Genomic DNA, 144,179 nt, shown 5'->3' on the forward strand with positions numbered 1-144,179 from the left:
ATTAACATTTATTCTACAACTGCACAGCAAGCCCTGCACCTTGGTGAGCTGCAGTTTATAGAGGACACTAACCATTTTTACAAGTGGAACAGGAAAAGGGAATTGAATCTGAGGGAGTAATTCCAAGCAAGTATGTTGCTGCAGCAGTTAAATTGTTTATACGAGGAGTAGGGGAATTACTTCTGTCTGACCTCTCTTTTTATCTGCTTAAAAGACAAAGTGCAGGTCTCCACAGCCAGGGCCAACTCTGGGGAATGCAGGCTTAAAATGTATAGGAGCCATAGGGCCCGCCATCCACCAATAGGGAGCAGCTTCAAAGGCAAGGCAGCCCAGGAATGTAAACAAAGTAAAGTTCCTGGAATTAGTACATTTTAACAGTAGCCAGGGTTCAAATGTGCTCCTGTCACTCCCATGCGAGATCCTCCAGGTCAGGTGGGACAGAAGTGAAACACAAGTTCAAAATGAGAACAAGCTTTTCCATCATGAATATTTTGAGGAATGGCCTCTCGATTTCCCTGACCACAGCTCAGTATGCAGTGGATTCATTAAGGAACATGTCAGGCTTTGAGGGAAACTGAAGAATGACAAGGGATCAGATGAAGCATCTGTTTGGGACCGGAAAAAAAAAAAAAAAAAAAAAAAAGCTAAATCCTCGAGGAAGCAATTACCAGGAAATAAAAATCAGAACTGTCTGAGCATCCACCCAACATAACAATGCATAACAATGGGAGGAAGTCACCCACATTATACAGCGCCATGTAATGAAATCCAATTTATTCTTTCAGTGAACACTGGATTTGCCAACATATCCGCTGCAATGGCTGGGGAGTGTCCCTTCTAATGGAGTCTGAGGAGGAGCTGAATCTAAATTATGGACTCATCCAAGAAAGCCCAATTGTTCCTTGAAATGAAGCAAGCAACAAAGCAATAAAAAAGAGAAAGAGCAATGTCTTTACACTTGAACATTACACAAAGAGAGTGCTAATGTATTCTTCTTCATGTCCGGGCAACCATATCCCCTCTCATGGAAAAAGATGTGATAGGATGATTTCACAGTTCCAGGAATTTTTGGTCCGCTTAACGTGGTAACTTGTTCACTTAGTTTTCAATGAAATCTTCCAGAAGCTTCTGAGCACTCATTTGGGCTCATTAGAATTGCCTTAAAAGAGTTTGTTAAACATATAATTCCCCAGGCTCCTCCCAAGACAAATCAACTCAGAGTCAGCCAGGGTGAAGCACCGCTTCTGCCTCTGTATTTTTAAACCCTCTCCCAGGTGAGTCTGAAGAACATTCTTAGCTGAGGACCGATGTTCTAGAACTCATGGAATGCAAAAATGCATCCCAATGAGGGTGTGTTAAAGAGGTGTCAACTAGAGCTCAGTCACAGCTGTTTAGACCTACCACCACAGCAAAAGCTGACCCTGTTTTATTTAGGAATCAGCTCAATTAAAGGTTGATGGAACATTCCGCCCCCTACACCACAATCAATAGATGCAATTCTGCGGCTGTCAATGTTGTGTGGTAACTTGGCTCTGAGGCTGTCCACCGTACAAGATTTTCTTCCCATTGTCTGTGGGGGAAGGCGGGACTTGGAGATTTAGCTTGTAAAACTGTCACTACTTGCCCCCCCCCCCCCCCCGCCCCCAACTCTGGGATTTGGCAGGCCTTTTTAAGCTAGTTCAGAACAACAGGAAGATACTTCTCAAATTCTCCGTAAGGCACATAAATAACTTCCATAGCCAGACGTCCAGAAGGGGTCCATTTTTTGTTTTCTTTTCTTTTCTTGTTTGAAGGACAGGGAAAGAGTGAGGATAAGAAAGGGGAGTTCAAGGAAGGAAAGAAGAGAGAAATAAACAAGGTGCACCTGGGAATTTTAAAAAGCAGCAACGAGTGCATTCCCAGGCCGGGATAAGAGTGGAATCTGCCCTGGGGATGCCACCTACAAACAGGCCTGAACCCAGAGAAAAAACCGTTCCGCTGAAGCAATGCCTGTCAATACGATGATTGCTGGGCTGAAAAAAGCAGTGCATCCACATGCCCTACTTTTAAGACCCTCCACTTGAGGAGATTCCAGACAGCCAAACATAAAGACAGCTAAACGTAAAGAATGTAAAATGATCCAGGGTCCTTCCCTCACCTGCCACTAAAAGATCCTTAGCCTTAGTCTCCCACCTAGTGTGTTCAGAGCAACAGAATGAGACAAAAGAGGGTGCTTTTTAGGGACAGATAATCCCGCAGGCAACAGGCTAAAGGAGCTTTCACCCAAATTCAACTTAATCCCAGGCATTTAAATTCCACAGGTACCCTCACTCATGCTCACTTACCCTTTGGGGGAAAAAATGAGAGAAAGATTGAAAAACATGAACATGAATTTTACTCTGTTGGTAAAATACAGAGATAGAAACCTTTTTAACATAAATCTTTAAGGTTGTATCATTTCAAAAACACAATAAAGATCAACTCCTAAGTACATCTATGTGCCAAAACAGGTAAATATAGGTAAATGTCCATCTACGTCTGTATTTATAGATGTAATCTTTTACCCAGATACACCCACGTTTACACAGTAGGTAGGTAATAATGATGTCATGGCAATGAAGTACAGAGAATCACAGAATTTAAACTAGAAAAGCTTTTATAGTTCTCCAATCCAACCCCTTCAAGTTACGGATGAGGAAATTGAGCCTGAGAGAAGTAGGAAGTAACTTGCCCAAGGTGACTCGCCACCTCCTGGTGACTGAGTCTGGGCTGGGAGCCCCTCTCCTGGCTCCCATTCTGGTGTCCTTCCCACGGAGCCACATTGACTCCGTGATGAACAAGGATGGAAAATATGGACTCTCATGTCGCCCTGTCAGTGTTAGGGTGAGTCATAAAGCATCCGGAGGAGCCTCTCTATATAGTGTGTGGAATTTCAAGTTGTCTGCTGTGTATAATGTGTCCATTTAGCCAGAGTCTCCAGTATTAATTACCTCTGCGAGATACAATACGGCATCATGCAGCTTTGGAATCTGTACCCTTCATTAACCGTTTCCCCATTAACCTTGACTGGAATCACTTTCCCACTCTAACCGGTAAGATGTGTTCTATTTGTAAGCACTCCTATTTTCTCTTTGAAGCCATTCTCATATTCTTATTTCATTGTAAATGGTCTTACTTGCAATAAAGTGCCATTGAACGTATTTACTATTTGCTGCTTAATTTTGTCCTCTTGGAAAGAGACCGATGTCAGCTCCAGCAGTAGTTAATATAGCTTTGAGCACACACTGTGACCTTTCTCCGGCTCATGCCTGACTTCATTCTCAGATCTCATTAAACAGCAGAAATTATCTTCAGAAAGAGCAAAACCAGAAATGTGCAGGTTTTGTGCTCAGCTATAGAGAAGAATTTGATTTAAATGGCCCCACAATGGCACGCATGTAGAAAATAAAAGAGGATGAAACTCCTGTTCTCTCGACAAACTGAGCAGTGTTAACACGCTCTGACCTGGATGTGGAGAGGCCCTGAGTGATTTTCTGTGCCTGCTGGTCCTCCCTTGTGAGTTAAAATATGGGAAGCTCCCATCTATATACAAGCTGTTACCAGGTGGTATGATCTAGGAATGAGCCTTTGGAATTTACCAGCCTCCTAAGAGGGCTGGGAGGGAGTGGGACAGAGGAAAGGGATTTTTTCTGATGAGTACAGGAAGAAGGCTCAAGGTTGGAAAAGGTCAAAAAACCAAGGAAATCAGGTCTGGGAAAGACACTGCCCAGACGCTCAGTCAAATGTGGCTCCCCAAACACTAGGGGTGGGAAAAGGTCATCTTAAAGACAAATAATGAAAACCAAAGATGGAGATGGGTTGGGAGAGGGGAGAGAACAAAGGTGAGTTTTCCAAGAGGCAACCCCACCCCTGGCCCTTGGCCCTGTGCTGAGAGGAGATCATGAGGCTAGAGATTTGGCTCAGAGTAACTAAAATACCCAAGTTTTTCTAAGCTCTATCAAACTCCCAGTTTTAGCTTCTGACTCACTGAATTCTCCCCCCACTAGCCCAGCCATCATTCTCGGGGCCTCCATATGGGTGATCCTTCCACGCCCCTGGCCTCTCAGTTCCCTGACTTCTGGTTGCTAACAATCCTTTTCATCCATCCACCCCATTCAAACACCCTCATGCTCATATCCTGAATGAGTGATCCTCAACTCTAGCCACAGATCTGAGTTATCTGAGATAGTTCTGTTAACAATATGGGCCCAGACCAGATCCAGAACCTCTAAAGGTGAAGCCAGACATCAGTATTTTTTACCAGCTCCTCTGGCAATTTTAATGCATAACCAGAGCTGAGAACCACTGACCTGGATATTGTCATTATCAATAACTGCATCAATCAGACATTTTCCATTTTAAGCACTCTACTCTCTGAGGATGGTGTCCCAGTTTCCAGCTACTCACTCAAGTACCCCAACCCCCAAATCCCTTGAGCCTATCAAGACTTCCTACCTACATACTCTGCCACTTTTTCAGTCTTTCCACTCTCCTTGTGTCCCCATTTCCCTCCTTACTCAGAGTCCTTTTTGCATCGTCATCTCTCCCTTGTGTACCCACAAATGCCATGTTCCTTTCTGCCTCCGTTAGGCTTGCCTGGCCATACCCCAAACCAGGTTTGCATTAATCAGGGATTTAGCAAGAAATTGATGAAACAGAGAGACTTTAATAAAGGAGCCATTTCTAAAAGGGCAGACAGGTATAGGGGAAATGATAAGGGACACGGAAGCATCCCAAGGCTAGCTGCATCAGGAAGCAATTACCACCCCTAAACCTGAAGGAGTAAGAAGAGGGAGTGGTTCCTGGGACCTCACATGAGCCGTATCCCCAGAAGAAGTCTACCCGATAGGAGCTAGGGCTTCCAAGGAGGGATGTCGTCTTTGCCAACCAGGGGCCATGGGAGAGGCAGTGGGAAGGTAAATACAAGAACCTCACTGCCTTCTGCCCTCCAGACTCCTGCCCATGCCCACCATCAGCCAAACCCAATCCAGGTCAAGGAATCCATTGAATCATTCCATAAAAGTCAGCTTCTCAGGTCCTCAAGCCAGGTGAGGAAGGATATAGAATGGGTCAGAATGAGCAAATGATGACTATCCAACACATGGTTAAAATCTGCTTTCTGCTTACATCGCCCTGGCAGCCAAGCATCACTGGGAAAATTACACAGCCATACTGACTGATCAATCTCACCTAAGGCTGGTCCTGCAGACTTCACCTGGGCCCACAACGCAACCCAGCTGCTCTTCTCTATTTGTCGGTAAATTCACATTCTCACCATCTTAGAAGACCTCCCCTACTTCACTGACTTTGTCTGATATTTTACTAATAAGTTCCACAAAGATTTCATAGTTCTTGTTTACTGCTGTATCTTTAGCACTCAGGACAGTGTTTGATTTACGATAGGGTTTCGATGGGAGAAAACAGAACCAACCACAAAAAACTAACTCATTTTCCCACCAAATCCACCAACCTTCCGACATCTTTTCCAGTCTTCTCTACCATTCCTCCTAATCCAGAGATGACCTGTCCCTCCTCCTATTCAAGGCCAATGTCTCCACTTATGCACATAGCTCCATCCCCCTCAACTACTCCAAAAATTTGCTTCTGAAATTAGCTTCCTTTTCTTTCTCTCACATCGTAAAACAAAACAACTTTCCAAAGCCTTGCTTATACTCTCAGCCCCACTTATCTGGCAGTTCCAAGACTGTGCTGAGCATATTAATTATTTATTTTCTCTAACATCATCTTGGGATGCTCTCCCTCAAGATACTTCATAGCTCACCCCTTCCCTTTATTCAGGTCTCTGGCTCATATATGTCACTCAACCTCCCCTGACCATCCAGCTAAAATAGACTCTGCTCCCACCCTGCTGTTCTCTATCCTGTTTCCCTGATTAAGTTTTCTTCATAGCAGTTATCACTGTGTATGTTTAGTTGTGCTTTCATTTTTTTGTAGCTCCCACTAGAATGTATTAATAAGTTCCACAAAGATTTCATAGTTCTTGTTTACTGCTGCGTCTCTAGTACTTAGGACAGTGTCTGATTTACGATAAGCTTTCAGTGGGAGGTGGGAGGGAGGGAGGAAGAATAGAGGACTCAAGCGCAGAGACTTGGTTGGTGAGATGATTTGTTTGCTGCTCCAGCAGAAATCAGGCTCACAAGATGAAATAGCTCAGGTCTTGGTACCCAAGGGATAGGTCTTTATCCAGCAGCTAGGTATAAGCAAATATAGGGGAAAGGATACATATATAGTGAAGATTCCAAAGTCCTGACTTCAGTCCTGTTTCCAGCACTCTTTACTGTGCCACTTTGGGCAAGTCACTTTGCCTTTCTGTGCTTCTATTTTCTTTATCTGCAAATGAAGAAGGATCAAAGGAGGAAATCGATGCAGAAATGCTTTGTGAATTTTAAAGCATTATGTAATTGCTTCTTCAGAACTATTGGATCCCATTGATACTTTATATCTTTCAGCTGTAGTATTTTCTTCTTATTTTCAATCTAAATCGTTTCCAGGCAAAAACATGGTCAAGACCATTACCCATCACATAGTCACATGACTCATGATGGCATTTGTATTTAATATGTCATTTCATCTCTGCTTTCTGAATTATGAGCATTTCAGTTTCTGATGGCTTAGCAGAAGTGTAAAAACTATAATTTTAGCCCAAAATATTACAAACAAAGAAATAAAAATATATGTGAAGTACCCTGGTTAGACAGCTAAGTGGGGAATAGGGTTTAGGTTAAAGAGCCCCTGTTTTCCATTTCTTCCACCTGCCACCAGAAGTCTAGACAACTTTGGGGCATTTAAAGCATGGTTTGAAATCCTCTGGTCTATGCATGGGGATTTTTTGAACATCTAGACCAGCCCTTTTCAACTTGATATCCTCAAGGAGTTGCAGAGGTCAATGGAAATTGGAATTGCCCATCTCTGAGAAAAATAAATACTAGTAAGGGCAGTGGTAAAGTGTCAGCCATTAGACCAGGGCTGTCAGGCCTTCACCTCTGGGCCTGCCAACTCTTGGCCATCTACCTCTGTGATAGAGACCAGGTTTACAGAGCTCCAAATAGTAGCATAGTAAGCCATACTTCATTAAACACCCTTGGAAAGTCAGAGTTGTATCTCTATATCCCTTCTTGCATTATTGTTCGAAATAATAAGCTCACTATTTTTATCTGGTTACATGGCGCAGAATAACAGCTGCATTTCCAGTCTCCTCTGCAGCTAGCCATGGCCACATATCCGAGGTCTGGACAGGAGAATGTAAGCAGAAGTGACGTATTCAACTTCCAGGCTATGTTCTGAAATGATGAGGGTCCCCTCCCCTTCTTCCCCCATCCTCTTGTCTGGGTCACACACATGGGGGAGCCACTTTGGACTATTGAAAGGTGACACTCTAAAGATGGAGGAAAAGAAAATAGAAGGAGCTAGATCTTTAGTTAACCTTGTGGAACAGAGCTCCATGTCAGCCCTGGGCCTCCTACTTCCTGGCTATTACAGAAAAAAGTAAACTCTGTCTTACATAAGCCACTTTTGTTTGTGGATCTCTGTTATAAGCAGGTGAATGGTTATCCTAACTATCCTAACTAATATAATAACCAAGGTTAGAATCAGGAGAGCATCATCTCAGCCCTGGTAGTTTTCCAGCCAAAAACCTCATCCCTGAAATCTGTCACTTCAGTGGGTAAATAGAGTCCCAGGGTAAGCCCTGTGAACTACCTCTCTCCAGCATTCTACATCCAACCCTTCCTTCTCATCTTAAGGGGAGGAGCCATTGGAATAAGGCAGATGCAGACAATCATATAGCTCCTCTTTGTTCTATCTCTGCATGCTCTACAAGCCCTAGTGGTGCTGTCCACCTCTAGAACCAGTTGTCATGGCCAGACCACAGTGTCCCACATCCATGGAGGGCCTTGGGAATATGATAAGCTCTAATGAGGCTGGCTTCTAAAGGTGGCAGCTGAAACAAATCAAGTCCCCTGTTTTCAACTATGTACAGCCCCTATGCCAGCTACAAGAGGGTTGTACCCTTCCCCGTGCCCAGCACATGCACCCACCCCCACCTGCACCCCCAGGCCCCATTCTCCCACACATCCTATCAGACACTGCCTCCAGAAGAGATTTGTTCCAGAGAGGAGGTAACCAGGGAAATACAATGCCTTTTAATGGAATTTTAGCAAGTTTCAAAATAATTGTACCATGCACCATAAAAACACTACTTTAAAAAATCTTTGCAGCATTCTTTGATAACCATAGGGCTTTCACAGGACCTTTCATTTGTATAGTTGCAATTTCGACCAGATGTGATGATCCAGAAGGGGTACATGTATGTGCCTGGACACTTAGTCCTCCCCGTTAGAAAGGCAGAGGAAAGCTCCTGACTGATGCAGATACTGGTGATCAGCTACCCTTCACCTCCCTGCACCTTGCTCAAACCCAGCTGGGAAGACTCCAGATTGTTTGAGCTGCAAGAAATCTTGGAGGTCATCTGACCTGCTGGTTTTTCTTGTTTCTTTAGCAAAGTTATACTTAATAAAAATGAAATCTTGTGTGGAATCCTAATATTTAAAACAAATAAAAGCAGAACTTCACTAGTATATATTTATCTCATGAGTTCAAATATAGCATATATAATATAAAGTATATCACTAACAAGTTTGAGACTGATTTGATGAAGGTAAAAATTTGAAATAATCACAATCACATTATGCTCAGCATCCAATTTATTATTTTAATTTAGTTGCAAAATCTTTAGAAAATACTGATTCATCTAGCTAACTAATTACAGATGGTAATAGTTTTTGTTTTGTTTTGTTTTAAAACAACTTGCCTTACCACTTGAGTTTCTGCTCAACTAAATTCATCTAGAAGCTTGTAAGGAAAGTAGTAGGAAGTATCTGTTTCAGAATTGAATTGTTAGTAACACCTAATAAATTCTTGCATTTCTAATCATAAAGTCAGAATGGAAGCATCCCTTCTGGCTCTGATGTGATGTTTTCAAGATGTGAGAGAGTCAGTTGTGGGTGCACACACAAGTCTGACACCATGAGAAGCGCAAACACAAATGAGCTTACAATGTACCATGGTCACAAATTCACTTGTGCAATTTTATGCCAGTGGAGACATGTAACAGTCATGTCAGAATTTAAGAGAGACAAACAGACCAGTGTGGAATATCACTATCCCTCATCAAATATGCACACCCAGATGGCAATATTTATTCTGATGTTCATTCCAAATGAACCTAACAGTACATTTTAACATGCTGATGTTCCTAGGTATGTTAAAATGTGAAATAAAACACATTTGAATATGTGTTATTTTTATTGCAGTGTTTTAAAATAGTTAAAATATATACTCCAAGAGAAAAATCAAATGCAAAGTTTATAGAACTTCTAAAACTCTTCCATAGAGCCCCCTAGGGTTCCATGGAACTGAGTCTGAGAACCATTCATGAGGTCCATGTAAGGATTTTCAGTCCAAATAGGCAAATTTAGTTGCCTGAGGCCGCTCAGGAAGCTTGTGATAGAATCAAGACTAAGGTCTGGGTTTGCTGACCCCCATTCTCGAGCTCTTTTTCACCAGGCCAACCTGCTTGTCATAGAGAGACATGCCCCTCACATCTGTCATCCAAACAAAGGTTCCAGGCATGAGCCCTAAGTCCTAGGGTCCCAAAGGAAGAACCCACTTAGATGAATATGTGCCCAGGAATGCTTGACTATGACTATAACTAGGAATGCTAAGCCTTTCACAATCCCTAAAATTAGGGAAAGTATAAATCCTGACTTTGGGATTAGGTACTGTCTGCATTTATAAATTGCTAGAGATGAAATGAGAAGGGGGTGACCACCTTGTAGCTCAAGGCAGGTGATTTTTAATACATGGTTTTGTATGTTAGAACTTGATCTCCAAGCCAACTGGTAAAGCTTATAGTACTTTCCACAGGGCATTGCAGTAGTTCACAAGGGCTGCCATAACAAAGCACCACAAAGTGGATGACTTAAATAACAGAAATTTATTTTCTTGCAGTTCTGGAGGCTGGAAGTTCAAGATCAAAGCATCAGCAGGGTTGGTTTCATTGTGTCTTCTCTCCTTGGCTTGTAGATGGCCATCTTCTCCCTGTGTCATCACACTGTCTTCCCTCTTTGTGTGTGTGTGTCCTAATTTCCTCTTCCTATAAGGACACCAATCACATGGGATTAGGGCCCACCCTAATGACCTCATTTTATCTATCACATCTTTAAAGGCTCCATCTCCAAATACTGAGTAATAGGAGGTTAAGGCTTCAACACATAAATTGAAAGAAGTGACACAATTCAGCCTACAATAAACATAATGGTCAGCTGGGGTTGCCAAGTTCCCTCAAATCCTTTAGGTGATGGACCTTAAGGTGATGGAGTGTGGGGACCCAGGTAGCAACACCTGTCAGTGATTTGCTCTTTCCATACTCCTGTTCATCCCATCCTGGGCATGATCTTAGAGACTCCAAGGCAAAAGCTGAAAACTGTGCTTAAACACCTCCTAACTTCATGTTTTTGTGCAGATTAGAGATGTGAAATGAGCAGAAAGGCAGATAGATTTGAAAATAACAGGATAGGTTTTGGTAGTTTTACTTTTCCTAATTTGGCACTCTAGGCTTAATTTTAAAAAAGTGATTTAAGAGTAAGAAGCGTAGATTTTGAAGGTTTCTAAACACCCAGAATGGTAACAAGTCTGACAATTTGATAATCCATATAAATTTTTAAATCTATGAAAATTTAGGCTTTTAGAATCAGCTTTGGTGAACAAGCCCTAATTTTGTTAGTAAATAAAGGACTTTTATAAGTGAATAAAAAGGACAAAGGATCCTATTATAAAAATAGACAGAGGTTAACAACAGGTATATCTATAAAGAAATATAAATGGCTGATCTATACGTAAATACTGTTCAATATCACTCATTAGAGAAAGGCAAATTAAATTAAAATGGGATACCATTTTCTACTTATTAATAAAAATATTAAAATATTTGATGATATACAATGTTAGAGAGGTATGAGAAACACATACTGTTGATATATATATAATTCAGTAGGAAATTTTGCAGCATTGATAATCTAGAATCAGCAGAGAAGCTTCTAACACTTTCTGTATTAGATAAAGAAAATGTTTAGGCCCAAAATGCTGATAAGCTTGGCTAGGGCTCCAGAATCATCTATCATTCAAAAGCTCTCTCCTCTCACAAATTAGGATGTGGTTGTTGACTATTCAAGAAAGTTGTTGAGGTTGAAGTATATTTATCTATAACATAACACCTCCAAAGTTTTAGGTGTTCTTAATGCCCAGTCAATCAATACAAAGAAACTGTCCTCTCCTATAGTCATCTACAGCCATTTCTGTCATTTCTTCCTCTCAAATCCCTCCAAGATGAACCCTTTGCCCTTCCCACTGCCCTGTGATGGCCCTGGTTCCATAATCCTACCATGCTATAGCTTCCACCAGTACAGCTGCCGATAACTCCCCTCTCTACCTTAGGCTGCACCTCCCTAATTCTCCATTTATATCAGGTTATTTCTTGCTTAAGAACTTTCAGTGGCTACCCATTACCTATTTCATCTCTTTCAGACTACTCAAGGGACTCAGGAGTATGGGCCTTCCAAACACTATTTTCTATCACTTTGTTTCAATAAACTTTCCAATCTAATTAGTCATATTCCCCTTTACCCAAAACCCATGCTCATCTCCACCTCTATGCCTTTGATTCTACCATTTCCCCCACCTGCAATTCCCTTCCTTCTACCTTCCCAAATGCTATCTCTCTTCCAAAGTCTAAAAATGAGTTATTCGATTTTTCTAAGTATTATTTAGTATTTTCCTGGTCTATAATTTCCCTATGGCAAATAGCACAAACATTTCCATGCAAGCAAACATTCATTGAATTGGTCTCTCACTTGGACACCTATGATGCACCAAACATTCTGCTAGACACTTGTGATACAGAGAGAAACATGGCCCAGAAAAGAAACATGATGTGACTCTTGCTAGCTGCAGAAGTGGAAGGGAGGCACTCCAGGCAGAAGGCACAGCAGGAACACAGGCGTGGAACCATGTGTGCAGTTGATGCAGGCAATAATGTCTGATGTAGATTCAGGAAGGGGTGGTAAAAAGGGAATGAACATTTTCACATGGAGTTAGTATGTGTTCCCCAAGTTACCATAACAGGTATATTAGCACATGCCATTAAAGGAAAATATAGGCTGGGCAAGGTGGCTTGCACCTGTAGTCCCAGCTACTTGGGAGACTGAGGCAAGAAAATCCCTTGGGCCCAGGAGTTCAAGGCCAGCCTGGACAACATAGACAGATCCCTTGCCATCTCTTTTTTTTAAAAAGGGGGAAAATATGCCTTAATCAAAATGTGAATTCTCATGATTAGTCTCTCAAAGGTTTCTCTCTGAGCCATCTTCCTCTGTTTCAGGTGGGTAGGGTATAGATTTCCTTCAATAATTAATGTGGCTCTAAAATTTAGTTCATTAAAAAAAACTCAGTATATATTCACACAAAAGGTAAGGCTCAGGCAAGGCAGGACCCCACACAGCTGGAACTGAGAGTAAGAAGAGCAGGTGAAGAAGTCTAGCAGAATCAGCAGTGACCAGTGCTCTAGTGAGGTGGGAAATGTACCACCCAAGGGCAAGGGAAAAGATTCTATAGTGCCGTGGTATTTTCCTGCAGAAGATCCCAAAGCTTTATGCATTCCTATGTCCCTGCCAATTTGCTGCCAATTCCTATGTCCCTGCCCTGAATCAGGCCCCCAAAGGGCTAGTCCAACCTGTGGGCTTAGGTCCAGCACTGGGATGATGTAGTGAGACAGACTGGCATCACTGGTTTCCGTCCACCCCAGTCATCTGGGTGGCTGAGTGTGATTTACACATCTGCTACATATGCTTCCTCAGCTGCCAAAATGTGAAAATTTCAACCCTGATTACCCAAAAGCCAGGCCCTTAGTGCCCCAAATAGGACAATTTATAAAGCAATCATCATGCTTTTTTTTTTTCATTCTATGTGCCTTGCCTTTAAATTTAGGTTCTGTGACTTCAAAAATATCTGTTCCATCTTCTTCTCTTTTAACTGGCCCTGATAACTTTTTCCTGCCTCAACTGTTAAAAATCACATGTTCAGGGTCAGTGAAAAGCTCAGTAACACGCTTCAACTACATCATTCACAGAAACGTCTGCCAAGCAGCTCAACTCTTCAACAAGCCAAACAAACTCAAATTTACATTGCAGAGGAGCATAAACGACTAGAGAAAATGTTCTCTCCCCACTGAGGCTTTCTAAGGCCGTGAATTCAAAGTGATGTGCGAATTCAAAGTGTGTAGAATCTCTCCTTTGGTAGGAGATCTCCTCCTCAGAAGCAGACACCATAAAAAAAGTGCTTCTCAATGCCATCAATCAGAGCGTCTGTTCCCCTATGTCACACAATCTCTGACACAGATACTGGAAATATTCAAACCTCAACTTCATATTCCCTTTCCCTATTCTTGTCCCTGGTAGCAATAAAAACCACTTGGGTATTTGACTACATTTGTTTTCTTCCTGAACGCATTTCCCCAGGGACTCGTGTGTTCCCATGGTCATGATCCTGTCTCCTGGCTTTGGAAAGTCCATCGTTTTTGGATTAATGATAATGAAGAAGGAGCTGGAGAAATTGCAGAGTATCTGCTCAACCTGGCGTAAGCCCCCAGCAGCTGTTGTTTGGTTGGTCTTGGGTGGAGTGCAGGATGTGAGACTCAATCAATCCCTCCTTATTTCAGTTTTCAGTGAAGCTTTCTGGGTAAGGACAGGCCTCCCAAAGAATTGTGTTGAACAGCAGGTTGGCGCACTGCCATAGTACAGAGCATATTGATGGCCCAGAAAGGAAAAAGAACCGAGAAAACATACGTTCAGAGAAATCCATGAACCCTGGGGATAAATCTCACAGTCATCTCTGCCTTCGCTGTCTTTGAATCAGTAGTAGCTGCAACCTGCAAGACTTGTTGTTAAGCTACACATAATCCAGTGCCCCTGAGATTTGGGAATCATGGTTTACTCTTGGAGGAATCAAAACCTTTAGAAGGCTGAGGTGAAATAGATGATTGCTGCCCTACAGCACTGCGGACAGCTGAGCACCCTGCTCTGAACTTTATTAGAGCATTCATCACACTGTTGTAATTAATGTTTACATCTCCCTCTGTCCCACTGGATTGTGAGTTTCCCAAGGGCAGGAATCATTTCTCATTCATCTCTGTATCCGCAGGGCCTAGCTCAGATTCTGGAACAAAGAAGACGCCCCACATATGTTTGCGGGCTAATGGATGCATGGATGGGTGGATGGATGGATATATGGATGGATGGATAGATGAAAGGAAGGAATGATGGATGTCTGAAAGAAGTGAACCTGAAGTTACAAAAGAAAAAAACTGAAACAAATAAGAATAATAGCAACAAAATAAAACCTATCTCCAAATCCTTGCTTTTAAAAGGAAATCCATGCACTATATAAAGAATAAAATCTGTGTTGAAAGCAATTTTCTTGGGTATTTTCCCTCAATGCTATTCAAATAGTCTCACTCCAAATCTTTCTGCTAAATTTAATCAAATTGACTTTGATTCATTGTCCAACATGTTCCAAACATTTCCAAATAGTTTAGGTAATCAGATGTTGCTGGAAAGACAGAAACCATTTTCCCCTCCAGCGTCAGGATGGCCGTGTGACCCCACAACAGGAAGAGGGGTCAGCAAAGGGAAAATGGGGTGGGGGAGGGGCAATCTTTCAGGGTTTAATTGGTTAGTCTCCTGTCAGTGACCATTGTACCACCCCTGGCCCCACAACTCAAGGGAATTCTCACCTGGAAGGGAGTTCCCCAAGCCCTATCCACCCTGAGCCTCCAGGAACTTATATCATCTGCTCTGTACCCCATGGGAGTAAAACTGCAGGAAAATCCAGGCACACTTTTAAATGCCAGGTACCTTTTTATATGGAAAATTATGGGAAGCCAACTTGAAACCAAGGATAACAATCTAACCAAAAGCAGAGCCAGAAGTTACTGCTGGTTACAACTCCTAGTTTACTCCCTGTGGATGCTTTCTTTCCCCATATCCCTTTTTCCTCTCTTTCCTTCCCTACTCTCCAACACACCTACTTTTTTCCTTCCCTCATGGCCTATACTGTAATCCCACCATTGGGACCTACAGTCTCCATAGACCCTATTTAACTCACTAATGGCCCTCAGAACAAAAAAAAAGTCCTGACCCCTGGTCTAAACACATAAATATTCATTACTATTTATTTCCGCGGTCACTTTTCTGAAGGGTTTCTCACATTTCACTGTGGCCCTAATATGTTCCATGAATCTCAAGAAACCCAAGAGATATGAGCCCAGATGGGCCAAAATATAAAGCACAGTCCCTCCCACCCTCCCAGAGCCTACCTTCATCACCTCCCAGCCTGTGCACAGGGACCCGCAGGTACCATAATTTAGAGGGAGAATGTGGTTTCTATTAAGGAGAACTGTTGTCTCGTGTTTTGGAAAGTTGTTTTTCCTTCCTCTTTTCCCCAACTTCAAATTAAATCTGCACTTTTGTGAAGAAAACAAAACGAAGGCCCTTTCCATGTGAGGAGAGGAGAAGCAAATGATGGCTTTATTACCCTGCATGTGAGCTCACACTTCATCTACACCACCTCGTGAATAATGGGAAGGGAACAATGGAGACATGAGGTCTAATTGTGCTTTATTGGAAACACATCTGTGCAGATTCCAAGCTGGGAACATGCCTCTCATCTCCTCCACCAGGAAAATGGAAAAGGAACTCCCAGTGGCCTCATTTTAAATTTCATGTATATCTCAGAAAATTGTGGATTTTTTGGTAAATAAAGCATAGGAAATGGAATCTGAAGAGATAGCTTGCACTAAAAAGAAACTGTTATTGTAATGATTTCTTAGCAGTATTATCTAAATTCCAGATGAATAAGTTTTCCATCACAGCATCAAAAGTGACAACTTCTCCCACCAGCTCCTGCCTTGGGCCATTTTGTATGTTCTATATGGATTCTGATTTGCAATTAAGCAACCAGTAATATTAGAAGATAGAAAGGAAGATTGGGAGTGGGGGGATAGCTTGACCTTTTCAGACAGAAACTAAAGTTCTATGTTATGGAGGAAACCCTTCCTCACTCCATGAAATCAGACTCCAACTGCATCAAAGCCAGTTCAACACCATTTAGCATTTAAGTGGTTGGCATCTGAGTGTGTTATCTCCTTAACTACATGAAAGGCTCACTCAGGACAGAGACCATGTTTATATTTCCAGCACAGAGCCCGTGGGACCTGCACAAGGTCAAGGCATGCCTGTTGACTGAGAGCAAAGTGTGCCTCCTTTGACTTCATTTAGTAAAACAAGAAATGATCAAAGCAATATATTTTACACTCAGGATAAAATTCCAGTGCCATATTAAATAAGATGTTTAACGAGAAAGTGCACATTGAAATACCATAAGGGAATTTGAGCATAAAAAACTACCTTTCTGAATAGATCGTATAGTCCCTTTGGGCTCTGATAGGTTTGTGTGTACTTCAGACATGTGAGAATTTAACACTGTTCAAAGCTGTCACATTTTTTCAATTATGTTTCACCTGATTACAACTCGATACCCAAATTTAGAGCCATACTTTGGAGTAGATATATTTGGGATAATTTTGGAATAGACCCAAGAAGGCTGGGATTACATGCCAACAAATCTGAAAAATAACCAAAGGTTCTTCAAATCACTAGTCTTTCCTTCTAGTTCAGCTTCAAATGTCAGTGAGAAGTTAAAAACATGGTGGAGGATTCAGATTCCAAGAGAACGTAGGTGGCAACGTAGAGTGGGCACAAAAGCACAGAAGCTGGCCAAGCTGCCCACTTGTAGGAAACCACCTTCACCTCCCAATCACATGTGGCAGAGACTAAGTGGAGAGCTACAAGCAAAATGTAGGAATGAACCCGGTGAGAGCCAGGTAGGAAGCAGAGTCCAAGTTTCCCAATACAAAGGCTAATACCCTTTGGAGAGATTAAAAAGAAATCAAGTTGAGATTAGGAAATTAGTAATGGCTGTTGGTCACAGCAGGCCAAAGGTCTGAAAACAGAATAGCCAGAAGATAGTATATTAGTTTGCTAGGGCTACCGTACCAAAGCACCAAAACAGAGTGGCTTGAACAATAGAAATTTTTTGTCTCACAGTTCTGGAGGCCAGAAGTCTGAGATCAAGGTGTTAGCAGGGTTGGTTCTTTCTGGGCTGCGACAGAATCTGTTCCATGCCTCCCTCCTAGCTGCTGGTGATTTGGTGGCAATCTTTGGCATTCTTTGGCTTGTAGCATAATCACCATGATCCTGAATTCATCCTACATATTGTTCTTCCTATGTGTCTGTCTCTGTGTTCAGATTCCTCCCTTTTGCAAGGACACCCGTCATACTGGATCACGGCCCACCCTATTGATCTCATTTTAGCTTGATTATCTCTGTAAAGACCATATCTCCACAGAAGGTCACATTCTGAGTTGCAGGGGGTTAGGACTCCAACATATCTTTGATGGGCTGTTGGGAAAAGGAGATACGTGGAATTAAAAGGCAAGGATCAGTGGTCTGAAGGACAATGGTGCACAGCCAGGGGGCCCTGGTAGAAAAAACCAGAAGCAATAGTAATTGAAACCGTGGTCTGGAGCTGTGCAAGAGTTCCTGAGATGTTCTTCCCGTCTTCAGTCTGGCCCTCCTCCCATCCACCTCCCACAACGCTGCCAGGTTCCTTACTGCACTTAGAGATAACCATGGCCACTCCTATGCTCAGAACCAGCTGTGGCCACCTGGTGTTACTGTTAAAGTACAGAATGCAGGACTATTTGGCAGATCAGCTCTCCTCATTTTGCAGATTAGGAAGCTCAAACCCAAAGAGAACAAAAGACAAAGGCCAAGCTCTCATTTACCAAACCGGGTCTCAGATCTCAGCCCCTCCGTAGTATGTCTGACTCCTTGAGCCCTGATTAAAAGAGAACTCTAACCCAGATTTGTCAGACTCACTCAGCACAATTAAGCAATCACAGGGCAAGAAACGTCGTTTAGTCTAGAAACATTCCTAGGATGAGCCTAGGCAGTATGGAATAAATAAAGCTGCAGCAGCCAGAAACTCTCTTCCTGGCTTCAGGAAGAGCTGTGCCATGGGGGTTACATTTCCCCCTGTGCCAGCTGCCTCCGTGGGCAGGAGGAAGGCACGATGCCAATGGAGTCAGCCACAGCACCACAGTCCGTGCACCGTGTCAGCAGCATGTCCCCACTGGGCAAAACCTCATGAGACAATCGCCATTCTTGCTATGGGGCCAAATGGCACACACCTTGCACCAAGGACCAACTGTAAGACCGACACAATGTGCATTTCTGCTTTGGCCTCCCCTGACTTCTCATCCAGCATCGCACACAGAGGGGCAGAACTTGATAAAATGCTGGCTGGTCCTTCCTGCCTTGCACCCCTCACCTCCTCTCTCACTTACCTTCTCCCTCTGGTTTCGCCTCAGGCCTGCTGTATTTCTTGACCCAAAAATCAGGACACATGATCCAGCAAGCACTATTTCTGATCAATTCATTCATTCCCACCAAAAGTCTCACACAGATAGAGATTGTAGTCATATTTAATAACATGATTAGTGGCTTGACCTCCCTAAACAGAGGACAGAAAAGCAATCAGAACCAGAAAAGAAAGCCAGGTGTCAGGGGCAGATGCCATTTGCTTGTCTGTGCACGGAAGTCTCCCGAGCTTGAATAACAGCCTGAAGACGGAGACGGTGTACCAGCAGGACAGGTGCACAGGGAGGGCCAGGGCAGCTGCCGGCACCTACTCTACTTTCAACCAACTCCAGCCCAAGGTCAGCAAATGCATGTTTCCAATTCACCTGTTCTGCGAAGGCGCGGGGACCACGGAAGGCAGAGAGGCCTCTGTTCTGCTGACTGGGCTCCCACGCAGTCCCCATTCAGAGGCCGATAATTAGGCTAACTAAATCTTTTAATCTCAAAATTGGAAAACATGACTTCACATGGATCTGTAAATGTTAATGACCAATAAAACCAGCTGTAGCACCACATTTGGTTCAGTTTATTAATGTGCTATTTTAGAGGGTCTGAAGGAAAAAGAGATTCCCTTATCCAACTTGAAAAGCCCTTCTCTGTGTGCACCCATTCATACCACCTTTTATTCTACCCAGATTCTCACTTCGTCCTTTCCTTTTAGGGCTCAGTATTTTTGTTGTTGTTGTTGTTGTTTGATCTTTGTTTGGTTTGCTTGGAAGGTGGGTTTGGGGGTGTGTGTGTCTGCACATGTGTGTCTGGCATCATTCTGGCAAAGAGGCATTTAAGTAAAGATGAGTGGCCCTGAGGGGATAAGGTACCTCCAATTCAGTCATTGCTCCCCAGAGCTTGGACATATGCCTCTACTTCTTGCTCAAGGGTTTACATTTTTCAATCATGAAGATCAATCCTGTTCCTGACCCACGGCAGAAATGAATAACTTCCCAATGAACAGACATCCAGGGACCACACGTCCAGAACTCTTGCCCATAGTTGCCTCAGCAAGTGCTTAGGAAGGACTCACTCTGCCAGGCACAGAGCACAGAGCAATTAAGTTATTAATAAGTGAGAATAATGCATTCATTCTTTCATTCAGCAAATATCTAAAGACCTACTACATACCAGGCACTGCTCCAGATGCCGGAAATACAGAACAGAACAACATAGACCACACTTTGCCCCCATAGAGCTTATTTCAAGTCAATGAGACACAACACATAACTATGTAGTAGGTTAGGTAGTAACAGGTGCCATGGAAAACATAATAAGGCTGGGTAAGGAGGGAGAGAGTGATGGGATTGCTACTTTAGATGGGGAAAGTGAGGAGCAGGATGGATAAAATATAGAAGAAGCTATGTTCTTGCAATGGGAAAAGGTGCAAAAGGCTTGGGGGTGGAGAGAGTTGTTAGCAAATGATAGTAGGGGCCACAGTGGTTAGGCTACTGTGGGCCACAGAAGAGTTTGGGGGAGATAGGAGAGTTTTATAATGTGATTTACACTGTAAAAGGGGAAAAAGAGACAAGGATAGAAGCAGGAAGACCAATTAGGAAGCTACTGCAATAATCTCTAGGCAAGAGATGTGATGGTAGCTGCTATGGTCTGAATGTTTGTGTCTCCCCAAAATTCATATGCTGAAATTTTTATCCCCGAGAAGATGGTATTAAGAGGTGGGGCCTTTGGAGGTGATTAGATCATAAAGGTGGGGCCCTCGTAAATGGGGTTAGTGCCCTTATAAAAGAGGCCCAAGGTACTGGGCTCCCTTGTAAGGTTACAGCAAAAAGCCACCAGAAAGTGGGCCCTCATCAGACACCTTGATCTTGCCCTTCCCAAGCCTCCAGGATTGTGAGAAACAAGTTTCTTATTTGTAAGCCACTCAGACTAAGATACTTGGTTACAGCATCCCAAACAGAGTGGCTTAACCTGGGTAGGAGTGATGGAGAGGGTCACAGATGGCTGGGTTAACTGTACCTTCCCATGGTAGCACCAATGGGATGTGCCGATGGATTTGAAATGGGGCAAAGATAAGAGAAGAAACAAGAATGATCCAAGGTTTAGCAGTGGTATAGTGTCTTTTAGTTTACAAGACACTTTTACATATATTACCTCATTTAGGATTTGTAAGAACCATGCTTCTCAAAGCGTGACAAGTAGACAAGCACCATCAACATTACCTCAGAGGCTGCTGGAAATACAGAGTCTCAGACCCAGATCCCAGGCAATCCACATGCACGGTAAAGTTTGAGGAACACTAGTGTAGGTGGCAGAAATGATGAGGATGGAGGTGATGAGGAGAAGGAGGACTTAACAGTCTCCTAGAGGTTAAATAATTTATTTAAGGCCACATGGTCAGGATGTAGGGATTCTAACTGCAAATCCAGGGCTCTTCTACCCTCCATGCTTCTGAGATATAAGTTCTTAGAGGGCTCACAGCCCACCAGGGAACCAGAACCCACACTATTTAACAATTATCATCTGAAATATTATAGTTTCATTGGAGGTCACAATTTAGGGATCATAGGATAAGCTTCAGAGAGGAGACCAAATTCATCTTGGTGGTGAAAGTGAGTAGAATTTAGATCAGGAAAAGAACAGAGAGAGAACTGCAGAGCAGGGAGAAGTGCATGTTTGTGTGCATGCATGTGTGCATGCGTGTGTGTGTGTGTGTGTGTGTGTGTAGGGGCAAGGAGGGGGAAGTCACCAAGGAGAGCAGAACCACATGAACAAAGCCCAGAGCTACCCCTGACACTGATAAATCACTCTCCCCATCACATTCTGTCTACCAGACATATTGATCCTGAACTAATCAAGTAGAAAGAGTCATTGGGGAAAAAATAATGGGCTTAAAAAAATAAATCCCCCTCACACGATTACTGCTCCAGGAAGAGTGAGCTGTGCTCGGCTGATGGCAGATTTGTCAAAGGGCAAGGTGGACGTGCAGGCTGGGAGAGGGGCAGCGAGGATACAGGAGAGGAGCCCCTACCAGAGAGGAGCGACCGCGCGCCTGCTGCTGTTTGTTGTTTCGCCTGCATTCACTGCGCCTGGCTCCACTGTAACATCTGGGCTTGGTGCAGGGCTGATTTAATAATGTGTTGGGAGCTGGCATTTGCTGCAATCCCGCAGCAGCAGTAAATAGTGGCAGAGAAGATGTGTGCCAGACCTAATTTTCCCCCTTTTTCTACTTAGAAAAGCACATTAATATTTAATAGAAGAAAAATAATTCATGTAGATTTGAAAGCAAAATCCATGAAAAGGCACATTAGAAAGGCTGGGGGGAAATGGGTCTGTTTCAGGAAGGCTCGATTTTTCCCCCTAAATGAACTAAAGCTCATGATTTATCCGCATGGAGGCAACCTAGGCAAATTTCATCCACCTGCCTCCTCCTGTATTTTGGTTCCATGGCTATAAACATCCCCTAACTTTCCACCCAGGCCTCGTGTTTATGTCTCGTCAGTTTGTTGCTGGAAATTCAGCAACAGAGCAAAGGCAGCGCCTCGTGCTTGGCATGTTGGGCAGAGAGTTGGGAGGAGCTGAGTCATATTGTGTCATGAACGTCTCTAAAGACAGCTTTGGGACCTGGGTTTGGGGGCCCCATTCCTCTTAAGTACAGAGCAGGTGTAACAAAGCTGGATGCTTGGGGTCCCTTAAGAAAGGACTGTATGTGGTGGTACTGGTTTGGCTGGGAAACAATATACCCCCATCCAGGGCAGGCCCTGGAAAAGTGTCTCAGGCCATCCTCATTCTCCTTTTGGTCACTTTCTTCATTGGGATTCTAGGTGGCCAGCACCCTCCTACCGCACTTTCAACCTGAACCTGACTCTGGGACGCCCCATAGAAGGACAGTCTATGCCCAGGCCTTTCCCAGCCTCTCTGCACCCATTCGAACTGACCCATTTTGTGTCCTATTGCTGCAGGAGCCTGCTCTTGGCAGCCCAAACTGACAGTTGCCAACTAGTCCCTCCTGTGTGTTCATCATCTCATTGGTGTGACAGCCGCATATGCATATGTATTTTATCAAGGGTTCTTCAGAGGCCACACCTACCTTCAAAGGCTGGCTCTAATGGTATGACTTCCAGCCATGTGTCAGCGCCTTTGCGCTCCTTAAATTGTACCATGTAGAGGGGTCTGACCCCACTTCCATGAAGCGGATCCTGTAAAATGTTGCAATGAGTCTCAACCAGGGACCCCACTCTATCCCCCTCACATCACATCAACAACCAACAGGGTGAGCCTCCACTGCACCGGCGTCCTTTCTCTCTGCGCCCTAAAACTTACTTTCAAAAAGTGCCTCACCCTTCTACAGCTAAGGCCCATGACATGTGCCACTTTGCTTTGAGGAAGACTGGACACGGGAGATTTGGAAGCACTCTGGTGGGTTCCGCTTGCCCTTTGAGGCAGAGAGCAAGTCCCCGGGGTGGAGGGCCAAGCCCCGGTCCCACGGGCGCCAACCACAGAGTGTCCAGCCCTTTCCTAAGCGACAGGAGGAATTCCCAAGCCACACCAGCAGGTTTTCATTTGGCCCAATTTCGCCTCATTTCCTCAAAAATCATTACTGCAATGATTTAATGTTCAGGTCTGGGAACAACACATCTTTCTCTTTTTCTCTCTCTCTCCGCGAGCCACCCTCCCTCGAGGATGTAACTGAGACCTCAGCATGGTGGGCCAGAACCATTTAATAAATGTAAAGCAAACATTTTTTTCCACGTAAATAATGTAATTTTTGTGAGGAAGGGACCTTGGTCATTTTTTTTTCCCTATGAATAGGCCCATTATAAGCTGCACCTGACCAAGAATCATTTTAGAATTGTTCTTTCCTGAGCTTTCTACTTAGCAAATATTTCCTGATGCTAAATCACCATAAGCCACTTTTTATGTCACTATGAATCTGTTCAAAATAAGTGTTCTGTCCACTTCCTTGGAGTCTACTAGGAAAGGTCCCTCAGCAAAGATTTGGCTGTTGAAGAGTATTTTTTTTTCTTTAAATCTAGGGGGGTATTGAGGGAAATGACCTAGGGAGTTAGGGTAGGATTTAGAAAGGAAGAGAAAAATCAGAATCCCTAGGAGTTTTCACCACGAAAGCAAAGCTTATTTTGAATTTGCTTATTTTCTTAAAACCAACAGGAAAAAAAGAATTGCGCTTACGGCGTGGGCTGTTCTCCAGCTACAGACCCAGTGGGACAATTTGCAGGGAGACTAGGTCAGCTCAGCCTGTCTCTGCCACTAAAAAAAAAAAATACTCAGGAGTAAGCTACAGCTTCTCCAGGGGGCAATATCAGCAGGTAACCACGGATGGAAACTGAGTATTAATTATCCCTTCCTGTGTTTTATATTTTCAGATTTAACAGACATTGTAAAGCCAGACATTGATAAAAATGACAGGAAATATTCTTAGTCAATTAAATCACCACAACGTCGGGCCTAACATCTGTTCTATGAACCCTGCAGAAATGTGTGACATTAATATTTAATAAAAAATAGCCCCAGTTTGGACTCAACAACCATTTCACTCCATTCTCCCAGGACATTCACTTCAGATCTTATAACCTTACAAAATTTAAATACATACGTCTCTCCCTGGAGCCGCCCTCCTCTTTAGCATTCAGAGGTCTGCTCAGAGGAAGCTTTGCTTTTCCTCTGACTGGACCACATGACTTCCAATCATGCCATGCTTCCACACGGCTTCTTCTCAGTGAAGGCAGCTGCCACAGGATGGACCCTGGGCCACGCTCGCCTAAATGGAGAGACATGGTGGGAGGGAACAGTAAGCCCCACATTCCAGAGCTCAGTGCCACTTCTCCTAGTGCTTCCTAGCGCTTCGTTGTCTCCCTCTGGGAAAGACTGGGTTCACCAGGGTATCTCTCAAACTGCCATTTTCTTCTATATCCAAGCCAATGAGGTGGCCCCCAAATAGTCCCAATGTATCTGGGCACTTGTCACCTCTGCTCCTGTTACCATCGCCATTTTCCCTCACTACCTATAGTCCCTCAAGTGGGAGCTCTAAGAAAAATCCACTGGGAAGACTCATACTGCGCTCCTCCAACATGCCCTCACCTTTCCCTTTGCTTCCTCCTTACCTGGAATTTACATTGCAGGGCGACCTCACGGCTAGCCCGTGCCACTCATGGCAGCCCCAGGAATCTCTGATGAAATATTCCACAAGTACCTTTCCCTTTCCCCACTGGGCCTCTGGGGAAGTCACTTTTCCAGAAATTAGTTTTATGCCTCCCTTTCCAGGCAACCACATTTCCTAGAATCTAAGCCACAGATTTGAGTTTAGGAGGATGGGGTGGGAATCACCAAGGCCATCTGTTCTCTTGGGATAACAACAGAGCTTTTGTCATGCAAAGCCTGCCTGAGTAGAGAGAGGGAGGGGTGAGGTCCACACCTGATTGGAGGCTGGGCAGCTGAGGAGAGAGAAATGACACTACCTGGGGTTCAGATTTTGTCAGGAGAGTTGGCATGCTGACTTCAGTCTCTCCTCTTCCCTCCAGGGTTCTGGTGAATTGACCAATCTACCCAAGGATCGTGAGGGAAGGGGGTGTCAAGGCATTTGTTTTATTAATATCTAAGAAAATCTTCAATCATCCCCAGAGACCAGGGTCTCCAACAAAGCTGGATGGGAGAGCACAGCTTGGACTTGGGGACAAAGGAGCAGTTTCCTTCTCCATCTGCCAATCTGGTCCTTCGGACTTGTCTGGAAGAAGAATCAAGTCAGATAATCCATCCCAGCATATGACTGCACAGTAAGCAGAGATGCATACTTAATCCACAAAATGGAGGATCTAGATTTAATAGGATTTTGCTTTCTTCCCATATACTTCAATGAAATGACAGAAAATCCATCCCATTTTTTCTGAAAAATCAAGAGAGAAAGTGAAAGACTTGTTTAATCTGATGATTACAGGGAGACAGGAAGTACACGTGCCCACCTGGACAGGCAGAAAGAGGCACCACGCCACATGGAGCAGTGACCTTGAACATGGCCCTGTGACGTCAGCCTCCCAACATCCCATTTCAATAATCCAATGCTTGGAAAGCAATGAGTAGAAAAAAAACCCAGTTGTTCACCCTTATACTCCCCAGTTCTAGGGATGGAGAAGTGTATTTCTCTACAGGAAATGTGGGGAGGAAGATAGGAACTGCTACTATCATGTGACTAAGATGAGCCAGGCCTCAAATTCCTGGGGTTGTAGGAGGTTTGCGCAGAAGGGGAAAGGCTATCCAGGTCTTTACGTGACATCAGACTAGGGAACAATCTCCAGAGAGAAGGAAACAATTTCCAAATAGTCTAAGAAAGTTCTAGAGCTGTAATCCACCTTGCCTGGAAGAGAAAGAGGAAGGGAGTTGTGAGAGTAGCCACATCCTGCAACAGATCCCCAAGGTTCCTTCTGTGAGCCACCCGGCCAAGGGGTGGATCATTGGAACCCTTTCTCTTCATGAACAAAGTGGTGATCACGCTTGGGAAGTGCAGTGGAAACCTAAATCAAGCCACACTTAAGGGGGTTCTGATGATAGAGACAGCACCCAAGCAAATAGAATAAACTCCATCCTTTCACATTGAAATCAAATAATGAGTTCTAGGATAAATGGGAAAAAAATGTGTTCTTCTGAGTTTGTGTAGTACATTAGATTAAAACTGACTTTATCACACTGTACAGATACATGAAAATTAGTCAAAGCAATGTCAAGTAGAGAAAGGTGGTTGTTCTAGTTACATGAATTTTGGCAAATAAATTTTCAGTGTCATCCTTTAGAAGTGGCTTCTTTTTCTTTGCAGCGATAGCATGGACTGCGTTGAAACCATTTCAAGTATCGCTGGACATAAAGACCTTTTGAAAGTCCTAATCCTTTGTAGCCTCAGCCTACTCCCTTGGGATACTCTGATGTTGACATTCCATCATCTTTCTGTCTTAACTCATAAAACAAGGAATATCTAGATTTAATAAGATTTTGTTCTCTCCCTTAGACTCCAACACAACTGCAGAAAATCCATCCCAAATTCTCCTAGAAAGTCAGGAAGGTACACTGTTGCCAACACAAGCAAGGGCTTGGCATCTTTATGTAGGTCTGTCACCATTTTTGCAGTCAATGTGTTTCTAAAATGGGTCCTAAATCTTTAGCCTCTGCCACAGCCCGTCCCAACAGAAAAGTTAAGGGATCCTTAGGCATTCTTAACAGCTGATATTATGGAGCACTCATTATGTCTGAGTCACTTTGTTACATTCTTTCATCAATCATCTCATTTAATCCCCACAACTGTTTAATCAAAAAGGTACAAGCATTATTCCCATATTGCAGATGAAGAAATTGAAGCAAGTAGAGGATAAGATGCCTGCCTAAGATCACACAGCAAGCAAGACAAGAGGTAAGAACAGAACTCAGACGCCCTCAGGACCTGCACTCAGTCTGAAGCAGTGCACCACTCTGTCTCCATAAACACCTGCAGGCCAGGCCTGTTGCTGTGCCCGAGGTAATCCTCGGCTCTGCCTGAGAAGGCTTTCAAGTCTCAACACATCAGGCTTGATTTGCTCAAGAGCTTCACCCAGGAGCTCAGCAGGAGCTAAAAGAAACCTGAAAGGGAATTGGAAAATTTACCCCTTTCACAAAGAAAGGAGAAATAAAGAAAAAAATTAACAAAGACTCAGCTCTCTCTTTTCCTTAAAGGGAAACCATAAAAACGCCTGTTCATAAAAAGGTTTTATCTTACAGATGAAGACTGGATTGAACAGAGAAGCAGGTTTCTCCTCCAGCCATGCCAGTTAAATATGCATTTCTCAGCATTCCTTGCTAGTGGCAAGAGAGAAAAAGCTGGTTTTCTGTGTGGTCCATTGCCTACCACCAGAGTTGATGGTAACATCTTGCATTTGTATAGCATTTTGTCTTTTCAGAGCGGTTTCATGTTTCATCTTTAGTCTTCCTACCAAATAAATGTACAACAGAAATGTTCAACCCATTTTACAGATGAAAGAATGAAAAGTGAAGATGTTGATTTGCTGAAGATCACCTCTCAGAGAAGAGTGTGGAAGGGTATAAAAAGTTGCTGAAGAAGAAAATCTAAAAGAGTTACTCTTTCATACCTCTTTCCAGTCTCCTGTTCTTGGTATCAGGGATAACTTGAGGTAAATGTTAAAGAGATAGTTTACTGCAGATGAAAAGTTTGTCTCTGACATCCTCCACTTCCCTTCCTTTATACCCTTGTTGGTATCCCTCTCCTCCAGGGTCCCTCATGCAGGAATCTGTCCAGATCTGTTCAAACGTCCTAAGGCTCCATGATCCAAACTTCTTTTGCTCCCTTCCCATCAATCCAAATAACAAGTTCTTCAGTGACAGGGGAGCCAAGCTAGGTGTTCAGAGGTAAGTAACCTAAAAGAATTAGCTCATAGTAAAGTGTGGGTGTTTATTAGCCTCCCACAGTCTCAAAGGTTGTAAAAATTTTTAGAAGATAAAATTGATTAGACTTCATGAATCTCTATTTGTTCAACTCACTGAAATTCCCTGAAGTAAAATGAAGAAATTCAGGTAATAAGCTGATATTCTTAGGTAGAGTTGCTATCCTTATGCAGGGTAACCTTTCTGGGAGTCTAAACTAGAAACTGATTGCTGCATACATTGAGCCTCTCATGATTTCTTCCTTTCTTCTCCCCATTTGCAGATTCAGATGTGTTAAAAATTCTGAATTACAACTCCCATGACAGTAGCATCATAGCACTGGTGGAGGATTGGACCCACAAAGTGTCCTTGTTCATACTGATTCTAAGGGCAGAGTTTATAAACCAGAGACTACTCTTCTGAACTCTCTGGGATGAAGGCATGCTCATGACAAAATATAAAAATATCACATGTAGATTACCACACTAATAGCTAAATGCTCATCAAAAAATGGAGAGAAAAATATACAGTATACACATTTCTATACTTCCATAAGAAGAAAATAGACTCCTAAAACATTTTCTAACCAATACTTTCAAATGTTAAATAATTCATTTTTCTAAACAGATCATCTATATTTTCAATCTTTTTTTTTTTTTTTTTTTTTTGAGACAGAGTCTCGCTGTGTTGCCTGGGCTCAAGTGAGTGCCGTGGCGTCAGCCTAGCTCACAGCAACCTCAAACTCCTGGGCTTAAGAGATCCTACTGCCTCAGCTTCCCCAGTAGTTGGGACTACAGGCATGCGCCACCATGCCCGGCTAATTTTTTCTATATATATTTTTTAGTTGGCCAGATAATTTCTTTCTATTTTTAGTAGAGACGGGGTCTCGCTCTTGCTCAGGCTGGTCTCAAACTCCTGACCTCGAGCAATCCACCCACCTCGGCCTCCCAGAGTGCTAGGATTACAGGCATGAGCCACCACGCCCGGCCTATATTTTCAATCTTATGCTTCCATGTAATTTCCAGTTCAACTAGTCCATTAAAGACTAAAGTAGCTGGTCAGGAGATTATACCAGTAAAATATAAACAGGATCATTTTTAAGGTTAATACCCTGCAAATGTGTATCCTTTTTCCTCCAAGCCTCAGGAACCGCCTCAGGATGTTAAAGGATGAAAACAAAATGGAGAAGAGCAGATTGAAAGGATGAAAACAAAATGGAGAAGAGCAGATTGATCTACCCAGATATACTCACGGGAAAATTAACCAAACTAATTAACTAGGGGAGTAGTAATTATAGCTTCCATTTATTGAATGACTCCATATGCCATGTGCTGAAAGTGTGTATCTCATTTAATCATCACGACAGTGCGTCATAGGTATCAGTACGTCCACATTGCAGCTAATAAATAGAGATCAGGCAGGATAAGTAACTTGTCAAAGGTTATATGGCTGACTCAAAATTTGAATCCAGGCTTGTCTATTTACAAAAGCCCAAGCTCAACTTGTGTCAACTAGAAGTCCACAAACTCTTAGTTCTGTGAACATATTCTTGTTATCAAAATCACAAGGGGGTTTCAGCCTAGGTCCAGTTACTCACTGCACAAAGAACCAATTATTGAGACAATAAAGATTGCCAAGAAAAAAGTGAATTTTAATGAGAAAGACATCTTGTTGGCGGAATGGGAAAAACAGCCTCAAATCTAACAGAGAGTCAGGGCTTTCTAAAGAGAAGAAATTGACAATGGGCTAAGTGCATTGGGGTAGGTTGTGTTGAAATTAACAGGGTCTAATGCCTACAGCAGGTTACAAAGGGATGTTGAGTCTTGGCTCAGGAAGTTTGCCCAGGGGCCTTCAGAATCTCAATTCCCTTGTCTTACAGAAAATCTACCATTTCTGGGAAATAACTCAAAATGTCAAATAGCTAGTTAAGGGAAAAGATTACTACAAAAAAACAAATAGGGGATCATTGAAATTTATTCATGGAGATGGTTACATTTGCAAGGATCCAAAATGATTATCTACTAGAATTTTGAGATTTTGTTCTGTTTTCCTAGGAGGATGGTAGATTGTCAGGCACACCCAACTCAGAAGAACCTTGTTCTGGAATTCACTGCAAGCAGATTCACTGGGTGAATCTTGACTTCCTGTGAACAATTTGGAAATGCTGATTAGCAGTAAGCATGGTAACAAATGCACAACAAATACTTTCTCTGCCCTAATCCAAGCAATACTTGGATTAGATACCCACTTAATGCAGGTTTAACTAACCATCCAGTATTAACCTTTTCCTCCAATGAATGAGACAGCTAATAGCATGATTAGGAAACACCTCATTGAAATGGGCACTTGAGGATTGCTCCAAGGCAGAGTTGGGGCCAAGAGAAAGGTCCAATTATCTTGAACAAGCAAAGTCCTGATGTTTTTTAAAGCAATTTTCTATAGCATTCTTATGCAACCAGGCTTTCTCTGCATTAGAGTCACTGAAGGCAAAATAGAGAAATAAACCAAATATAGAATTGAACTTGACATTGTATTTTTCAACTACTAAACAAAATGCACAAAATTTTATTTTAACTAAATATTGTCAATCATAAATTGTATTAATTTGGCTTTTCTATATGATTTTTAAAAGTCTGGTGTTAGAGTTACTTAAGAGCTATAAGCATATGGAATTTATACCTAGCCTCACATATGTACTTACCTTAAAAACATATTAAATAAAGTTATCCAAGAGATTTCTTTTCCCCCTTGAGAAGGGTTCCGTATATTCTCAGAATACAACTGTTAGTTACATTGTCTTTCACACATGTTCATAAGAAGCAGATTCAGGAAGTGGGGGATCCAACACAGGAGAAAAGTCAAGAGAATTCTCAGGACAAAGCCCTGGGGAGTCACCAGCCCAGAGTGAGCAGAGGGGCACAGAGCCCTCCAGGGTTTATGTCTCTAGAGAGAGAAAAATGGAACTTATGTGTCATCTAATGTGTTTGAAATAAGTATTAATTCTAGAAAATTGGACAAGAAAGGAAAATACATAATCATGGCACACTATATCGTTTATCAGTATACAGTATTTACATGGTTGAAATAATGTAAACATTATCTTGATTGATAATGTTAATTTATAATAAATGTGTATCTATTTTAAATTAAAATGAAATAAATTTCAAAATAAAATATTAAAATAAAATAAATGAAACTGATTTAAATTACATATAAATTTTTATGTGTAACAAAAATTTAATCTTGATTTAATTGAAAGCTGTGCTATAATTATATCGAGGTGCTTGTGGGAGAGGAAGCATGTGCGTGGGTATGTGCAAGCACATGGAAAGGTTCAGAGGCTCTAAGAGACCTGAACCTTACATTGGTAGGAAGCCAACAGGTGATGTCTACACTGGGTAAATAAAAAATAGCACCAAAAGTATCGCTTATTAATATGGTAAAAAAAAAATGCCAGCAATGACAATGAAAATATTTGAAAGCTGCTGCCTCTGAGAAACTTACTTTGACAATAGGCCTGGAGCAGGAATCTGCCGTTTTTTATCATAAGTTTTGTATGACTATTTGATTTTTTAAACTATGTACATGCTTTGCTTTGATTAACAAAACATGGGGGAATGAACCATACCTCAAAATCTTAACAGTGGCTATTCTGAGGTACAGCAATGATTTTTTTCCTATCGCTATTCTGTATTTTTGAAGTATGCATTATTTTTGTAATTAGAATATAATATGTTAATATGTAAAAATATTTTGAAACAGATAAAGACAGAACATGACCATACTCATCTGGTGCACACACATATACACACATGTGTGTATATATGTATGAACATATATATATACACACACATAAAGTTCATATACACATACTCTAGATGTTCTCTCTATCATGTTGCTGAATGTTCATTAAAACAGATTTAAAACTTGGGAATATTTGTCCAGAGAACTCCATTTTTTTTTTTTTGCATGCTTTCTCCCAGCATTCCAAGATGTGTGCAAAGGGGCAGCATATTTGAGGCAGGTTCCCATCCTGGGGGAGATGCCTTGGCCCTCACTCTGGCTGAACTCACAGCTGGAAGAACAGTGGCCAGTCGTGAATTCTCTCTTCTCCCTCTCTCACCTCACTAAGACATGTACTTCGAGGACCCGTTGGTACCCTTTACAGCCTAAACCAGTTTGGTCAGGAGGGAAGAACTGGAAATCAAAACCTTTGAAATGAGCCCCTTAAGAGTCAACTTCAAAGATACTTTAAATGAGGTAGATGGATACGTAGATAGATGAATAGGTGATAAAAATAGATACGTAGGGATAAATCCAGTCTGCTGACAAGCCTCAATGTTGGGATCATAGCCCAAAGGCAGGTAAGCTGCAGTTGGGTCCAACTCTGTCACTGTAGCCTTGGACAAGTGACCTACCATCTCTGGGCCTGGGGCTCCTAATCTGTAAACTGAGGGGGTTAGTCTCAAAGCCCCTAGATGATGCTTTAGAGATTTATGGGCTCTGAAATTTACAATTCTTTCACCTCTTTTTCCTCCTTTAAACAACTTGGCCTTCAAAGGACAGAAGTGCCCAGAAAAGATATGTCATCTAACCTAGACAGCTGTTGCACTGTTTTATAGGCAGCAGAGTAGGGAGTAGTGAGCTAGGACTGAAATAGGATCAATGGTTATCCCTGGAAAGCACTGCGGATTGTGAGTTCAGAAAGCCAAAACCCCAACAGCAAGAGAGCATCTATCCCTAAACCCAGAGAGCTTTCCCATTCAGTATTAGAGGATCTGAAAGGGACTTAAGAGGCAATCCAATCCTCTCCTTTTACAGACCAGAGAACTAAGACAACGTGAATTTCAGTGCCTCACCCAAGATGACACAGTTAATTAACAACAGAGATGCAACTTGCACCCAGGGCTCCAGGTGCCTCTTCCATGTTCATTTCACCGTGTTGTGCCTTATCCTCCAGGTTTAGAAAATCTACATCGATGGTTCAGATGTCTCCTTGCCAGGAGACAAGCCGTATTGGGATCAAAGCACATCTGTGAAGCTAATGACAGTCTAATTCACTATTGGCAGAAAAGTAGGAGATTTGGGGAGAAAATTGCAACAGACTGTTACCGACCGTTCTGCAGCGCATTGTTGAAAACGGAAAACACCTCTTAGATCACAAAGCATCATTGAGACGGGGAGCCAACATTCCTTGCTCGTTTCACAGTCAGTTCTTTCCAGTGGTTGGTGGGTCCCCCAAACCAGTATGCTCCAAACACACATCTGCTTCCATGCTGGAGAAATGAGAGCCAGGGCTCTACTGAACTCATGATAAATTTATTTTTTCAAAAACAGAGTTAAGAGCTTAACTGGATAAACTACAAAATCAAGTATGATGCAATCAGTCCCTTTGTGTTCTAAAAAAAAACAGCCACAGTCCCTGACATCTAGATAGTTATCTTCCCAGACTTTTCCCAGCCTTGCCAGCTGTCATTTGAGTTTAAACTCACTTCCTGCAAAGGAAGAACACGACACTATTCCTCTTTTCATTGACTGGATAAGTCTTAACGGAGCACTTTCTAGTTGTCAGAGCTGTGCTAACCTACTGACCTATGACTGAATAAACAGAAATCAGATGTGGTGTCCAAAAGCCCCAAGGTGTAAACCTGGAGTCTCTCTCCCCTTTCTTTAAAACACAGTCATCTGAATTGGATATATAAACACAAATACATACATACATACATACACACACATATATATACACAATATATATGTATCAATTAAAATCTCCATTTCAGGTACTATTTTTCCTTATTTAACTTTTGTTATGAAAATTTCAAACACAAAAGTAGATGGAATAGTATAACAAAAGCCCATGTACCTATCACCCAGATTGAGCAATTATTGACATTATTCCCTGTTATGTCTTCTATTTCCCCCTTACTTTATTTTTTTTTAATTAAGTATTTCTTAATGATGCTCTAATCTAGGGTAACCATACGTGTCCATTTGCCTGGGATAGTCACAGGTTATACTTCTTTGTATTGACTTATACTTATTAATTAATTTTAGAGACCCTTTCATCTTTCAAAAGGAACTGGCTGTCTGATAAATTCTGTGGCCACCTTACTTACCTATAGGCAATATTACTAGTCTGAGGCACTTAAGAAACTGGTTATTTCTTATATTGTTTGCTATTACTCAGTACTATCCAGCCCTTCTCGGTTCCTGCCTGTACTGCAAGAGCTGAGAATTCACACTCATTTGTGAACCACAATTCACTGATTCGACCAGTGAAAGAAATTAACATAAAATTTTAAAGGCAGAAGAAAAGGAAAAGGCACACTTTCCAGCTGCAGCAGACACACACACGTTGGAAACTAGCAGACAGCAGATGTAGACTTTTGCCCATGGTCTTCAGGGCTGTGGGCAGGTAGCTCCCAGCAATCCCTGAACTTCTGAATTTCTTGAAAGTGGTCTTACCTTTGTTCCAATAGGCCTCCAATTTCCTGCCCCCTTCCATCTCAAAATGCTTGGAGTGGCTTCCATGTTCCCGACTAAACACTGATTAAAACAGTAACAAAGTGAATCCCCACTTTTCAGGTTGGTTTGGACTCTGAGTGTTGTCTCCACATTCTCGGCTCCATCCACACCTCCAGCCCCGACTCCTGCCACTCCAGCCTCACTGACTGCTGACAGCTTGCCAGGACACCAAGCTAGCTCTCATTTCCATGTCTTGCCTCACTCTGGCCTAGAATTCCTTCTTCCTCTTACTTTCCCTTGGCTACTAACTTCTACTTGTACAAAAAGCTAGATACTTCCTCCTCAAGGAAGTTTTCTCTGACCTTTCTCCAAGCTGGTTGTGTGTCCCTCCCCTGTGCTCCCGCAGTGATCCAATATCTCCATCATCGGATTCATCACTGTGTATTTAGGTTTTCAAATGCAGGCTTACATACGCTTATAAATGTGGGCTTTAAGTGTGTATGTTCTCCTCAGGTGCAAAAACCTTGTTCTCTATCCCTAGTGCCTACCATAGAGTTTGGTGTATGGTAGAAACTCACAGAATATTTGGCGAATAAGCAATTCCTCACCAGCTTCAGCAGCTTCAAGATGAAGAATTTTCCATCTAAAGGGGACAAAGGCACCTCAGCATTGACCCCATATTCAGGTCTAGACCTGCACTGCCCAATATACAGTACCTACTACCCCTCATGTGGCTATTTAAATTTAAATTTTAATTAATTCAATGAAATTAAAAATCCAGTTTCTCAATGACACTGGCCACATTTCAAGGGCTCAGTAGCCACAGATGGCTAAGGGCTAGCATATTGGAGAGCATGGTTATAGGACATTTCCAACATGACAGAAAGTTCTATTGAACTGAGCCAGTTTCTAGAACTAGTGAAACAGAAGAACCACTTTCAGAGGCAGAGCTAGTAAAAGTCTACTCATCTGGATACATGTGGAGACCATGCATTTTTACAGGCTGACTCAGAGCCAAAATGACCAGCCAGAATGCTCAGAGACAAACACACCCTAAGGAAGCAGGCTCTAGCAAGAGGATGAGAATCTCAATACTAACATTTATTGGGCATTTAGTGTGTAGAAGCCAGTGTAATAAGTACTTTACACATACCTTATTTAAGAAGAATAGCTTTATGAGTAAATACAGTTCCACTATCCCTTATCTACAATTCCAAAATCCAAAAGGCCCTGAAAACCATCCAGTTTTTTATAAATTTGCTACAAACTCACTTGGCAGTAACATCTGACCTGAATTTGAATTGCTGGAAGCCTATTCCTAATCTTTATTTACTGTAAGTAGTTATCCATTTTGCTATAGAAATATTAATAGTTATGAATAAAAGTTCTCTGCAAAGGAATTTGAAGGAAAGAGACTATCCCAGTGAGCAGTTTGCAAATCAGGCAGACACAGCCTTCGGTGTAAACTCAAGGTGTGTTCAAAAGACGGTTCCAGTTTTATAACAAAAGTTCCTGCCCATGTTCCCGGCCAGGTCTGTTCCTGCAAATAAAGGATTGAAACTCATTTAGTTCTGACCGGTTGGTCAGTGCAGCTGAGCCCTGATTGGTTGACATATCTGAGCCCTGATTGGCTGGGGCCGGTGAACTTTGGTTGGTTTCTGATTCCAAAACAAGAAATCTCTGTCAGATGTTTCTTTCAAATTGCTTGGGGGTGGGAGGTAGTAGGGATGTGAGGATTTTGCCTCAGTTTATCTTGGCACCAACAACAGGAACTGGTTTGGCTTGATTGTAGAATGGAAGGTCCTGTGAGACTTTGGCAATATCTTTTGGAGAACACAGAGTACACAAGGGCTCCCTCACCCAGTCATGGACACCTAGTTCTATTTCAACTTTGAGCGCCTCAGTTAGCCCCTGGGAATCTATTTTGTCTTGGGCCAGGGGCATACTTTAACATAGGTTCCAGGATACCTCCCAAACCTTGCTCTTGCTGGTCGTATAATGTATAATAGGGCATATGTACTATTCTACTTTTCTAAAACCTGAAAGAATCTCAAATCTAAAATGCATCTATCCCTAAGTGTTTCAGATAAGCAATTTTGGACCTGTATTTTTATTTTCCTATTTTACAAATGAGAATACAAAACTTGGAGACGTTAAGACACTTGCCCTAAATCACAAAGACTGAGTGAGAAGCAGAAATTCTAACCGAGTCTATGCCCAAATGCCAACCCTTCATGACTGGTTAACACTGCCTCCCTCAGCTGCCGTTGAACTTCACTACAAATTCATTCAGTTTGCCTCTGCTACAAATGTATAGCAGAGACCAAGCCACAAAACGTGCAATTAGGGTAAAAATCTTTGTGTTCCAGAGAGTTCTCAGGACCCTAACCAGGCCCTATAGCTACAGTTGAAACTGACCAAATTAGAATCACCATTGTACTTTATACATGTGGAGGCAATATATATTAGGTATTTGTAATATGCCAAAGGAAACTGAATCCTGATATCAAGTTCGCCAATAAATTACAGTAATTAACATTTTCAAGACCCAGTTATTTAATTTAAAAGACCTCAGGGCAGGGGGTCCTCAGTAACAGAGAAAGAAAGGAAAAATTCACCATCTCAAGAAGCACAGCTTTCTTAATCACAGCTGAGAGCAAAGGCTCCCTTGTGCTAAAAGGGGCCAACACAGTTTCCTTTTTCATAACCCTGCTGAGAAAGAGAATGCTAGGAAAACCCTCAGGAAGCCCGTGGAGGCCTAGCTGTCGGCTTCCAGAGGGCAGCCTCTGGGGGCACATCAAACCACTGGTGGGGAACCAGCAGCCACGCCACTGACGTGGCTCATAGGCAGATCAACGAAAGAAGCATCCAGGCATCCTCGAAACATCCAGGCATCCTCGGGCTTCATTAGGAAATCACTACCGACCTGGGGAAGAGCACCAGTTACTTCAGCAATAGTTCACAGCCTGGATAACTCTCTAACTGGAATTGTTTAATTAGTTAATGAGGTTGGGGAGCACTACCTCTTAGGGATCATTAGTTAAGCTTTAACACACGAGACTGCAGTAAATTATCATTTGTAGGAGTCAGCAGATGTCCCTTCCCTTTGCTGGCCAATCAGAAGCTCTTACGGCGTGCTTATGACACACTGTCTGCAACACTCCAGCAAAGTTTGTTTCCAAATTTTCAGCCAATTAGACTCTGAGACAAAATAGGGAGCAAAAGTCATTGCGAGCGGGTTTCATACATCAAACTGGGTAGGGGCTGGTCAGGCCTGAACTATCTGGGGCTTAAACTCCTTTCCCACTAAACTTCGGGCTTCTGTTAATGAGTATATAGTAGCTTGGTGCTCCCTGATACCTACCGCTGTAAAGTCATTGGAGAAAATTGTTAATCCATTCTTGTTTTAAAACAAAGGAGATATGCTCTTGTGGTCTGGACAAGGAGAAAAGCTGCCCGCTTCTCATTCGACCAAGTTGGTGCCGTAAGTCCAGGTAAGGATTCAAAAGCAATTGCCACCACCTCGCACCATCTGGAATGTCCTTTACCCCCCAAAGCATGGTGAAAACTCACAAATCACTCATAAACACGCCCCTGAGTCCTTTGAGGAGGGAAAAGACTTCAAACGATTAGATCAGTTGATACTTCAGAAAGCCATTTGTTCCAGATGAATGCAAATTCTCTACCCTACACACAAAGTTCAGGCGGACATGAAGATAGTCACAATAATTAACTCCAGGGAAAGAAGCTGCATCTCTCGCCTTTAAGAACTATCCTCTTATGGCCGACAGAACTCAGTTCTGCATAATTCTGTGGGAGGGACCTGTCTCAGAGAGTTGCCACTGTTGCAGTTCTGCCTGGGGTCAGCTGACGTGAGAGCTCCAGGACAGAAACCAAAGTCACCCTGATGAACTCATGCCTGACCGGGGATGTTTTATTCCAGGCAAGGTAGAAATAAAAAAAATCACAAAAACTAAACAACACATACTTCAAGCCAGTAGACAGCCTCTCTTTTGTATACAGAGTTTCTGAGCTTTCTGCTCCACGCTGCTAAGATCAGAAAGAAGTTAGATGATGCTGGGGCTTTGAGGTCCCAACCATGTGGCCTAAAGTGCATGGGTGTCCCCTTTTCCTATCTACTACCCTTCCCAGTAAGACCAGAGGCCCAAACTTGTAGGCTCCTCTGAGCCAAAACCAAAGGTTTAGAAACATAAAGACCCATGGTGCTTGCTACTGCGGTTTTCAAATGGGAATGTGCTAGGGTACGTGTTAGAATCCACTGAGGGGTCATGGCAAGTCCTTTGAGGTCTCTGGGTCTCAGTTTCTCTATCACATGCAGAACATGCATGTAAGAGCACAAGCTTTGGAGCCAAATTTCTTGGGCTCAAATCTTGACTTTATTAATTACTTTGTGACTTTGGACTTAAGATAGTGCCTGGCTCATAGTTACTGCTATATACATGTTGTTATTATTGTTATAGGTAAAATGAGAATTAAAACACTGGTCCTTCCTATACTTCAGAGAAATAATAAAGGCCAAAAATGATAATACTTTTGAAAAACATGTTTAAAAAGAGTAAGAAAATTACTACATAAGCAAATTTCCTATTTCTTAATAATATATTCTAATAATATGGTATTTCACTGATTCTAAGACTCTTGTTCACATTTGACATCTCTGAAGTTGGATGCATCTTATAATTGATAGGGTATCATAATTAATTGGTGTTTTTAATTTCTAATGATATATAAAGTAATATTCATAACTATATCTTAAATTCAATGAAATATAATAGTACATTTTCAATAAATGTGAATCAGTTGGTTGTTTCTGGGTTCAGACGTCCAATCCTGCTCACGATAATGATCTTATTTCTTCTTTGGATGCTTTCCGTTTTATTTCAAGCTACTTTGGTCTATGACTACTGGACTGTGAGGCAGAAGGACTGGGATCCAATCCCAATCAAAACAACCACAGATGTGGGCCAGTGGAGGGGGGCGTGTGATAAAATAACAACAACAAAACTCACCTAGAAAAAAACAACATGAAAGAAAGCCAGAATATTTATGAAAAATAATAGTTCAAAATAAATGTATGTATGCATTAGGTGATGAAAACAGCATTTCAAATCTATGGGTAAAGAGTGGACCCACTGATCAATAAATTGGCCTAAAACAAAAAGGCAGCTACTTATAGGGGGTGGGAATGGGACCAGAGTTGAAGACCTACCTTGCTCCTTACAGCAAAATCAATTCCAAATATATCAAATATTTAAATGTGAATATAAACCCATAAATTACGTTAACAATCAATACTTCTTACGCACCTACTATGGACAAAGGACTAAAGGGACAAAATATAATCCCCTTATGACCTTTACATTCTAGTGGGCCAGGAATGATAAGTGCCATGAAAACAAACAAAGGCAAAGGACACATAGAATGACAAGAATTTGCTATTTTTTATAAGCCCTTTCTATGGTACATAAACACACGAAAGAAAACATTTTTTCAAAAGAATCTTGGAGTACAATAGACATTCCTAAGTATGACAAAAATGCGTAGACACCATAAAGAAAAGCACTAATAAATTTAGCCTCATTTATATTTTTAAATTTCTGAATGGGAAAAATAAATCAATACACAAATGACAGTGGGGCTGGGGAAGACAACACTTACGACAAAGGGCTAATTTCCTTATAAGTACATGGTATTTTTACTATTTCCAACATCCAGTTTCAAAAAGGAGAAACAAGATTCCAATTCTGCCACCAACTAGCTGTGACCGTGGGTAAGTCGCAACCTCTCTGAGGCTCGGGCTCCGCTTCTGTTAGTAAAGCTGGACTGTCATGCACAGGGGCTTTCCAGCTCTAACACCATGCGACTGTCTGCAAAACTCCAGGTGTGCAAAAGAGGAAAACTGTGCATGTACATGAACTGGAATTTTAAAGAGGATACAACGTAAGGCAGATTAAAAGATTGCTTTGCTCAAATTCCTAAAGAATTACAGGGCAAAGCACAAAAAGGAGACTTCTTATTTGTAACTTGAAATTTTTAAAGAATGACTTCTTGTCCTTTGGGTAAATACTTTTATAGGTGAAAAGTACCATAGAATCACACGATCAGTGTGTTCACAAGCTCACAAAAGGTAAAATGTATACCTCCTTTTAGGGAGAGAAATAAAGTGTCGTTCAGGGGCTGCCATTCCTAGAGTAAAAGGCAAATTCCAGTAAATCTGGAAGGGGGGCAGCACGTCCACTGAGTGAACCCAACACCTACAAAAACCACAGAGGAAGTGGGAGTGGAGGGCGGTTTTCCATCAGAGCAGTGGGGGAGTGTTGTCCCGGTAGGTTCGCTGTGCACAGCACTCCCCGTCGCCTTCCTGCTGAGCCTGATTCATGACCTAAGTGACTTTGGGGGCCCGCACAAGGAAGTGGATTGGCCCCAGCTGGCTCCTAATCGTTCCCTAATCTCTGATGTTCTGCTTAACCCAGAGTGTGTCTTTTTTTTTTTTTTTTTTAACTCCCAGGCTCCTCTGCAGACCTCAGACTGTAGGAAAATCTCTTTCTAACCCATGACATCATTCCCACAGCCCTCTGTGGCTCCCTGAAGCTGCCCCTGTAATCTGGTAGCCCCACCGTTCCAGAACAGTGGCACATCAATAAAACACAGCGGTTCTGTTATTTGAGTTTCATTAAGCTTTTGAGGAAATCTTTGCCGTGGACAGTTAGTAAAGGAAACAGAACAAAGAAATAAAACACCAGCTCATTAGACCTGAAGCAGAGCATAGAGCTAAAACTCTATTCAATTGGAAAGTGTTGGCCAGGGGTCTTGGGAGTCTACAGGCTCTATGCAAAGGAATGTTTCTCTTCAGACGCTGAGCAGGAAAATTTTCAGTGGCATTTAGATGAAGGGCAAGTGGTCTAACCCAAGCCACAGGATATGGGAGTTAGGATAGAATAAAATTGTTCTAGGAGGTTGAGCCCTTACCTGATAACAATCCAAACCCCAGGGGATTACCTTGCCCACCTGAGGCTGTCTTAAAACCCAGGACTCTTACCCAGCCTGCCTTCCCCCTTCTTTAAGAAATTCCTCCTTAAAAGGAGATGAGCTTTAGGGAAATAGCTTTCTAAACAGATATTTCTTAAGGGTGTATTCCTCCCTAGGTAGCATGTGCAATGCTTTGGGGTACATTGTCCTATTCCACAGGCATCCAGTTAGGGACAGAAGCAGAGGATTTTCTGAGACCTCACAAGAGCCTGCAGAGAAGCCTCTGAGATGAAGTCCCAGTTTTACACATTGGGGCTTGAAGCAATAGGAGTCAGACTGCACAGGACTTCTTTCATGGAGGATCTTGTTAAAACGCAGGCTCTGATTCTGCAGGTCTGCCATGGGGCTTGACCCTCTGCATTTCTAACAAGCTCGTGGACTACTCTTTGAGCAGCAAGGCCCTGGCTTCCAGAGGAAGAGATACCAATGGGTCCGATGGGTCAGCCCAGCCTCAGTTCTGGTGGGAGGGGTAGAGAGTCTTGGGGGCTGGGAGAAAGTGTGGCTGCTGGAGATGGCTGGTGCTGTCCGAGGATCCTCAGGGTGAAAACATCCAGCCCCCTGCTTTTCCCCAATTCAATCTCCTAAAGAGATTTTTCTTTTTTAATAAACCCAGTGGTTAACAACTAGCTTGTTAGTTAAAGGCCTGAGGGACACAGAGGGAGGCTCATGCTCTGCTATTCAGTTCATTAACTGGAGTAACAACCAATTTCAAGGTGATTATTGCTATTATAAGGTCTGATCAATTTTTTAAACATGTTTCCAGGTTTTGAACCTAAAGCAGTAATATTAGAGCTCCGAGAGCAGCTGTGTTGAGAATTAGTCATATCCCCAGATTAATATCTGATCTCTCCATCAAAGGGAATACAGGACACATTTAGTTAGGGTTCTAATTGTACCTCCAATAAACCTCCACCACAGTGAAATATGAGCGCCCATAATTTTTAGTTTCAACTTCCTATACATAATCCATCTGACTGGATGGTCTCGGGCAGAGGCAGTTAAAGCAATTTGTTTCACTTATATAAAGGAATAAATCAGTGCTTAATTATGTGAGGTTTATTATTAACAGTGCTGGCAATCTGACTATATGCCATGACTTCATCTTTTTACATCAAGGAAAAATATGGGAATATACTGATTGCTTTTATGATGCCTTTCCCCACTCCAGAGTGGTGCTTGGGGAGGAAAGTGGCACACAATGTGACCCAATGAGGAGCAGAAGGGGCTAGGCGTTCGCTGTTCTCAGCACGCATAATGGTCAATGAACAGTTGCTATTAGGCAGGGCAGCAGCAAAACTTCACAGCATCCTAAGTACCACTTCCCGTCATGAGAACAAGCTCATCAAATCTTTTTCTCCAGAATCCCAATGTCTTTCCTAAACCAGCATTAAATCATCAGCATGCAACAGAAGAGAGGACACAGATTTGATGTCAGAAATATGAGTCGAACTCCCTGCTCACTTACTAGCTGTGTGACTTGAGCAAGTGATCTAACCCCTCTGACTTCTTCTTTCCCTAGCTGAAAAATTAGGATATGGACACCTCCCATGCAGGTTCATATGAGGATTAGACATAATAGATGGATAACACCTGGCCCATATTAAGTGCACAGTAAAAGATGGCTCTGACTGTGGAAGTTCCTGTGCTGGGGAAAAATTGGAAAAGTAAAACTTGAGCATGTCCACATCCTATGGTCCTCGATGAACTGGTGATCCCAGGAACAATACTTCAAACTGGGCTTTTACCTTGCTCTTGCCTTTGATATCTATTTCTAGCATCCAAGGCCAATTTCTAATTCCTCTTTGGATTATTATGTATCCAATAGCAAATTGGTAAACCTTCTGAGATCCATCTGTTTTATAGATGATCCAGTCTTTTCCCTTGTCTGCATATGTAAGGCTGGGAAGCACTAAATTTGAGAAAGGGTGTGAAAGCCTGCAGGATAGGAACTGTGAGCAGGCAGCCTTGCACTCAGGAAATACTTGACACTGGCCCCTGGAACAACTCCCGCTGTGGCAGACAGGTGGTTGATCAGTCAGGGTACATTCTCCTGTCTCCTTTCGTAAAAGAACCCAGCTTCAGATGCCCAGCTGAAATATGTCCTTGCAGGTCAGGGTGGCCAATGATATGTAAATGGAAATTGTTGAAGGAGATTTCCAGGAAACCTCCTTGAGGGAGGCACAGACAGCTTCCTTGCCTCTTCCCCTACTCCCTTCCTGAGCATGGAGGTGATGAAGACAAGAACTGTAGCAGTCAGATGGAACCACAAGGCAGCCCTGGGGATGGAAGCCGTGTGCTGAGGGTGAAGGAACAGGAAGATGGAAAGAACCTGGGGCTCTCATGACACCATGGAGTCGCTATATTAGCCTAGACTTCTAGACTGCTAACTCTGGTCTTTTCTTTCTTCTTTTTCTTCTTCTTCTTCTTCTTTTTTTTTTTTTGAGACAGTCTCTCATTCCATCACCCTGGCTAGAGAGCAGTGGCATGATCACAGCTCACTGCAACCTCAAACTCCTTGGCTCAAGCGATCCTCCTGCTTCAGCCTCCTGAGTAACTGGAACTACAGGTGCATACCACGAGGCCCGGCTAATTTTTCTATTTTTAGTAGAAACAGGGGTCTTGCTTTTGCTCAGGCTGGTCTCAAACTCCTAACCTCAAGCAGTCCTCCCACCTTGGCCTCCCAGAGTGCTAGGATTACAGGCGTGAGCCACTGCTCCCAGCCTCTGGTCTTCTACTGTATGAGAGAGAGAAAAACTTGTAACTTTAAGTCACTGTTATTCTGATCTATGTTACTAGTAGCCAAATGCAATTATTTTGCATTATTATACACATTCCAAACAGACTTGCACTATCCACAAAGGACCATGGAGGAACAGCCTTCCAGATCTGTGCTGAAAATGCAAAGAGTGAGCTTTATCTACCACAAAACTATTAACAAACCAGTGTGTTCCTTATATGTGGCTGAAAATGTGGATATTCCTTCCAAAGAGAAGGATTTATTCAATTGTATAATATTCTGGACTTGCAAGAAATACCCCAAATGCACACCTTCCTCAAGGTCTCTCGCTTAATTGGGTCCACGTTCTGAAGCTTATGAAGTCACCAGTCCTAAAATAGCTCTGCTTTTCATCCCTCACCAAGGCAGTCTTAAACTCTTTACTAGACACTGTAGCAAAATAAAATGTTCTTGAAAACATTAAGGGCTGATGAACTGGTTTGGATTTTCTCCAATCCTCTAGACTTTCTCTCCTCCCCACAACTCTAAAACAAAGTCCAGCCACTTTGAAATAAAGGCATTTGATTTGGGGCCACCACACATTGATTTATCTAGCAGAAGGTGCTTGCGTTTTTCAAGCCAGAGCAAAGAGCTTCCATACCACTCTACCACCTCGGTAGCAAGGTACAATGGTACCTGGCTGCCTGACTGAATGGAGTGTCCCATTTCTGGCTCCCACGAAGAGGCAACTGACATGGGCTGACTTGAGAAAATAACCATTCCGCACTGGAGAAATATATTAGTCAAGAGAAATCCAAATCCTAGTTAATTTCCCTCACCGTATCACACTTTAGTTAACTATAATAGAAAGAAAAAAAATACAGAATCCATCTGAATGTTGATGAGGCATTTGATATCAGTCCACACAACCTTTCTGTTGTCTTAACTTTGCGTATCTTGCACTGCTGATATTACATGGATTGACTAGCACTTAACAGGTAGAAATTAATTATTCAGTAACCCTCAAGAGGGTAAACAGGCTGGTCTTCTGGGTCTATTCTGGTGTTATTAATACTTAAAATCTTTATAAAATGGTAAAAGAACAACCGTGATATTTTACATGGGCAGATGCAATAGCTGGATGGAATTGTTATATTGAAAAAAGTAGAGATAAAATTTAAGATGCCTTCATTCGATTAGAGAAAATGGTTCCTTTGAACCCAGATTGGTATTCAACAGAGAAAAGTACAAAGAAATACAAACACAAAATAAAGACACTAACAGAAAAAAAAACGCTTGGTTGGAGGGAGAGGCAAAAATGACCATTAGTGTCTCTGAATTCCCCAAAGATAACACGAGGCTGTGTTAAATGAACTCCATCAGCTAGCTGGTAATCCTCTCCCCAGCAAAGGTAACAGGTAAAACATCCTATTTGATCTCTAGAGCACACTCGGAAAGCTCAGGATTTTCCACCTGGGGTTCAGCAATCCAGAACTTCACTCCCCAGCTCTAGAACACCAAAGGGCAATTAGTGGGACTGCATAGGACTAAGTAGGCCGCTAGCAAAGAGTCCCAGTCCTGCCTTCAACAGCCTCCAGCCAGGACTTAACGAGGCATGAACTTGCACCACGAAGTAGATTCCTTCATTAAATAGCTAATTAAACTCTTTGGAAAAAGTGATCATGAACAGAGCTGATAAATTCAACCCAAATTGGAGCATTAGCTAACCAAAGCAAGAGACTTCTTCTCAAAAGTATAAAACAAAAGGCTTACAACGCCCACCTCCTTATATACATTCTCTCTCTCTCCATACACACATACACATAAGTTAATTTTCTAACTCTAGTCCTAATGTGATTAAACAGGGTAGAGAGGGACTTGGAACCTGAAATTGGGAATGTAAGAGAAGCCATCTCAGTTCCAAGTTCCAGTCACATGAAGGTGTGGAAAGAACCCAGCTGACCTGTGGGCTGAGTCCATTTCCAGACCAGGTTAGCACCTTGTTAAGTTGTCTAGCTCTTGATGCTCATGTGAACAGTAAAGTATTAGCTCCCTACTCTCACTTGGAAATTGCAAGTAGTATATTCACCTTTGTGTTCCTTAGAACACACTGGATTTTCCAGAATTTTAATAATATGCTGAATCATATTCTCAGAAATGACAGCAACAATTTCAGATAATATGTTTTCTAGCACTTGGTCTTTAGCCCTCCCCAGCCAAAACACACAAACACACCATGTCCTACTGAACTATGTAGAAAATAGGCAGTCAACTTTTTTATATGTAATCTAGAACAAAATGTAATCCATTTTTGTATGTATGTACATATACACATGTGTGTGTGTGTATATATAGATATATATAAAATTACAGGAAAACACACCAAAAAGAAAAAAAAAATCCATAATCCCCTTGATTAGATAGCTAGACCCTAGACTATATTAACATTGTGGTGTTTCTTTTTCCAGTCATTTTAGAAACAGTGTAGACATGTATAATTTTTAGAAAAAATGTATACCACTTTGTAGCTCATTTTTCTCACTAACAAATGCATACTAAAGATTTCTTCATGACATTAAATAATCTTCTATTAATATAAAGTTATTTTGAGTGATTGGATAGTATTTTGTCAAATACATATACTTTAGCCAATCTTTTATTATTCAGTATTCAGTTTTTTTCTAATTTTTTACCATAAGAAAGATTGCTTCAATGTCCTCAGAGATAAGTCATTGCTCACAAACATCTAGACATAGAATTGTTGGGATGAAGGGTGTGAACAAATTTAAAACACTGACAGATATTGGCATTTTCCCTACAAATAAGTTGTACCAAATCATACTGTACCAGTAATACATGAAAATGGCCCAATCCCAATGTATGATCAGTTTCCCTACATCCTCACCAACTTCAGTATTATTTTTTCTCTTTGCCAATTTAAAAGACAAAAAAAAGGCATATCAATTATATTTTAATTTCTTTTATTGCCAGTGAGATTGAACCAGTTTTCATTTGCTTATTGTCCATTTGCATTTCTTCTTTGTGAATTATTTATTCATGGCCTTTATCCATTTTTCTATTAGAGTATTTGTCTCTCTATTTGATTAGTAAGAATATTGTATGCATTAGGGATATGCACCTTTTAGCTGACATAAAGATTATACATATGTTTTTCCCAGCTGTTTGTCTTTTAACTTCCCTCATAGTTTTGACATATAGAAATTTTAGAGAGTTTTTGTAGTCAAATCTATCATTCTTCCCTTGAATTTGGATTTTTTATTCCTTTTATAAAGCTGTTCTCTGCCTCAAGTTATCATTTATTATATTCACCAACATTTTCTCCCATTACATTTATTGGTTCGTGTTTTGCTTTTGTTATTAACCTACACATTTAATCCATCTGAAATTCATTTTTCCATGGTGAGAGGAAAGGACTCTCTGACCTTTTCTAAATGGTTAACTATGAGCCCCAACTTACACCACTGATATGATACGCATTTAGGATTTTATTATGTATATAGCACCCTATTTGAGCTGTAATTTTTAGCATAATGGTAAAGAGCTTGGGTTTGGGAGTCAGGAAGTCCTGATTCAACTCACACATGACCTTGGACCAGTTACTCAACCTGGTTAAACTTCAATTTTCTCACCTGCAAAGCACTTAGCACAGGGTCTTACACATAACAAGTGCTCAATAAATATTAGGCATTAGCAACCTTTTCAATTAGATCTCAGAATGACCACCCAAATTCTACATCTGCATCTGATCTGTTGTCACTGGAACGTTAAGGAATAGTTGGGACAATTCCCCCAATAGCCTGAACCTAACTTCAACCAGACCATGCATGGCCCATTGACAATTCGAGGGGAACCACAGTCACTGCCTTTCTCCACAAAGCTCCCAGCCTCCCTTTCACCTCCTGCCTATACATATAGGCCACCAGAGGCCAGCAGCAGAAAGAGAGGGATCTACAAGCACAGGTCAACACCATCGCTTTTCCCACATGCAAACGCACGCTCTGCTCAGCCTTCCTCCCAGAAGACCACTCGCTCTTCTCCGTAGCTTAAAGTACTTATTTTGCCTTAAGGAAGAACTAGTGTTTCATACTGGAAGGCCCTGATAGTTCAGAATTCAGGAGGAAAGGGCAGTGGAAGAAAGAATTCCAGGGTAAGATACCCAGAGAGTTTTCAACAGTTGTGCTATTAGTTTAGCAAACTTTCCCGATCTTAGATGATTTCTAAGGACTAAAAAAAAAAAAAAAAAAACACTACCTGGCTAAAAAGCCAAACATACAGTTAAATCTGAGGCATAAATTGGGACTTTATTACAAAGTTCCTCATCTCTCTCTCTTAAATCATTACATTCACTCTCATATTTCCTTAGCACGGAAATAGGAGGCAGCTGGATATAGAATGGAAAGAACTCAGTATTTGAAGTTAGACATAACTTCCAAGACACATAGTCAGATACCTGCACACCCTTATCACCTGTCTTCTAGTCTAGTTGAGTTTAGCATTTACTTCAGCACCTACTATATGCCATATGGTGGGGGTAAAATGAAGAAGTCTCTGCCCTGGAGTAACTTAAATTACTATTCCTGTCTGGCATCCACTCTCCCCCATTAGATTTTAACTCCTCAGTTAGGAAGACCATGTCTGCTACCCACTTTCAGAGCCTCCCAGGAGCCAAAGCCCTGTGGTGCATATGATAGCTACCCCAATCTATTTTGAAAAGAAGAACTGAGACATGCTGCTACTGTTTCATGTCAGATATGCTCCAGATAGACAAAATCATTTTCCCAAGTAACCCAGGGCCCATGCTACACCTTGCCTCATCCTCAAGGGCACCATTCTCTCCTTGGCCTCAGCCCAGCCTCACAAGAGTAATAGGAAAAATATCAGAACTGGGGCTTCCAGGACTCTCATCACACCATGGCCTCTGTTTCTCACCACTGATATAGAAAAATGCAGCAAATACTGTAGAGCAGCCCACTCTGTGAGTAACAGGCAAGAGCCTCATGAATGAATGCCCTCTCTGGGGAACAGGAACATGAGGGTAGGATAATTAAGTGCTTTGATTTCATTGCCTCTTCTTCTCCAGCCTTCATTGCTCCATCATTTTAACCCATCCACCCTTAGATTCCACATCAAGCCTTTGTTTTCAATATCTCCATGTCTGCTGCACTATCAATTAATGGCTGCAAAAAATTCTCTATAATCCAAGCCTTCCTGGGGGCCAAACAGTTCCTTCATTTTGGCAGGTGGTGCCCATGTCTTTCTGGGTCTTCCAGTCCTCATCAAGGAGATTGCAAGCCACTTCCAAATTGCCTACTCCCAGTGTGCAATAATCCAGTCTTCCTCCTCTGGCTAGAGTTGAGAGAGCCAGGGAGTGAGGTCTCTGTGCCTCTGAAGAGGCTCTACCTCTGCACATAGCCATAATTTGATGCCCCTCTGTGGGATACATGTAGAGACTTATTGAGCCAAGAGTTTATTATCAAGCTTAGCTTGAATACACAGTGAGGAGAGCTGAGTGCAAAACCAAATGTTCCAAGTGTTCCTAATTCCATGTGTTTTGATGTGCCTGAAGCAGGAATTTTATGGAAGAGGGAAAAAGACACTTCCCTGGTGGTAAATTAAGGTTACATCTCTTTAGCTTTGGATCACGATCAGGCCTTTAGCAGTCAACTAATCCCATTCTCTCTTTATTTTCTAATTGTATTCTTACCAACAAGGCTCAGCCTGTTTTCACAGTATAGTAAGCATTGCTAAAAAAGCTTCTCTGTTCTGAGGCTCCCTCTAAAACATGTCTTCGCTTCCAAGGGTAATGAACTCTTTTATAATAAACGCCTCGCTTTAATGCATGCTCTCTTTGGTTTCCGGGAACTGCCTTATAATTACACCGCTAAGTATTGCATGTCAGAGGTTTGCTTCGCCTTTAATATTTTATGAAGAAATTCAGATTTTGACAGTAAAAATATTTAACCCAGAGGACCTGAAACCCAGACTATTATTTTGTAAAGTAGCCATCTAGCTGCGCACTTGTGCACCGCGGGTTTCCCCAGTGCATACTCACACTCTTTGATACTCTCCGAGCAGACCCAACCACATGCTGTCCAGATGGAAACCTGGCTGTATCATTACATTATATTGAAATAACCCAATACCACCTGTTTCTGTTGGAGTTCCTGCCAACATTTTCCCATAAAACATTTATTTTGCTAATATTTTAGTTGGTCACCACAGAAGGACACTTGAAGTTAAAGATTTACCATGTGTTGCCGCCACTCGGAGCCAAGAGAGGCAAAAAAAATAAAAGGCCCTTTGAAACCAGGCAGTGGAGTTCGAGAAGAGTAAATGTCTTATCTATTGTTTCCAAAGGTGGATGCCTCACCTGGCATGATGTCATCTTGGGCACAGGGATTTCAAAACAAGCTTTTCTTGGCAATCTTCACAAAATGAATTATTCTAGTGTCTCTGGCTCTCATCTTTGGATTGCAAACATATTTTCAGCTTTGTGACGCGAGATTCTCCTGCTCCTTGGCAAATTTTATCTCCTCTAAAAATTTTGCATTTGTAAATAAGTTCATGAGGATAAGGCATTAATTGGATGAATTTGACGTATGGATACACATGCATATATTTGCATTTCATCAAGAACAGGATGGGGGGCAGGGGGGAGTCAGTGTTACATATTAGGAATGGACCCTGTGGGTGATGTTCAAGTCATTTGATACCCTCGGAAGCAGAAGCAATACACTGATCTTCAGGATTGAACATCCAATTGGAACCCCTTGGTCAAGGGACATAATGTAACCTTTATAAAGTTGCCCCATGTTTTGCTTGTCTTTTTCTATCCTCTGCAATTATCTCACTATTTCTTGTACTAAAATATAGAATTAAAGCAAAACTAATCCCCAAATCAGGAGGCCATTGGAATAGTTTGCCCAAGGTGTCATTTAGAACAGAGTCCGGGAAGGAAGGACTGTTTGCTGCTAGTTGCAGCTTCACCACCTCCCTCATGTGCCACTGCAGCTGGACCCAACTTCCTTGCTATTTTTAGCTTGTACCAGCATTACAGCCTTCATTTTCTCCTGCACATTGCACCCTGTCTCAACAATGAACCCCAGAGGACTGAGGAAACACACAGAGATTCATGGTGTTTGGCTACATAGGCTTAACCTCTCCAATCTTTTGGCTCTCACGGCGCCTGGAATCTCCATGAGACTTTCCTAGAATTCTGATTCACTGCAAAGTGGTCTTCCTTTCTGTTATTACACCTGGTGATTCACTTACAAAGGTTAACTTCATGGCCTTTCCCCTCTTTGTCCCCCCGACCCTGGTTCATTGGGAAGTTGGGTCTTCCCCCACCCCCTCTTTGAGACTGGCTGATTGCTAAAAATCAGAGAAAGGGGAAAGGAATGATGTTAGCCTGGAGCCCCAGTCAGGTAACGTGTCCATTTTTCAGCTGAAGGAGCCCTTTTACACCAAAACGCCCACTTTGCGTTGTAAAAGTAATTTATATTTTAGATATTTGTTTTAAAAGTCAACTTGTAACCTGTAATGGCTATAGATATAGATTAAGGATCACAAGGAAAGCAATGTACCTCTCTTGGCGGCTCCCATTCATGCTCACATATCCTCCCTGAAGACAGATAATCATATAATTAAGTGATCCATTTCTCAGCATATATGTGCTGTACAAAAGACAGTGATACCGTGAATCCTGGTGTGTGCTTTGGTTCAAAGTAGGAGATACTGAATAATCACCTTTTTTATGAAAGCACTTGACCTTTAAATTGATATTTCCACCCAACAGATTATAATTATTTTTCAAAGAGGTGTTGAATGCAGCACGGCTACTCCAAAGGTAGCTTGTCTGTTGTTCAACTGTTATAGCTTGTGTCCAACTGACAGTATTAGCTGACTGTCATAAAAAGGGCAAAAAGGGCCCCTTTTGACTTTCTCTCAATACCAGCCTTGATTTTTTTTTCTTCCTCTAAGATTATGAATCTAAATTCTTAAGGTCAACATGAATTCATAAATATCACTTGTGAATTTGCATCTTTCTACTAAGAGGCTGTCAACATTGTGGATGACACGAAGCAGGACAAGTGGTAGGTAACTCAGCCTGGCAGGTTGAGCCTGCTTCCAAAACTGAAAAGTTCCCCTTAAGTCGAGTTGTCAGATTGAGCAAATGAAAATACAGGATGCCCAGCTAAATGTGCGTTTCAAAAATGTAAGTCTGTCCCATATAGCAATTTATTCACTACCTAAAATTCAAATGTATCTGGGTATCCTGTATTTCATCCGGCAGCTTTCTCCCCAGCACTCAGTCTCTGATTCTGATTTGCCTTAATTATCTCTTTTTTTCCCTTTTCTACAACAGAAACATCAGATATGGATAGCTGCAACAAACAACATACACAAGTCACTGATGGCTCAAAACAAGAAGCGCTAAGAAGTCAATATCCATCATCCTGCTGTTTATTTCTATTAGTTACTGATTGGACTGTTTCCCTTCTCATGATTAAACAACTCTCTTATTCATTGCCTCAATTCCTGGAATCCTTTATCAAGAGCAAGGACAACTGTCCAGTCTGAACAAGGAAAAATGTGAAAGATATGCTAATATCTAAAAGCATCTTGTTTACTCTGCCAGCATCTATCAGCGTGTGCACACTGAGTGGATTTACCATGAGAAATGCGCAAGGAGTTGCAGTGGTTTCTGACACACAGTCAAATCTGTTCTTTCTGAGCTCTGGAAATGCATCCTAGCCTTCCCCCAAAGTGTCCTCCCAGCACCCCACGCTCAGACCTAGACCCAGGAAAATGACTGGAGCCACTACGGTGGGCAGAGGGCAGAGAGAAGACTGGTGCCACAGACACCCCACTCTTCAGCTGCCAGGCCACAAGAGCACCCTGGTTCAGCACTCCCAGATTCCTCCTCCACCACTGGCCACCCTGCCCTTGACCGGCTGGAAGGGAGGATCATGCATATCACATCCTTATAAAATTGTGCTGAGTCCCAGGCTGGTAAAGAAAACCTCCTTGGCCTTCCCCTTCATTCTCCCTTCCCTCATGCCACAGAGGAGCCCCCACAGACTAAATCTGAACTGAGAGCCTATCAGAGGAAAGCAAAACTGAGAATCCACAGTAAGGCAGAAAACCAAGGGTTGGGGGGTACTGAAAGCATGATTCTTGTCTTTATTGAACTACAGCATTGATGAGAATCAGTAACAATTTTAAATGTTTCCACTTCACATTTAAAATGTTTTATATTGGTCCGTAAGTTTATAGAGTTAAAAGAGCATGTTCACTTACTTTATTTCATATTGCAGTGATTTATTGTTCAAAGGGAACCTAAGAGCACTTTGATCAGTCTCTAAAAGGCACAGCTCAGTTTTCCTAGCCAAGTGGTTCTCGAAGCTGCCCAGGCCGGCAGCATCAGCACCACCCCGGGACCTGTTAGAATTGCAAGTGCTCAGGCTCCATCCCCAGGCCTGCCGAGGCAGAAACTCTGGGTGTAGGTCTAGCATTCTTTGTTGAAATGAGTCCTCCAGGGAATCTCCATGCACCCCAACATTTGAGAACCTCTGTCCTAGCCCCCTAGAGACTGCCCGGGTAGGCTGAGTGCCTCCTCAGTGGCATTTTCAAGCACTATTCATAGAGTTTCTCTCTCTTTGCCAGTGGTGAGGTCGGCACTTCAGATTTCTGTGCCAGACTGAAGAACAATCAGGCAGTAGTTTTCCATATTAAATTTTGATTTCTTACTCTTCGTACCCACTCCCCATGAGACACACACACACACACACACACACACACACACACACACGCTGCCCTTGCCCATTTCAAGGTGGCTCCTCCAGCGCCTCATTCTGGGACATCCTGTAGTCCCCCTCCACACCCTCTTCCATAAAATGCATCCTTCTTTGATCTTAGCCTCCACCCTGTGGCACCTCCAGCCTCCACACTAACCCGTCTCCATGACCACTCTTCAGCCTCCATCTTTCAGCTTCCAAAGCTCCTTCCACATTTGCAGCCTCACCCCGTGCACTGTCTTGCACCCAAGCCCCTGTGTCAGTGTCTGAAACCCTGTCTCCTAGCTCCCCTCCTTCCCACTCTGACCCTGTGTGCCTTTTCTCCTCTACACAAGGGCAAGTGCCTTTCTCACATGTCAGCCAGACCCCACCCCCGCATCTGGCTGCCCATCCCCAGTTCCCGCGATCTTCCCGATGACTCTTGCTCTCAGCCCTTGAGACAGAGATTCCCCAGACCCAGCCCTCCCCTGCTTCCCTGACATCCCCTGTCTTTGCTTTTTATTTCTGCTGTGATAGAAATATTTTCTCTCTGAGGCCATAGTCATCTCCAACTTCCATACTCATCTTCTTTTATTATCTAGCCACTTGTTTCCTTTTAAAATATATTTAAGTGAATAAAATGGTTGACTTAAAGGAAAAAACATTTGATAATTATTCAGGTGATAAGAGGATAAACCAAATATTGTGGAAGCAGTCACAGAACAAATGATGGTGTAAAATGCTCATGTAGCAGGAGGGACAAGCATTTCAAAAAGCAAACATTTCCTAATGTTAAGTATTGTGAGAAAAGATCCTGGGGTAGAGAAGGGCATGTTATTGCAGGCCACGGTGGGATGTGGGCGTGAGAAGAACAGAAGGAAGGTTCAGGTAAGTCCACAATGTTTAACCTTTTTTAGGTCAGAGACCATGTTGAGAATCTAATGAAATCCAAGCAAGTCTTACTAGAAAAATGCCTAAACAAGCAAAAATTTGCACTTAATTCCAGATATTTGGAAGGAATCATGAAGCCCGAAGGGGAATGAGGTCCAGAGACCCCAGGTGAAGAAACATGATAGGTTTGGGTGCCAGTCCAAAGGGCTTCAATGCCAGAAAATGCAAGGGAACTTAGACTTCATTGAAGTGGTAGGGTGGCATGTGTTTTAGGATGCCCATATTTGTGTACTTTATATTTGGTGTACACATCTCATGCCCAACCTTTTAGCAAGATTTTGTGAAATCTATGTTTTCATTTTAGAAACTTCAGGCCAGCGGCATTGGCTTGATGCCAGAAACACTAGACATTAACATATTTGGAATATGATGTCGTAGATAGAGTACAGAAAATGATTATCACTGGGCAGATAAAAGGAAAACATCTTAAAAGAGAATATAAACTTTTTAACCTACTCTAGAGGCAACATGGTACAAATGTCTGTGCACCAGAGCAAGAAAATTCAGTAATGCGTGTGAAGAGTAGTTTGCACGTGCATGAGTTTAGAGAAAAAGCCACATGTGGATTGCAAATGTATTGGTTCCATCCACTGAGTGCTATTCTACCAACCCTGAAAGAGGAAGGTGATCATTTTCATGTTTTCAATGTAGTCATATCAGTTAACCTATACTCATCAGTTGCTATATGCCAAGCACTCACATGCAATTATTTCATTTCATCCTCTCTGTTACTTTGTGGACAGACATTCACACTAGTGAATAGTGGAGTCCCAGAGAGAATAAGCAAAAAGTGATTAAATCACTGTCCTCCAATCCAAAGCTAGTATGGACTAAATCAAGGTTAAACTGGACAGTCTGACTCCAGAGGTTCACTTCCTAACATCATTCTGCATCCAGCAATGGTTCTTTGTCCCCAAAACCGACGTAGCTCAAAATCTGAATTCCCCTGTCAGATGGTTTTCCAACCAGATCCACAAACTATAATTGGATTATGCAGTTGGAATCTGAGAAAAAGGAAAGTGCAAATGGTCAAAATAATGAGCACTCATTAAAGTCCTTGGAAAGAACAACACAGTCTTTCAAGGCAGTTTCTATAAGCAAATTTCGTTTGAAGGAAAGAACTAGAACGTGATCATTGCTTTTAGAGATCTTGGTTGATTTCCCCCAAAATCCACTCCTCTACTTGTTTTCCCAGAGAAAACATGTAGGTGCTCTCTTATTAAAAATAAACTTGCATCCTGGTCTACCCCTGAGTGAGATCAAATAGCTACCACAGGGAGTGATATGAAAATAGAGTCATTTCTGCAAAATTCCCAAGGGTGCTTTTTTGCTTTTAAGAGCAATGAAATCACTTTCTGCTAGTAATTTATTATTTCCACCAGTTATTCAAATATTTGTCTACATGTTGAAAAATTAGTCCTTATTCAAACAAGTTTCTGCTTTTAAAGCAAAGGCATTCTATATATTCAGTAAAACTGGGATTCTAGCAAAAGGATACACAGAAAGATAAAATAATTAAAGGCACATGCTTGCTTTCTCTTTAGATAAGCTAACTAAAAAATATACATAAAAAAATAAAACGTGCACCTCTCTTTAACAGACTTTGGGTTTCACAGACTGGACAGGGTACCTAAACTCAAAAAATTAGGTTCATGGAATCCAAACAACACTTGCTTGGCCATTACCCTGAACTTCCATGCTAAATCGGTTCAATCATTTCTGAAAATCATGGTCAGGCTGCTCTTTGTTTTGTCTTTGGTATTCTTTGCCTCAGACAATAACAGTATGAAAACATTAACCTTATTAAACATAGATTGTGGCTGGTGTTACTGGAAAGAAGTTGAGTTAGTTGTTCAACAGTCATCACGTTATAGATGACTTTTATCGCTAGTTATTGTAGGCATGTGTATGCGGATAATTGCCCCTTTTCCATCCAACTGATATATGTACCATAAGACAGGAAGAGAAGGGAAATGGGAGGGAGGGGAGGGTGCATAAGGGGAGGAAAGGACTAGTTACCATATGCTTCCTGACTTACTGTAGGGAGCAAAGTGAATGCAGGAGACCCAATTATTGCACCCAGTAGTGTGACATTCCTCCTTCTAGAACTTCAGGGCCCTTGCTGAAAGCAGACAGACATGAGAGAGGTTCAGCAGCTTGTCTTTCTGGAAAACAGGGCCAATTATAATTTTTTTCCAAACATCTCTTACTAAACTAAGTATTTTCATATTGTTCTCAGCAAGTAGTTCTTCAGTGGGGAAAACTGCATGGAAGGAGGAAGAGAGATATCATACGTAACTTCTTTAAAATTGAGTGAGGGTCAAGAAAAAAATGAGAAAGTACTCAAAGGAACAAACTGTGCAAATAAACACAATCATTCACCCTAACAGCCTCTGAAACCTCACTTGAGGCACGAAGGATGCCTAGAAGCTAAAGTTTCCACTCAGTCAGCAATAGCATTCAAACACATCATCATTTCCTGGTTATTTGTTCCCGTCATCTGTTTATCCTCAACTACTCTCAGTGTTCAGCACACAATAAGTGCCCCATAATTGCTTTTTGAATGTATGAGAAACCATCTCACTGAGCATCTACCACATACATAGCATCCTTTTCGGTAATTATCAAGTTTCAGATGTGTTAACATTATAAAAAAAAAATCTGGTTTGGGTCAGCAAGTTTAGTAAATCTGTCTCATAAAAGAAGTTTGAGGAGAGCCTTTTCCATTGACCTTTTCTTCACATTTAAATTGTCTCTAAATTTGACAGTAGATACCGAGAGATTTGGAAAAGGTCATGCCTCTTGCCCGAGTAGCTCAACTTCCAGTGATCTACCCCAAGGAAATAATAAGCGTGAACAAAGATTTATGTGTGCAGATGTTCATCACAGCACTATTTAGAATATCCACGGATACACATGTTCAGATGCAGAGTCAAGTTTAAATTGATCTGGGATCAAGGTACAGCCATGCAATAGCATCTCAGTGACCATTAAATGTGATATTTTTAAAGGTTTTTTTAATGGCATGGAAGATATTTCATGATATAACGATAAATGAAAAAACTAGGATACAACACCACTGATACAGTATGATGCAAATCTCCAACAGAGGGAGAGGCCATAGGAAGAGAGAGACAGACACAAAGAAAATTAAATGTGAACTTTCCAAGATACGAATAGGGGTGACCTCTTCATTATGAGATTACAGGTAATTTTTTTCTTCCCAAGTTGTTTTTATAGTCAGAAAAAACCAAAAATTTTTAAAGTCTTAGAATTGTTAACTGTTTAAACCGAGTTAGGAAGTCTAATCATGGGGAAAACAAGATATATTCTAAATTCTGGCAGTTCCAATTGTATTGATTAAAAACAGGGTTCAAACATACCAGCTACCAGAGAAGTGCTACAGTATTCCTAGGTTTTCTTCAAGACTTCAGAGCATTTTCCAAAATAGCCAACTAGTTATGATCTGTCTATAGGAGCTAATGATTACAAGGATTTGCTCAGGAAAGGAAGGGGGAAGGGTAAGGTCAGGAGAGTCAGACTCCAGTCATACATAGCCCTTGGTTTATTGGGCAAGTCACTCAACCCCTTGAGGCTTCCTTTGTATCAGTTGAAAGAGTTAGACTAGGTGATTTTTAAGCTTCCTTGTAGCTCTAAGTCCACGAAATAATTATCTCTTTCCATGCTGTCCTAGGAAGTCACCACCGAATAATTTGCATTTGGAGTGTGATAGACCTCAATTGTTCTTGAGTGAAAGAATGACTTTCCAGTCACACTAGAGGACAACAGAGGCCAGTCACAAACACTTGGGCCACTGAATAGCCTTCCTCTCACATTGGCTCCTGGTGTCTGGGCCACACGAACATGATCTTCTTAGACTTGTGCTCTTCCCACGAGGCATGATTTTTAACATACAATATTCACTTTTATCATAAAAGAAACTTACTGTGTCATCCAGAATGGTGACCCTCAGTTTCTGGGATACAGCTGCCTTTGAGAAACTGTGGAAAATGTTGACCCTTCCTCAGAAAAATGCTCTTTCACATTAAATTTTGGCTGACCACTTCATGGAGTCACAGACAGCCTAAAGCCCTTGGATGCTAGCTTTAAAACCCTTGGTGAAGAAAGCATTCAAGAGGCCCCTAGAAAATTTTAGAGTATGCTTCTTTTTCAAGAGTAGGATAATTGTGATGATCGGAAATCATCCCAGGCTTCTGACCTGGGAGGAAGGGAAGGCAGAGGGATATCCCTGTAGTATAGACTAGGAGTAACATGCCTCAGGACTGTGGTGAGAACAGGAAAAGGGGGACATCCCAGAAACTGCCCCCTGCCCCAGAGCCCATGTGCAACTCACAAAGCTGCAACCACCCCCATGGCAACCTTCTCCTCAGCGAGAATTATAATTCATGTTTTCTATGTCCTACACAGTATCTCACTTGATCCTTCCCACAACTCCAGGGTACTATTGTACCTGATTGTACATGGTGCTCAATATCTCCATTTGACAAAGGAGAAAAGTCAGTATCAAGAAGGTTAAGACGTTTTCCCAAGGTCCCAGAGCCAGCAAATGTCAGGGGCTCATTTCATGCCAGCTCTGCCTGGCTCTATTCCACCCACCTAAGGCTGTCACCAAGCAAGCTCAGTCACTGGCTTGCCTTTCTTAGAAACATTAACATAAGTCCAACACAGAGAAGACTTGCGGAAAGTTAGTAGCAAGTGATAGCTGAATGGCAATAATGTCTTAATGCCCAGTGCCTCTCAAAGTTCTGTTTGAGGGAGGAAGTAAGAGGCTAGGAGCTTCTGAAACATAGCATCTTTGGTTTTTTCCATTTGCAGAGTCATCATTTCTTTGTCTGCTCAGTGCTGTGAGTGAACAGCTACATCGGGGAACTCTTTAGCTCTAGAACATGGCCAAAGCCTTTGCTAAAATCCCCAGGGACAGGGAACCACGTGCTGATGCACAGCAAGCTAGGCTCTGTGTTCCAGGGAACTGGCTAATTCTCTTAACAAAACAGACTCCCTTTTCTCCTAGTGACATCACTCAGAATCATAGAACTTTAGAAATGAATACAATCTCAAATATTACTTGCTTTAATGCCCTCTTATTTTTTTTATCACTCCCACCCTTTCTTCCTACCTTTACCATAGACCTTATTTTGCCAAGGAAAAAATTCAAAACTAAAGAGAAGAAATTTCTTGCTCAAGATTATACAGACAATTGTTACAGAGTAGAAGCTGAACTCAAGTTTACTATGTACCAGGAAGAATACCAGGTAGTTTATAAATAGCACCTCCTTTAAACTTAGAATCATCTACTGAAGTAGATATCACTATAGCCATTTTATAGATGGAGATGTTACTAATGCTTAGAAAATAAATAACTTACCAATGTCAAACAAACAAACAAAAAAAGTTATTGGAACACAGATAACCCCAAACCATAAAGCCAATGCCTTCTTTTAAAAAAACTTTAATAGCCCTTGGAGTTGAGCGAGAAGTTACTCTGGTTGTACTACTGTGAGGTATTGGTCGACGTGTTTGGGTCACCCACACTACCTTCACCAATGGAGCTCTTCCTCTTTTTCTCTGTTCAGAGAATGAACAGCAGACATGACAATGGAAACCAAAGGGAGACCTCTTCCACAGGTGCAGAGCGGACAGAGAGCAAAGACCAGAATCCAATAATGGACCATCTTGGATAGGATATGTGTCAGAGTGGATGAAAGACATGCCCAAGGGTCAGAAGAGTTAAGTGACATCTCTACAATGCCAGAATAGTAACAAGACAGACAAGATTTTTTTAAAAAATCCTTTCTCTACCAACAGCAGAGCACCAGTTTCCCCCACCCAACTTACCATCAGTGCCAGGGGAAGGAAAGCAGTAAGGAGAGATGATCCTGAATTTGACAGTGACGGAAGGAGGTCTTACCTAAGTGACAAGACTAAGTTTTCTGCATCAAGCATACTAGAAGCTCAAAGTCAGAGTAAAGTGAGTTAAAGAAAAATAAAGATGGCCTTTTCCACACCCCTCAGTGCCTTTGAATGTTCATACCCATTTCTTGGGATATATTTGTTGCTCTAACACAAAACAGACACATAGTATTATTACTGCAGTTGTGTTAAACTGATTATTCTACCATGCTACCAACTCGGAAATGCTTTATAGAAATCCTGGAAATTATTTCATTTGAGATGGGCTTGAAGTAGATTTTAGGGGAAGGAAAAAGGAACCACCCAATACCATGTGTCCATTTCCCATTAGAAACTCTCTACCACTCTCCTACCACTGCTTGTTATTACAGATTTGAGTAAAAGTGGAAGACACAGAAGAGAAGAAAAAGAAAGGAGTCCCAGAGTCATTTGTTTCCACCTAAAAGGGGCCAGGGGGAAAGAGCAGTGAGAATAAAGCTGTCAAAAGAAAAGACAGATTACCCCTCCCTGTGTCCCTCAAGAACTGATTCAGTCCAGAAATAAGGCTTGACCAGGAAATCATCTAGCTTTTTTCTGTTATCTTCAAGAAAGCCAGTGGCTACAGAGACATGAACCCAGTGAAATGAGAAGCTTCCCAGAGGAGGAGATTCTAAAGTTGCCCTCATGCTCACAGTCCTGCTTTAGGGCTTCGTAAAACTGACAAGCATTTGTAAACCTATACCTGTTTGATCGTTTCATTGATGTCAGTCTCCCCATTGAAGAATAAATCCCACAAAGACAGACTGTGACAATGGTGACAACTGTGACAATGGTACAATGTACCCTTAGAAACTAGCACAGTACCTGTCCTATAGAATGTGTCCCACATTTATTTGTTAAATAAATGAATAATAAAGTCTACATCCCAGGAATTTAAAATACTGTTATGAGACATGTGCACTACACATGAAGTGAGATAGTGTTATTTGAAAGTGGACTTAAATTAGTAAAAAAACTATATTGCAAACTCTAAGTCACGCATAAAAGCTTGTTTAAAAAGAAGTATGCTTGATATTCAAAAAAAGTACATAAAATGAAATCATATAAAATTCTCAATTAAAACCAAAGAAAGCAGAAAAACCGGGAAAAAGAAAGATAAGATGTAATGCATAGAAAACAGAAATATGGTAGATATTAATCCAACTGTATCAAGAATCACTTTAAATGTGAATGATCTAAATATATCAATTAAAAGACAGAGATAGTTGGAGCGAATAGAAAACAATACACAATGGTATGTTGTCTATAAAAACCTACTTTAAGTATAAAAATAGGTTAAATACTAGATGCCAGTCTTCCTTCTCTCCTATCTCTGACCATACATACAAACATGCATACACATGTGCTTCTGGTAAAAATTTTTTATAGAACTAATAATAGTTACTTCCTATTCTCAGTATACCAGATCCTGTGCAATTTATCAAGACATTTACACAAAGGGATTGAGACCTCTCATGGTTTCATACCTTTTGTAAACAGTTCCCCCAATTCTAGAGCAAAACTGAAGGAGGCATTAATAAACTTGCCGAAGTCTTGCTCTTACACAGATAGACAGGCTTTAACATACAGTTGAAAATTAGTTACAGTTTCTTAGGACAGTGATGAAAGAAAACATGCAAACGTAACCCACATGTTAACTTTGATATTTGTCCCCTAAGCCCTGCTAGGTTAATGTTTCACACTTGGAAAATGACCACTTCTCTTGCTATGTTGCTTAAAGAAAACCAAAGTTTCGCTTACTTAAATGAAAATAAGGTTGTTTCCACCTTATAATGCCCAAATGGGGCATATTCTCTCCCCTAAACCTATTACTCCTAATAATTTGCACTTTTTTGTGGAAAAAAACCTGAGATTCAACTTTCTGAACCAAATCATCCACTAACTGAAATAAATGTAAGCAATATATACAAAAAATGCTTGGGGGACATATAAGCATTTTTTAATTCAAACAATACCGTATGATTAATAATATCTCACTCTTTTTTCTGCTATATCTAAGCCTTGGTCTTTGCAGTTGTGCTCTGATTACATGCAGCAATAGCAAAAGCTCTGCATGAGAATAATAACTCTGCTTACAGAAAAACTAGCAAACACACAGTTCGTATTTGTTTCACCTACGTTTTTTTGCCCCTACTGTTCATTTTTTAAAAAATAAATTAGTTGCTACCATATTCAAAATGAGAGATTTCACATATATACTCTGATTACAGACTTCTCTTGAAAAACAGATATGTCTATGAAACCTAGGCTTATAATTCCATGTGGCAACAGTCACCTGGGCTAACAGTAACTGCCCCCTTTAGACAAGGCATGGGCCACCCAGTTTTCCAGGTGCCACCATTCCATGTTGCTTCCCTGACACTGAGGTGCAGTGCGAGGTTCCACTCACCGTCATGATTCTGCTGTTGTTTTTCTCATAGCAGAGAACTATTTCCCTGCACCTACGTTTTTATCAAAAGTGGGAAGGTATACCAAGAGAATATCAAGTGTTTTATACTCTCTGCCTTCTTCAATCATGTACATTTACTGACCAGTCCATTTAAACATTTGAGTTTTCAGTCTATGTCCTGTAGAACAGTCTTTGGTTCTGAAAATCAAGAGGAGCTAGCCAGTTATAAACCAGGGTTTGTAGAGCTTCATTCATGTAACCAAGGTAATCGAGAAGATGGCACTCCACACAGGGAGAATGAAAAGGGATTCAGAGTCATTAAAAATTTTTTGAAAAACAAGACCCTTCAGAACACTCTCCGTATTAGTTTGCTGGGACCACCATAACAGACCCCGTATTAGTTTGCTGGGACCACCATAACGAACCAAGTGGCTTAAACAAAAGAATTTTGTTTACCACTGTTCTAGAGGTGAGAAGTCTGAGGTCAAAGTGCCAGCAAAATGGGTTTCTCTTGCAGCCTCTCTCCTCGGCTTGAAGATAGATGGCTTCCTTCTTGTCTCTTCACATATCTTCCTTCTGTCCCCATATATGCCCCTGTTTCTCTGTGTGTGTCTTCATTCCTCTTCTTGTAAGGACACCAGTCAGACTGGATTAGACCCACCCTAACAGCCTCACTTTCACTTAATTCTTTAAAGGCCTTATCTCCAAATATACTCACATTATGCGGTGTTGAGGGTTAGGGCTTCAATACATGAATTTGGGGCGACACAGGTCAGTTTATATCAGTCCTTAACTCAGTCTACAAAGCCAGCATAATCTTTATTCCTTCAAGTAGTTCTCCTTATCCTCTTCCTCTTCCTTTCTTGTACTTCTTCCTTCTTCCTCTTCCTTTATCTTCTTCCTTCTTCCTCTTCATTCTTCTTCCTCCTCCTTCTTCTTCTTTCTCTCCTACCCCTCCCCTCTTCTTTTGATTCTAGGATTGCAAATACACATATGTTAGAATGTTTGATATTATCCCAGAATTCTTGGATAGCCTGTTTTGGTTTTTGTTTTGTTTTTACAAATCTGTGTTTTAGTCTGGGTAATTTCTACAGACCTTGCTTTAAATTCACTGATTCTTTCCTCAGCTGAGTCAAATCTATTGATGAGCCTGACAAAGGCATTCTTCATCTCTGTTACTACATTCTTCATTTCTAATATTTCCATTTGATATTTTCTATAGTCTCCATCTCCCTGCTGAAATTATTCCTCTGATCTTGTATGTTGTCTACCTTTTCTATTAGATCCTTTAAAATATTATTTATACTTCTTTTAAATCCCTGTCAGATAATTCCAATATTTGTGTCATATCTGATTTTGGATCTGATGATCACTTTGTCTTTTGGAGGCATATGGTTTTTCTTGCCTTTTCATATGCTTTCTCACTTTTTCTACATTCTGAGCAAAAACCAGAAGTCTAACATAATTTTCTTACCAAAATATGAAAGAACCATTCAAGAAAAGAAGTGATGTTTAGGCATCACTAAACAAACTATTGGAAAGTAAACTAAAACAGGGTATAAAAAAGATGATACATCATGACTTTGTTTGGTTTAACATTAAAAACATTAGTTAAAATAATCCACCAAATTAAGAGATTAAAAGAGAAAAATCATATGATTTATCATAACTGCATAAGAAAGCATTTTATGGAGTTTGAAACCCTTTAATGATTTAAAATAAAAACTGTAGTAAAATAGAAGAGGAGCACTTTCTTAACTTATTTTTGAAAATAATTTCAAAAATACTTAAATGTATATATTACTATGTATATAAAATATATAATATGTATATTAAGGCCCATTCTTAAGAGTGAAATATTGAAACTATTTCCTTTGAGATTATAGATAAGACAAAAATATCCACTATTACCAATTTTATTCAACAATGTACTGGATAACTTAGTGCAATAAAGAAATAAAAAGCATAAGGATTTGGAAAAAAGAAATAAAACTGTTGTTCACATAAATAATTAGAAGAGAGTTTACCAAGAATATTTGATGCAAATTATATAAAAAACTGCATTTTGTATACCAGCAATAATTACCTAGAAGGTGAAATTTTTAAAATATCATTATAAAATATGGATTATCTAGGAATAAATCTAACAAGAGAACAAAAAATCTCTATGTGGAAAATCATAAAACTGTTTTAAAAGATATTTTTAATGTAAATAAATAGAAATATAGACTATATATAAGTATCAGAAGACTTCGTGTAATAAAGATGTCCATTCTCCCTAAACTGATCTTTCAATTCAATACAATAAAAGTCAAAATATCAGCAGTTGGTGTGTGAGAGAGAGAAAAGGATGGAAAGAGGTAGAGAGAAAGAGAAAAAAAAAGTCTGTGTGTATATGTGCATTTGAGTGTGTTTTAAAACTTGAAAGCTGGTTGTAAAATACATATTAAGTGTTGGCTATAACTGGCCAAAATAAACATGAAGAAGAAAACTGAGGGCCTTGTCCTACTAATTATTAAAACTTATTATAAAGTTACTATGATTAAATCAGTATGGTACATGCTCAGAGATAGAAAAATAGAAAATCAAATAAAATAGCCACAAAACTAAACAATACCCATCAGGACAACTGGTGTATAATTAAGTTGGCATTCCAGTTCCTTGGAAAAAGAACAAAATTTCAAAAAAAATTGCACTGGGATAATTTTTATTTTAGAGAAAAATAAAAATTTACCTTTACCTATTTTTACACAAAAATCAACTCTAGGTGTTTAATCCTAAACACCTATATGTGAAAGGCAAATAAATAAATAAATGGTGTATAAAAGGATTTTTTAAACAAGATACAAAAAGAAAACTCTATAATAAATAAAATGAATAAATTTGACTATATAAAAATTAAGAACTTTTGCCCATCAAAAGACACATCATAAGCTCCAACTGATAGAAAATATTTGTAACTTATATAATCATAATAGAATGGCAATCTAAATTATAGTATAATTCCTGCAAATTGCTAAATTAAAAAAGAAAGAAAGACAAAGAAAAAGAGCAGAAGGAAGGAAGGAAGGAAGGAAGGAAGGAAGGAAGGAAGGAAGGAAGGAAAGAAGGAAGGAAGGAAGGAAGGAAGGGGAAGGAAAATAAGAAAAAATGGGCAAAACACTTGAACTTTAAAAGAGAAAATTTGAACAGTCAATAAACATGAAACGGTACTTAACCTCACTAGTAATCAAAGAAATGCAAATTAAAAGCACATTGAGCTATCATTATACTTGTACCAGATTTGAAAAAAATGATGTTTGACAATGCCAAATGGTGGTGAGGGTGTGGATACAATGTCAAAGTTCATAACTGCTGGTGGAGGTCAATATTTAGACAACTATTTTGGAAAAAAATTGGCAGTACCTGGAAACATTGAACACATGCATTCATTATGACCAAGCAATTCTAGATATTTACACCAGAGAAACTCTTGCCCCAGAAGATTTGTACCAGTTGTTCATTGCAGCATTACCAAAAACTGGACACAACCCAAATGTACATCAACAGTAGAATGGAAAAAAACAAATTGTGGTATATTTATAGAGTGAAATAATAGAACACAATAAAACTGAGTACACATCAATAACATGTGTCAATGAATTTCACAAACATAACTGAGAGAAACAAGTGATAAAAGAATATTTACAGTAATATTCTATGTTTATTAAGTTCAAAAGGAAAAGGTAATGCAATGCAATTTAATGGTACATATATTAGTGGTTATAGTAAAAAGCAAATAAGGGAAATCATTATCACAGTAGAATAGTATGTAGTTAAGTTTGAGGGGTAGAGAGGAGGTTATATAGGAAAAGAGCAAAAAGGAAATTTCTAGAAAACAAGCAATGTTTTATTTCATAACCTAGGTGGAGAGCCCGTTTGCTTTAATATTATTATTATTTAAATTGACATATTTAATCACCACTCTGAATGTATAATATTGCTCATAGTTTTTTGTATTTTTTTAAATCAAGGTCTTTAGTAATCCATAACCACCTATTGGTCAGAAAGATAAAAAGTCTGAAGGAGGAAATTCTTAAATAAATTAAAATATATTCATATGGAAATGTTATATACTATATAGTATATCTCTATATCCATATCCATGTGAATATACTGTGCAACAGTTTAAAAAAATAAGGTACATCTATTTAAACTCATATAGCTATATAGCCAAGATGTACACTAAGTAAAAATAACAAGTTATACAAATTTCATTTATGTAAAAATGCTTGAATCTCAAAAAACATGAAACCACAGATGTATTCTTATAAATACATATATAAATTTGTTGAATGAGTTTCAGAAAAATAAATAAACACCAAACTGATAATAACAGTTGCCTCTACAGAAAGGACTGATATAGGGTAGAGATGACATAGGATAGGAGAATGGTGGAGAAATCTAGAGGGAGTTTCACTTAACCAGTATTATTTGCCTTTTTTAATAAGGGATATATTTGTGCATCAATTGCTTCCTTTGTTAAGTCTAGGACTTTCACTTCTGCCAGTGAAGGATTAACTGCTATGGGAAATGCCATGTCTTTGTAAACAACTGAAAATCAGACAAAATATATGAAACAATGGTATTCAGACTTGGATAGCAGATAGCATAGGACTATGATCTGTGAAAGAAAGGAAACAAATGAGGTTAGCCCTAAAATTAATCCAGATAGCTGTCTGAAGAGAGGTTCCTGGCTGCAGTACAGGGAGGGGGAACCCAAATGGGGGAGGGGGGCGGGGATCCAGTTGTCTTTTTCTCACTGAGTTGAGGAAACAAAGATAGATGGATCAAGGTAGCTACGATTTGCAGAAGAGAGTAGGTAGAGCTGCTCGAGTGGCTCCAGAGAACTTCAGAAGGATGCCCTCAAGTCTTTGACTGAAAAATGATTTGTATATGTGTGGGATGAACTTTGGAAAGCAATAGGCCAAATAATTTCCACAGCTCACACATAGCTAGGAAGAGTTTATATTCAAATTCCAAACCAGCATAGTGGAGAGATCTCAAAACGCACAGAGAACTGAATAGAGTCCTCAGACAGGTTGCGGTTGAATGGGGAAGCTAAATGATCAATAGAGTAAAGGCTGCTGTGGACATGCCCTAACAAAACTTAAAAGCAAGGCTGGAAATGATATAACTGGTATGCAATTAATTTAACCACATGCAGAACAAATGCAACATGCTTTAAACATATACAACAAAGCCCAGCACTAACGAACATAAAATTTATAATGACTGGAATCCAAAAAAAAATTATAAACATGCAAAAAAATGCATAAAAATATCACCTATAACTAGTGGGAAATTCTACCAATAGAAACTGACACAGAAACAATAGAAAGAATTGAATTTTTAGAGAGGACTTTAAAACACTATTAAACATGTATTTCATATTTCAAGGATGTAAAGAAAACCATAAACATGATGAAAATAAAAGTGGAAAATACAGAAAAGAATCAAATTAACTTATAAGGATATATGTTGATAAATACACTGGATATGATTAAGAGCAGATAAAACATTGCAAAAAAATGAACTTGCAGACATAGCAATAAAAACTATTCTAACTAAACTATAGAGGAAAGAAAGAATAAAAAAATGAACAGAGCAAAACAAAACTTTAGTGAGTCTGAAGGGAATATCAACCAATCTAGCATGCATTTAATTAGAGTTTCAGAAGGAAAAAAATGAGTAGAAATTGAGAGAGAAAAAATTTCGAAAAATAATGGCCAAAAAATTCCAAATTTGATGAAAACTGTAAATCCACAAATTCAAGGAGCTCAACAAATTTCAGGCAAAATAAACATAGAAAACTATACCAAGGCAAATCATAGTGAAAATGAAAAAAAAATAGCGATAAACAAGAAAATTTTAAAAGCAGCCAAAGAAAAAAGACATTTAATAAGCAGAACACAAATAAGAATGTCAGCAGACTTCAGAGAAAATATGCATGCCAAAAGACAATGGACAGAAAGGTTTAAAATACTAAAAGGAAACACTGTTAACCTAGACTTTTATATTCAGCATACTTACCTGTCAAAACTGAAGATAAAATAAAGATTTTGGGGGGAAAAGAAAAGTTTTTTGTAGAAACTGGCAGGCTGATTCTAAATTTTATAAGAAAATGCAAATGGCCTGAAATTGATAAAGCAAATTTGATAAAAGAACAAAGTCAAAAAGTGTCCACCATCTGATTCAAGACTTACTATAAAGCTACAATATTTAAGTCATTATGGAATTTTTGTGTGGATAGACATGTAGATCAACGGAACAAAAAAGAGTTCAGAAATAGATCTACTCAATGATGTCTTCTTCCTCTTAGGGAAAGGAAAAGGAAGCATTCAGAGGACTTTGTTTTGTAACTTGGGTACCAGCTCAGCCACAGGAAAATGAAATACCAAGCAGACTCCTGAAGCCCCTGAGACTATGCTTTAGTCCCTGGAGGCATTTCTGGGCTGACCATGGGCCAGAAGGAAACATAATGCTCTGAAAGGAAGGACGTAGGCCTGGCAGGATTCACCACCTGCTGACTAAAGAGCCCTTGGACTTTGAATAAACATCAGCAGTATCCAGGCAACAGTCACCATGGGCTTTGGGTGAGACTGGGCTGGTTTCAGGTGTGGCTTGGTGCTGGTGGCCACGAGGGAGTGTCCACATCACTCCTCCTCCTCCAGCAGCCCAGCACAGAGAGTGAGGGAATAGAGTGAGAGACTTTGCCTAGTAATTCAGGGAACTCTCCTGTAACTTACTCAGGTCCACCAAAGTGGTAACACCACGAGTCTGCAAGAGTCACAGCATTACTGGGTTTGGGGCACCCCCAGTGCCAACATGGCTGTAGTGACCAAAGACTTAGATCACAACACTCAACTCTCTTTGAATATCTGGAAAGCCTTCTCAAGAAGCACAGGTTCAAACAAGCTCAGAGTGTAAAAATTAAAATAAATACCTAATTCTTCAATGCCCAGACATTGACAAACATCCATAATCATCAAGAACATCCAGGAAAACATGACCTCACCAAATGAACTAAATAAGATACCAGTGACCAATCCTGGAATGATGGAAATAGGTGACCTTTCAGACAAAGAATTCAACATAGCTGTCCTGAAGAAGGTCAATGAACTTCAAGACAACACAGAGAAGGAATTCAGAAGCCTATCAGAAAAATTTACCAAAAAAGTTGAAATAATAAAAAAAAAGTCTAGCAGAAATTTTGAAGCTTAAGAATTCCATTGACAAACTGAGAAATGCATCAGAGTCTCTCAATAGCAGAATTGACTGAGCAGAAGAGAGAATTAGTGAGCTTAACGACAGGCTATTTGAAAATACATGGTCATATGAGAAAAAGGAAAAAAAAGAATGAAGCATGCCTACAAGATCTAGAATGTAGCCTCAAAAGGGCAAATCTAAGAGTTATTGGCCTTAAAGAAGAGATAGAGATTGGGGTGGAAAGCTTATTTAAAGAAATAATAACAGAGAACTTTCCAAATATAGAGAAAGATCTCAATATTCAGAACACCAAGGAGATTTAACCCACACAAGACTACCTCATGGCATTTAATTGTCAAGCTCCCAAAGGTCACAGATAAAGAAAAGGTCCTAAGGGAAGCAAGAAAAAAGAAAAAAATAACATACAAAGAAGCTCCAATAGTCTGGCAGCAGACTTCTCAGTGGAAATGTTACAGGCCAGGGGAGAGTGGCATGACATATTCAAAATTCTAAAGGAAAAAAACCTTAACCCTAGAATATTATATCCTGTAAAAATGTCCTTCAACCATGAAGGAGAAATAAAGGCTTTCCCAGACAAACAAAAGTTCAGGGATTTCATCAACACCATATCTGTCCTATAGGAAATGCTAAAGGGAGTTCTTTAATCTGAAAGAAAAGAATATTAGTGAGCAATAAGAAATCTTCTGAAGGTACACAACTCACTGGTAACAGTAAGAACACAAATACAGAATACTCTATTGATGTAATTGTGGTATATAAACCACTTATATCTTGAGTAGGAACAATAAATGACAAACCTATCAAAAACAACTACAACAACTTTTTGAGAGGTAGATAGTATAAAAAGATATGGCTGGAAATGACAAAAAGTTAAAAAGTGGGGAGGGTGGAGTTAAAGGGTAGAATTTCTTTTAGATTTCTCTTTGCTTGTTTATTTGTTTCTTTGTAAGCAGAGTCATCACAGGTTTAAGATAACTGGTTCTAAAATGGTTTTTTGCAAGCCCCATGGTAACCTCAAATCAGAAAACCTACAATGCATGACAAAAAATAAAAAACAAGAAATTAAAACACACTATCAGAGAAAATCACTTAAACAAAGGAAGATAGGAAGAAATTAAGACAGAAAGAGAGGACCACAAAACAACCAGAAATCACATAACAAAATGGCAGTAGTAAGTCCTTACCTATCAATAATATCATTGAATGTGAACAGACTAAACTCTCCAATCAAAAGAAATAGAGTGGCTGAATGGATAAAAAAATAAGAGGCAACTAAATGTTGTCTACAAGAAATCCACTTCACCTATAAAAACACAAATAGACTGAAAATAAGGGGATGGAAAAAGATATTCCATGCAAAAGGAAACCAAAAAAGAGCAGGAGTAGCTATATTTCTATCAGGTGAAGTAGATTTTAAGACAAAAATTGTAAAAAGATACAAAAAAGGTCATTATACAATGATAAAGGGGTCAATTCAGCAAGAGGATATAACAATCATAAATATATATGCACACAACACTGGAGCACCCAGATAGATAAAGCAAATATTTCCAGAGCTAAAGAGAAAGAGGCCAAGCACTGTGGTTCATGGCTGTAATCCTAGCACTCTGGAAGGCCAAGGCAGGAGGATCACTTGAGCTCAGGAATTCAAGACCAGCCTGAACAAGAGCAAGACCCCATCTCTACTAAAAATAGAAAAATTAGCCAAGCATGGTGGCACGTGCCTGGAGTCCCAGCTACTCAGGAGGCTGAGGCAGGAGGATCTCTTCAGCCCAGGAGTTTGAGGTTGCTGTGAGCTATGATGATCCCACTGCACTCGGCTGGGGCAACAGAATGAGACTCTATCTCAAAAAAAGAGAAAGAGAGAGAAAGAGAATGTCCCCAATACAACAATCACTGGAGACCTCAACACTCCCCTCTCTATATTGGACAGATCATCCAGACAGAAAATCAACAAAGAAACAATGAACTTAATCTGCATCAGAGACCAAATGGACCTAACAGATAATTACAGAATGTTTCATCCAACAGCTGTAGATACACATTCTTCTCCTCTGCTCAGGGATCATTCTCAAGGATAGACCATATGTTAGGCCATAAAAGCAGTCTTTAAAAATTCAATAAAATTGAAATCATACCAAGTATTTTCTCTGACCACAATGGAATAAAACTAGAAATTATTAATAACAAGAGGGACAATGCAAACTATATAAACACATGGAAATTAAACAATATGCTCCTGAATGACCAGTGGGTCAATGAAGAGATTAAGAAGGATATTAAAAAATTTCTCAAAACAAATGAAAATGAAAGCACAACATAACAAAACCTCTAAGATGCAGCAAAAACAGTAATAAGAGGAAAGTACATAGCAACAAGTGTCTACATCAAAAAAGCAGAAAAGCTTCAAATAAACAACCTAATTATACACCTCAAAGAACTAGAAAAACAAGAGCAAACCAAATCCAAAATTAGTAGAAGAAATAATAAAGATCAGAGCAGAAATAAATTAAATTGAAACCAAAGAAATAAAAAGGTAAACAAATCAAAAAGTTGGTTTTTTTGAAAAGATAAATAAAGTTGATACATCTTTAGCCAGACTAAGAAGAGAGAAGACCCAAATAAATAAAATCAGAGATGAAGAAGGAAACATTGCAACTGATACCACAGAAATCCAAAGCATCATCAGAGACTACTGTGAGCAACTATATGCCAATAAATTGGAAAACCTAGAAGAAATGGATAAATTCCTAGACGCATACAACCTACCAAGATTGAACCAGGAAAAAATATCACCTCCACTAGAAAAGGGCACCCTTCTTCCACTCTCCTCTTCCCTAAACCCTCCCACCCTAGTCTGGGTTAGAAATCCTTCTTTTGATCTCCTGTTGCACCCTGAGAATACCACCATCACTATGGTGTAACCAAGTAAAGCTTGGTTGAACCACCCCAATTTTCCAACATTCTTTCTCCCAGTTTCTCTGCTTGAGAAGTCCCTGCCATTTCCATTCCTGAGGCTAATTCTCTTCCCCCAGCCTTGGTACATGCCCAGCCTTGTAAGGTTCAAAGCCTGCCACATGTTAGGGTCTAAGCTATTCTTTCCCTCCTCTGCTGCTGAAAGAAAAACAAGGGGAGATTTGGGCGCCAGGAGCTTAGGGAGTGGAGAAGGTGTCCCCTACTCTGGCTCAGACTTCTTTTATTCTTCTCAAGTACCTAAAAACAACTCAGATGCATCTCCCAGTGACATTGGGGTGGGGGGCGGTGATCAATGAACCAATAACTGCTCATTATGTCTGGACAAGAGATTCATGCCCAGCCGCACCCTTGGCTAGTGTCTGACACAATTCTGCTTTATAATCCTAAAAGAACATTTGACTGTTCCCAGCCTTAAGTTACATTACAAACCCTCTCTCTAACTAACATTACAATAAACCCAATTATCCTTTCTCAGTTCCTGGAGTTTCCTGACTAAACAAAGGGATGAGGAAAAAAGAAAATCCTGCCATACCCCTAACACTAAATACCACAGCTTCCTGTTTATTTTGATGTCGTTCCCACAAAGCATCTAGAGGGCAACCACTGAGCCTTGTTTGTTGTTGTACTCCCTGTGCCCAGAGCAGTACCTGCCACATGGTAGACGCTGAATAAACGAAGAAAATGAATGCCTCATAGTTTGCTTAAATGGGAAGGATAATACAAGATCACTTCATGCACAGATCTTAGGCAAGTCCATGAAAAGACGGCTGCAGCCTGGAACACCCAGCATCCCACCCACTTCGCACATTACTCGAGGTCCCTACAATGCCCTAATGTTTTGGTGCAGTGCAGAATCTATATTGGAAGCATGGGCTGTGGTTTTCATGGTAGGACTTAATTTGTGGGTTTGGCTATCAAAAAAGTACAGGAAATGAGGCAGGAGTGAGAAATGTCAGCTCAAAGATAGGGAAAGATCAGAGGGGATAGCAGAGAACCACAGGATTCAGGAAAAATAACTAACAACCTGCACTCTGCCTGCCCCCACCCTCACCTCTGTTTAGACTTGGCATTCACTTAAGCAGCAGCTTGGTGTCTGCCTCTCCAGAGCTTGTAGACTCCGTCCCCTTGAGCTCCTACTTTTACAAGTGCTCAGTCCCCTGGCAGATACAGCAACAAAGTTCTGCCGTGGTTCTATTTCTGTTGCCCCCCTGCAATGAATACCTTCCAGCCTTCTTCCACGCCATATGAATTAAAAGCACATCAGTGAGAAAATTAACTAGAAGGAATAAAATTTCATGGCCATTTGGCAGCCTCATGGTTCAGCGGTACCAGCAGTCGCTCACCTTTGGCTCCAGGCGTGGTGCATGACACAGCTCCTGGGAGCCCCCAGCCATCACCCCCAGAGCCCTTCACCACACTGGCCTTGGTAGACTGAGCAGACCACTGCAGCTGAAAGGAGGGACACCCAGGTCCCCAGAATCCCTTCCCTCTCTCCTCTCCACCCTCCCAACCTACTTCCTTCTACTCAAAACTCCAGCTACCAGTGCAATCTCATCCCACAGATCTTTCCTCAGGGAAGATGAGAGGAAGCCACCCTCCCCCCATCTCCATTTTTGAAATGACTCCAGGAGTGCCAGATGTACAGACTTTTCCAGAAGGGTGCAGAGGAGAGTGTGGTATGCTGAGAGCACCGAGACTCCCTGATTATGCAAGGAATACGAGAGCCCCTCCATTCATCACCTGGAGGAAGACTATTAAATCTCTGGAAGCCTTCCACACGGTTTAGCAACAGAGATCCATTATGCCCTCCCCCAGGTTCCATTGAACACCAGCAAACAAACATATGGTGAGTAAGTTCTAATGGAATTCCACACCACACGCAGGCTCCGTGCAGAACTCTGTGCTGGGGGGAAGCTGGCCCCGAGCAGCCTGTCACGGCAGCTTCTCCAACTGGTTTCTGTGACAGGATTTTCCTGCTTTCACCATGGAAGGAAAGGAGGCACAGGGAACATGTTCTATTTCCTAGAAAAGCAGTTAGCGAGACGTGTGGACATTCTCTTCTCTCCCCAGCTCCTAGAAGAGCTTATTAGCTGACTTGGGGTAAGTTACTTGGCCCCCCGAAAACCTCAGTCTCCTTGTGTGTAAAATAGCCACAGACAATACCGGTTGTCCCTTTCACAGGTGTTGTGATAATGAAGCCACTCAATGGACGTAACAATGCCCTAAAAAGCATCTCAGATTTGTATAATGATCACAGCCCTCCTCCTGGATTTCCTGTCTCCAGCCCATGTCTAAGGCTTCATTTCATACAGGAGCCAACTGTGTTACCCTAAGGAGGGTTAAAAGATAAAACAACAAATCCAGAGTATTGATGATATGGATATCAAGAAAACGTATTTTCTACAATTACAGATTAGCCCCACGGTGACTTCCGTTTTGGAAGGTATACCTTTAAAAATAAAAACCTGTCTTCTCTCTTTGTCCTCTCCCTCCTCAACCCTCCCCCGCCAAAAAAGTGATTATGGAGTGAGAACCATACTGATGATTTTGACTGATCAACTGGAGAAATTTAGATAAATTTGGCTTTTCATTTACTGCAGCTGTTGTTTCTTTCAGTACTTAAATGCAATTTATCATTTGAACGTGCTGGCTGAGGAGTGTTTTTTTGAGTTTTCCTTTGCCTTCTATCAGTAATCCTAACAATATGAATCCAATTTCTATAGTTGGCCTTTAAAAAATGTCCCTTTTCCTGTCCTTTAGCATTGTTCTTATCAAAAAATTATGCTTTCAGATCAGTTTCCTCTCTCTCTCCCCCTTTGTCTCTTTCTCTCTGTCATACACGTGTGTGCGCGTGCACACACACACACACACACACCCATCAACATACTACTATGTAAACCCAAATCCAGCTTCTGTGCCTGAAATCACAAGGGCAACAGCCCAAAACCTCCCAAGACACCTCTCCGTTTCCCCATCTCAGCCCCAGCCCCACCCACCCCCTTACTTAGAACAATGTTGGATTTGGTCACCAAATTCAAACCCATGGAAGTAAGGCCTCCCAAACTCAACCAGGTTTCCTGCTCCATTGCACAAAAAGAAAGTTGTGTCGTTCCACATGGCCTGACTGTGAATGAGAGCTGTGAGGTGATAAACTACCTCCAAACAATATTGGCTTATTTAAATTAAACTATTTTTCATTTATACAGGATGATGACTCATGATTATCTGAAAAGGGGAAAAAAATGAAGTCGGGGGAGAAAGCCTCAGAACTTATTTCCTGCTAATGTTCTAAGAGTAATATGATGTTAGTCTTTATGTGGTTTCTCATTATTCTTAGAACTTTAGTTACCATCTTAATTATTATATTGTTTCTCTCGGAAGAGGGGGAGGAGTAGACAGGCTGCATTTTCCTTTTTCTTTTTTTTTTCACACCATGATAGATTAAATGTCAAGAATAATTAAATGCCACAGAGTGGTAGCCAACAATTGGGCACCGACATCTTTTAGGAGAACCCACCCAGGAAAGAAGAAAATAGAAACATCCTAACATTTCTGTGTCTTTCCTGTCTTCATTTATGTAGGCGAGGATCCCAACATACGTAAAAAAGAGTAGAGCTTCCCCAAGCTAATAATTAGTCTGTGCTTTGAATGAGAGTGTTCAGAAGAACCAGACACTGATGTCGTAACATTTTCCAAAGTAGGAGAAGCAGAGGTTTGCTCCTGTGCATTCTGGCAAATGGAAACAACAAAGAATATGGTTCATTCCAGAGACTTTTGAAGCAAGATAGGATTGTTTTCAAAGATTCTGATTCTGATGTTTTGAGGAAATAAAGGTGGGCAAAGAAGCAAAAGAAATATTACTGCTAATTTGTCAATCATTGATAGACTAGGATCTACTTCCAGTTCTAGTTAAGAACCAACTACAAGCAAAACTGCCAGCACCTGGCTGAGCAAGTACTATCTGAGGCGGATGAAACTGAGAAATGTTCACGGAAACCTTACAATGTTTTATGAAGACAAAGAGACCAAGGCCAGTAGCGTTGGAGAAGGAGCCTGAAGTTCAAGGTCACATGGAAATGCTGAAGTCAGTCACTTTTAGGACTCATTCTGACAAGTAAAGACTTCTTCCAAACACACATCAGTGATTTTATTCCAGCACAAAAGCTGGCCGCTCTGGGAGTACCAAAATCTGTGAGACAAATGATACCCTACAAAATGTGTTATCTTCTATAAGCACCCAACTCTGTAAAGAGCAGCTTACTATTAATAATTCTTGTGTGTTTACCACAAGAAGAGTCTCAGTTCTCCACACAACCTGAGTGATAACTGACACCTCCACAGTATTGCAGTCACACATGTCCCATCTCTTGTTTGAGTTTTGGCATCTCTTCTTTTCCCAAAGCCCCAGTCTTCCTTAACATTAAGACACTGGTTTTTTAGTCTGTATTCTGTGGTTCTCTTTAATATCGTGTGCTTTGGGTGGCCGAGTACTCACCTGCAGGTCACAGATGAGGTAACAGACAAACCAAAAGCCCTGCCAACCAAACAACAAAGGCCAGTCCAGAAACTGTCGGCTCTTCCTAGGGAATCCGTGCTGCAGCGCTCTGAGCCCTGAGGTAGCCTGACAAGAATGGAGAACGCAGCCCACCCATCCCAGCTGCAAAAATAAATGTCAACTTCTTTTTTTTTTTTTTTGAGACAGAGTCTCACTTTGTTGCCCAGGCTAGAGTGAGTGCCATGGCATCAGCCTAGCTCACAGCAACCTCAAACTCCTGGGCTTAAGTGATCCTTCTGCCTCAGCCTCCCGAGTAGCTGGGACTACAGGCATGCACCACCATGCCCGGCTAATTTTTTCTGTATATATTTTAGTTGGCCAGATAATTTCTTTCTATTATTTAGTAGAGATGGGGTCTCGCTCAGGCTGGTCTCGAACTCCTGACCTCAAGCGATCCACCGCCTTGGCCTCCCAGAGTGCTAGATTACAGGCGTGAGCCACCATGCCCGGCCATAAATGTCAACTTCTTAAACATCAACACCAAATGTTCCTTCTGTTTCCCTCTGAAGAGCCACCAGTGAAACACTTGACCAGAAGATGTACCCTAAAAGCCTGGAGCTCTTGCAGCATCCCTGAAACACAACATGTCTCCAGGATTCCAGGGATTTCAAATAAGGAAAGCTCGAAAGTGGCTTGTGTTGAAGCTTTTGAAGACTATTCGGAATGGCTCAGGTGGCGAGCCGGCATGCCCACCCTCCTTGAGGTGTTAGAATTCTTTCCCTTCATTCCCAAGTGAGAATGTGTCACCTCACAGACCCCAGCCCCCAAAACCAAAAGTGGCAGTGTGGCAGCATACCAAGAGAGGCCCATTCTAGATCCTTCCATCCCAATCACCCCCTTTCCACGCCTGCTCTGTGCCCTCCCCATCCCTGAATGAGGGTGACAGAGTTAGGACAGAGAAGACTGGACCCAAAACTCAGATCTCACTGTCTTACAAACAGTAACCTCGCGAGTGAGCATCTCCCCACTCCACACCAGGATAAAAATAAAACCATGTCAACAGTGTGTACCTCTTACCACCTCAGGCCGGACTTTTACTATGGCTCTCACCCTAGTCCCTTGCTGGAAAAAAGCTACTCAAATCAACATCACTGTCTATGAGTCTGCAGTAAATCTGTCAGTAAATAGTTATTTGAATATCTACTACCACAGGCATGAAACACTGTGTAGCACAAGTTCAGAGTCAGTGCCATAAGTTCAAATTCCCAGCCTCCAAAGAGAATGTGTAAAGGGACCATCCCCTTGGACCACTTTCCTCAGACACTCCAGCCATCGTGGAGAGGCGGGCCTCCACCCACTCCACTCACTCATTAGTGAGCGATCAAGAACTTTCACACCATTATCCACCTTCGCAATGGGAGTATAATCAATATTCAGTAAATATTGATTGAGTCCTCACTGTGTGCCAGGCACTCTATGGGCACCAAGAGTATAATACAGGTTGAGTATCCCTAATCCAAAACTCCAAAATCTGAAACTTTTTGAGCACTAACATGACACTCAAAGGAAGCACTCACTGAAGCATTTCAGATTTCGGATTTTAAGACTAGGTCTGCAGAACCAATAAGCATTCAATGCAAATATTCCCATATTCTAAACAACTGTGGTCCCAAGTATTTTGGATAAGAGATACTCAGTGTGTAGTAAGCAGATGACCGAGTAGCTTTCCCTTGTGTTCCTCACCATCTAGGCCTCACAGTGCCCTGAGGTCAGCAGTGACACCATTTAATCAGTGAAGAAGGGCAAAGAGTGCCAGGGACAGAGCCAGGGTTGAAATCCAGGTCTGCTGTCTCCAAACCACTGCTCTTTCCAAGAGCTCACGCTTCCCCCCAAGTTAATGTGGGTTGAATGAGGGAGCAAGGGTCGTTGGTTTGCTCATCTTGCCTGTTATTAGGAAAATGGCAGGAAACAGGCTCGAGGCCCAGCCAGCCCACTCCCCACCCAGTCCAGGGCTGGGCATCTTCAGGGGAAAGGGGGCCTCCTGCTGGTCTCACTGAGAGCACACGGCCATGTGTTGATGCCACATGGCCCAACGGGCCCAAATGGCCTCTGGGCACGTGCTGAAGGCACCAGCAATGCCAAGGACTCCAAAAAGAGTATGAGAAAAGATTTTTGAAAAAGAATTGATACTTTAACAAATGATAAAATACCAAAGGAATCATATAAGAATTCTGTTAGATTTATTTATATTTACCATATAGCTTAGTATTATTTTATTCTGAATTACATATGGTAAGGGAGATACTAAAATGCTTATGGTCTCTAATGATCTTAATCTGACCAGAGAGGGGATCCCAAGAAAATTCTGCTCTTATGGCCCCAAAGAGAAGCCACAACCCCTCTCCTTCCTGCCCAGGTTGTGTAAAAGAGGCCACTAGCAACCTGAGGCTGAGGTTCTCCACCCCCTCCTGCCTGGCTCTCTGCCTCCCTTCACAGGGGGTTTAGGGATCAAATGCCATCAAGAGTATGAAAACTGGTGAGGGACTGTCAACTCCCTCTATAAATAAACCTTGAAAGGTCACAACCCCTTTCTCATATTTACCATGGAATTCCTCAAGTGAAGAATCGGGCATAGTCGCCCACCCAGTCCCTGGGCCAACACTGATGCAGGAGACAGACAGCCCACAGGGTCACTTGCCTGCACAGCTGTGGTATGTTTCTCCTTCAGGGCTCATCACACAGCACACGGGATCCACAGCTGCTCAGGTCTGGCCCCCGTGTGCCCCCCAGTCTTAGTAGCAGCCTCTTCCACTCCCCCAATCATTTCCACCTCAACTCCTCTGGCCAGAGGTACCAACAGGGCAATGGTTCTTCCTGAATACCAGAACACTCTAAGGCTCTGGCTGATCCAGACTTTTGGTGGGTATCTTCCAGGTCTGCTCTTTACTACAATAATTATTCAACTTGTAGTCATAAAGTAATCTGGCACCCTCAATAATAGTGTGCACCAGGCCCTCCTGGCTTCTCTGTCCTGCTAAGAGAGGCTTCATATATATAAATCTCTGGGGAGAGTAGCCACAATCGCAGGCTTTTCCCATCTGCTCATTTTAGATGGCCATTTCTCATTTATCTCTTAGACCAAAAGTTCTCACCCTTGACTTTGACACAAAAACACCTGGGGAAGATTTCAATAGCACCCGTCCTGGACTCTAGCCCTAGAGATTCTAATTCACTTGCTCTGGTGAAGCCCAGCATTAATGCTTTTTAAAAGCTCCCCAAGTGATTCAAGGCTGAGAGCCACTGCTACACCTAGATCATATCCCAGTACACAAGACAGTTTCTCTTTTGCTCTTGTAAAGGCTTGAAGATTTACATTTCAAGTAAGCTGACTATGGATCTCAGTGGCAAGAGTAGCTCTGAAGCTTATTGGTGCTATCTTGGGCTTCTGAGATTGTCTACAACCAGCTAACACGAGCCATGCTAAGTCCAACCTGCCTTCTCTTTTGCTTTATTCTCGCAGTCTCTTGGCAAGGACTCCTGAGAAGGTTTGTTTGTGGGAGAAGCTCTGGCTTAGGGACCAGGCTTAACTCCAGAGATGAAAATTTCCCCTCATGGGAGTCTTCAGCAGAAGGGAAATGAAAGTGAGTGACTCTGGGGACCCGGGATACTTGGAAAACAGTTATGGTCCTAACAGAGGTTAGGATGGCTGAAAACCAAGCTGACCTATGTCACCCTCTCAACCAGCACCTGAGCCTTCAAAGACAAAAAGAAAATAAAGAAATTTGGGGCAAAGAGCCAACAGATCCCAAGCATAACAACAGGAATGGGTGTCTGCAGTTTTGTCTCTGGACAGGGACTCTGAGCCATCCTTCTCTATTTCAAATAAAAACAAAAAACAAAATTGAGTACCTAATGCATCTGGGATATTAGATGTAAGACATGTCCCAGGAGGGATTGTAATAGTTACACATTTCACATTTGCACAAAATAGAGGGACATATTGGAGAAGGGGAAATCAAACTGTGATGAAATGGGCCTGTTCTCTGTTACTGTAGTTTTAGGACTTAGTATAAATAATGTCATATGCTAAATATGGGCACAACACCAATATGAGCAACCAAAGGTGACAGAGTAGACACTAGCAGAGAACCTGGCCCATAGAGGGAATCAGGAAATCTTTCTTAGACAGATGATAGAGGATAGAAGGATAGATGAATATATGGATGGATGGATGGGTAGATGGTGGATGGATGGAATCTCTCCTGAAAATCCTTCAAGCCAGCAGTCATGAGACATAAACAGAGAGAAGTAGAGCTCTCCATATTGATCTGGGCCCACCACCTTCCATCCATCATCAATTAAACCAGGAGGGTCTGCCCCAACTCCAGGAGACCTTATCTAGAAGGGTGTTTTAGTTAGGACTTTCTCAGTTGCAAGGGACAGATCCCCATTTGCAATGGCTAAAACTACAAACAATAATTTATTGAAAGGATATTGGAATATCTCACGGAATGCAAGGTTGGATGCAATTGAGTCTCAGAAACCATTTAGAACAAGAACTGGAGTCATATAGGGAACCAGTTTTTTCTTCTCTCTGTGCATCTGTTTCATTTGTTTTCAGTGTTTCTGCCCCATGTCCTCTGTCACATTGTAGAGTTACTCTTCCTATTTGCCAAACCATGTTGTAGAAAACATTTTTCAATGGCTCCTGAGTTTTACGTAACACAGATCCTGATACCAGGAGTCTAAATTGACTCTCAGACCCAATTCCAAATTCCTGAGAAAAAAAGCACATCAGCCCAATTTGGGTCAGCTGTCCACTTCTGAGCCAATCAACCATGGCAAGGGTGAGAGTCATGTTGTGCAAGTGTCATTGCTCTCTCAGCAGCCATGAGAAGGGAGGGGAAAGAAAAACATTCTAGAAAATCACAGGTGAATAGATAATCCAAATCTCGACAAATAGATTTGCAATACTAACAAAATTCTTGAGCATCCCTGGACAAATTATGACATCTGACTCTTCTTTATCCTCTGATACCTCTGCATCCCCTTTCACCCCACATACAAACCTCTGCCTTCAGGTGTCCAAAGCTTTCAAACAACCCAAGCAGCAATCTGAAGGCCCCTCACTGTGAGACATTACCCAGGTGTACATCACCACTCAAACTTCATACTTCTCTTTTCAACCTGGAGCCCTCAGGATTCAACAGGAAGCTCAGTTACCTGGTTGACTCCCAGGAACCTTGAAAATATCTCAGCAGCCAGGTCTGATGGATAAACAAGAAGTAGGGTCCAGCATGATTGGTGGAGACAGGATCCAGAAGGTCACTCAATGTTCAAGATCCAGACTGACAACTCACGCCTGTGGAAGACAGTCTCGCAGGCTCTGTTATCAAAGTGAGACAGGTTCTCTCTCTGTTTCTCTGTGTTTCATTACATTTTTCCACTTCTGCTTCTGACACCACTGCCCATCGCTCCTGTTTAAATTCCTGACTGGCCCACTATCCCTTTTGGATCAGAGGCGAGCTTACACAGGGGCTGGCTTGGAGTCAAGTGCCAAACCCCTGCAGTCCGGTTAGCTATGTTCAAGAGACAGGGTCACGTGCTGTAGACTCTTGCTACTGCAGATATGTTCTGCAGACTAGCAGCATTAACATCACCTGGGAGCTTGTCAGAAATGCAGATTCTCAGGTCCCTGAAGAACCTACTGAATCAGAATCTACATTGTACAAGGTCCCCCAGGTCATTCATAGGCTCACTGAAGTTCAAGAAGTGCTGGTTTAGAATATGTCCCTTCCAGCTGGGGAACTGCCCTGCCCTGCTTCACAAGCATGCAGTTGCAGATGGCTCTGATATCTCTGCCCCTTGTCAAGTCCACTAATCCCATTGATAAGAGCATTATCTATTCCTCCTTTTAGAGATATTTACATCATTTTTAATAATTAAAACCTAGAAAATCACAAAATCTGCAAAAAGAGAAGAAAGGATCTATTGGTGACATTTCGGGCACCCTAATGGGTAGCTGGAAAAGCGAGAATCGTTTATTTGTTGTGGGAAAGATTGGGGGTATGTTATATTTTGCTCTGTTTTATAAGAGTCCTTCATCATCCATTAAAGCTTGCTTCGGGAGAGGCTACATATTCTGCCTACTATTCCATTTCCATGTAACAATGGCCTTGCCAAAGCAAGCATCTCTGCCTTCTGCTGTAATCAAGTTACTACCTTAAAACATCATCGCTAACTCCCTACAGAAAGGGCCTTCTGAGATCTGTCCAACCTCCTTATTTTACAGATGTGGGAAACTAAGGCCAGAAGCGAGAAACGTTGGGACAAGGTCATGGAGCTGATTAAAGCTTCAGCTGGTGCCAGAACCCAGACTTCTCGATGCGGGTTCCCCTCACTAAACAGCTGCCCCAGGACAAGTGCTCCCACGTGTGGGCCTGTTGGGTTAGGGCGGGGGGCACAGTGAGGGCACTTCTGAAAGAACACGTTGCTGGTGAGCAGTGGAGACGAATATTTGCCAAATTTTGGATGAGGGCCTAGAATCCAAGAATCTGCCCCAGACGCAGTTTCTCGTAATGTGGATGCCACAGGACTTTCCAGAATCTTCTGAAAGGGCTTTTAAGGAAAGAGCAAGTATAAAACATGAAAATAACTGCCCCCAGCTGCTCCTGGGGTCACTGTATTCTGACTGCAGCTGTGGAGAATTGTTGAATTCCATTCTCCATGTTGCTCTAAAAGCATTTCAAAGAGGTTCAGAGAAAGCCAGACGCACTTTGGTAAATTGAAAACTATTTGTGACAAACCATCCATCACCATCTCTCAACATTCACCATCAGAGAGAGGTAGGGGCCGAGGGGGCAGAAGGGCAGACCCCAGTCAGAGGGGGATGCTCACATTCCCAGTTGCCCTTGTCTTTCTGGGCAACCCTGGAATAATATATGTCCCTTTGTGTCCTTACCAAGGATATTTTAGAAGAAGAAAGAAAGAAAGATGAAGAAGCTGCAGACACTTCTGTTTGCCATATACCTGCTTCTCAAGACTTGTAAGCATCTGTGAAGTTAAAATAGAAAGTCCTTCCCATGAAGATTCTTTCATAAATACTAATGATGGCAACACTGCATTTACTTTAATACTCACCCACTGTAATTGCCTCCAAGCTAGAGACATTTGTTAAGCATCGTTGTTACTTGACTATTAATACTTTGTCTCATTATTCAGTCTACTAATGTAGCAATGTTACCACAATCCTTCCTCATATTTATAGAACGTATTTCTTGGGAGAGGGGAGTAGTGAGGAAGAAGGGAAGATGATAATAATTAGAAAAAGAAGCTAGATTTTATTTCTCCATTAATATAAAGTTCAAAAACAGGCAAGACTTGAACTGCAATGTTGAGGGCTGACTGCTAAGGTGAAAAGCCAGGAAGTGATTACCATAAAGCTTAGGGATAGGGGCTAATTTTAGTGTGGAGCTGGCAAGGCTGTGACAGATAGAAGCAGCAGGGCTGAGGAGACTTTGAAGAAGAGGTCATGTCCTAGTTCTTGACCTGGGAGGCGGTTATGTGAGTGTTCACTTTGTGAGCGTTCACTGTGTGAGCAATTTTTAAACAATGCACATTGTTTTATGCGCCTTGTCATTTGCTGGTTTATTTCACAATAAAAACAGTTTTTGAAAAAACGACCAAGATGAAGGAATATATCTCAGCCATGAGGCCCTTCACTTGCATGAAACTCTATGTGATTGTTTTTCCCCTTGAGTTCCCACAGTGACAGAAACCGACAACTCAAAGAAGGGCATGCTGTAGGCAAAGGTAAGAAGGAGGCACAGTGTAGCCACTGACACTTTCCTGTCCTCTAGGTTATTAGAGGGTAGCTGATTGCTCCCATTCTGACGCTCTGATGCTCATTTGCACAAGTTAACTTAGTCTCATGAAATACTCCCCATGTATTTTTTTAAAGCAATGAGACTCTTCAAAGGGACCCTTACAAGGAGGTATCGCTATAAAAATACACAAATGACACCTTGCTGGTACGATGGGACTGTGTGCCCAGGGCACACCCATCCTGCTCCTCTCTCAGCACTACAGTGGCCCCAAAGCCACTTTTGTGGGACCTCTTTTGCTCTGTAGCACACAGTTTAAAACCCCAGATCTAATGAATAGCCATTTGTTACCTACTAATGACTTAGAGGCCAGGAAAAGGGTCAGAGGAACTGGGACATGGGACAGATAAGTCTCAATATGAGAATTAAGGTCAGGGACATTCACATGTCGGTGGCAAGGGACTTGGCGGGGGACTCAGGGCAGCTGGAGAGCACTGGGTGCCAGCCACTGGGTGAGGGGTGGCATGCTGAATGGGGACCAATTCCTGAGACTACGGTGTGCAAATGAGCGTGAAAATGTGTCCAGTCAGTTAAAGTGAACATGGCTCCCAAAGGTCCCTGAGGAGCTCCACTAATGGTGGGCGTGGCAGGCACCACAGAAGGCCTGTTGGGAAAAACTTGGGGTCACGCAGACCTTATTGTAGCTCTCAAATAACAAGTAAACAATCAATGCCTATCCCACGTCCCAGTGAAACTGAAGAAACAAAAAAGGCTGTGATTTTTCAGGAGGGCACATCCCAGGGAGGATGGTCTGCCACTATGGGTCGAGGCCCGCCCTGCCTCCCTTCCCCCTTACTGAAATGAAATGGGGAGAGATCAGGACAATTCATTGCATGGTCCCCTGCCTTTCTCCAAGTAGAGGAGAAAGGAATGTTTCACATTGGCTTTCATTTTAGTCTGTGTGGGCTGCTATAACAAAATACCATAGACTGGGTAGCTTCTAAAAGTCAGAAATGTATTTCTAACCGTTCTAGAGCCTGAAAGTCCAATATCAAGGTGCCAGCAGTTCTGGTGTCTGGTGAGGGCCCATTTCCTGCTTCTGTCTTTGTCCTCACATGGCAGAAAGGGTGAGCTAGCTCTTTGGGGTCTCTTCTATAAGGGGACTAATCCCATCCTTGAGGGTCTGACCCTCAGGGCCTAACTATGTGCCAAGGGCCCCACCTCCTAACAGCATCACATTGGGGGTTAGGATGGAGGACACAGACATTCAGCACATGCTAACCTTTAAGCTAGAAGGCTTTTCAAACCAGATATCCCCAGACTGAAAATCCTTGCTTTGGGCTGGGCTTAGTTTTGTTTTGTTTTTTAAATCCAAAAGACCAAGTGGGAAAAGGTGAATACATCTGCTCAGCTGTCTGGATCACAGTTGAGCATTTTACCTTTCCATCCATCCCAACCCCATGCCAGACAGTGACTCCAGTCAGCTGTGACGGCTGGTGCCTTTCTCCAGCCCCTGGTGAGCTCTGGTGTCCGTTGTGGTGTGGGCCAACGCACAGTATTTGGAAAACAGTAAGTGCTCAGTAAGTGTTAAGCCGTAGCCATAGCAGCAGCAGTCATAGAGTAGCAGTGGTGGGGTGGTATTTGCAAGCAGCCATTGTACTGCTAAGCTTCCCTGGAGCCTTCCAGGCTGCCCCTATTAACACCAAGAATATGGGTAGGAATTGCTGAGGTCCCCAGGAAACACAGTAGTGAGGGCAGAAAAATTACTAAATCTGTGACTAAATCACTTGGTATTTGAGGATCTGTAAAGTGTCACAGCTGATCAGTGCCAAGCTGGCCTGTGTTTGATATGAAACCGATTGAGAGTCCCCCGTGGAGGTGAGGATGCTCCCTGTGTCCCCAGGATCATCCCCAGTACCAGCATTGGAAGTCACCTGCCGAGTGTCGTCTACGTGTGTGTGGTACCCTACGGGCATCCTGAGAGAACAGACTCAGCAAAATGAATGCCGAATGTGGGGTTTCTGTCTCCTCCCCGACCAGGTAAATATGAGGTATCTCTGGAAAAGTCCCTTAGCTCCCCCAGAACCCAGTTTCTCATTCCTGACAACTTAGTTGAGATTTGTCTCGTGAGTCCTTTTTCCCGCTTAATAGCACTACTCACTTTCCCTCCTCCCACTGATCCAAGGATGGGATCTACACCCTCCCCCAAGCTGATGGCTGCTGTGCAGACAGTGGTGATGGGTCATCAGTGGTTCTCCACCCCTCAGTCTCAGGACCCTGTTACACTCTGAAAATAACCAATGTTCCCAAATACCTTATATTTATATGGATTCTATTTGTCATCTTTACCATATTAGAAATGAAAAAGAAGAAATATTTTGAAAATAACAATAAACCCATTCATGTTAGCATAAATACCATTTTAGTAAAAATAACTATATTAATTAAAACAATAAATTAGTGGGAAGAGTAACGTTATTTTAGATTTTTAAAATCTCTTTGCCTAGCTTAATGGAAGATAGCTGAATTCCCATGTCTGCTTCTACATTCAGTCTGTTGAGATCTGTTGTTTTGATTGAAATATAGGAAGAAAATCTGGCCACACACAGAAGTGTGAGGAGATGGGAAAAGGGTATGTATTTTAATAGTCTTTTCAGATTATTATGGATATTCTTCCTTGACATTACACCAAAACTCAACAGTGCTGATTTAATATTACACCAAAACTCATTCACTAGTGCTAAGGAAGAATCTGAAACCATATCAATAAACTTTAGTGATTCTGTTACATTAAGGTCCATTAGTCTATCTTATACTTCAAATGGAACTTTTATCCATACATAATTTGACAACATCATGCCTTGGCCCCTTGGAAAATATTGAGTTTATTGAGTTATGAGATCTTGCAAATGTATAATGGAAAACTCCACTAAACTTTCATGAGAAAATGAGAGTGAAAAAGGCAAATGATATCTTAGTATTATTATGAAAGCAATAGTTTTGATTTTGGAGACCCCCTCTCCCAAAGGGGTCCCTGGACTACACTCTGAGAATTGCTGGGTTAACTCATCCATCACATAAAGTAGTAGCTGTGGATGCAGACTTTAGACTTGTCACCTCTCCCAGATGAATGACTTAATCCACTTAGGTAATGCTGGCCGCTTCTCCTTCCAGACCCTGCAAATGAGCCTAAGTAGTGAGTATATGTTGAGAGGGAGGCCTGCAGCCCAACTCTACTCACCCCTTCCCCTACCAACATCCTGGAAATTTTTCAATATACACAATTGTGTGCTGATGAATGTTGGACAACCAGCTCTCCAGGAAGAAAGTCCTGGTTTTTAGCATTTGCCAATTTCTGTGGTGTAAAAACTTCCACTATGACTGATTTGAAGCTACTGGCAGGACATCACTGAAGAGCTTGCTGGGACAAGATGTGCACAATTGTTTCTCAGGAGTGGGTGTAAGCCAACTCTAGCACACCACTGAGAAAGAGACACAGACCTGCTTCTTGATGAGAAGAGTGTCAGAGAATTTGCAGCCTTTTGTTTTAGCTTCTATGGTCTACCCTCTGGTCATAGGTCATTTACATTCCTGCAAAACACAAAACTCACTCATCCCTTTCTAAGAGCCAGTCTCATCCCATTATAGTATCATACGCAGGTTCAAGGTCCAGTATCTAGTCATCTGCATCAGACCCTGGTGAGGATGAGGCTCCTCAGGTGTGGTTGTCAGGTGCAGTTCCTAGAGTACAGTTCCTGTTAATTTTGAAGACCTATGAACTAAAGAGACAAATCATCTGCCCCTAACATACCCAACCATGGTGAAATCTGGCTGGGACAATCGAATAGACACTCCTGCTCAAAAAGTGTGGGAATGGAAGGGACATAGCAATCACTAGTCCACAGCAGTTTTGAAATCCAGCCTGCCACGAGTCACAAACTCCTTGATTAGGGCCCAAGACTGCTCCTGGGGAATGACTGATTGTCCACAGCCCTTGACCCCGCCCACCGGGCTCTCAACTCTGCCATCTGAGTGGTCTTTTTTCTGTAAGTACTGGCCTGTGTTTGCAGCTGAGTAGCATTCATAGCTTCCTGCCTACTTAGTTTGAGAGCCAAAGGTTTGTTCTCATTGTGTACTGCTTCTGTTTTAGTCCCAAAAGGAACAGAGACAGTAAAATCAGGTTGAAGTGAGGGGTGTGAAACAATGTTTTCCCAGAGAACATAATCTGGGAGGTCAGAGGGTAGCCTGAAAGAAGTGTGAGGATGAGCGGAAAAGCTGTGTTTTAGGAATAACCTACGAACTCATCATCTGACCGGAGATTCCCGTGGAGGAGAGGGCTTTTTCCCACTCCCAGAGGGACCCAGCAGCATGGACTCCCATTACCCGAAACCTGAAACTAGCCCTAGTTTTACTATTTGCCTTTAGCCTGAAGATTATAAAGATGTATATCTTCTTACCTGATCATTTCTCTAGTTTATATCTTTTTTCAAGCTAAGAAGTAATAAATACTCAGCAATTTCAGACAGTCCAAAAATAAGCCTTCTTTCCATTACAATCCCTCAGATCACCCACTCCAGGCAATACCGTTGGGAATCTCTTAGTGAATAAAACAGTGTGTGAGTAAACACATCAATAGAAAGATACATAGATATGTAGAAAGATAGATGAGTGATAGATAACAAACACGTACATACATAAATAGATGAAAGAGTAATAAAATAATTTTTTTACCTAATTGGGGACACGCTGTATACACTGGCCTGCTCCATTGTTTTGTAGCCTTAAGTTTGTATCTTGGAGATTGTCTCATAAGAACACATATAAATCTACCTTTCCTTTTTTCACCCTAATTTACTTTGTGACTCATTCTCCACCTTAGTGGAATTTCACTTAGATGAAATTCACTTAGGTCGTTCTACAGATACACTTTTACAGCATCCTGATCTTCCTTTCAAAGCTCATGGTACTCAGTGATAATAAGCAGTTATATGATGCTGACACTTCCCACATGCCAGTCATCGTTCTAAGACTTCATAAGTATCAACACACTTAACCCTTGTGATGCCCTAAGAGGTAGGTACTAGTAGGGTCTGTGACTTTCCAAAAGGGCCACACAGCTAGAAATCACAGAGCAGGATTCAAACCCAGGCACTCTGGTACCAGAGTCCGTGCTGCCCATCACCTTGCTATGCACCTGTAAGCACTGCCCTGTAGTCAGCGCTCAACGTCTGTCCTTCTCACTAGGCCAGAGGGTAAGGATCCAGTTGACGTTGTCCACGTCAAATCCCCTAGTAGGTGCTCAATAAATATTTTTGAATGGAATGCTAGTAATGACATCATAGTTTGGATAATCCCTACTATGGGTCACTGTGCTGAGCATCTCACACATATCATCTCACTTAATCCAGCACTCTAGGAAATCCCTGTCATGATTTTCGTAGCTCTATAGGGAAGGAAACCGAGGTGGTAGCTAGTAAATTAGAGAGGCAGATTTGACCCAGAGAGGTCTGTTTGACTCTAAAGCATGCATTTAACCTCTATGCCAGACCAGCCACTCTCTCTAAGACCCACCAGCCTCCTCCCCTCCCGGAAGCCCACCGTCGGAGGACCCCGAGCACCCAGAACCAGCTCTTGAGCTAAAGCCTCCTGCAGCAAACTTGCTACAGCTCCTACTGTTCCAGAAAAAAAACTTGAAAGTTGCCTGAGTTATTATTATGATTAAAGCAGTGTCTCTGCATACCCAAAGCTGTATTAACACCCAGTACAGTTAAATTTCAATGCATCATAAGACATTAAATATTGTCTTGTCATGAGACATTCACATCCCTGAAAAGCGAAGAGGGTCAGGTTTGCCACGGAGCCCCAGTCTTAATACTTCATGTCTTGAAATTGGTGGAGAGGGGAAAATCCTAGAAAGACTTTCTTTGGGGTAAAGCTAACTAGCACACATTTACTGCAAATCCAATAGACTAGTTTCCCCATCTGACATAATTTATCTTGAAACACCGCAGGTGGCCTACATTAGGAGCAGCACTGGCCCTGCTCCAGGGCTGGCGGCGCCGCGGTCTCACACTGCCCTCTGCAGCCTGGCTGCCGTCTTCATCCTGCTCCCCAACCAGCCCAAGTGTCACAGCTTGGGACGTCCTGCACAGATCTCCCTCCAGTCCTCATGTAGAATCACTACCTACCTTTCGTCTGGAAATCAAAAGTAAAATAAAATACCGCTTCACTTGCTGCCTGTGCAGATGCATATCCAGCCATGATTTGTCCCTCCAGGGCTGCTGGATTGGAAAAGCACACCTTTGGGGGCTCATTCATAGCATTTTTTTCAGTAAGAGTGCTAAATTGGGAAGACAACATTTTACTCAGATGGATCAGATTTGCTCACCCCAACCTCTCCCCCTGCCCACTCGCTTTCTGCAATATAGCATACAACCCCTAAAGAGGAGCAGGCAGGTGCTGTCCAGTTCAAAAATATATTGGGTGAAGAGCAAAATACTCCAAAGGAAAAAAAGACAGAGCTCTGCAGACTCAACCTATTCACCAAGAAGAAAAATCTTTAACAGATGCATACGCTGAAGGAAAACCAAATACCTGTGCTAAAACCCTTAAATTAATACCTTCATGAAGACTAGGGAAAAAAATCTTTCTTTCCTAGGTTATATTTTAATATATATGTATATGTCTGTATGTATATGTGTGTGTGTGTATGCATATATGCCCTCATAGAAAACTTCCTAAGTTGGTTAGAAAAGAGCTGTCATTGTGTTTCAACATCCTGGGCTCCAAGAAAGACAGTATAAATCTCCTTGGCAAACTTATCATCAGCCTGCCAGATATTCTTAGAAATCTGCTTCCCCCCACCCCCCACTCCCCCTCCCCATGCACACACTCAAACCCTCTGCACATATATGCATTCTCCTCTCTGTAAGAACGCTCTTCTGGGAAACCCACTGGAGACCACAGGCAAACAACCAATTCCGCACCACTCTACGTCAAGTTGTCAGGCCCTTTCTTAATTGAGCTTTTAATTCAAAGTTCATGCTCATTTTTTTTTCTTTTGACCACAAAGTTGGAAGAGAATTAGATGAGAGTCTGATGGGTGTGTGGGGGTGGGGGAGGGGGTAGATCTTCATCTGAAGGAAGAGAAGAGAGAAGACAATACCCAAGTTTGGAACCTTTTGGGACAGAGTCAGAAAAGGTCTATGGTAGGGAGTGAAATATTCCAAAGTTGGCCCCCTATGGCCTTTAGGATCAAGTCCAGGCTCCTCAAGGTATTCAAAGCTCTTCAATCTCTGTCCAAAACCCACCTGTCTTGCCTCCAGCCCAGGCATCCCTGGCATAGTTACATTCTCTCCTCACTCCCCTCCCCAGCTTCCACTTGCCCATCTCTGCCATCCTGCCTGTCCTTCAAGACGTAGCCAAAACCCCTCTTTAGAGATGAATTGGGCGATCACTCCATCAAGATATGTCCTGCCTGTGTGCAGTCCTTGTTCACCTTTTGCTACATCCCTAGAGGTCGTACTGCTTAGGGAGCTCCTCACAGGCACGTCCCTCGTCTCACTAAGGGGACTGCAGGTTGCTTGAGGCTGGGCACTATGTACTTAGTGTGCTGACATCTCGGTTCCCTGCTCACAATGGCTCGGTGAGCTATCTCATGACCACACCAGACCCGGGGGGGCATGGAGCAGCAGCAGATCTGCTCTAAGTAGCGATCATCGTGTCCAGCACGATTCCAGGCATTTTCTGGGCACCCGGTACATTTTAATTAAATGAATGAACAAAACACTGGCAGGGAAAAAAATAGAGAGTGACTGCCTGAGGTCACATATGCTAGGAAATATGTCAATCCACTGATAAACTCCAGCTAGTCAGCAAACAGGAAAGATACTGAGAGGCCAATTTAAAATGATTTGATAGCTTTGCCCATTGCTCCTTATTGTACAATCACAGTCATAAAAGGCTGGTCCGATTGTTTGTAATATAAACACACACACACAGTCACTCCACTGGCAGAAATAGATCCGTCTGGAGTTTCCAAAATGTCAGTTCCTTCCCGTGTTACCAGAATCTCCGAAGCTCTAGAGGCAGAGGCATTTGAGAAAGGATGGTTTTTTTCAGGGTCAGTTAGACCTTTTAATAGTAGGACAATATCACCCAACAGGTTGAGAGGGAACACGATTTACAATTCATCCCAATTAGTGAAGGTGGTGTCCTTTGTTTCCCAATACAAAAGCCTTCCTCTGATTATAAGGATATCCCACTGTCACCTTCCAATAGTCCCTGATTTAAAAATAAATAAATAGAAGCAAAAAAGATAAAAGAGGGAAAATACAAGATCAGTAACAGCCCATAGTGTCCAGCCAGGTTTTCCAGACATCCGCTGGAGAGAGTCAGTTTTAAGAATGAGATTCCAGTTTTTATCACTTTTTCATCCGTCACCCTCTGCCTTTGGAGGGAAAAGACGCTGGGACATAGGCAAGAAGGTGTGAGACCTCTTAGGGTTTTCTTGGATTTCTGTTTTAATTTTGTCAAAAAAGACCAAAGAAGCTTTTTTGTCCCTGAAGAATTTATTCTCTGCCTCCAGAGTTAACCACATTTATTTAGCTAGAGTTGCAGAAGAAACCGTTCTATCCATTTTGCCCTTTGAGTCAATCGATGTATATGGTCACCCAAAAGTCTTGAATTAAAGTCATCGTGTAAGATCATCCAAACCATCCAGCACTTTGAGCAGCTGTGATAAGCTACTTTTTACAGTGTCAATAATTTAAAGGGGAAAAATGTTTTTCACAAAGATTCCGTTGCTTCAGAATCATAAATGGAATTATGCCATGTTTCAATCTGACAGCCCCGCATGTCAGCAGGAAAAAACAGCTAAAACTTTTGTCAACATCCAAATTCATTATTTTATTATTAAGCTACATGGATTTGCACATCACCAAGGGATTTCTATTCCCAGTTCCATTTACTGTAGACTGTATTAGTAACTGAGTTAGCATATACACACACACACATACAAAAAAAAGGGGGGGGGAGGGAGGGAGAGGAAGAAGGAGAGAAAGAAAGAGGGTAGGAGGATTTGTTATAAGAATTCTGGGGTGAGGGTGTCTCTCCAAGTTCAAAGCCAAGGATAAGTAGCCAGACTTAAGAAATGACTGAATGACTGAAACTAAGGACTAGAAAATCATTAGGAACCCAGGAAATAATTTTTCTCCACCTCCCAACTCTGTTTTTCTCTGGGTGTCTGCTGCATTCATTCTCTCTCTCTCTCTCTCTCTCTCTCTCCCCCTCTCTCTGTCTTCTCCCTTTCCCTCCCTCCCTTCCTCCCCCCTCCCCCATTCTCCCACCTCTCTACCTCTCTCTCTCTCTGTCCCCATGACAACACATGGCTTGGTCTGTTTCTACTGTCCATACACACAGTCCCATCAGACATGGGATGGAGGGGCTGGCAGTCATGTGGCCACACGCCTACAGACTGCAAAGGTCTAGATACTGGACTGGGGATATCTACCACATTAACAATTTCAAGCTATCGGGGGGTGAGAAAATGGTATGTAAATTAGAAATTAGTCTAAAACTAAGTATATCTTACACATGTCTAGGCCATAGCAAGTAGGAATTTATGTACTACAGGTTGAAACATTATAATGGTGAAAATAAGTTGCATTTAATATATTCATTTAAGGGTCTCAAGGGGGGCAACATTCCAGAATCAGCTTTATAAGAAGATGGAATAGGTGATATTTGTGTGGGGGTATTTCAGAGAGCCCATGGAGGTAGAGAGATTTTTTCCTGAACAAATAAGAAGGGCAAGAGAGTTGTGAAAAGAGAATAAAGTATTATATGAGTGAAGTCACAGTTACCATCTGAAAAATAAACTATTTTAAAATTCTTCTGGGAAACTATATGATATTATGTGTCAAAAAGCCATAAGTATTCATGGCCTGGGGATTTACCCCAGTGAATATTTCTCCAAGAAAGAAAGAATTTATGGTATGAAGATATTCATTGTCATATCTTTTATGATAGTGAAAAATCATAAACATTCTAAGTACCCAAGAATCAGGAAACATAAATGCAAATTGTGGTATATCCACTTAGAAGATTCTACATTCACCAAAAATTATTATAAATAGTGGGGGCAACTTAGAGAAAATGCACATGAGAAAATGCTAACCCCCAAAAAGCAAGTTATAAAATGATATGAATACTAAAATTAAACTCATATTAAAATATGTTTCTATGGAAGGAAACAAGGAATCCTTATTAATTGAAAATACTTGTATGATGGAATCTCTATTTTGGAGACTATGTATGATGCCACCACCCACCGTATTTATGAATTTTTTTTTTAATTTACAAACAGTGAATTCTGCTGGTTCCTCATCTTTAGCCTTCAGTGTCCGCCTAGAATGTGTCTTTTGCTCAGAAATGTAACTTCCAGTAATAAGCCAAAATTCCTGCTTCCCAGGAAAACCCATGGGAACCCAAACTCCTGGATTAGCTTGTCTTCTGCTATAACCACCTGCCTCGATGTCCGTGCTGCCTAAAGACAACTTGGACAGTTCAGAAACCAAAATGGATTCCTGGAAGCTCTAACCCAACCAAGAAAAAAGCCAGACACCCCCAGCAGCAGATAGTTTAGTCTTACAGTTTTTATTTGTTTTCTCTACACACCAGGAGAGGTTAGCTGGTCAGCTGGGGGGGGGGGGGTGCGGTGACCAACACGTCTCAGCTTTAAAAAAATGTCTGTTTGGCAGTGTGGCATTCACACGGGCAGAATGTCACATCTTTTGTGCCACCAGTCCAGGGGAAGCTCCACCAGGGGAGTTTTATCAGCGTAATTAACACAAAGGCCCCCTTCTGTCTTAAAAACACAAGCCCGGGATACATGGTAAGACGAAGTAGCCATTGTTCCTGCACAACACAAAAACTCTTTTCCCCCACTCCCACCCCCCAACCCATTTATGGGGTTTCATTAAGGCCCATGGGTGCCTCTAACTTATTTATTTAGGAAACACTGTTATTGTCTTAATGTAAACAGAACTCAAGATCAGTTGACAGTTGGAATGGCCCAGCAGAAAGGTTTTCAAAGGCGCCTCCTTGGAAAGGGTCCCTCCATTCAACCCCCAGTTCCTGTATCATACTGCCAGCACTGTTCACAAAATAAACAAATGTTTGTTTTACAACATGGCAAAGGGGTCTCCCATTCAACGCTGGCCAGATATGAAAACAAACTTTCACATATAAGGGCTTTTGATACACATGACTTACTTGGATGACAAGGGGCTCGGCTGGGGAGTGCTTAAAGCTTATTAATATTGCACAAAAGACTTTTGTTTATCATTGCACCGGACTGCCTGGGAATCACAAGACTCAAGCCGCCACCCGGCTGGTGTCCTCGCATTTCAGCAGCCGTAACGTGTGGAGATTGCGAAAGCGCTGCTGGTTCGGAGCCAAAAACAAACTCTCCACAGACCCAGGTGAAAGAACTCCAAACTGCCGGCCTCTGAGAACCAGGCTTGGAATTTACTGGGAGTGAAGGGACAAGAGCTCCCCCTACAGGTACAAAAAAAATGGATGCCTTGGACCTTTCTGTTTGTGAAGGGGTAACTTCCTTCCAGAAAAACATGGAACCCATGGCCTGCCTAATCTGGGGATATTTCCCCTCCTATTCAAAAAGTCTGGGTCACTGGCAAGTTTGGGGTACTGCATCTTTTAAGTTGACCAGTTCTACTCCCAGAATTGAGACATTACCACTCTGAAAGTTCATGATTAAAAATTAGTTCTTTAGACACTGGTTTGTTAACCTAGGAAGGGAAGTGACTAAATCAGATGCAACCTCTGTCTTCTAGACTTGTGATGTCCAGTAGGGTGGCCACAAGCCACTTGTGGCTAATGACCACTTAGAATATGGCTAGCCCAAATCGAGATGCTGTATAAACGAATGTAAAATATCTTGTTGATTTTTCACATTGATCACATGTTGAAATAATATTATTTGGGATAATATTGGGTTAAATAAAATACATTAAAGTCAATTTCACCTGTTTTTAATGTAGACACTAGAAAATTTAAAAATTCATATACATCATACACATTATATCGTATTTCTACTGAACAGTGCTGTCTAGACAGTTGGTATATTATATAATAACGTAAGCCTTGTAAAAATAGTAAAATTTTGAGCTTATAGTGATTTGCGGTAGGTGAGTTGATTTTTCTTAAGAACATTTATTCAATTCATATACCTGAATCTCCTGAAAAGAAGGGGAAGTTCAAAAAATACTATTGCAAGCTTCCCAGCAATTTTTAGTTTGTTTTATTTAAAGTCTCAGCAAAATGGAAGTCTTCAGTTTGGGTTAAGGTCACATATGTTGGCAAAAAATGTTTCAAAAGGAAGGATATGTTTTCTCTTCACAAACTCCTTCCTTCTGGCCATACCATTTGTGTATTTAACTACAAGTAATTCCAAGAGAAAGAAATTCCTTCTACCAGAACAGTCTTGCAAAATTATTTTCAGGTCATTAGACAGCAGACATTTGCTGATTCCCTCCCATTACTGGCAACCTCACCCACCTAATCAATCCCCATTTTAAGCAATATTTGGGATATATGAGATAAATGGGATGATGTGAGAAATATGTGGCCCTAAATATGTTCAGACCGCCAAAGTCACCATCACATTTAGTCAAACGGCTGAAAACTCACTAACAGTGGGGAATGTTGCCATCCTAATTTCTGAATTAGATTTAAATGGTACCAGCCGCTGCCTTCGATAAACACACTCAGATCTGTCTGACAATCACCAAACCCGCCCGTAAGAGGAAGACCAACCAGCAGAGAATGAATATTCAGCGCCCCCAGGTCTGCTGCCCTGTTTATTTTGGTTGCAGGAATGTGCCAAGATATCACTAAAAGATTAACTACCTCTGTGAAGACACAGCAATTTAAGGAGTATGGAAGTCTTTCTGAAATCTTTCCCTGAAATTTAGCCTTAAAATCATGTCAGAGTGGGCACCGCATTACAAGGCCCGCAGAAACATAGTGAGCCCCGTCCTCTGAGCCTCTCGCAGGACAGTGTGTCACTGAGCCGAAGGTGGATGAGAGTAACAAAGCCAGTCGCCCCTGCCATCTTTGAGATTACAGATGAAACTGCTAGGGAAAGAAACTCCAGCAAACCAGGATTTCAGTTACAAGTTGGAACAAATATGGGCTCCTGCCGAATAGCTACGCAGAGGAAAATTTGGAGTGGTACCCAAGACCCTCATCATTCTCCCCACAGGCAGACACGGTGGCTCTGGGAAAGAACTGTGGATCTGGGATACGGTATTTGGAGCGCACTGGAGTGGGGCAGGATATTCACTGAAGATATTTACTGGTATGATTTTCCATCTGACCTTATTATTCTGGCATGGCTGCCAGCACCTTATAATCCCAGCATTGTATTCACAAGCAATTCCTGTGCTCATTAGCAGAAGCTGAGTCCAACTTTGCTCTTGTAGGGGCTTGTGAATCAGCATGGACCAACAGACAGTGTTTCCAGGAGCTAGATGCAAAGAAACAAGGGCGCTACTCATGAGCAAAGGCATCTGTATCAGTTAGGAATTGGATTTGACTGCTAGTAGCAGGGTCTGGAAATAACAGTGATTAAATAAATTTGCTTTTTCCACATGTGAAAGAAGTCCCAAGCAAGGCAGTCCAGGATTACATGGCACTGACGTGGTGTTAGGATCCTTTCGTCCTTATGCTCCATCACAGTTAGCACGTGGTTTCCATCTTCCAGGTTGCCTCATGGTTTAACATGGCTGTTGGTGGGGGTGGGGGGATGTCAGTATTCACACCCATGTCCAGGCATGGAGCAGGAAACATGGGAAGAACAAAAGGGAGTATATGTCAGCTATTGTTCCCTTCTCAAGCTTTCCTGGAAGTCCCACTCAACAACTTCTTAATTTAATTTGCTAACTTCTATCTACAAGGGAAGCTGAGCACACTGTCCCACTCAAATAAAATCCAGTTCTGTTACAAAAGAACAAGGGGAGAATAAAATGAATATTGTGTAGGAAACCCACAGGCCCTTGGGTTGCTTCAGAAGCAAACAAAGACATCTCTAAAGTAGAGTTACATCCAGCCTGGAATGTTTATTTCAGCTTTGATAACAAAATTAACAATAAGCATCATAACTACTGGGCCACAGTGTACTCTCAGGATTTCTGCCTTTGGTTAGATTCGGGAATTCTTTGTTTCTTAGGATTATTTGCAACTTGTGCTAGCTCTCCATAAAATTTCTCCATATGAAGGACATTGTTCCTGGGTCACATCACTGACAACATCTACAACAGTCATTCCATCTGTGAACTTGATAGAGAGAAAAATTAAGTCCTGTTATTGGGTTAAGATTCAACTATCTCACTCTACTGAACACAGTGTGGCTAAAGAAAACAAACAAACTGCTACACAAGTTGCCATGCACAAATACCAAAAGTGACTTGGGCAACTCCAACATCTAAGCCCTGACCTGTCACCATTATCTGGATACGTCAAGTGAAGGTGATTGGTTGTAGGGTGCTGAAGAGTAATAAAGTGCCACGTAGAAAGAGATGTTTACTGAAAACTACTAGAGGATAATAATCAAGAGTATGATGATGATGATGACAGTAAGTGGAATAAATGACTTTAACTCCTCAGTCTGTGGGTATTACCCCCACTACCCCCCCAGAGTGGGATCCCTTCAATTTCTACTATACTTCAGTTTATAGCCATATCTGTTACCTCATTTAGGCCTCAAAACTCAGAAAGAGGGACCAATATTATTACCAATGTTTTAAAATTGATGGGATAGAAGCTCAAAAAGACCAAGTAACCAATTCAAGTTGTCACAGTTGGTAAAGAGGCAGAAAGCCAGCACTAAAACTCCACCCTGGCCCCTAGGCTGAGACTCTCAATTACCCTTCTCTAGCAGAACATTTAGAAGCTTTAGACTGCTTTACCTCATTGAACCCCGATGTTTTTTCTTAAAGATTTTGAGGTCTTTAAAGGCAAGGGTTATGTCTTATTCATCACTGAATTTGCCAATGTCTAGAATAGAACCTTGTATACACTAGGCTAGCCTCTCAATTAATGTTTATTAAAGATAACAATGTATGAACTCAGCATATAGCGATTTCAGCAACATCTATTAGCATAAGAAGGGACTAAAACAATGAGGATAATCCTAACCTTGTCTACCAAGAACTCAAGGACACTCGCTCTACCTTTGGTTTCTGGATCCTGAGTGGGGGGAAGGTGGTTGAAATTTGATTTCACTGTGTAACATAAGGAAATGGAACTGGAAAATCTCTATGATACCTTTTATTATTAGAACTCCATGATTCCATCTGCCACTTGAAAGTTCTTGAGAAAAGAACCAAGTAAATGCTAGAGAGATAAGGTATTATCAGTCAAACCTCTTTTGGTTCTTGTTGAAAATCTATTTTTAAGTCTCAGTTAGGACATCTGCTCTTCTTTCTCTCAATAAGCTGTACTCCTGCAAATGCCCATTCCCTCAATGTAAGCACAATCACTAAAAAGAGAGACAGCTCCACCCCAGGGAGAAGCTCTGCAAAGACCTGCTCTGGAGGGCTCCCTCTCCGGCTCCTACTTCCACCTACACCCTTTACCCCTAAGTCTCTGCCATCACTGGTAGGGTTTAAAAGGTAGGGTTTTCTAAATCCAGCCCTCTGTAAATCCTTACCCAGATCTGAGAACACTATTTCTTTAGGGTAAACCCAATCTTTCTATTTCTCCAAAAATAGGGGAGAATCAAAATTCAAGAATTCCCTCAGCTGGGCATGGTGGCGAGTGCCTGTAGTCCCAGCTACACAGGAGGCTGAGGCAGGAGGATCACTTGAGCCCAGGAGTTGGAGGTTGCAGTGAGCTATGAACATGCCACTGCACTCTAGCCCAGGAAACAGCAAGACTCTGTCTCAAAAACAAAACAAAATAAAATAACAACAACAAAACAAAAACCCTCAAGAATCCCCATGACCCCAGTGTTAAAAATAGTCATGTCTTTAAAAGATTCTGAGCTCAAGATTTCTAATCCCAATTCTCAGTCCATCCCATTGAATCATCCACCATTTAAAATGTGAGACAATCTTGAGGTAAATCTTCCCTACCTCAATAGTCAACCCAACCCAGCAAAAAGCCCTATGCGGCATTCCATCCTCCAAGTCCTGTTTTGGCTGGTGGCTCATGGAAATCCCATTTGGGGGGGGAGAAAAAGAGTGGGAGCAGTCAGCCTGACAAGCTCCACCTCCCTCACACCACCCCTGTGCCATGAAGCCCTTTTCTTCTCCAATCTCAGATAGCCGTGTATGGTAGTCGGAAATGACCGTGATGACAACGTTGATGACCATGATGATGATATGAGTGACCACAATGAACATTTTGGAACATTATCTGTCCTACACTGTCCTCAGTGCTACAGGTGCATTTTTTAAATTTAATCTTAGCAAACTTCCCCAGTAGCATTATTAACCCCATTAGTTTCCCCATTTCACAGATAAGGAAACTGAGATTTAGAGAGGTGAACTAACTTGTCCATTGCTCTGGAGCTGGAAAACAGAGTTCAGACCCAGATACACATGATTCTACATCCTCCACACATTAGACTGTCCTGCTTCTTGGAGATGAGAGGCTACAGTGAAACCAAAGGGCTCAGCCAGAGCCAGGAGAGGGTGTAGATTTTCAGCTGTGAGAGCTGCAGAAAGAGGATTGCATCACGAGCTACCCCAAAAAGAAGATGAACAGGGTAATGCCATTTAGATAATCGTTCTTAAACCAGATTAAACCCTGAAAATGCGTTAGGTTGGAGGCATCCCTCTAAATTTTTTATAACCAAATTTAAGAATGCCATCGTTTGGGGAATTTCCATAACTTGGAGATACTAAAATAGTAACAATAACAACTGAAAACACCAATTTCCTTTCTTTCTTTTACCACCTGTGGACCTCATGGGGTAAGGGGCAGATGGTAAATTTGGGGGGAAGCTAGTCTATTTTGAATGCTTATTTACAAGGCTACATTCATGCCATCCACCAAACACCATCTGCTGGGCTATTTCTTCCATGAAACTGGAGCATTTTGTTCCATAGCAAATAAAAGTGCGACCAGAATTCTATCAGCATGCTGTGTTTGGGAGAGCACCAACACTTTTCAAAACCAGCTTTAATCCTTCTCCAAGTCCGATGCAAAGAAGGCTCCCCTAAGAACAGTAACCCAGTCAACACATTCATTCATTCATTCGCAAACTCACTTTGAAAGAAAGCTGGCCCGTGTGGGCCAGCCAAATGTGGAAAGTTAATTTTACAACATGAACTGTTTTCACCCTGGGCCAAGAGACAAGTATAGGCACCATATGACCTGGTCCTGATTTAGTGGTATCTCGGGACTTGGAAACATGAGGGTATTTCAGCAAGGAGCCCCCACCTTTTCTACCCACCCCACCCCCACATCCACTAAAGCTTCCAAGAATGTCTTTCATGTTTGCTGCGTTCACTTCCCAATGTGCTCCTGGTGCCTGTCCTTGAATTCTCGGCTCATTGCCCCTGAATCACGGGAAGTCAAGTTGAATCTTTCAAAATGGGAGCCAGCAGTGAGTAAGCACATCACAACGGGGCAGGAAAATCCACCCCCATAGACTTTTTTTTAAACTCTAAGTCCCATTTATTATTCTTAAGAGGTGGAAGGCATTGTCGTTTAGAGGGAAGAGCCTCGGATGAGGAATCAAGAGACCTCGATTTTATGTTCAGCTCTGCCGCTGACAAGCTGTGTGGATTTGGATAAATCATTTAATCTCTCTGGCCCCTGGGGTGGTCGTCTACAAAATGAGGGGGTGGCACTACAATAAATGCCTCACAATAAACTAGAGCCTCTATTGCTGCAAATTAAGAAGCAAAACCTCCATAGTGTGTGTGGTGGCTACAGGGTGAACGAGGAGGGGATGGTCTAGATATCAGGACACCTCCGAAGAAGTTAAACTTCTTTGTGAATGTCACACATAAACCTACAGGAGAAACCCTGGAAAGCAGAGTGAGCTTTATATAGGTGCAGGCCATGTGGCCTACTTGCTAGTTTTGTGGCTACTCCAATGGTGTGGGAAGCTTAGGAAAGTAGCACCAGTTAAGAACCTAGTCTCTGGTGTCATTCTGAACCTGGATGCTGTCCCCTATTCTTAGTTCTTCCATGACCTTGGTCTGTTATTTACTTCTTGAAGCCCCATCCTCTGCATCTGTGAAATGGGCTGATGATGCCTACCTCTGGAGGTATACTCACACTGGCTTCCAAAAGCCAATTTTTAAATTTTCTGGAATTTTTCCAGCTGGTTGACATCACATTGGTAGTTTGAAATGGGCTGTGGGGTGGGAGTGTATACCACAGAAATCAGCAAATGCTACAAATCCAGTCATCTTCCTGGCTACCCCACCACCAGAGCTGGTTGTTAGACAATCGCCAGCACACCACTGCCAACCTCCCAGCATCACTGTAAGGATTAAGTGAGGTGATGTATTCAAAATGTTTAGCACAATGATTGGTGCGTGACAAGAAATGGGAGCTATTACTATTGTCATTCTTAGTGACTCAGGAACACCTTCTGTCTCTTCCTCATTTCTCACTACTCTCACCCCTCTTCTCTTAACCCAGATCTTATGCTTTTTGTTGCAGACCCATGAGCAAGTCCCTTCAGTCAATGACCTTCTCCCCAGCTCCTCTGATTTGCTGATGGCCTCCCATTCAGCAGACATAAACTGAATACCTACTGTGGGCCCAATCTGGCATAAAGCACTGAAGATACAAATATGATTGAATAAAACCTGGCCTGGGATTCGAAATGTTCATAGACCCTTTGGTGGACAGGGTACCACTGAGTCTGTGAAGGTTACCTTTTACCAACAATGTGGCATTCGAAGGAAGGCAAAGCCACTCCCCATATCACAAACCTTCCTGCCACCTGGGATCCCAAGGACTTTGAAGCAAGAAGCCTTCAGGGTAACTTTAGCTGCAAAGTGCAACCACTTTCTCTAAGATGACATAATTATTACAACTACGGGGCACTCAATTAGTTTTCCTGTGCTCCCTGCCCTAACAGCATCACCCTACGATTGGCAACATACTTCCCTACTGGCTACGATGGTTGCGTGTATGCCGCCTGGAAACCAGAAATGTGTAACGTCAAGTCTGGCCCCTTGCCAAATTTCTACAGGGCATTAGTAACAAACTGGTGAAGCTCATTAAAAAAAGAGAGAGAAACCTATAACCATTAAAAGTCCATTAAGCAGCCTGTCATTTTGTAGAGCTAAATAGCCCACAGTAATCAAAAGCATATGAACCCCAGCTGGGATACCCAGTGAATTGTTTCGATTTAGGGGAGAATTCATCAAGAAAGATTGTTCTTGGGATTGGGTTGATTTTTCTCCTTCAGTTCCTGGCCCCACGTTCCATTATAATTAAAGTGATTGATGCACCTCCCAGACAGAGGTGAGCAGTGACCACCGGAGCCAAAACATCTGCTCCTTCCAAGCAAACAGCTAATACGGAACTTCAGGCAAAAGGCACGTAACTTGAGGTTACCCTTCCACTGTCAATTAGGTATGGCACAGTCAACTCTTTGCTGTCCGGCTGGGTTACATCTGGGTTATCTGTGAAATTTCTCTTTCCAACCATAGAAGGGCTTTTATCCATACCCAGGTTAGGGTCAAGAAACAAAGAACTAAGTCTGAGGCCACAAAGTGATGATCCCCGAGATGGAAGCTGGAAGATCCATCCATCAATTAAGGAAATGTCTTCCAGCGTATGGTTGGACACGTTAATTTCAGAAACCCAGATTCAATCTTTCAAGTTTATGGCAATCTCCCCACCTCCTTTCACCACTTTCCCAGTCCTGCCACTCTGCTGCCAGTCAGCGTCTCCATAGGTGAATGACCACCTGCCGGGAAAAGAGGTAAAACTCACACAGGCCGTTTATGGTGGCACATTAGCAGTTTTGGCTCTGACATAAGAATAGTGAAAAAGGAGAGAAAATCAACGACTCCATATAGATTTAGGAGGTAACTGTAGGAATTATTTCTCCATGCCCATCTACTCTACCGTGACACTAGGTGAAAACAAAATGTTGATATCGAATGAAAAAAACAAGTTGTTCACATTCCATATAAAGTCTCCTGAGAACAATCATGTGTTGCCTTCAGATATTTTTTTTATTATCATAGCTTTTTATTTTAACTTTTCCCAAAAAAGCCAAGAGTTTCATTTTAAAAGAAAAAAGTCACGCTTGGTATAATCACTCGCCTACCCAAAGCTACTCCAAATTCCTCTAGTAATTTTGGTGTGGTGTACCACTTATTTGTATTGATCCTTTAAAAGCCTTGAACTGTTAAATTTCTGCTTGTGTCCATTTCCCATCATTGACTGTATGTTTCTCAAGGGCAGGGACATCTTTCTCTCCGTACCTCCTATAGCATCTCCTTAATAGAATCCTTGCAACTCAGAAGTCCCCCACTAAATATTGATGGAGCGATCTTTCAGCTTGCCAGGCTCAGCATTGCAATCTCTCGGAAACTGCCTGTACTAAATTCACCAAGCAGTTAATGAGCTCCCGTGCTGTCCACACAAACTCATTTGCCTTGGGACCGCAAACAAATCGATGTCCCCTTTATGCACTGAATTTGCTTAAGCATACATTGTAGATGATTCATACACATGGTGTGCATGAAGGTAAATGCTCCTGCACCAGGCAGAGGTCCTCCAGCCTCCTCTAAGCTCCCCCACCCAAATTCTGTCCACCCTACAAGGCCTGGCTGTTCCCCCACGTCCACTAAGAAACCTTCATAGAACACCCAGTCCAGCCCAAGGACCTCTCCCTCTGAACCCTTCAAATTTTAGTTAAGTTGATGTTTAGTTCAAGTTTTAGTTTAGTTAACCTGAAGTTATTATTTAACTCTTTGGGTACATAAAAGGACTCCTCACCTACTAGGTAAACTCTTTCAAGGTGCTAGCTCATCTTTTTATTTCTCACAGAGCAAGCAGAGGGCCTGACATGCAGTGAATGGCATGAAAACAGGAGCAAGGGAGTTAGTGAGTGGCACAGGGCGTGGGTGGACAGAACGGGGCCAAGTTGAATGAGTGAGAACGAGGTGGGCAGGTTGACTCATGGATGCGAGGTGAGACAAGCTCTCTGCCCAGGTTGGTGGAAACACGCCCTCCCCCATCACTCCCCAGGGAACACCTTTCGCTCAGGAACCTGGGGCCATGTGGCCTGTTGCTGGACAGGAGGAGACTCTGACCCTCATGTTCTTTCTTCCTTGGATGCCCAATAGTGAAGGAAAAATAAACATATAAAAGGCCATAAATCCCCTTGCAAAAATAAAGGCTCCTTTTTAATGCCTAATAGTTAATGGTTTAAGTTAAATTCCAGACCCTTACAAAAAAGATTTGTAAGATCCCCCCTCCTTCCCCCTTTTTGCTGCTTTGACTCCCACCCCTCCCAGAGTCAGGAAGGCTGCTGGGCTTTCTCTTTGTTGAATAACATCCTTAAGGGGTGCTTATGGCCATATTAATGATATTAAAACAAACACACGCTTTCAAATCATGTCGAAAACTATCCTGGAATCAGGGATCCAGTTCCTCCTCCCCAGAGTCTTTTCTCCCAAATCCACAGCTGTCTGCACAGAAAGCTTTTTGCCCAGGCAGAAACTCATTTTGTTTGCATACTGCATGTGTCTTTCAGCGCTCGGGAGGACCTGTGCTAAGAGGTCTGCCCTATTCAGTCCATGGCACCAGATGTCCATGGCATCCCCTCCACTGTTCAAAGCACTCACTTTCTTCTGGTCTTCTCTCTGCAGGTGACCCCACTGCCTAGGACAGAGGGGAAAGTACTGGGCTCAGCTCTGCTCCTTCCTACTGAGTGACTTCAGCTCTCTGGACCTTTTTCTGGTCTGGAAAATGAAGGAGTTACGCTACATGGTCTCCACATCCTTCCCAGCCCTGGCCCCTGCCATCCTCACTGCTCGTTTCATTACTCTCCACCTCAAATCATCTTGCTCTGCCCCCATGTCTACGTCAAAAAATGCACCGTGGCTCTTCCCTTGTAACCCCTGTCTCCTACCTATGTCCTGGAGTCCTTCTCTGCTGCCCTCTCCATGCTTACCTGTACCCCCACCTGCAGTCTCTCCCTCTCATTTATTCCATCCCCTCTGACTAGCCACATGCTCGGATTTATTCTAGTCTGAAAACCAAACAAGCAACCTTATTTGACCACATCACCCTGTCATGCTCTTGAACTTCTCACAGTAGAACTTCTTCATTGAACATCCTTTACTGATGTCTCCAGCCAGTTCCTTATCATCCACTCAGTCCTCAGCCTTTTGCAACCTGACATCTGCTTCTCACTACTCTACCCACTCAAGATTTACTAGGGGTTGCTGCATCATCAGGACTGTCCTTCCAAACCACACTACCATAGGTCCAGTTCCCCAGAGGCAGATGAGGATTCACTGGCAAGTGATCTCTTAAGGCAGTGCCCCAGGAGTTGGGGGACGCAGGGCAGTGCAGGGGAAGAAGCCAAGCAAAGTCCCACCAGGGAGCTCTGGAGTATAAATTAACCTCAGAGTTGTCCCCACCTGAGGCAAGGGGGTCAGGCTTTCCTATTCCCCAACTGGCAGTCGTGGGCTGGGACAGAGGGGAAGGAAAACTCCAGGCACTTCTCCTCTCTGAACTTGCCAGCAAAGTTGCTCCAGTAGCCTGAAGGCAAGCATCACAAGAAGAGTCGCAGGTGTAGGCGGTTGGAGCCAAAAGCACATCAAAGCCGGCCAAAGGACACCCAGAAACACCAAAGGAGATCCCAGGGAAAGCAGCGGTGCCCTGGCAGTGTCCATCACAACGTGCTTATTGTGCGTCTGCAGTTTTTGACAGTGTTACACATGCTCCGTTTTGACTTGCTGTCATCCTGGAGAGTAGCCTCACCCACATCGACTTCGTGTGTGCCACAAGCAAGCCGAGGCATAAAAAGACTCTGGAAATATTTTCTTTTTCTGTTTTGTCTTTACTGCCACATAGCCTGACCTGTCCTGAAAAATATAGCAATTTTTTCTCCATTGCCCTCAAGATAAGATCCAGATTACTCAGTTTAGGACCCAAATTTCTTTCCAGGTTCTTCTCTCCTTTATTTCTCTTTAAATATTTTCTGCCCTATCATCCCTTGGCCATTGGCCCTTCACTGTGATTCTCAACACTTGGTCTTCATCACCCACCCGCCCCCACCGTCCACAAACTCACTCACAGTTCCACTCCCACAGTCAGCCTATCCATGTTTAGCCTCCCTTTGAGGTCTACAAGAGGTGTTGACAGACTACAACCCATAGGCAAAATCCAGCCCACCACCTGTTTTTGTAAATAAAAATTTTATTGGAACACAGTCATGCCACAACCACAGAGGTCAGTACCACAACTGACACCATCTAGTTTGCAAAGTCTAAAATCTCTTCTATCTTGTCCTTTAGAGAAAAAGTTTGCTGACCTCTGTCTAGAAAATCTTCTCTCCCTTTCCGAAGCCTCCACCTTCTTCCCTGGAGGCCACTGCTCAGAAGTGACTCTCTCCTCATCTGCATTGCCACAGGGCTTAGCTGTGCGTCTCCGCAATGTCACACTCCCTGTGTGATCCCATCTCATCTTTACTCCATGTAAGCACCAGGGATGGCAGGGCACATTTATTTCCTTTTGGATTCTCAGCATCCAGCACCTTGCCTCATAATACTAAGTGTTCCATAGTGGTCCCCAACCTTTTTGGCATCAGTGACCAGTTTCATGGAAGGCAATTTTTCCACGGACTGGGGGTAGCAGGGTGGGGTGTCACTGGGGGCTCATGCAGAGCTCAGGCAGTGATGCACGGCCTATTTCCTAACAGGCCATGGACCAGTACCAGCTGTGGCCCCAGGGTTGGGGACCACAGCTTATATGTTCATGGAAGAGCCAGACTGAACTCCTGAGATCTCCAATACCTTCATGAGAACAGAACAGGCAAGAAGAAGAATGGAACGCTATGAAATGCAATACTAGAATTAGAACACAGGTATTTTTTAATTCAAATTCAGCAAACCCTCTTAGATAAATTAAAGTTGATATTCATGTGATTATGGCTGGCCATTAAGCAATACCAAGTCTTCATTAAACATATGCTCACTTTTAACTTGAACAGTTTTGCTTTTCAATACAATTTGAACAATATGTAAATAACCTTTAAAGGAAATGTATTAAAGTGTCAGACCCCATTCACAATTTTAAACAGTGCTTTTTTTATTTCAAATCCTGTAGCAAACTGAAAATCATCATAAACAAGAAGGGGAATGGTACCTTATAGCTTACTAATACAATTCAACTTCATAGCATCTGAGGAAAAAACTTCAATATGCTCTTAAATGCCATTTTACAGACTGTTCCCATCATCCCTAAAAAGCTACATTATTAAGTTTTAGAATTCTAACATTTACAAAGTACACAGAACTCTGTAAAGGTCCCGTTTTCTGAATCACTTGCATGTGTGAAAGGACCCAGCTACTCTTACCTTTCACCCCCAGACACTAACACCATTGCTAGGCAAGGTGCCTTCACCTTTTGTGCCTGGGCTTTGATTAATCAAGCCAAGCGCTCTGGCCACCCAGGAAAGAAAATTGTTTTGATAACGAAGCTGCTTTTTTCATGTCAGCCAAATATTATTAGATTCTGCTAAAAATATTGGGAGCTGAGACAGACAAATGTCCCTTGTCCAAAAGCCCATCCAGTCATTGCCCACCATCCCCCCATTAAAGGCATCACAATGAAATGAGCATTTCAAGGAGTGGCTAAGCCGCAGTTTCCTACCATCAGCGCCCCCAGCTGTAAACAGGCAAGACCCAAGCTCATGCTGCCCAAAACGTGGACTGATACTGGTTCACAGCCTATTTGCTATGAGGATAGGATAAGTACAGAAAGTGAGAGGAAGCATCTAGAGACTTTATAGCAATTCGACATGATTTTGTGTTTTGCAGATTATCGATGTGCAATGAATATGAATTTTTTTAATGGCCCCTTGTCACAGACAGTTCTGGAAGCACAGCATTAGAGAGACAAGCGTGTATGATCCAATGTGCCCGCTATACATGCAAGATGGTGACAATGGTCTCCACAGGGCAGAATTTCTTGTTTCCTGACTTTGCTTCTATCTACAGGAAACTTATACAGTGAAACAGGTGCTAACAGGACCAAAGGCCCAGACCCACTCTGTACCCCAGCACCTCAACCCTACTCCCCCAAGGGTAAGTTGAGAGGGGAAAGTGTGTCCTTTCTACTGGTTACTAATCTGTCATTAGCAAGGGGGGAGGGACCAGGGCAACTGTGAGAAGAGGGTTTATGTCGGACTAACAGTGGGTCTGTTCATTTCCAGCACAGAGACGGTAATCTTTGTCATGTCTCTTCAGTGGACATAAATGCTGCCTCAAACCCTGTGATATTTTTAACTTATTTGCATTCCTTCTCCAGAGTAAGAGATTTTATGTTTCAAGAGTGGATTTTTCTCCAGGACTTTTTACCTAATTCATTCCAGGACCAAACTATTCCAGAATACATTTATCCTTCAGAGGGAAAAAATGATTAAAAATAATTCATTCAACCATGGACTGCATAAAAAAACAACCCTGAGAAAGAGGAGCCATTAGCAGAGAGGTATCTAACTGATGAGTAAGAGCTGCCTAGCACAAGAAAAATGAAAACTCAGCTAGGCATTTGCATAAGCCTCCAACTCAAACAGGAGAGAGATGAGAATGAATTGTTTAAACCAGAACAGGCAAAAGTTAACACCTGTTAATGACTCGTTTGTTGGCTCACAAGCTGTTAACACTCAGACAAACTGGTCGTTAAATGTGGTCATTACTTATTTCAATGCAAAATTTATTAGAGCCCCCATTTGAAGATTTAATGGAAGGGCAACCCTTACCCTGCACACCTGGTATACTCCAAGGAGGCTGGAGGCAGGTTTCTAGCTACTATGTCTGGATAAAAAAAAAAAATAAGTACTAATAATAATAATCATGGCCAATCTGTTGCATCAATTACCTCTTTCCTTCAGCAATCAGAATGTTAGATGAGCTCTGATTCACAGCTTGATACCTAATAAGGACCGCTTGAGTCTTCATTACTTTATAAGACCATTATGGTTAAGTGGGTCTGATCTCCTTTCTTTACAAGCCTGCTGCAGGACTCATTATTATTAGATAGACTTTCGATTAAGCACAGAACATTTTTTCATCTTTTCAGCCTTTTGCAGATCATAAAAAGAAATAAGAGGAGAGAGGACTGAGGATTCACAGTGACACAAACTCAGGGAAGCGGGGGCTGATGGCGAGTGGTGGAGAGGAGGGGTAGGTAGCATTATTTGCTTCAGGCTGTCCCCAGGATGATGACAAAAGGGTGACCACCTGCAGCCAACCTCAAGGGCCAGAAACTCTCAAAGAAAGAATCTTCCACCATGACATCTAAATCTGCCTTCATGGGTGGATTATGCAAAATAATGTCTGTGGTGGGAGAAATTAAATCTCTGGAGCTTCAGCGAACCCCGGTTAACAACTCCTGATTTTATTGAGGGGAAAGTCAGCCAGAGGAGCACCATGTGCATCTCAGAGGCCAATAGAAAGTGCAAGAAAATGGTCTCTTTTCCCCACATGCCTGGACTATTATAGAACTGGGGTTGTCAGATCTAGCTAATAAAAATACAGGACACCTGGGTAAATTTATAATTCAGATGAATAGTGAATACTTTTTAGCATAAGTATCATATCTGTGTGATATTTGAGATATGTTAAAAAATTATTCATTGTTTATCTGAAATTCAAATTTAACTGGGCATCCTGTATTTTATCTCACAACCCTGTACAGGACACTTGGCTATTGGAGAAAAGGAAACACTCTAGGGTTAGTAGCTCCCCAAACCGGTGGATCGTATGAATCACCTGAAAGAGAATAAAGATTACCAATTTCCACCCCCTGAAGATTGTGACCAGGGAATTTGTTCAAAGCTTGTTGAAGGCTTTGAAGATAATGATGGTGATGATGGTGATAATGGCCAGTTCCACAGGGCCAGCCAGTGTTCTGTAGTATGTCTATGTGATCCCTAAAATTAAGGAGGAAGTGGAGAGTTAATTGTGAACTAAGAGCTGACACAGGTTGGCCTTACAAGGCTCAGCAAAGCCCTTATTCATCCATCAGATAGTTCCTGAGCTCCCACCATGAGCTGGGATATGCTTGACCCAGGCCCTTGGGGAGCCAAAACCCAGTAGAGGGATGAGAATAGGATTTAGAGAAGAACAGATATTCATGGAGGGTCTTCTGTGTGCCAGGCACCACAGTGGTGGTTTTTAGCCGTTATCTCATGTGACCCTCAAGGCAGCCTAAGGTAGCTACCACCATCCCACTCTGCAGATGAGGACACGGAGGCCATAGAAATTTAACTGGACCCAAGATGGTGGCATAGGCACATTCACACCCAGGTCCATCTGGCTACAAGCATCCTCTCTTTGTACTACAAGTTCATATCCAATAAGCACCAAGTCAGTGAACAAACTAAGAGCAGGAGACAGGAAACCTGGGTTCAAGCATCACCCTGCAACTTCCCATCTCTGTAACCTTAGGCAAGTCGCGTCTCTATGTTCCAAAAGTTGCTATTGCCTTACAGCTACCATCACTGCCATGCATAGATAATTTAAAAAATCTTCAGGCTGGGATGTAAAAAAAAAAAGAAGAAGTTCACATTATTAAAATACCAGGAAGGTCAAAACAAAAGGAGATCCACAGAGAAAACCTGTATCCCAAATCCAGGCTCGAGGAACCAGGTCCCTTTCCATTCTTGAATTCATGCCCTGTGCGACTATGAGTGGCAGAGTCCTACCGGTGGATTTTTCTTTGCAGAAGACTTCCCCACAGAGAGGGCTGTCTGTGTCTGGACATCCAATGGTGGCCCCCAAAGCCTCTCCTGTATCTTAGGAGGAGAAGAGTGCAAGTGCGTAGGAATTAGATACATAAGCACTTGGGGTTTTATGAGGCTGAGCATATCAGATTTAAGGTTTACAGGCTCTAGATAAGCACTTCCTAAAGTCAAACTAGCCCTCCTGTCTGATATTTCCAGCCTAACAATTGTTGTCCTCATCTGTGAAATGGTACTTCAGAGATTTCTCTGAAGATTAAATGAAATAATGTATTTATAATGCTTATCACAATATCCAACATGTAGTTAGCGCACACTAAGTGTTAGCAGCTATCATTGTTTTACATTCTCCCCTACCAAATTGTAAGCCCCGTAAGGGTAGGGACTATACTGTTCTTTATGTGGCCAACAATTGCTCAGTGCCTTGCCAAGACTGAGCACCAGGTAGGCGTGTGTTGGGGACTGGATGGATGGATGGAAAAGTAGGTGGATAAATATATGGGTCAGAGGATGGATAAAGGAATGGATGAATTCAAGTGTGGATCCTCTGGCAATAATGACTGAAAGAAACCTTCATGGAGAAGATGAGAATAAAGCTAATCTTTCAAGGATAAACCATGTGACAATTTTATGGTTGAATCCTTGCACAATTCTTTTTTTTATTTCCATGGATGAATTATAGAACACCAGCCTTTTGGAAACCATGCGAGTCACAAGGTATAGCTGCTCAGCAGAACACTAACCACAGGGTAGATGACTAGTACTAACTCATTCAAAAATATCAGGCTTTTTTCCTTTTCTCATTGGGAAAATAATGTTAGTGGGACTTATGATATGTTGTAATCCACAATATTCTTTGAGATAAGAAACACATCAAAGCAAGTGAATGGGAAGGCAAAAGTAAAAGTAGTATTTTTATTCTGCCCTGGGTTTCAGAGAGCAGTGTGATTGCTGACATGGCTTCATTTAAACTGCAATAATTGGGACAGTAAAATTTGAAAGGTACATTTTCATTTACTCTGGTCCGTGCAGGCTCTGAAAAGAGAGAAGAGCGGGAGAGCATATAGGAACAGAGAGAGAGCATAGGAATAGAAATGAAGGACCTGGTACCAAAAGGCCTATAAATCAAGGCCCAGCAGGCACAGGACATGAAAAGGAGCCTGGCAGAATTAAAATAATCAGAAACTAAGAGGAAAAACTAAGAGTTCAGAAAAAGCACAGAGGATTCCATTAATAATCATTGCAGAAGGCAGTGGAGGGTGGACAGCCCTTGCAAGGGAAATAACAGGAGGGAGCAAAAATAAAGTGAACAGCTGCACATTCCTCTCTCAAACCCCAGCAGTTACCACACCGCAAGCCCTTGACCTTGCCCACGGAAAGGGCTCCTGAAGGCACAAGTGCAAGGCTGGCTGGCCCTCGGAGGAGGGAGCTTAGCCCAGGAAATTTGAAAGTAAGCTGATCCACCTAGATTAGGGACATCACCAACATGCCACAGCCACCCTGGACATAGATGTAGGCGGTGGCCTACATCAAGTGATTTTGAGGGTCCTGGCCCTGTACCCCAAAGAAATAATTCTCTAAGTTGCTGTCTGACATCTGCAATTTCAGATTTATTTATTTCACCCACTCTCTTGTTCTCAATTAAAATAAAGATCCCCTTCTCAAATAGACATGAAATATTCCCAGTCATGCACTGTCATTTTGAATAAGTATAGCAAAACATTTTTTGTAGGTACTTTGTCAATAAGAAAGGTAAAGAGATTCTGAGCTCCAAGATGTGTGGAAAAGGATCCAACAGGCAAAGGAGAGGGCCTGAGGTACCAAAACCTGCCAGGATCCTTTGCCATTCTGCCTGGCCACCATCGAATGCCAGAGTCTAGCCTGTAACAGAGGCCAACAAATGCTGACCCCAGTAGCCTTGCTGCCTTCTGCTAAAATCGTGCCAAATTGTCCTTACCAAAAGAGAAAAACAATCCTAAAAATGTCTCTATGTTGGAAATTTGGTGGCTGAAATTCCCTGAGCTCATCTTCCAAAAATAATTATGTATCAAGAATGACAAACTATTGATAATTATGAGGACTGGGTACAGACTAATGGATAGCTTGAGGATCCTAATATCCTTTCACATTTGTATATGCCTTTAAATCTCCCAATAGAAAGTGAAATAATAATCATTTGTTAAAGAATATGTTTCCACCAAATTAATTCCCCTGAATTAAAATGAATGATTAAAGAATAAACAATTCAATCCCCTAGATATTTTACCCACCCCTCTCCAACTGAAAATGCACGGCTGATTGGAAATACTTAGTTGTCCCGACTTGTGGGAGGAGGAAACCTACTGCTACTGGTCTGAATTTTGCTTTTCATGGCCTAGTCTTGATGGCAGGTGCACTGCCTGAATTTGCATCCCCACTCAACTGGGGCTGTCACCTTTTTTCCAAATCTTTCCCAGACTTTGCCATTCCTATCCCTGGGATCTTCCCTATTAGCCTCTGATTACTAACTCCATCCTGCATGGTTCCTCCACCCCAGCTTTCAGCCTTTGCCACCAGCAAAGACAACAACTATTAAGATGTTAGAAATCTTTCTTCTGTCTCGCAGCTTCCCTAATTCTCAGTGGCCTCGCTCTCCTGCTGCAAGACGCTCCTCCTTTCTCTCTCCTCGACAGCAGATTTGTTCATCTTTTTCCATTCAGTATGCACTCAGCTGGCTCAATCTTTATCACATGAGAGCTGGCATTAATTAACCCTGTGGAGTCTTTGCCTTGTTAGAAGCAAGAGGAAAAAAGGCAGCAGCCCTGATGTGTCCTGTTGAGAGACAGAGAGAGAGAAAAAAACCTTTCTGCTGATTTCTAAAAGACATGACTCATCACCAAACCACATCAAACAGGATTTCTGAATTAGCACTCATTACTTCTTGGGGTATCCAAGGCAAACATTCACAAAATCCACACTCGGTGACAGCCAAAATAGCCTTTCATTGGGAAAATGTTATTTCTGTATCTTTTAGAATCTTCCGCAGAGAATGACTGATTTGGGTTAAACATAAAAGTCAAACTAGGCCGGGCGCGGTGGCTCACGCCTATAATCCTAGCCCTCTGGGAGGCTGAGGCGGGTGGATTGCTGGAGGTCAGGAGTTTGAGACCAGCCTGAGCGAGACCCCATCTCTATTAAGAATAGAGATAAAAAAAATATATATATCTGGACAACTAAAAATATATATAGAAAAAATTAGCCGGGCATGGTGGCACATGCCTGTAGTCCCAGCTACTCGGGAGGCTGAGGCAGTAGGATCGCTTGAGCCCAGGAGTTTGAGGTTGCTGTGAGCTAGGCTGATGCCACGGCACTCACTCTAGCCTGGGCAACAAAGTGAGACTCTGTCTCAAAAAAAAAAAAAAAAAAGTCAAACTAAAAAATAAAGACCAAGGGCAAAATTTCAATGTGTGATCAGGAAGGCTGACTAGCCCTCCGTGAGCAGGTACTAGTCATAAAGGCCTGGCCCAGAGAGCCAGGGTCAAGGCTGAACCATCTAAAATTTCTGCAACATCAACGCTTGTGTTCACTCCTGTGGGTTGGGGAGCAAGAGGAGCTGCAAACTAAGTGAAAGAAACCAATTTTATACTCTATCAGTGCTCAGGAAAACAAACAAACAAAAAAAAGAACACCTCGAAAGCAGCTGGCAGGATAGATTTGCTAGAGATACTCTGCAAAGGATCAAAATCCCAAATGTCTCTTAAAGGGAAGAAATAAAATCAATCCTTTTCCATTTTTGCTTTCACTGTGAATTCTTTTTTTAAATCTTTCACTCCACGTTATGCCTGTGACACTGATTCACATGATTGCATGTATACTACTTCATTTTCTCATTGCTCTGTACTATTATAATAGTGTGAATATGCTGCTATGTGTTATCTATTTCTGCACACTTGGTAACTACCACAAACATTCCTGCATGTGTCCGACAGAGCCTGAACATACCCATTTCTGTGGACCATGCACCTAGGAGGAGGTCCACAGTCACATGAGTATGTACATGACGTTCCCCTGTCGTAGACGGACACTGCTTTTAACAATCTATCATTGTAGGGACCCTTTGAGCAGGGTTTGTCCTACACGATTCCTCCTCTCCTAGCTTTGAACACCTTCACTTTCCCTACGGACTCCTCTTCTTCCAAGACTCTTACCTTGATTTCCTCCTTCCCTTTCTACACTCTACTCTTCAGTGACCTCACTTATTCCTACACATTTACCTATCCTTATATTTGTTTAACCACATCCTGACTCTGCTTCAAAGCATCAGTCAGATTCTTCCATCTTCCAGCTGGACATTTACAACTGGATGCTGCTCTTTAAGTGATTGAAACATGATGAACCAAACCCCCTTTTTTCTCCTCCCACCCTCATCATTTCTCCCTTAGCCCCACATGGTTTTATTCTCCAACTCCTGGCCATCTGGGCTGGTAATCTTGGTAGCCCAATGCCTAAGAGAAATTTAAATCCTACCAGTGACATTGTTACAACAGACCTCAGAGGGGAATGAAGTTTCCCAACAAAACAGTTCCAACTGTTAGTTTATTTGTCTTCAATATTTGAAATGGCTACCAAACTAAGAAATGACAGAAAATTATTTTTATGTTTCTTATCTCCCAAATCACAATAACATACCATTTCACTCCATTGTCTTCAAATTTCACTATGAAAATAAGCATTTTCTCTTTTAAAAAGAGAAATTTGAAAAGGGAAAATGCGGTTTATAGAAGATTTAAGAACAAGGCTTTGGACCAAATAGAACTAGGGTTCAAGTTCCCCTTCTGCCACCTCCTAGCTGTGTGACTTTGGATAACTCACTTCCTTCTCTGAGCCTTGGTTTCCTCATCTATAAAACAAGGATAACCATTGCTACCTTGCCAGTCTGTTGTGAAAATTAAACAAGATCAAGAGACTTAGTACAGCACCTGACACGTCTATACTCATTAAGTGTGGTTGGTGCCGCTGCTGTTACCAGGTCTCTAAGTGGGAAAACTAGATAAATTGCAACTCGTTCAGTGTCCCGGAGAGGTTGCCACTGGACAAGCAGCAATTTCAAAGTTCTAATTTCTTTTACTTTGCTCTCTGAATAGCTCAGAAGGGATGGATAGGCGGTGAAAAATGTTCTCAGGCTGGTCAATTTGAGGTATTTCATTTCACGAATCTGTCTGAAAACTGCCAGCTCATTTCATTGATCAATGGCCATCCAGTGTTGGAGTTTAAGTTATTACCATCCTAAACTAAAGCTGAATGAGATCCTTAGGAGCAAGAAGCTCCGAAAGGCACTCAGGCTCCTTTAGAGACATGGCTGGGCGCCACAATCAGGCTTCAGTCCATTTTACAAATGCAAATGCAATTTGCATTTGTATACAGACTCCCTTTTCTTACACTAGCATTTTCCCCACCAGCTTGTGGATAGATTTTTGCAGCTGCCTCAGATGATACTTTCTAGATTTCTGTGCATGCTTTTGTAGGTATCTTGTCTCACCATCAAAGCACCCTGGCTTTTAAAGTATAAGGAAGTGTAAGCAGACACCATGTCAATCAATCGACCAATTAAACATACATCAAGTACCTGCTATGCACGGTACCAGGACTCTCAACACAGTGAAATATAAAGAAGAAAATGCATTCTCTGGTCTTAAAGATTTTAGGTAACTAACAATACAGGTGAATGGGTGCTAAGGAGGTAGCCCAAATAGTTGTGTCAAGAAATTAATAGAAGGTCATTTCTGAGTTCGTGGGTCCCAGAAACAATGTTAACCAATCCCCACACCCCATCCCTGTGATAGTACTAAGGGCAGAATCCCGCACATAGTGGGTGCCTCATAAATGTTGGTAAATAAATGCTAAGACATATATTACACGTAAGACATGTTCTTGAGTTGCCATTATTTCAGCAAACTTCCTCCTTGCAAGCAGTTTAGATGCTGATTCCTCACAAACGCATGTGATTTAGCACTTAAAACAGTAGAAATGTCATCGGTTTGGAGGAAGATGGGGTCACACGGATGAACATTAGGCTCCCAGCTTTACCTTCTACTAGTCATACATCCTGAGCTTAAAATAACTTAACCTCTCTGAGCCTCAGTGCCTGTATCTGAAAAACTGGAGTAAAGTCATCTCTTTTGCAAGATTTTCATCAGGATCAGAAATAGCATAAGCAAAGCATATAGTGGTACACAAAAGTGCTCAATAAACTATATCCATTCTCATGCTCTGTTGAACAAAAACAGTCCAACTTACTCTCCTCCTTAGCTCCCTTCCAAGGTGGATATAGTTCCCAGCTATGCTGTGTGGGATACTGAGCTCAGAAGACACCAACAATTGTAAACAAAGCTCAAAATTCTGCTTATCTCTGTTTCATCTTACCTTCTTAAGAGGAAAAAGATAAAACACAGTACTGGGCATTAGGAAACTAGGAGAGAGGTAGGAAGATCGCTTGAGCCAGGAGTTTGAGGTTGCAGTGAGCTATATGATTGGGCCTCTGCACTCCAGCCTGGGTGACAGAGTAATCCTCTGTCTCTAAAACAGTAAAGAAACTAGGAGAAACTGAACAAACTAAAACTTTCCCCCTGGATGCTCCATAAACCCCTCTTCTCTTAGAAACTTCCCTGACAAAGTTTGCACCTACACTCAGCCTTGAGTTAGACCCACCCACCTCTGACCTAGGGCCATCCATATGGTTTCTTTGCAAATGATTCTCTGTAAAACAGAAATTATCTTTATGAAATTCTATTATCCCATTGGTAATTGTTCACCAAGACCTATTGCACCAAAAAATCAATAGAATCCATAGATTCTATCATCAGGAGAGTGGGAGGCACCGAATCTCTCCCAATCATTTACATCAAGTCACCTTCATGCCAAGATTGTCCATCTCTGTGATTTCCCTGGTTCCAACAGATTTTGCCGGGGATTGAAGTGATAGGAGAAGTCAGCCTGTTACACACCAGGAGTCACACAGACACTACTGGTAAGGGGAGAAATGTAGAGGCACACGCTAAAATAAGTGTGTCTTTCTCATTCATGCATTTAACCAGCTCTCTGGGTTGCCGTTTCAGGGCCAGGCAAACACCAGGTCCAGTGACAGACAGACAGTCCCATTTTCTGGAAATGGAACTTGGGCGAAGTTCTGGGAGGCCCATGGAAAGTAAGGCCAAGGCCCATGGAAAGTAAGGCCAATGCAGCGTGGCCAAGGTTCTGATGAACCATAAAGGAGAGGAAACGGCACTCTCCTCTGATTCATGCGGAAACGATTTACTCTCCGTCCTCCTAACCATTAATGGGCCAAAAACGTGGTGCCATGGCCCCCAGAGCCACCCTGTTCCCACGGCACACCCAGCCTCCCGCACCGAGCTGACGTGGAAATCAGATCAAAAGTGAACCTGAGCTAGTGGCACTCTACCCTAACTGTTGACAGATGGAGAATGGAAGCCACATAAATGCTCTCTCTTGTGTCAGCACTATAAAAACGTCGGACTGACCCATGAAAGATGGAGATGGGAGCTCGGGCAGCCATTAGGAGCCGTGCCTTCCTCCGAGCAATAACTCACTCCCATGGTATTATGAAAATGGTTTTATTGCAGTGGATTACTTTTTCCCCCCTTCTGCAAAAATTACTGCTTATCAGCGTCACAGAAATCAAGCTAAAAACTCCCCACCTTTTCTCTCTTCTAATACAATCCATCCCTCTGGCCAGGAACTTAATAAAATGGAACATTTCATTATTCCGGTTTGCATACCTCTTTTGAAGCTGAAACTGTCATCTCAAGTGAGCACTCGGAAATGGCCGGTGTTAGGGTAATTTGATTGCCTCTTGTGTTTGCTCAGACACATCTGAATCCTGAGGAGCCGCGTCCAGGCCTCTCGCTGGACCAGACTGGGAGTTGCAAGGGGAAGGAAATCATTCAAAAGCAGCATTTTCCGATTCCTTTAAAATAGTTTGGATACAGCTTTTTCATGAGCTATTAACTGCCTGTCAGATTCCTTAAGAGGGGAAAACAAAACCAGGTGTACTGAGAACTCATACATTCACAAGTAGCTCAGCTCAGTAAGGCCTCTTTGTTTCCCTAAGGCCCATGTGGGATTCCCATCAGTGAGCCTACACAGTAGGAACTGCCAGATTGAGACTATTGTCTCTCAGAATAGAAGCTTCCAGAACCTTCTGCTGTCTTCAGACAACTGGGCTTGTTGTGAATTAACATATCCATTTGGAATCCTCAGGGTCAATACTCATGTATGGAGTGTGAAGCCTTTGTAGATATGCAGAATCTCAGGCCCCACCCCAGGCTTACTGATTCAGAACCTGCATTTCCACCAGGTCTCCAGGTCATCCGTAAACATAATAAAGTTTGAGAAGCACTGGTTTATGCCACAGAAGCAATATTCATTGATCTCCTGGCTGGCCAGTTTATTTGGCTAGTCGCCAGTTAGTCTTCTCTGGGCAGATCACCATGTTACGTGCTGCTGTACACACAACAACCAGTTAGACATGGTCCCTACCTTTGGAGAGTTCAGCAACTGGGAGGACTACAAACAGGAATGCTTAGAGTCTGCAGGGCATTAAGCAGCCTCAGAAAGGGTCCACACAAACCCGAAGACTTGAAGTGGCAAGCTTTGGACCCCTCCAGGTCATCGGCCTGCACCGTGTGGCACGGCCCCTACAGGGCAACCAGACCTCTGCCTGAGCCTTCTTTTAAGGTCTCCCACAATTCTGTCAACTTAAACCTGGCAGTCTGAGCAAATCTAGCTCTAACTCCAGCTCTTCTGCCTTTGAGATGGACTTGACCATGGCCACTCCCAGCCATCCAGCCCTGTGCAAGCTTCCCTAAAGCACTTGCACCATACAAACATTGGCAGCCAACAAAATAAGACCCTTTTAACATAGCATTGGTCTCATTTATGCTTTGTGGCAGAAACACTTACCACTCACTGTCTGTATGTTCCTCCACATTTCTCAGCTCAGTTACAGTCAGGAGGGGCACTATGACTCCTCGTGACCAACAAGCTGTAAGCAGAAGTGTTGTTTGTTACTTCTGGGATGAAGCATTTTAGAGCCAGGATGCAATGTTCTTTTCCTGCTTTAGCGACCAAAATGGAAGACATGTGTTCCACATGGCATAGCAACAAGATGCCAGCAACCTGGACCCCTTGGAAAGGAATTTCCTAGAGAACTAAAAGCCCCACTAGCAGAATTTCCATAAGGAAGAAATAAACCTTTATATGTTAAGCCACTGAGATTTGGGGATTATTGTTACCAAAGCATAACCTAACCTATCCAGAAATATATATATCTTTTTGAATATATATCTTTTTAATTTGTTTTTTTTTTTTAATTTCACATTGGACATCCAAATTTATCATTGGCTAAAATGTGGCAAGAAATGATTCAACATAGCAAGGACTTTTCCTCATGTTTTCTCAAGTAAATGCATTCATTCCATTTTTCCTAAAATAATGATTAGAAACTAGAATGAGATTTGCTCTTACATGATGTTTTGTATCATTGTTGGTTTTTCATTTATCTCCCTATCCCATCCTCAACGTTGGAAAGATTGTTGGCTATTGGAAATCGTAAAACAAATGCGGTTCCCAATGTAGTCAATGATTAGGTCTGAAGTAACAAATAAAAACAATCATTTAAACAGATCAGTAAGCACATATTAGGAGACAGTAGCTTTTTAGCCCAGGTTATCTCTTGGAGCTGTCTGCCCCAGCAGGGAAAATGCCCTGGTTAATCCTCTTCTCAACTGCATAGATATTACACTAATAGCGGCAGACTTCTCTTTTCTTAGTGATAACAACTCACCTTAAGTTTTCCCTTTTTCTGATTAAATTTATCTAATCTTGATAAAAATAGCAAGTTGAAGAGCTATTTAATGTTTCAAGAATATGCACAAGCCCATGTTGTGACTTTAAATAACATGTAAATAATATTTAAACTGTCTCTTCCAGGATCATATTGTTGCCTGCCAAAATTCTTTTTTGGAGAAATGAGCTTTTCATTTTCCCCTTTTAACTAGCATTTAAAATGAAGGAAAAAAAAAGAAGTTCATGCCCACAAGAGATATTTTAACAAAATCACTGGGTATTAACAATCTGGTTAAGTGCCAAGAATCCAGGGTAATTCTGATTTAGGATTGAAATTCTGCCCTGCGCTTAGCCTGTTGTATATGGTAATGGGAAATGCTTATATCACTTAGTAGGTCAGAACGCCCACTGTTACGAAGATCTTTCAGATAGTGGGCGATTTGAGCTATACTATTTGGGTCAGGTTATACAGTGTGAGGAGAGGGAAGTCCTGCTTAACCCATTGGTGACTGCTCAGGTGTCAGGCTTTAAAGAGATGCCTTTGTTGTTTACCTATTTGTTTGCTTGCTTTGAAATCCATAATCAGATGGTCAAAAAAAAATGATAAAGCCACAGAAGTGAAGGGAAAAAGGCAGATATATTTAGTTGTACAAAATATGCATGAAGATAAATCTTATGGAAATAGAAATAGAAGAAAAAGAAAAGAGACAGAAGAAGGAGAAAAACAAAAGGAAAAGAGGGAGAAGGTCAAGGAAAGAAAAATTCAGAGACCAAAAACTAACAAGGTAGATGTACCCCCAAAATATGCTGCTCTGTGGGCAGAGACTGTGTTTTCTCCTTTGTGTATTCTGACTCCTCTAGAGACTAGCATAGTGTTTAAGACACAGCTTGCCCAACAAAGTGTTGTCTATCAGTCCATGTTTGATTCACGATACCATAAACCAGTCTAGTTGAAGCTAGGAAATTTTGGATTCACTCAGGAGGTTCACAGAGGACATTGAACAAAGAATCCCATAGAATTTATGGTGATAAATAAAAACCATCAACCAGTTGTTATGCAGAGCTAAGCATTTCCCAGGAGTCCTTTGCAGCTATAAAGACCTGTGGGATGCAAAAGAGAAGAAAGAAAAGAAGAAAAAAGAACTCATTTCATGGTCTTTCTGACAGCTGGATATGAGACTACCAATTGAAATACACAAAACTGAACGTAAGTAGAAAATAGAGCCATTGCATAGCTCTAACCAGTGACAGACGGGATCAGGACTTGCCTTCTCAGCAGTTACTTCAATGTAACCTAGAATGATAACTGTGTCCGGCTGCTCTACAAAATCTGGCTACCATTGCCTTGGGCCAGCGTCACACCTCCAGTAAAGGTCCTATGGATGCCCAGAGGCTAACTGGCTTCTTTCCAGTCCACACCCGCTCAGATGTGGCACTCAGCTCCTCTGCCTGGATGGAAACACAGTAAATGGCACACAAAGTCACACTCACCAGTGACCTCTGTGAGAAGCAGACACGACTAAAAATTTCATGAAGATGACAGCTTCATAATGAGTATGTGCAAACACCTTAACAAAGAATGCAGTATACATTACCAATTCTATGTTTAAAAGTCCAATTCCCTTCCCTCTTGACCCCCAAAACAACAGATTTTCCCATTTATTAAGCACCACTATTTTTTTCTGCCCACTCCTTTCATAAAATTCCCCGAGACTTATCTTTTTGCCTTTAAACAATTGACAACATTACTCCATGAAACAAAGTCAGTTCTTTCCTAAAATAATAAATTTCAGTGTCGATTGTTAATCATTTTCTTGTTATAACCCATATCATATAAAAAACACTGGGCAGGCCTCCTTTACTGAAAATATCTCCCTCATTCATGACATTGGATCCATCAGGCATCGTCCTTTTTACCAAATGGGCTTTGTTAGTCAAATGTTCCTTAAGTAACCTATAGGTGAGGATGCTTCTATCTATGTCTATACGACTATATCTGTATCTATACTATAGCTATAATTATATCTATAGCATTAATTTGCCTGCCAGCAAAATCCAAACCAGTAGGAAAATGCTGTGTGCCTGAAGATTCAGGAAAGGCAAAAAGAACGAGGAGGAGGAGGAGGAAGAAACACCACCACCTCCAAGGAGAAGGTGAAGGACACCAAAGATCAATTTGCCTCTTTCACAATCTGACTCGGGCCAGTCTTGAGCACAGTCCCCACTGAATCCAGTAGGAAGCCCCTTTGCCGAGTCCCTAGCAGCTATCCCTGTCACCTCCCTCTCTCAAACCAGGTGGATCTGGCAGCCCCAAGGACAGGAAACCCTGCTTGGGCCTCCTCTTAGCCCAGGCTGCCCCACCACCTTGCCTCTGCCCAACTGGAGACTCAGGCAGCCGACCAACTGCTCCAGGAGAGGGAAACAATTAGGGAGGGGGCGCCCCTCCCTCTTGGCCTTGGGCTGCCCAGCCAGCACGATTAGCATAATTACAATATGTTCCTCCAGCACCAGGATGAAAACTTGTGGGAGAGGGGGAAGTGTTAACACACACAAGCCAGCTAAACAACAGTCGGGCTTTGTAATTAGCTAAACAGTTCCTCTCTTGGAGCTTTCTTGGGCGACTCCCAGGAAGCCCCAGGCTCCAGGCAGCACCTTCAGGGCCAAAGGCAGCAGCAGCAGCTGCAGCTGGAAAGCAAGGGGCTGAGTGCCCCCTTCTCTGGGGGTAGCATTTGCCATTGTGAAGGGGAAAATGACATCTCTAGGTCTTTTCCAATGGCCCTCAAGGAAACACCTCTTCACCCCTTGACTAACCCTTCTTTACTAGCCTTAAGGAAGTTCCAACTTTTCTGGTCCTTAATTTCCTCATCACCAAAGAAGGGAAAATAATCCATGCCCAATAGATTGCACAAGGCTATTGAAAGAAATAATCAGATAACAGCTAGGAAATCTCTAAATAGCAAGAATGCTAAATGAATACCAGGTGGCAATGATGGCCTAAAAAGTATCTGTCTGGATCTGAATTACCGAAGTCAACAAACACCTAAAAACATGATCCTGCCCCCTCAGTCCCTGGGACCTTCAGCCATATCCATCACCATAGTTATCACATTACCATGGCAATAATACACCTACTCAGGGTCTCTGAGGCATGGCTTACAACCCTATTTCTGTCACTGTGCACACAGGAAAGGATGCTATGGTTGCTGTGGCAGCCCAGGCCTCATCCTGCTGCCCCAGAGCTAATGGGATCAGTGACTCCACATTTACCTACACCTCCAGGAGGCACCAACGTGGCCCTCCATAGCATTGGGAAGCTTAGCTCCACATCACTGGTTTGTTGTGGTGGTTGCGTGGTTAGCTGGTTGTTTTGTTTTGTTTCTTTAGCAAAAGAACTCCTTGTGATCTGGAGCCTGTGGAGGTCCAGAGCAATTGTTCTCAACCTTGGCTATGTGTTACAATCACCAGGGAGACTTTTAACAAACACCAATGCCTGGGCACTACCCCAAAAAATTCTGATTTAATTGGTTAGGGGAAGGGCATGGGCATTAGGTAAGTTTCACAGGCAGCCAAGGTTGAGAACCACTGCTCTAAAGCTGCACTTCCTAAGCTTTAAGGTCAAACCACCTGAGGATCAGGCGCTGATTCAGCAGATCTGAGAGGTATGCCTTCTGGTAATCTCCCAGGAGATGCTGATATTGTGGTCCACAGACCACGTTTGGAGTAGCACAGGTTTCACATTTGAGCATGTCTTCTCATCCCCTGGAAGGCCTTGCAAAGATGGGCCACTGAGCCTCACCCTGCAGTCTCTGAGTCACAGGTCTAGCATGGGGCTGGATGCATTGCATTTCCAACATGTTTCCAAATGCAGATGCTGCTGGTCCAGGGACCACATTTTTTTAAACCACAGGTCTAGGTACTAGTGTGGAAAATCCTAGCCGTTAGGAGTAAATGGGCCCTACTTAGCAGACTAGAGAAATTCTCATGATGCAAAGAGTAGAATTCCTCTGAAAGGAAGTCCAGAAGGCCACTCCCCTTAAACAGATGAGCACAGGCTACCTTCTGAGGTGGTCCAACCTGAGAGTGCCCAGCAACTGCCTGCAGAGGCCTGGATGGACTCCTCCCGTAGAAGTAGGCATCCTCTCTTTCTGTGATGAATGCTCAGCATCTAGGAAGCGGGGAGTAGCTTCTCCCAGGGAAGGCCCCAGAGAAACTCTGAAGGGCATAGGTGTCTGGTCACACTGGCTCGCCAGTGATTCAGTTCACTGGCTCTCAACAAAGTCGAGCACCCTGTCCCTCAGAGACTAAAGACGCTCAGCCCACCTTCTGAGCACTGAGGTCCCTGCACCATACTGCCACCTACCTGTAAGTCACAACACTCTGAATCAGAAACCCATGGGTTCCACGTCCTTTCCTATTCCCGTGAGTTTCAACATGAAAGAACATAATGGCGCCAAGGTAGGCTAAGAGAAGAGAGGCTGGACAAACAATGAACCCCAAGAGCCTTGGAAATGCCGCTCAGTGACTCCTAGGTTTGCCAACCCTCATTTAATGGGCTGCCGGTAATTGACCGTAACAACTATACCCCAGCCAGTTTCCATCATTTGATCTGGACAGCTCCCAGGTAACAAGCTCCAAGTGGGAGGGCCTGATTGCTATCAAGCCAGAGTGAGGGAGGCCTGCAGCAGGGCTGGCGTATGTGTGATCTGTGTGAACGATTTCCAGCTCCAGGATGTCCCAGAAGAAAAGCCTGTTAGCACTGCAGCCGGAACACCAGGATGGGCTAGGAGCAGCAGAGCTTCCTCACATGATAATCATTTCACAGGACGTCCTGCCCGGCCCCGGGGCAAGCTCACAAGGATTAGCGCTGCTCTGTGCTCATTGACAGCCTTAACATGCATCACAGCACCCACTGACAGCAGGAATTCAGGTGTGTGAATAACTCCAGAGTAATTAACCAAGGCCAAGGCGGGGTCTGGTTGCAGAGGAGCCTGCCTGGGGACCTACATCACACTCCAGAGCCCCAGGAGCTGAGTCCAGTTGCCTTATTCCTCTTGGTCATGGCATCCAGATAATCCCCTCAATGGTGTGCCATTTGGCTGTGGGCACCAGGTTACATTTGGCCCTCATGTTGCCCTTGAGTGAGGGCCTAGTAGGACCTTTGAATCTGTATTATATAGCAAAAAGTCCCTAACAACCAGCAAGAAGAGGGATGTGAGCTGTCATATTGGACTAAGACTTCAGCCAGGTGGATATTTATTCAAATACTGGCGCCGGTACTTCACTAGTTTTTACCCGTGGCAAAATTGCTTCACCATTCTGGAAGCTCAGTTTTCTCATCTGTGAAATGGTAACAAAAGCACCTACTGGTGATGTATGAATTAAAGAAAGGTTTGTGTAAATCACCTGAAACACAGAGGACACTTTATGTACTTGTCATTATTATTGTGATTATAACTTTCAGGTGTTTTTATTAATAGTGTTACTGTTCTTGGTTCTGACTTCTCTTCCTCACTTCTGCTGGGGCTGTATAATACCCTTGAATAGAGCAGCCAAGGAAATTATTCTACTACACAAGATCTGTAGACACAAACAGTAAGTTCCAAAGAGAAATATATTACAGATTTCAACCCAGAAATCTGGAAATCAGTGGCTCGAAGAGTAAACATCTCAGGTCAGTTCCATCACCAGCATTTACTGAGTCCCTCTCTGCCTAGGCTGATTTGGGAGCTAAAGGAGCATCTGCCAATCACATCACCTCAACCAGGAGTTCAAAGACACGAGATCTCTGCCTTTAGCCCCAGAACTGGAAACAGCAGGAAGAGAGAGACTTATAAGTGAGAGCAGGATTTGGTGTCTTCTGGTCTCTCTGAACCTCTCCAGTGCAAAAACCTTGAGCAATAAAACAACTTTTCCACTCATTAAATTTGGCCAGTTCTGATAAGATTCACTGGAACAAACCAACCAGCTAGTGTTCCTTGAGCAAGGAGCTGTGAAGAACTCAGGGTGCAAAACTCAGAGATGTGACTTCGCTAGAAATAGCTGAAAATCCCAGGCCGGATATGGACGTGGTTCAAGCTCTACAGGCGGGTGGGTTTGCTTGGCAGTGCATCACCATAGCACACAAGGAAATGGAGTTTGGGGATCATTTTCCAGATGGTTGTACTTGGGATAGAGTGTTGTGTCATGAAGGGAGTGTTGAGGAAGAGAAACCAAGCAAAGACTCCACCAGGGGACCACTGCAAAGGGAAAACTCCCACTAAGCAAAATCACTATTACATGAACGTTCTGGGTTAATTCTGTTGATAATAGGAACTCCAATGGGATGAGGAGGACAAGATAGATATGAGAAGTGCAGTACATAAAGAATGGATAGAAACTGGAATCCAGTACGTATCTAGAAGATCTAGCCCAGGTTCATAAAAAAAATACTTTCCAAAGGCCCTTCAATCCTCGGGATAACCAGCAAAATCCAGCTGAGTATCGTTCATGTGTTTCTTGTATTACATGGACAATGCCATCTTGGAAAGACAAGCTGATTAGTGTTGCCAGAGTTAGTGAATGAAAATATAAATTATTTTTATTTATTGTTTATCTGAAATCCAGATTTAACTGGGTATCCTGTATTTTATCTGGCAACCTGAGAAAAGGTCCTTTAGAATTTGAGAGTCAATTTCATTGTATCAAGGAGCCTTTCCTCCAGACATGGGTAAATTCCATCCTTATTCTCCAGTCTTAAAGCTAGGTACCAAGGATTGACCATCAGCATCCATACTGATATTCCTCCTTTATTCAGAGAGGAACAACGCAGGTTCTACAACTGGAGAAGTCATCTTTCTTGGCAGTTCATAGGCTTGCCCTTGGGGTCTAGTTATTTATTGGAAAGGAATATTTTTGTAAATGGAATCATGTTTATAAATCTTTACCCGATTGTAACATTGCAGCCAACAATAGTGCCCATATTGCTAAAGCAAAAGGCAGGACAAACAGAAAACAACAGGGAGAAGGCAACAACATATGCCAATCACGCAGCTCTTCCTGCTCACTGCTGCTGCCAAAAGAACCTCCACGGCTGGTGGCAAGGCTGCTAAGCCTGGGCAGGAAAAGGGAGGCTAGGCCTCAGCCAAGTCAGGGATTTACGGCCATTTGGGGAACTCTGGTGCCATTTGAACAAATCTTCAGTTGGAATGAGTTTTGGGGAAAAAAACAATGTCTTGCTATTCCTCTATTGCCCTCACTTCCCAGGAAATCAAATCCATGTCCTAGTTTCCCTTATTCTGTAGCATCAGAGAAAGCTAACTTCCTCTCATTTGCCTCGCATGCCAATTTAGGGTTTGAAGCATGTCCACTGTGAATGAAACCATCAATAATCAGCTCCCACACAAGCCTCACAAATTCTGAGACTGGTCCCTGTGCTCCTTGTCCAGCTGCACACACACACACACACACACACACACACACACACACACACACACACACACACACACATATGCATCCAGGATCCTAGATTTCTCTATTGCATGAGGAGGGCTCTCTGACTGCAGCAATGTAATAGCACATACAAGGCAAGGAGGAATGGCATGTCCTTCTTTCCTGCATGACCAATAACCACTCACATCTTTACTGCATCCCTCTCTCAACCAGCTCCCAGTACACACTCCATACCCTCCCACTTGACTTTGACATCATTTAACAATGTCGACATCCTCCTCCTTAAAATGCATCCTCCCCAGCCATCTCCTAATTCTTGCCCCCACACCTCTCCTCCTCTTCCTCTGCATGCCTCTTATCATCCTTCTTCCAGAATATACAAAAATGAATAGCTTCCCTATATGCAAACCAGATGCAAAATAGGATGGAAGGAAAAAACCCTTCTCCAGTAGCAAAGACAAATATAAAATATCTAACAACAAACTTAAGAATTGCGTAAGGCCCATAACGAAGAAAACTTGAAAAGTATATTAAATACAAAAAAAATTTTGAATAAAAATTTTAAAACCTTATTCTTAAGCAAGAAGACTCATTATTGTAAATATGACAGTTCTGATTTATCTAATAATTCAATTCCAATTATAAAAAAATTCTAACGAGAGTGTTTTAATTTGATAAAGTATTAAAGTGCCTCTGGAAAAATAAGCATGTAAGCAAATTCTAAATAGGGAGAGTAATTGAGGATGACTTAGTCTTACCAGATATTAAAATATATTACAAAGCTAGTTATTAAAAATGTATAATATTAATACTGGAATAGGCGAGCAGATGGAACAGAATAGAAAGTAAACAAACCCAAACATATGTGGAAATTTAGTGATAGAGAAGCCATTCCAAATTATAAGGAAAAGCAATAGAAACAAAGGACAAGAATAGGCAGGTTGAATAGAAAGGTCACAAATGGACAATAAATATATAAAAAAATGATCAACTTTTCTCATACTAAATAAATGCAGATTAAAACAATGAGATATCATTTTTATCTCCAATAATACAATTTAAAACTTTAAAAATATACAGCATTTATAAGGCAATGAGAAAAAGAACACTGACACTTTTTGTAGCTGAGCATATAATTTAGTACAACAATTTTGAAGGACAATTTGATAATTTCTATCAAAATTTTAAGTATGTTTAACCTGAGACCCAGCAATTCTATGTCTCAGGATTTGTCCTGTCAATAAATAATATTTTCCCTATTGCACAAATATATATACAAGAAAGTTTGCTGAAACTTAGTAATATAACAAACTGCTGATACAACCTAAATATCTATCATAGATTAGGTAAATTATGGTGTTATACCATGGAATACCATACAACTGACAATAAGAACAAAATGGTTCTAAATACACAGGGAAAGATGTTCAAAATATATGATAATGTCAAAAACAAATTATAGAACAATTGGTACAATATGGCCCCATTTGTGTGTAATGTTAAATGTGTATACGTATATGCACATATATATGCTTATACATGTAGAGAAAAAATATACACAAGAAACCATCCCAGAAGACTGGGAAACCAGACACAGGATACTGGAAGGGAAACTTCTGCTTTATACTCTTCACAGTTTTAATTTTTGCTTTTTGCTACAATTATGTAACATTCTTTTGATTAAAAGAAAAACCAACATCGTTCTGATTAAAAAGATATTCTCCCAAGCTTCTGACCGTGGATATCTTAAATGCAACCCAACTCAACATCAGTAATTTCAAATTATTGACAGAAATGTAGAATCTTGCAATTCTTGATGGAAAGGAATTTAGATGCTGTCAATCCATTCGGGCTACTATACCAAAATACCTTAGACTGGGCAATTTATAAACAACAGAAATTTATTGCTCACAGTTCTGGAGTCTGGGAGGGAAGTCCACGATCAAGGCACCAGCAAATTCGGTGTCTGCTAAGGGCCTGTTCCTCATAGGTAGTGCCTTCTACGAGTCTTCACGTAGGAGGGCTGAACAAGCTTCCTCAAGGCCTCTTTTATAAGGGCACTAATCTCTTTCATGTGGAGCTCCACCCTCATAATGTAATCACTTCCCAAAGGCCCCACCGCTTCATTCTATTGCATTGGGGATTAGGTTTCAACACTTGAATTTTGGGGAAACACAAACATTCATACCACAGAAGATGCCATATAGTTCAATCTTTCACTTTACTGGTAAGGAAACTGAAATCACATGGCAAATTCAATGCAGAGCTGGAACTAGGATATTCACTCAAATTCTCTGTCCTTATTTTGTATCCTTAATGGTCCCCCATTCCCCAAATCTCCCAATGTAGAAAATGCAGTTTATGATCTATGCTTCTAGGCTCACGGGACAAGGCTTTCATAATGGCCTCTAGCTCCAGCTAGCCAGCTTCTCTTTGTAACTTTCTTCACATGCAACAGTGTTTTCAAAGGACTGCATTTCTCTCCCTAGCACATTCCAGGCTGATTGACACCACCTTGTCTGTGCCCCTCTTGGCTCTTCCACTCAAGCGTTCTCTACTTTGCACATTAGAATCACCTGGGGAGGTTTAAAACTTCCCTGAGGCCAAGTCACACCCACCCCTTAAATCAGAATCTCTGATGGAAGAGGCAGGCCCAGGAATCTTTTTTAGCTACCAGGGGATTTCAATGTGCAGCCGGTGCTGGAGCACCTGCCTCCAACCATCTTTCTTGACCTAGTAATACCTATTGGTCTTTAAAGACCTGTCTAGGAGTCCCCACCCCCCATCCCACCCAGACCCCGCTCACCGTGTACATATCTCTATTATTGGCCTTTCCTTGTGGAATTGAGAATAGTTTTTGTGTGTATGTAAGCTCCTGGGGGATAGGAGTACTATCTAACCCTTCTTTGAAGTGCTGGTGTTTATCATAGGATATGACTCATAGCAGACGTCTAATAACCATTTGTGGAACTCTCCCTCGCGTCCCCCATGAAATGCCTTCATCTGCTCATGGCCTCTCACGTCAGCCTCCTCCTTCCCAGACCCGCTGCCATCGTGAAGGTGAAGTCTTCGTCATCCCAACCTAAATTATTATCATACCTTCTAACTAGGCTTTCTTCCTCCATTCTCTTTCCTCTCCACTCAGTCTTTCCCTCCACCTTCCCAAACCCTAGCAGATCCTATCACTTCTACTGAAACTTACACAGCATCAAGTCCAACTTCACTACGAGGTCCTTAAAATCCAACCAGAACATTTTTTTTAGCCAAACTGTCCAAACCATGGAAATTAGGGAGAAGAGTACTGCATGCCTTTTCAAAGTCATTCTAGAGCATTGTAAACAAAACAAAACAAAGAGCCTGTTTTGTGGTCATTTAATACTCTAGAGAAATGTAACTTGTTTGACTTACTATTTACCACTGATTCAGGCCCAGATTCTGTAAAGCTGGGTGTTAACTTATGCAAAATTGGCCAGCTACAAGTAATTTTTTTGTCCAGTAGAACTGCAAATGACTTCTGTCTGGTGGAAAAGATGGCTCCACAGATTATGGCTTTATTGTTCTGTAGAGCATTAACCAGACTCCTATCTCCCTGTGTTGTCTTCTTTCAGCATTCCTTCTTTTATTGACTGCATATGATTTGGTCTCTCAAGCTCTTCTTTGAACCAGTTTATGATCCTGCCAATTTTCTAATTAATAAGTTTTTTAAAACCTTTGACGTGGACTCGCTATATATTAATATTTGTATGAGAATTTATTTTTAAACTTTTTTGACATTTTATACCAGAAGCTCAGATACACCGCAATTCACTCCAGCTAAAATTTCCCTTCTTGACCCAACGTCTTTCACAATCTTACTCATCCTCCGAGGCAATTCTCACAGTCTCCTCTTTGTGCAGGCTCTCCTGATCTCTTAATCTAACTCATTCCGTTCTTCAGTGTTCTCACTGCAATTGACTTGTCTATATTCCTGTCGTGGCAGCTCCTGCTCTGCCTTCTACCAGCTCAATTGCAAGTCTTTCTCCTACCAAAGCATCCAGCTCAATGCCTGACCAGTAAATGTTCACTGACTGTTTAATTGGGAATAATCAGTCTTAAGCAACCCACTATTTCAACGCTTGGCCTCAGCCAAACTCCAAACCATCTAATAGATGATGGTTGGGGTGTTTCCAGACTTTTTTAAAAAAACCACAAAAGATGATTGAAATTGAACAGGCATTTATTGAGCACCTTCTAGGTGCCAAAAGCAAAGATGAATAAGACATGGAATTAGGTTATCCTCTCAGGAGTAACTGAACTTGCTTTCCAAGCCTTCTGTGCTCTGTTTAAAAAGAAACATTAAATCCTAAATGAGTTACTGAGAGCTGCACAGGCTAAGTTTACCAAGTGTTTTCCTTGGCCTACAGCGTCTTCCTGAGAAGGAGACACTGATGGCCACAAGGGTTCTCGGCCAGCTGTGGCCCCAGCCTCCCTGCAGTAGTTTGGCTCACTGTGGAAGGTAGCAGCTGCCCAGTGGGGGCCCCATCGGGACCCTGGGGACAGGATATGGTCTAAGCTCAGCTTCAGCCTGGGGATTCCTTCTGTGGGATTCTTTAGTAGCCGTATATTCCCAGAGTTCTCTTTATAACACAATCCCACAAGCCCGGCTCCAAGTTTTCTTCAACTGTGCCGAAAGGTACAACTCTAGAGTAGATGCATTATCCAACTGCATCAAAGCGATGAGCTGGAGACCACCCAGTGTCCCACCAATGTTGTGAAACAGCTCTCCACTTGCTGCTTTCAGCTTCAAAGGGATATTATGTTTTATTGAGCTGCTGTATAATTAATCAGCCTTCATCCCCCCGCCACCCAGCTGAAATTACTGACGGAAATAGGCAAACACCCAAAATTTGCTATTTCCCTTTCCGAATGCCAACAGTGAGGAAACATTCCCATGTAAATCAAGACTGGGTGTGGATGGGTTCTGGGCTCCAACAAGTCTGCTCTCCAACCTCATAACTCAGACTCACTACAGAGACCTTGGCTCCTCCAGAGGATGTCAGAGGTCACGACCCCTGCCCTCCTCTGTAAGCATACACCATGCAGAGGGCATGGCTCTTGGTGTGGTCAGCCTAGACAGGCTGAGGCCATTTAATCCATCCAAATTTCCAAGACCCAGCCACATAACCAACCTAGGGCCACAGAAAGACAGTGGCTTTCAATCTCAGCTCTGCTCATGGCTGTGTTGCCTTGGGCAAGTTATTCTACCTGGGACTCAGTCTCCTCATCTATAATTACAACAATAATAATAATAAATTCTTTATTGAGTGGCAAATGTGGTATCATAATAAAGAATGAATGCTCTGGAATTAAACAGCCCGGGTTGTAACCTGGCTGCGTCATGTACTGGCCACTGACATGAGCAAGTGCCTTAATGTCTCTATACCTCAGATTCCTTATGGGGATGATGACAGTACCCAACTTATAAGTTACTATGAGCATAAAATGAAATAATGTAAGTAAAGTACTTTAATCAGTGCTTGGCATGTAGCAAGCACTCTTCAATGTTAGTTGTTAGTATTATCATTCTTGTTATTATTACTACGTTTACTATGCATTGGGCAGTTTACTATGCCTTAAAGAGATTGTCTTGATTAACCTTACAATAACATTGTGAAGTAGTTTCTATTTTTATATCTCCAATTTATAGATGAGGAAACTGAGACTCTGAGAGGTGAAGCAATTTGGTCGATAATAATTAGTAATGTAGGTGTAGGATATTAAAGATCTATACAACTGCAGAGCTACGATACGGATTTGAGATGACCTATAGGAAGTGCTAAGCCCAGTACAACAAATTCTCAATAAATGGTTCAATTTTCAATAATTTCCATTTTCCATTATCAATGGTTTCCAGTGATAATTATTGGAAACGTAAAACAGACACTAAGAAATAAGGCAGAACACATTTCTCAACCCAATTTGTGATTTGTCTGTACAGCTCAGACCCAGACAGAGGAAGAACATTCTTCCCTCCAAAAGGAGGAAACGCCCCACATTTAATGGGCAGGAGATGCTGGTGGCAAAGTATGGGCAAAAGTCTTCTCCTTCTGACAGTGTGGTGGAAGTGAGGTTTCCTTATCCTCCAATCTGCTGGGATCTCTTTTCCTCTTAATACCACATAAGTAGAAATACTAATGTTTCCATCCCACATAATTCGGAAAATCCAGAACCCCCTTCAACATATCCACAGACACTCAGATGGCTGAAGTCCTCCTGGTCAGCTCTGCCTCTAACTTCCTCTGCTGAGCTCGACTCTGATCCGCATTCACCACTGACACTGCCTTGGCTGCTTTCCTGCTCTCTGCTCTCCCCGTGGGTGTGGACAGGAACCCTCTCTCAGTCCCCAAGCCCCACTACCATGCAGATACTGTGTGTAACACACTTCACTGAAGGTCCAGGAATTAGCACAGCCCCGTAAAGGAAACAAGTTAGAACTCTCATGGAGCATTGTCCCCCAAAAACAGAATTTTTTACGACTATCCTTCTCTTTATGCTCTGACATACTGTCATTTTTCCTGGGTCCCTTTTCTCTCTTCATATCAAAACAGGCTCTTTGCCCTTATCCCTCCTTCTCTGAGTTTTGTATCCATTAACCAGCCCATCTGCCAAAAACTCAGAATGCCTGTTATTGCATTACAGAAATCAGGTTATTTCTCTTTTTGTTTGAAATCTCCCCCATATACAACAGCAGCCCTTAAAGTGAGGTCGGTGGTGGGGAGCAGGAGGTGCCAGTCCATGAACTTTGCATCCCAGTGCACACGAGGTAAGTACAGATGTTCAGACTTTATGGGGACTTGACAGAGTAATTTTATGTCTGCTGAATCTAATAATAAAATAAAAGTGGGACTTGTGCTTTGTATGTCTTTTTTATTTTATGTTTTTAATATATTTTATTATATTTTATGAAAGTACCAGTTCAGGAAGGAATGGAATTTTAAAAGCTGGTTCTTTACCACGGATCTTTTGAAAAGCACTGATTTAGATTGGCCCAAGAGGAATCCAAATATCCCCTTGCTGCATATTCCCAAAGAAAAGAGCAGTTTTCCCACCCTAAGGAATTCTGCTACTCTCCTAAATCAACTGGATTAACTCAGAAAATTTTTTTTCCCTCCCCATCAGCCACAAAAAATCAATGCATGACTTGCCAGTCATTGCAGCTTATTGGGGCAGGAGAACGATGTAATGATGACAACAACATCTGTTTATGCCACCCATTTAGCATTTATAAATCACATTTCCGTGCACCATTTCATTCACTCTTCATGACATCTCAATCAAGCAGCATTCATATGCGTCCTACCCCACTATGGATGAGAAAATTGAGGCTTTGAAAAGTAAAGTCTTCCCCAAAATGATTCACCTAAAATATTAGATCAGCAACACTATGGTGCTCACACGGTAGTAATATTCTCAAGGTTTTAGGGGGTTGGGCGTGTAAACTCACAACTAACGGTCACAGACACAGTGAGCATTGTAGAGGGGAAGGGCATGCCTCTAAACCTCGCTTGGGTGAGGCAAAGACATAAAATGTAACCAGAAGATATTTGCACTTCAGTGTTTATTGCAGCATTATTCACAATGGCTAAAATGTGGAATCAGCTTAAGTGTTTACCAAGGAATGAATGGATAAAAAAGATGTGGTATATGTATACAATGCAATATTACTTGGCCATGAAAAAGAAGGAATTTTGTCATTTGCAAAATCATTAGTGGATCTGGAGGACATTATTTTAAGTGAAATGAACCAGGCACAGAAAGACAAATATTGCATTTTCACACTCATATATGGGACCTAAAAAAATTGATCTCATAGAGGTAGTGAATAGAATGGTGGCTACTAGACGTTGTTAAGGGTGGTGGGAAGGGGTAATAAAGAGGTGTGGGTGAAAGGGTAATTCTGTTAAATAGAAGGAAACAGTTCTAGTGTCCAATAGTGTAATAGGGCAACTATAGTTAATAATAATTTATTATATTTCAGAATAGCTAGACATTTTCAAATGTTCCCAACATAAAGCAATGATAAATGTTTCAGGTGAATCATGTCCCAATTACCCTGATTTGATCATTATATGTTATATGCTTGTATCAAAATATAACATGTACTCCATGAATATGTATAATTATTATATACCAATAAAAAATTTAAAAAATATATTAGACCAGGATTCAAAACCAGTGCTTTGATCCCAGACTGCATGCTCTCCCGCCATGTCACAACGGGATAGAAACCACTGGACAAACTCATTTCAGAGACGGTCCAAGGGGCTTGAATACATAGATACCCAAATTCCAATTTATCTTTCTCTTGCACTGAACCTGTCCTCCAGATCTCCAGCTAGTTAATAAAAGTAGCTGGTTTTTATTCTCTTTTCATGTGCTACCCCTAGAGAGACACATGAGCCCCTCACATTTGCTCCTTGCCTGTTCTACTTTGGAGCCTTACCTACGGAGCCACTACCTTCTTGACTCAGAAGAAAACAGGTCAGGAGTTGCCCGGGACCAATTTCAAGAACAAAAAGCAAAGCTTAGAAGGGAGCCTTGAGCCTCCCCAGTGGTGTCCCTGCCCTGGACCCAGCCATCTAATTTGCACTGTTTTCTAATAAGGCAAACGCTCTGGATTGACATTAAATGACTTCATGGGGCACAGCCACATGCTGACAAAAGAGATGGCCAAAACAAGTGTGAGGCAAGAGTTGAAAAACAATTATGTTTTTAATCTGATTAAACTGCTGCCCAAAAGAAAACCAGAGGGGTTTTTTAGAACCCTGTTTCTGTAATTCTGATTTCTTCCATTTTTATAGCATATAAATAATTAAAATGATGCCCACAATACATTTGGCTTCATTCAGCAGGCATATTGAAGAATATTACATTTAGTAATTTACATACACCGGAAACATAATACATTAGATTATCCAGAAAGCTAAGAGCAGGAGGCCAACATGGACAAATCTCTTATGTAACGTCTGCAAGAGCCGATTGCAGGCACATAAAGAGAGCTTGGATTTTCCTAGGAACCATTTTCTTGCAAATGAAACATTTAATTATGGAGCTGAGTCCATAAATAGACCGTTAACACTGGGAGGGGGGATGGATGCAGCTATATTGCTGGATTAGCAGGGGAATATCCTACAAGAAATTCATCAATGCCATAGATAATTAATTACAGCTCACCTTCTCCCCACATAGCCATGCCTTTATCAGCCAGCATTGGGGAAACAGCAGATGGCCGACCAAATACAGAATGCAATTTTCTGTCAACTCATTACTTACAGAATCACAGATTAGGTACAGGACCCCCGGAAGGTCACCTGGGCCATTCCCCTGTGTCCAGAACAATCTGCACAGAACTGTCCTAGTCACACGAGCATCTATCTCCCTTATTCAGAAAGCATCCCCAGGAAAAGGAATTTCCCTGTCTGCAGAAGTCTGAAATTGCAGGGACTTTGAGCCCTTCCATTGGGAAATGGTCCCTGAAGACTAAATTCTTTGGGACCTTTTCCTCATCAATATTTGGGTCAGTGTCCCATATCTGCTTCGCCCGCTGGGTTCTGGGGTACCCTTGTGCTGTAGGTGTTCTCAGGGTACTTTAGTCTCTTCTTGCTGAATACCGTCTAGACGGCACAACAGAGCTTCTTGTTCCCAGAGCATTTTTATAAAAGATTTAAAGGACCACTGAAAAGTTTCAAAAGCCTTCATGACTATTTTAAGGTTGTTTATTTAAGATGAAAGTACTTGAACATTCTTGACTTTATTTTTATCCATATGTATCAGGGGTTACTCACACCACAGTCAGTCGTGCAGGAAAAATAAAGTTTCTTTATTCCCCCAAAAGGCTCTGCTCTTCCTCCCAGGGTCCACGCCTAGCTGGGTAGCTGGGAAAACTCGGGCTTGTGAAATAATAGTATTTTAGTCCTGTCCCGTGGAAAATGTCCCCTTAGAAACTCACTCTTTTTGAAACTGAATTCCCTATCAAAAGTCATTCCTTTTCAAATGAGTCCATGTATTGAGATGAATTTTGATCTCTCTGAGTTCACCTCTCCTGTGTTCCCTGAGATCCATCTTGATATAGGAAGGGAAGATTTTATCCTCTTGCCGGCAGGGGAGAAGTTTCTCTGGATACACCCCAGCCCCAGCTGTGTATGGCCTAGAACAGATCTCCCTGGAGTAGTGGCAGTGAAGATGATGATGACTAATGGTGTGCTTCTTGTCTGGGTGGGGTAGGGGGTGAAGGGCTCTGTCATTTGAGGCTGATGTGCTGGCACTCACCACCGGAGGGTGTGGTCCCTGCCCCCTTGCTTCCATCCCCAAGGCCCTGCCCACTGCAGCCTCTTCACTCTGACCACAGGCCTCCGGCCAGTTGAAGGCTCTCTCAGCCCTTCTCCAGCCCCTCACCAGGTAGGAGGGCCCTTCTGGGTCCTTTGCAAGCCAGACTCTGGCCAGCCAGGGACATGGTTTTCAATCTACCCTTCTGTTGCCCAGCCTCCTCTTCACCATAGCTCCCCACCCGCGATGGAGTGCTCCTGGAGACTTGGGGCTCCCTCTCTCTTCCCTCCCTTTCTCTCTCTCTCTCTCTTTCTCTCTCTCTGTCTCTCTCTCTCTCTCTCTCACACACACACACACACACACACACACACACACCACTCAAGAAAGCACACCACCAGCCACAACCCCAATGTCCTTCTTCTCCTTCATGTTTATCTGGGCACAGGGGTTAGGGAGCCAAGGGGATGAGAGAAACAAAGAGCCTTAAGTCTGCTTTCCTCCTCTGTTGATCCCCATGCTCCTTCCCACTCTCGCTCAGTCCAGAGAGGCAGATTTTCCCTTTCACCCAGCACGTCTTCCTCCTAGCCTAAGGCTGCATCCTCATGGGCAGGAGGGGCACCCTCTTTATGTATGGACACTCCTCAGTGACCTAAATTCCACAGACGCAGTGGCTCTTCAGCTGCAAGTTCACTTGCAGCTAAGGATTATTGAGGACAAAAGTAGCCCATTTCATACCAGAGACTGTATTCTCATTGAATGCAATTTTCCTTTGCAATCTCTGTGTCTCTGAGCCAGTGACCCTAATGCCCATACAACCACACCCTGTTATGCACATGTAACAGACATGCACATATACTCACATACCCTGTTATCTCAGATAATGGGAAATGGCTCGAGATTGTCCCAGTTTCCTGACAGACCAAGGAACAAGAGCAAATCCTCAAATCCTTTTCTAGAAAACTTAGCATCATGGTAGAGTCATAAAAAAAAGCATGGAGATGGCCAGTTCTTTCCATTATTTTTTATTTTGAAACTTAGGGACTTATAATATTCTACTATATGTCAAAAGTTCTGTCAAATACTTTCGTACAACGGTACCATTGAACTCCAAAACACACAAATACAAACATGTAGAATTTTTTACAACTAGAGCTCAACTTAATATGTTTCCAAATTCTATTACCTTATGGACTATGTCCATGAACTCCCAATTCAACGTAGGCACGTCCCCAGTTGTGCCCTGGTTATACCCTGCTTGTACACATAGTAGGCTCCTGAAAATGTGCAATGAATGAAATTAAACCCTCAATGCAAAGCCATGAGGAACAACCAACGGCAGTGACAAATCTTACCTCCTGCTGTAGTTTCCAGCAATATGAGCACAAACCTCTTAATCATAATGTATTTTGTGAGGAATTTTTTTCTTTCTCAGCCATTTATTTACTAGCTCACTCCTCATCTTGTGTGGAATATGCAGCATTGTGGAGAGATTTATGGGACAGATTTTAATCTCAGCTGCAGGGCATGCATCAGTGCTTATCTCTAAATGGAGGTGTGTTTTATGTGGTCATTGTTTCGGGTGATCACAGGACCCGGCCAGGCAAATGACTGCATACCTGAAACCCAGAGAGGCAGCAACCTTGGGGGAACAGAGGAAGAGCTGCCAAAGCAGGAAAGAGCCTGAGAGAACAAGGTCTGTTCCACACTCTTAAGCCACGGCACATAAATCCAATTAATCTCAAACACAGTGGGTGGGAACGAGGAATTTGGGTCTGAGCTGTGAAAATCTCATTGGTGTAGCAGATCCTCTGGACCGTGGTGGTGCTTCCCTAGGTAGGCGCTCGCCTAAATCACGGGAGCCGGATTCTTTCCTGGAAACCTGACGCTTCCACCCCCATCCTCCGCATTCCAGGCTGAGAGGAGAGTTTCACGCATGGAACTGGAGGGATCCACAAGATGTGGTTTAAAGTTGCCACCGGAGTCTCAGTGACCTCTGTCTGCCCTCGGAGGCCCAGCCAGGCTGGCTTTCTCATCAGGGCCCTGGGAGGGGCCGCGCACGGTTCCACTGGCTGCAGCTCCTGTTACAGGGCCAAGGAAGGCCTTACTTAGTGTCTTAGTGTCTCCCCGGGGGCCTTTGACACTTGATCCTCAGTCACTGTCTTCCAGTGACCTAATGGGCCAGAATACATCCGTCTTTCAGATTGGAAAAATATTTTTGAACTTGAGAGCTTGTATGTTTTCCTCCACAGAAGGCCCATTCTCATCAACCAAAGTGACCCTTGACTGTGTTCATTCGTTCATTCTTCCCATATCTATTAATGGCCTGTTCTATGGGTAGGGTGCATGAACCTAATTGAGAAACAAAACTCTCTTAAGGTTTGCATCTATTTTTGCCCCAGTTATCTTCAAAGGCGTGAGAAGATGATATAAGTAGACAACTGCCCAAACACAGCTCTAAAAGCAGGCTCAGCCAGGGTCACTCCATCTCACCCACCTCAGTTTGGGGACGAGGAGCATGACTAAGTGGAGGAGCAACCCAGCCATCACAGGCCACCTCCCTGCTGACCTGGGATCCTAAATCATGAACCAGACCACAGCCTGGAGGATACTCAGGGAAGTGGGTGGGAGGTGTGAGAGCGGTGGCTGGCTCTGGGCCTGCCCACCCCCCTGACTAGTCCTATCTGTGCCATGTGTATACACATGCAGTGAATTGTACAGTGTCCAT

The sequence above is a fragment of the Lemur catta genome, chromosome 4 (assembly GCF_020740605.2).
Source record: "Lemur catta isolate mLemCat1 chromosome 4, mLemCat1.pri, whole genome shotgun sequence".
Taxonomy (NCBI): Eukaryota; Metazoa; Chordata; class Mammalia; order Primates; family Lemuridae; genus Lemur; species Lemur catta.